General features: G+C 42.5%; 5 protein-coding genes across 7 annotated transcripts; 2 read left to right on the forward strand and 3 right to left on the reverse strand.

Annotated features, from left to right (window-relative positions):
* Nucleotides 1-990: 990 nt before the first annotated feature.
* LOC139474659 (E3 ubiquitin-protein ligase listerin-like) lies at nt 991-40,628 on the reverse strand. The gene is made up of 31 exons (XM_071257754.1): nt 40,461-40,628; nt 39,152-39,352; nt 38,803-38,901; nt 35,661-35,891; nt 33,400-33,452; nt 29,761-29,941; nt 27,790-27,963; nt 27,356-27,546; nt 26,646-26,784; nt 25,531-26,220; nt 25,068-25,296; nt 23,728-23,879; nt 22,284-22,365; nt 21,925-22,078; nt 21,329-21,470; nt 20,513-20,824; nt 18,995-19,113; nt 18,575-18,682; nt 16,284-16,426; nt 14,522-14,666; nt 13,489-13,633; nt 11,329-11,545; nt 9,283-9,520; nt 7,913-8,002; nt 7,250-7,436; nt 6,536-6,683; nt 5,651-5,780; nt 3,986-4,073; nt 3,327-3,521; nt 1,935-2,102; nt 991-1,423 (listed from the first exon to the last, which is right to left on the reverse strand). Exons 1-31 carry the CDS (start codon nt 40,512-40,514, stop codon nt 1,364-1,366), a joined length of 5,265 nt encoding a protein of 1,754 aa, XP_071113855.1. The 5' UTR covers nt 40,515-40,628; the 3' UTR covers nt 991-1,363.
* A 1,707-nt stretch (nt 40,629-42,335) lies between these two features.
* On the reverse strand, nt 42,336-44,570 carry LOC139474105 (uncharacterized). Its single transcript, XM_071256973.1, has 2 exons — nt 44,478-44,570; nt 42,336-43,772 (listed from the first exon to the last, which is right to left on the reverse strand). Exons 1-2 carry the CDS (start codon nt 44,568-44,570, stop codon nt 42,909-42,911), a joined length of 957 nt encoding a protein of 318 aa, XP_071113074.1. The 3' UTR covers nt 42,336-42,908.
* LOC139474482 (polyphosphoinositide phosphatase-like) lies at nt 43,719-79,927 on the reverse strand. Its single transcript, XM_071257521.1, has 24 exons — nt 79,804-79,927; nt 77,675-77,773; nt 77,371-77,494; nt 76,357-76,513; nt 74,367-74,417; nt 72,770-73,032; nt 71,386-71,520; nt 70,559-70,659; nt 69,755-69,917; nt 69,009-69,106; nt 68,147-68,280; nt 64,762-64,878; nt 62,121-62,256; nt 61,616-61,674; nt 60,034-60,200; nt 56,707-56,848; nt 55,890-55,948; nt 55,236-55,380; nt 53,787-53,882; nt 50,501-50,554; nt 47,655-47,832; nt 46,438-46,517; nt 45,867-45,968; nt 43,719-44,904 (listed from the first exon to the last, which is right to left on the reverse strand). Exons 1-24 carry the CDS (start codon nt 79,858-79,860, stop codon nt 44,727-44,729), a joined length of 2,895 nt encoding a protein of 964 aa, XP_071113622.1. The 5' UTR covers nt 79,861-79,927; the 3' UTR covers nt 43,719-44,726.
* A 998-nt stretch (nt 79,928-80,925) lies between these two features.
* Nucleotides 80,926-112,313, forward strand: LOC139473980 (protein mono-ADP-ribosyltransferase PARP14-like). Of its 3 annotated transcripts, none has more exons than XM_071256843.1 (26): nt 80,926-81,196; nt 84,919-86,951; nt 87,386-87,568; nt 87,942-88,175; nt 88,511-88,825; nt 89,315-89,545; nt 90,139-90,471; nt 91,232-91,462; nt 91,729-93,441; nt 94,027-94,196; nt 94,939-95,302; nt 95,756-95,814; nt 96,277-96,510; nt 96,824-97,045; nt 97,467-97,593; nt 98,449-98,559; nt 100,340-100,405; nt 101,054-101,233; nt 102,039-102,236; nt 102,568-102,770; nt 103,572-103,958; nt 104,799-104,974; nt 105,164-105,220; nt 106,631-106,752; nt 109,636-109,772; nt 110,634-112,313. In XM_071256843.1, exons 2-26 carry the CDS (start codon nt 84,965-84,967, stop codon nt 110,796-110,798), a joined length of 8,205 nt encoding a protein of 2,734 aa, XP_071112944.1. In that variant the 5' UTR covers nt 80,926-81,196; nt 84,919-84,964; the 3' UTR covers nt 110,799-112,313. The 3 variants fall into 3 exon arrangements, with proteins under 3 accessions (XP_071112944.1, XP_071112946.1, XP_071112947.1); XM_071256845.1 differs by having other exon boundaries at nt 80,926-81,137; XM_071256846.1 differs by lacking the exon at nt 89,315-89,545.
* Nucleotides 112,314-113,488: 1,175 nt separating this feature from the next.
* On the forward strand, nt 113,489-116,345 carry LOC139473983 (ankyrin repeat domain-containing protein 50-like). Its single transcript, XM_071256850.1, has 2 exons — nt 113,489-113,557; nt 114,872-116,345. The coding sequence occupies exon 2, from the start codon at nt 114,891-114,893 to the stop codon at nt 116,244-116,246; it is 1,356 nt and encodes a 451-aa protein (XP_071112951.1). The 5' UTR covers nt 113,489-113,557; nt 114,872-114,890; the 3' UTR covers nt 116,247-116,345.
* Nucleotides 116,346-120,781: the final 4,436 nt, after the last annotated feature.

The following is a 120,781-nucleotide window of genomic DNA, read 5'->3' on the forward strand; positions in this document are numbered from 1 at the left end:
GCACGTCTGTATCTGGGCACACGTAAACCACATACCCAGGATTCATACATCTGTACCTGGGACACGCACGTCTGTATCTGGGCACACGTAAACCACATACCCAGGATTCATACATCTGTACCTGGGACACGCACGTCTGTATCTGGGCACACGTAAACCACATACCCAGGATTCATACATCTGTACCTGGGACACGCACGTCTGTATCTGGGCACACGTAAACCACATACCCAGGATTCATACATCTGTACCTGGGACACGCACGTCTGTATCTGGGTACACGTAAACCACATACCCGGGATACATACGTCTGTACATCACAAAGAAATAATTATCACAGAATATCTGACCATACAGAGGTACGTTTCACATTTGTTGGCTTCAAATGAACAAAATAACAGAACTAAACAATTGAAATTGATTGTATGAGGTACATAAACCTATATCAACACGTCAATGTAATAACAAAAACTGTTCCTGGTGTGGTCAGTCTTGAAAACTTCCTTCTATACAACCAGTTTGCGATGGACATTTTCAGCTACTGTCTTGTGCAGCATTAGCAGTATGATACTGTTGGTAAAATGCCCAACTGATGCTGTAACTATATGTACAACCATGGTTACCATGGTTACTAAGTTCAGTATGATGATGGCCACATTAGTTACCAGGCATGGTGACTGTGTGTTTAGATTCATCTTGGCCTCGGTCTTGTACACATCTATTGGAAGAAGGACCAGAAATAGTCTCCCAGCTGACATGAAGCAAGATCACAGGCTGTGGACATTCCTTGTACGTAGCCGTCTACATCTTCACACAGCAGGGCCTCATTACACAGTGAGTGAGTTGGGGTTGACGTCGCATTAATCAGCGTATCAGCTTAATGTGGGAGGAAAGCCCGAAGTGAAACCCATGAGCACAGGTATGGTGCTGACAAACCTAGAAACATAATCAGGGCGATTCGAACCCACAATCATAGGTTTCTGGCGTGCCCAAGGGACGCAACTCTACACAGCGAATCACGTGCCTTAGACGACTGGGCCACCCGTGCTCCCTCATTCCACAGAGCCATCTTACCGCTGTGACGAACTCCTGTACTCTGACACAGACTCCGGACAACTAGCATCACTGTGGAATGAGGCCCTCCGACTTGAATCATGCTCTTGTACCAACTATCAGAAACAGTCTCCCAGTTGACCATCACCAAAATCAGGAGAACTTGAGGAAATGGACCAGAATCTTCACCAGAATATACATATTCACACAGCAGTAGTCCTGCTCGGACACTGATGACCGATGCTGGACTTGACTGCAAAGACACTGCTTGCACGGAGGTATCAGATCGGCAACATGGCCACCATGATGGTTAGAACAGGTTCCGGCACAACGGACATGTTGAGTTGTGGCTGGTGCTGAACCACTTGTACTGCAAGCAAAGGAATGATGGAGAAACATTAGTCTGGCAGTAATTATTAACATTTACAAGGATGAGAACCAAGCTATTGTCTGATTGAAGCTCAAAAAATATATTTTGTGTTAAATTCCCAGGATTAAATGTGAGGCTGAAAACATTACAAGAGTTTCTATTGCATCACCGTGCAGCACAAGTAACATGTGGCGTCTCCTCGGGCAAGTGACGTTGTTCAAAATGTGACTGTTCACCCAGCAGTGAATGGGTACCCGGTAAGATCAGATGGCAATGTGGGTTAACCTTCTAGCACCTAACAGGCTGCTTGGGTTGTATACCCCCCAGGGAGCTGAGAATGAATGTTGAGTGCACACTGATCAAGTGACCGGGGTAATAATAGCGCTTTGAGCATGCCCCTGAGTGGTGTGGAAATATATGCAATATAAATAGCCTATACCCCCGGTAATTATTATGAATAAAATTTTACACATTTGGTTATAGTTAGATTTGAAGGTGATGGTCAACTTACCAAACATGCAGAGTGGAACTTCTTCTTGCATGTGCGGCACTGTAACCGTGGCAACTGGAAGTTGGTACCATGTAGAACTGAATAGCATATCATGCAGTCGTCCACACCCTCAAACCTCTTGTCGATGTTCTTCTTCCAAAGCTTCAAGCCCTCAATGATACTGCCATTCTGCCAACACAAAGTCACCACTTGAAATAGTTTCACAAAGTTATTATTATCAAGATTATGACCATTTCACAGAAAAACTAAAAATCATATGCTCTGAATTGCAAAATATCTGACAATCATCACATGTGAAAGATGTGGCGCCAAGTCATGAAGTACAAAAGAGTGGGAACCAGTGACCCAAGATGTGCACCAGATACTGCTGGTATGATACGACGTGACACACACATACAGAATAGTACTGTTTTCAGGGTAGAACAGCACATATTTTTTGCAGAAAGTTGAATCAGACCTCAAAATGTTGCTTGCAGAGTGTAGTTACAACTGACTGATAAAATGCATCATGTTTTAAAAAACATTTCAGCTTCAAAGTTTGGTGTACTCCCTGGGCTGCAGCTGGTCCGTAATGCTGATTCTCCTAGTCAGCCAGGACAGCTGAAGTCTCAATAAATTCACATTCCTTTTAAACTCAAACCACAAATGTACACCATTACCTCGTGTACAAGTCTTTAAATGTATTAAGTTTATAGGCATAAATCTCTGACATTATTAAGATCAAAATTCCAAAGCGTAGAAATTGGAGTATTTGCATAAATGGTAGCCAACATAACAATTTGACAGCATCATGACATTGACATGTAGTCAAATTCCCCTAGGTCTCGATGTCAGTTTTATTCCTGCAGCAGCGTTTTTCATAGACCCTTCATCACATGGGCCAATTTGTAACCATGGTAACATGAACACAATGATTAAAAAAACACATTATGTATTTATTGAAACATGTATCGTATTAACAATTCCCCATGATCCTGTTCAAAACATCTTCAAAACAACCCTTGCAGCCTACTTTCATTATTGGACAACACGAGGCTGCAGTGGTGCTTACATCAAGCTACCTGATGATGGCATAACCCACACATGTGATATTACACCGCCAACTCTACCAGACAGGACCCAAGTTGAATGTTGCCCAGTCTTGTTGAATTCGGTCCACAATGGCTGCCAAACAGAAGGCTCTGTATCACTAAGACACATATTCCACTTCCTCCAATGTTTGAGAGTCTCGGCATTCACCTGGTGCTAATCATACACGTAGCTCACCTGGTGCTGGTGGTAGACGTTGAGATGGAGTGGTCACCCCACCTTGTCACCGACCACACGTAGCTCACCTTGTCACACACCAGTGTGATGCACCAGTCCCCCCTGCTAATCATACACATAGCTCACCTGGTGCTGGAGGAAGATGTTGAGATGGAGCAGCCACCGGTCCCACTGTGACTGGGTTACGCCAACCTTCTTGTCACTGACCACCGTGATGCTCCCCAGAGGGTAGTTCTCTGGCAGTGAGATCACGACCTCCACGCTCACCTCCGACATCGTGTACTTCGCTATCACTTCACGGATCTTAGGCCGAGCTTTGATCTGAAGGGAATATGGAAGTAGAATGTGGATGTAATTCACTGTACAGGGTGTGTGACACACGTCGTCAGCATCACCATCTTCATGTTCCTTACTCCTCCACCCCCGACTTGGAGACAAGTGATGATTCAAGGCAAGTTTATAGAACACTGTCACTATTTACTTGTCCAGTGTAAACCGGTAAACTTTTCTCATATTTTCACATCTGTTGTCAGCTCCAATTCATGTGTAGAAAATCCAGTTAAAGAAGTAAACTGACGTTTAACCAAGTAACCAGAATGAATTTGCAATGAAGCATATTAAGCTTGTGAAGTATCAGCTCAGTGACTGCTTATACTAGCTGGTGACTACCCTGACCACACAATCCATTAAGTCGCTTCTTACGACCAGCCTACGTTGCCGTCAAGGATGAGATACTACGGGCACTGTCTGTCCATGAAGACTTACACTAGATAGACAACACTGACCTCGATTCCATCCAGTTCCTCGTCGGTGGCCTGGACGGAGGAGATCTCGGAGTGACACAGCTGGGGACTCACGTGCCTCTTGGTGAACCTGAACACAGACATCATCGCTGTACACCCCACAGACATCATCACTGTACACCCCACAGACATCATCACTGTACACCCCACAGACATCATCACTGTACACCCCACGGACATCATCACTGTACACCCCACAGACATCATCACTGTACACCCCACAGACATCATCACTGTACACCCCACAGACATCATCACTGTACACCCCACAGACATCATCACTGTACACCCCACAGACATCATCACTGTACACCCCACGGACATCATCACTGTACACCCCACAGACATCATCACTGTACACTCCACAGACATCATCACTGTACACCCCACAGACATCATCACTGTACACCCCACAGACATCATCACTGTACACCCCACAGACATCATCACTGTACACCCCACAGACATCATCACTGTACACCCCACAGACATCATCACTGTACACCCCAAGGACATCATCACTGTACACCCCACAGACATCATCGCTGTACACCCCACAGACATCATCACTGTACACCCCATAGTCTTACTGTACATGTAAGCCATACCACTTTGTTAACATGCAAGTCAATGGGGAACTAGATATAAAAAACAACTATTTCTCTTTCTAACAAAATATTTTGGTTTCAAATTTTAATATTTGTCATCGGCAAACCCATGTGTTGATGCAATAATAGTCATGCATCTAGCAAAAAGTATTCATCCAGCAGAATCTATCTGTCCCAATCTTACTCATTGTAACCAGTTGTCAGCCTATCACAATCTTCCTTGTTAATGTAATAAGTTGTCCAACTATCACAATCTTACTTGTCAATGTAACCAGTTGTCCAACAATCACAACCTTACTTGTCAATGTAACCAGTTGTCCTCCTATCACAATCTTACTTGTCAATGTAACTAGTTATCCTCCTATCACAATCTTACTTGTCAATGTAACCAGTTGTCCTCCTATCACAATCTTACTTGTCAATGTAACTAGTTATCCTCCTATCACAATCTTACTTGTCAATGTAACCAGTTGTCCTCCTATCACAATCTTACTTGTCAATGTAACCAGTTGTCCTCCTATCACAATCTTACTTGTCAATGTAACCAGTTGTCCTCCTATCACAATCTTACTTGTCAATGTAACCAGTTGTCCTCCTATCACAATCTTACTTGTCAATGTAACCAGTTGTCCAACTATCACAATCTTACTTGTCAATGTAACTTGTTGTCCAACTATCACAACCTTACTTGTCAATGTAACCAGTTGTCCTCCTATCACAACCTTACTTGTCAATGTAACCAGTTGTCCTCCTATCACAACCTTACTTGTCAATGTAACCAGTTGTCCAACTAGCACAATCTTACTTGTCAATGTAACTAGTTGTCCTCCTATCACAATCTTACTTGTCAATGTAACCAGTTGTCCAACTATCACAATCTTACTTGTCAATGTAACTTGTTGTCCAGCTATCACAACCTTACTTGTCAATGAAACCAGTTGTCCTCCTATCACAACCTTACTTGTCAATGTAACCAGTTGTCCTCCTATCACAATCTTACTTGTCAATGTAACTAGTTGTCCAACTATCACAATCTTACTTGTCAATGTAACTTGTTGTCCTCTTGTCCTGTTCTATCCACCATTGTCGGACAAGCGCTGGGATTGTCTCCAGACACTGTCGATATACGTCACATGACAGCTGCTTGATGTCACATGACCTGGGACGTGCTGCAATGGATCATCTGTCATGAAGAGCAGTCAAAACTTGCATCATGTTTTCTTTGAAAAAACAAGTAGTGAATGTATAGCATTATCTGGAGAGACAATGATTAGACTGATGTGAGTGAGTGAGTGAGCTGGGTTGATCCCGTTGTGTATATCTGTCATATCATGTGTTGTCAGCTCAACGTGGGATGAAAGCCATCAGTGTTAAATGACGCCAGTCCGGTTGCCACCCATGGTGAACAAGGCAGGAATTTCCGACTTCTGGCTGAACTAATGAGTCTTTGCATAGTCCAATAAAAATCAGGAAACGAACTTGACACCCGGTTTGTAAACAACATGGTAACTACTGTGCTGATTTTGGTTGATTGCAAGATTTGCCAAGCATCAGTTTCGCCAACTGGACATCAACATTTTCCAAATCTTGGCATGTTTTCAATCAATGTACTCAAGTGATTTGATGCACTTCGCGAGGGTAAGGCCCATTTTATTACCATATAGATTTTGATTATCAATCAAACCGCCTTGACTGGGCCCTGCTCCTATAGAATTTGAATCTCTGGCCCCAAAATCTTATCTTGATAAGGATCATGACTTTTATAGTTAAGTTCGAATACTGGTTACTATCACCAGGGCTTGAGAATATTCCATCAAGCATGTTCCACCTGTGTCCTTCCTGCTTAATCCATGATACATCAATCTGGCAGTGAGTTAAACATTGACAATGACAGTATTCCAACAAGCACGTTCATCTGTTTCACCTGTTGGCAGCAGGGACGGCGTGTCCTTGAAGTAGCTGGTCTGTGTGTCGGGGGTAACGGGGGTGTCCGGCATCAGCTGGTACAGGTGAACCAGCAGGTGAGTGACGATACCTGTCTCCTTGAAGTACACAGCATACCTTGCCCTCAGCTGTAACACATACACACAGGTAACACTATACTCACTGACGAGAGAAACGCGAAAACTATACATGTTGCTTAATATATGAAGACTTAATCATATTCAAGAGATATGTGATTGGTTCGATGCACAAACGAACATACTGGTATGTTGTGTGAACCGATGCTCATGAACGCATCACACGTTACATCATAGATCCATGACTCGAGATGCACCATTTGTCTTGAGCAGTATCACCGTATTAAGTTACGAAATTCTGTGCAGCATATCGTGATAAGAATAAAGACACTCTCTGGTAACACTTGACTGATAGTTAGTTTTGTCATTAAGTGGTACACATTGGAAACATCTCTTAAAGTACATACTTCTCTGCATGTTTCTATTGTCGGTGAGTATATCTTAAATTCCAATCTCTGAAGCCAACATTGTTAATTACTTGGATCACTGACCTACTGTGGTGGGTGGGGCCTTGCAGTTGGAGGACAACCCCCTCCCCAAAGAAACTATTGGCACCAAAGCAGCATTACTGAAACTATTCATCAGGTTTACACAGTGGTTATCCATCGTGAAATTACCTCGGAAGGACTACTCTTAAACAGCTTGAGGATGAGTTTCCATGACAACAGGTACCCCATGGTGTACTTGTACTCATCTGTGTTGGGGGCGATGGTGAGGCAGTCCTCCAGACCTGCGTCACACAAGACGATGTCCATGGCAGCAGCGCCCTCCATACACACCTTGTTGACAGCGTGAGGCGGTTTACTGCAACATTCACAAACAACAATTAAAGACAGAGTTGTCTCCCCAAAATAACCATGATAACCAATATTTTGTTGCTTGGATCTTCTGTCACGGACAAAGGTTACCAACATGATACTTTAGTGATGACCCCAAACACTGTGGACTTTCCTGTTGCCCCCTGACTGTGGACTCTCCCGTCCCCCTCTGATTGTGGATACTCCTGTACCCTTCTGACAGTGGACTCTCCCGTCCCCCTCTGACAGTGGACTCTCCCGTCCCCCTCTGACAGTGGACTCTCCCGTCCCCCTCTGACAGTGGACTCTCCTGTTCCCCCTCTGACAGTGGACTCTCCTGTCCTCCCTCTGACAGTGGACTCTCCTGTCCTCCCTCTGACTGTGAACTCTTCCCCCTCTGACAGTGGACTCTCCTGTCCTCCCTCTGACAGTGGACTCTCCGGTCCCCCAATGACTGTGGACTCTCCTCTCCCCATGACTCACCTGGACTCATCGTTTCTCTTGTCCTCCTCCTGCAGCTGTTCCACCTCGTCCTTGTCCACCTGTTCATAGGCTGGCAGCTCACTCACAACCCTGGAACGGAACATACACTGCGTGAGTGAGTGAGTGAGTGAGTGCGTGCGTGCATGCGTGAGTGAGTGAGCAATATTCCAACAATATCGCGTCGGGGGCACCAGAAATGGGCTTCACACATTGTACCTATATCGGGATTCAAACCCGGGTCTTGGTGTGACGAATGAACGCTTTAACCAGTAGGCTACACGACCGCCCCACCCTCAGAGAGCTAGCTAGCATTTCACGTCTAACAATCAACCCATCTGACTTGCTTGTCACCATCTTGTGCCATAATGTGCCATTATTTACATGTCACGTTACAGTTGACATTGTTCACATAATGAGCTACCATACAGAGTCGTATTACATAAGTGTCCCACAAATACATGTCACCGAAAGTGAGTCTCTGCAAATTGTGAATTGTGTTTGGGATTTTACTAGCTGAATGTTTGTGTACACCACTCAACCGTCAATCTCACATTCAAGAAACTTAGAATCCATTGGGGCACAGTGACACATTAAGGCATTTTGAGAAGAAAAATCACAATAGGGAGTGAGTGGGACTTAACCAGCCATATTCCAGCTGCATCAAAGACGATCTGGACCAGGCAGACCAGTCACCATAAAACCTGAGCAACGATCCACCCCACCACAGCACACTGACATGCAATCAGACAAGTTACCGAGCCTGAACATCTGATCCAAGGCTGTCTCAAACAAATATACGGTAGGAAGATGTGGTTGGTTGGGTTGTTGTTTAACGCTGCACTCAGCAATATTCCAGCTATGTGATGGCGGTCGGTAAATAATCGAGTCTGGACCAGACAATCCAGTGATTAATATCATGAGCATCGATCCACACAATTGGGATCGATGACATGCATCAACCAAGTCAGCGAGCCTGACCACCCGATCCCGTTAGTCATCTTTTACGACAAGCATAGTCACCTTTTACGGCAAGTATGAGTTGATGAAGACCTATCCTATCCCGGCGTCTTCACGGGCCAGGAAGATGTGGACACAGAAGATTTGGAAAGTGTAGCTTCAAGAATCTATTATTACATTAAACAGCCAGTCCAAACTACACATTTGTTATTGTTTCTTTCCCTATTCCTCTCACCCCTAACTTATTTCCCTTTTTCATTCTACCAACTTAACATTTCATGGGAAGCAAGGACAATATTTGAATTATTCGATTCTTCATTTTTTCAACCTAGCAATCTGGATATTTGTACAAAAAACTTGTAACATCCCCCCCAGAAAGTCTGGCTCTATGACTTGTACACGTTTCTACCAACCTGTTGAGCACATGGAAGGCTGTGACTTGCACGGACGCACTGCTGCACAGCATCATGGGACTGAACGTGTTGAGCAGGGACTGTAGAGAGTCTGGCAGGGGAGACAACTCTTCTGCAACTAGGTTGGCAGGCAACTGGTGACCCAGCACGTGCTGTTTGGGGCAGTGGGAGATAGCAAGACCCATAGAGCTGATGACGTTGTCATGGAGACCACCTCCTGTTGTCTGCAGGGACTTGGCTGGAAGAAAGCGACAACCATTGTCAAGGACAGCCATGAGAACACAGATAGTATGTTCCTAGATGGTGTGCTGGTCGGCAATGACTTGGTGCTTGATTATTGCTGATTGGTGTGAGGGAGTGAGTATGGTTTTATGGCGCTTTTAGCAATATTCCAGCAACATCAAAGGAGGGGACACCTGGTCTACTCTTTACGGAAAAAAGACACAGTCAACCTTGCACATGTTGCAACCATTCCATCGGAGTACTAAGACACACAATCAACCACGTCACATGTTGCAACCAACCATAGGGGTACTAAGACACACAATCAACCACGTCACATGTTGCAACCATACCACTGAAGTACTAAGACACACAATCAACCACGTCACACGCTGCAACCAACCATAGGGGTACTAAGACACACAATCAACCACGTCACACGCTGCAACCAACCATAGGGGTACTAAGACACACAATCAACCACGTCACATGTTGCAACCATACCACTGAAGTACTAAGACACACAGTCAACCACGTCACACGCTGCAACCAACCATAGGGGTACTAAGACACACAATCAACCACGTCACATGTTGCAACCATACCACTGAAGTACTAAGACACACAATCAACCACGTCACACGCTGCAACCAACCATAGGGGTACTAAGACACACAATCAACCACGTCACATGTTGCAACCATACCACTGAAGTACTAAGACACACAGTCAACCACGTCACACGCTGCAACCAACCATTGGGGTACTAAGACACACAATCAACCACGTCACATGTTGCAACCATACCACTGAAGTACTAAGACACACAATCAACCACGTCACACGCTGCAACCAACCATTGGGGTACTAAGACACACAATCAACCACGTCACATGTTGCAACCAACCATAGGGGTACTAAGACACACAATCAACCACGTCACATGTTGCAACCAACCATAGGGGTACTAAGACACACAATCAACCACGTCACATGTTCCAACCATACCACTGAAGTACAAAGACACACAGTCAACCACGTCACACGCTGCAACCAACCATTGGGGTACTAAGACACACAATCAACCACGTCACATGTTGCAACCAACCATAGGGGTACTAAGACACACAATCAACCACGTCACATGTTGCAACCAACCATAGGGGTACTAAGACACACAATCAACCACGTCACATGTTGCAACCATACCACTGAAGTACAAAGACACACAGTCAACCACGTCACACGCTGCAACCAACCATTGGGGTACTAAGACACACAATCAACCACGTCACATGTTGCAACCAACCATAGGGGTACTAAGACACACAATCAACCACGTCACACGCTGCAACCAACCATTGGGGTACTAAGACACACAATCAACCACGTCACATGTTGCAACCAACCATTGGGGTACTAAGACACACAATCAACCACGTCACATGTTGCAACCAACCATAGGGGTACTAAGACACACAATCAACCACGTCACACGCTGCAACCAACCATTGGGGTACTAAGACACACAGTCAACCACGTCACATGTTGCAACCAACCATTGGGGTACTAAGACACACAATCAACCACGTCACATGTTGCAACCATACCATTGAAACACTAAGACAAACAATCAACTATGTCACACACAGAATGCAGTGGGGTTCATACAGTGAAATCGGACTCACCTACTAGTCTGACATACAGTGAAGTCTGACTCACCTACTAATCTGACATACAGTGTAGTCTGACTCACCTTCTAGCCTGACATACAGTGAAGTACAACTCACCTACTAGTCTGACATACAGTGAAGTCTGACTAACCTACTAGCCTGACATACAGAGGCAGGAGAATGCTGAACACTCCCTCGCTGAAGAACTCGTCCCACTCTGTGAGGAGGTTGACAGGGAAGCTGGTTGGTGACGTCCGTATCCGGGTGTCGATGCAGTTGACGACGTCCCCCAGGAGCTGACAGGCCCTGATGGCGAACACGCTGACCGGCGTCAGGCTGGCCAGCAGGTGCTCACTCTCCACCACCGTCTACAGGAGGAACAGAACACTCTACTGATGTACACCACCGTCTACAGGAGGAACAGAACACTCTACTGATGTACACCACCGTCTACAGGAGGAACAGAACACTCTACTGATGTACACCACCGTCTACAGGAGGAATAGAACACTCTACTGATGTACACCACCGTCTACAGGAGGAACAGAACACTCTACTGATGTACACCACCGTCTACAGGAGGAACAGAACACTCTACTGATGTACACCACCGTCTACAGGAGGAACAGAACACTCTACTGATGTACACCACCGTCTACAGGAGGAATAGAACACTCTACTGATGTACACCACCGTCTACAGGAGGAACAGAACACTCTACTGATGTACACACACCTTGACTGGGACAGGAGGGAGGGGGGGACTCTTTGGGGACTAAGTACAAAGTCACGAAGTGCACTGACATACACTATGTTTGTGGTTACAACAAAGTAAACATTACATCAGTTTTACATTTTGTCACAATGACGTTTTGAAAAGACAACTTATTATGTGAGTAAGCGTGTGACTGTCAGAGGGAGGGAGCGAATGATTGTGGCTGAGTGTGATAGTGAGGCAGCGACTGAGTGACTGAGGCAGTGAGTGAGTGAGTGAATGAGTGAGAGCAGTTGAGTGAGGGAGAGTGGTTGAGTGAGTACGAGTTAGAGATTGAAAGATAGAGACAGTGAGTGAGACAGTGTGTGAGTGAGTGAGACAGTGTGTGAGTGAGTGAGTGAGTAAGCCGGACAGTGAGTGAGTGAGTGAGTGGGACAGTGAGTGAGTAAGTGGGACAGTGAGTGAGTGTGTGGGTAAAGTGGGACAGTGTGTGAGTGAGTGAGTGAGTGAGGCAGTGAGTGAGTGAGTGAGTGAGACAGTGTGTGAGTGAGTAAGTGAGACAGTGTGTGAGTGAGTGAGTGAGTGAGTGACAGTGGTAGAGTGAGTGAGTGAGTGAGTGAGACAGTGAGTGAGTGAGTGGGACAGTGAGTGAGTGAGTGAGTGGGACAGTGAGTGAGTAAGTGGGACAGTGAGTGAGTGAGTGGGACAGTGAGTGAGTAAGTGGGACAGTGAGTGAGTGAGTGAGTGGGACAGTGAGTGAGTAAGTGAGACAGTGAGTGAGTGAGTGAGTGGGACAGTGAGTGAGTAAGTGAGACAGTGAGTGAGTGAGTGAGTGAGTGGGACAGTGAGTGAGTGAGTGGGACAGTGAGTGAGTGGGACAGTGAGTGAGTGAGTGGGACAGTGAGTGAGTAAGTGGGAAAGTGAGTGAGTGAGACAGTGAGTGAGTGAGTGAGTGGGACAGTGAGTGAGTGAGTAAGTGGGACAGTGAGTGAGTGGGACAGTGAGTGAGTGAGTGGGACAGTGAGTGAGTGAGTGAGACAGTGAGTGAGTGAGTGAGTGGGACAGTGAGTGAGTGAGTGGGACAGTGAGTGAGTGAGTGAGTGGGACAGTGAGTGAGTGAGTGGGACAGTGAGTGAGTAAGTGAGACAGTGAGTGAGTGAGTGAGTGGGACAGTGAGTGAGTGAGTGGGACAGTGAGTGAGTGAGTGAGTGGGACAGTGAGTGAGTGAGTGGGACAGTGAGTGAGTAAGTGAGACAGTGAGTGAGTGAGTGAGTGGGACAGTGAGTGAGTAAGTGAGACAGTGAGTGAGTGAGTGAGTGGGACAGTGAGTGAGTGAGTAAGTGGGACAGTGAGTGAGTGGGACAGTGAGTGAGTAAGTGGGACAGTGAGTGAGTGAGTGAGTGGGACAGTGAGTGAGTGAGTAAGTGGGACAGTGAGTGAGTGAGTGAGACAGTGCGTGAGTGAGTGTGGCAGAGTGACTGAGAGTGAGTGAGTGAGTGAGTGAGTGCATGAGTGGGACAGTGAGAGAGTGAAACAGTACGTGAGTGCATGAGTGAGTGATAATGTGAGAGGGTTAGTGAGTGAGTGAGTGTCCCACCTGGACCCATGCGATGGTGCTGCACAGGATGAAGTCCCAGTCAGTGTCCCCCAACTCCTGGGGCAGGAGGGTCACATAAAGCTGCACGAACTTCACCACTTCTACATTGGTGGCCATCTTGTCTGGGTTCGTCTCCGCCAGGTCGCTACAAACACGCAACACATACTTATTCCCCTCTGGACTAACACTCCCTACATCAACAGTAATATCACAGGCTGTCCACACCAGGAAAGTGTAAACTACATCAACAGTAATATCACAGGCTGTCCACACCAGGAAAGTGTAAACTACATCAACAGTAATATCACAGGTTGTCCACACCAGAAAAGCGTAAACTACATCAACAGTAATATCACAGGCTGTCCACACCAGGAAAGTGTAAACTACATCAACAGTAATATCACAGGCTGTCCACACCAGGAAAGTGTAAACTACATCAACAGTAATATCACAGGCTGTCCACACCAGGAAAGTGTAAACTACATCAACAGTAATATCACAGGCTGTCCACACCAGGAAAGTGTAAACTACATCAACAGTAATATCACAGGCTGTCCACACCAGAAAAGTGTAAACTACATCAACAGTAATATCACAGGCTGTCCACACCAGGAAAGTGCTGCAATCAATGGCATGAAAAGTGTAGAACCATGGGCACGTAAAAAAAACAGTACCACTGATACATTGCTGCTTGATTGTTACAACTCACCAGGTAAACAACATGAGATCTTCAGTTACAACTCACCAGGTAAACAACACCCGATCTTCAGTTACAACTCACCAGGTAAACAACACCAGATCTTCAGTTACAACTCACCAGGTAAACAACACCAGATCTTCAGTTACAACTCACCAGGTAAACAACACCAGGTCTTCAGTTACAACTCACCAGGTAAACAACACCAGATCTTCAGTTACAACTCACCAGGTAAACAACACCAGATCTTCAGTTACAACTCACCAGGTAAACAACATGAGATCTTCAGTTACAACTCACCAGGTAAACAACACCAGATCTTCAGTTACAACTCACCAGGTAAACAACATGAGATCTTCAGTTTCCTGCTTCCACAGGATGATCTGGCCCAGTGTTGACCTGTATATGTCCTTCACCTCTGACCTTTCAGTACCAATATGGGGCAAGGTCATGTTCAGGACACCCAACAGTCCAACACCACCTGTAACCATGGCAACAGGATTATAACACAATAAAACACATCATACACATATTAGTTAAATCAAATTACCAGAGATCTAAAGGTTGATAAGAAAATAATCTTACATAAGACAAACATCCCCTGAACATGATTATTGACTTTCAGTGTTAGTGTGAGTGAGTGTGTGAATGTCGTTTAATTCCAGGCAGCCATTTTCCAGCTATATAAATGCATCGAAGTGTCTCAGAGTGTCTGTGTTAGTCTAGGAGAGCTAGTGTGTCTCAGAGTGTCTGTGTTAGTCTTGGACAGTTAGTGTGTCTCAGAGTGTCTGTGTTAGTCTAGGAGAGTAAGTGTGTCTCAGAGTGTCTGAGTTAGTCTAGGAGAGTAAGTGTGTCTAAGAGTGTCTGTCTTAGTCTAGGAGAGTAAGTGTGTCTCAGAGTGTCTGTGTTAGTCTAGGAGAGTAAGTGTGTCTCAGAGTGTCTGTGTTAGTCTAGGAGAGTCAGTGTATCTAGGAGAGTCAGTGCGTCTCAGAGTGTCTCAGAGTGTCTGTGTTAGTCTAGGAGAGTTAGTGTGTCTCAGTGTGTCTCAGAGTGTCTGTGTTAGTCTAGGAGAGCTAGTGTGTCTCAGAGTGTCTGTGTTAGTCTAGGAGAGTAAGTGTGTCTCAGAGTGTCTGTGTTAGTCTAGGAGAGTAAGTGTGTCTCAGAGTGTCTGTGTTAGTCTAGGAGAGTCAGTGTATCTAGGAGAGTCAGTGCGTCTCAGAGTGTCTCAGAGTGTCTGTGTTAGTCTAGGAGAGTTAGTGTGTCTCAGAGTGTCTGTGTTAGTCTAGGAGAGTTAGTGTGTCTCAGAGTGTCTGTGTTAGTCTAGGAGAGTAAGTGTGTCTCAGAGTGTCTGTGTTAGTCTAGGAGAGTAAGTGTGTCTCAGAGTGTCTGTGTTAGTCTATGAGAGTCAGTGTATCTAGGAGAGTCAGTGCGTCTCAGAGTGTCTCAGAGTGTCTGTGTTACTCTAGGAGAGTTAGTGTGTCTCAGTGTGTCTCAGAGTGTCTGTGTTAGTCTAGGAGAGTTGGTGTGTCTCAGAGTGTCTGTGTTAGTCTAGGAGAGTAAGTGTGTCTCAGAGAGTCAGTGTATCTAGGAGAGTTAGTGCATCTCAGAGTGTCTCAGAGTGTCTGTGTTAGTCTAGGAGAGTTACCGGTCTCAGATTGTCTGTTAGTCTAGGAGAGTTACTGTGTCTCAGAGTGTCTGTGTTAGTCTAGGAGAGTCAGTGTATCTAGGAGAGTCAGTGCGTCTCAGAGCGTCTGTGTTAGTCTAGGAGAGTAAGTGTGTCTCAGAGTGTCTGTGTTAGTCTAGGAGAGTTACTGCGTCTCAGAGTGTCTGTGTTAGTCTAGGAGAGTTACTGCGTCTCAGAGTGTCTGTGTTAGTCTAGGAGAGTTACTGCGTCTCAGAGTGTCTGTGTTAGTCTAGGAGAGTTGGTGTGTCTCAGAGTGTCTGTGTTAGTCTAGGAGAGTTACTGCGTCTCAGAGTGTCTGTGTTAGTCTAGGAGAGTTACTGCGTCTCAGAGTGTCTGTGTTAGTCTAGGAGAGTTAGTGTGTCTCAGAGTGTCTGTGTTAGTCTAGGAGAGTTACTGCGTCTCAGAGTGTCTCACCATCAACTTCTGTGGAGGAGTCTGCCGGGGTGGTGATGAATCGGGCATTGAGGATCTGTGCGGCGGTGAGGCGGGCGTGGTCGCTGACATAGCTCGTGCTACACTGAAGGGTGTGGAGCAGGGTGGGAGTCAGGGTGCAGCATCTGGAACGACATGTTCAACGTCAGCTGTACTATCAACGGACCAGACAGTGAGCGACAATTGATACAATAACACAACTACAATGAAACACTGTTATTCTAAATTCAACATATGGAGTATAGAGTAATATCCCTTTTGTTTATACCATGTAAACTTTCCCAAGTAGTCCAGACTCTCTGTCTATAACTGCAGCCTGGTTCAGCAGACAGAGTGCACACGCAGAACATACTCTGTCTATAACTGCAGCCTGGTTCAGCAGACAGAGTGCACACACAGAACATACTCTGTCTATAACTGCAGCCTGGTTCAGCAGACAGAGTGCACACACAGAACATACTCTGTCTATAACTGCAGCCTGGTTCAGCAGACAGAGTGTACACACAGAACATACTCTGTCTATAACTGCAGCCTGGTTCAGCAGACAGAGTGCACACACAGAACATACTCTGTCTATAACTGCAGCCTGGTTCAGCAGACAGAGTGCACACGCAGAACATACTCTGTCTATAACTGCAGCCTGGTTCAGCAGACAGAGTGCACACGCAGAACATACTCTGTCTATAACTGCAGCCTGGTTCAGCAGACAGAGTGTAGACACAGAACATACTCTGTCTATAACTGCAGCCTGGTTCAGCAGACAGAGTGTAGACACAGAACATACTCTGTCTATAACTGCAGCCTGGTTCAGCAGACAGAGTGCACACACAGAACATACTCTGTCTATAACTGCAGCCTGGTTCAGCAGACAGAGTGCACACGCAGAACATACTCTGTCTATAACTGCAGCCTGGTTCAGCAGACAGAGTGTAGACACAGAACATACTCTGTCTATAACTGCAGCCTGGTTCAGGAGACAGAGTGTAGACACAGAACATACTCTGTCTATAACTGCAGCCTGGTTCAGGAGACAGAGTGTAGACACAGAACATACTCTGTCTATAACTGCAGCCTGGTTCAGCAGACAGAGTGTAGACACAGAACATACTCTGTCTATAACTGCAGCCTGGTTCAGGAGACAGAGTGTAGACACAGAACATACTCTGTCTATAACTGCAGCCTGGTTCAGCAGACAGAGTGCACACACAGAACATACTCTGTCTATAACTGCAGCCTGGTTCAGCAGACAGAGTGCACACACAGAACATACTCTGTCTATAACTGCAGCCTGGTTCAGCAGACAGAGTGCACACGCAGAACATACTCTGTCTATAACTGCAGCCTGGTTCAGCAGACAGAGTGTAGACACAGAACATACTCTGTCTATAACTGCAGCCTGGTTCAGCAGACAGAGTGCACACACAGAACATACTCTGTCTATAACTGCAGCCTGGTTCAGCAGACAGAGTGCACACGCAGAACATACTCTGTCTATAACTGCAGCCTGGTTCAGCAGACAGAGTGCACACACAGAACATACTCTGTCTATAACTGCAGCCTGGTTCAGCAGACAGAGTGCACACACAGAACATACTCTGTCTATAACTGCAGCCTGGTTCAGCAGACAGAGTGCACACGCAGAACATACTCTGTCTATAACTGCAGCCTGGTTCAGCAGACAGAGTGTAGACACAGAACATACTCTGTCTATAACTGCAGCCTGGTTCAGCAGACAGAGTGCACACACAGAACATACTCTGTCTATAACTGCAGCCTGGTTCAGCAGACAGAGTGCACACGCAGAACATACTCTGTCTATAACTGCAGCCTGGTTCAGCAGACAGAGTGCACACACAGAACATACTCTGTCTATAACTGCAGCCTGGTTCAGCAGACAGAGTGCACACACAGAACATACTCTGTCTATAACTGCAGCCTGGTTCAGCAGACAGAGTGCACACACAGAACATACTCTGTCTATAACTGCAGCCTGGTTCAGCAGACAGAGTGCACACACAGAACATACTCTGTCTATAACTGCAGCCTGGTTCAGCAGACAGAGTGCACACGCAGAACATACTCTGTCTATAACTGCAGCCTGGTTCAGCAGACAGAGTGCTCACAGAGAACATACTCTGTCAGGAACACCCACATTGAGTTGGTGAATCTCATCTCTTCATCATGATCAAAGTATTATTTTTTTCTTATTAAAAGAGAACAGGCAATGTATCGGGCAATATCCCATTCTTGCTTTATTCACATCAATAACATACCTGTCAATGACAGCATCATCTGACAAGCTGACTTCTGATTGGCTGGTCTTGAGGATATTCAACAACGTAGACAATGAAACTGAAGCAATCCCTCCTGTTTCCTCCGACCTGAAAGAGGCAGAATTTTATTGTCATGAAAGTGTACATTTTAGTGGGAGGAAGCCCTAATTGATGCAGGTCTCGGACGCTTACCTCTTTGATGAAACCCACGAGCACGGCTATGGTGCTGACAAACCTAGAAACATAATCGGGGCGTACTGGGATTCGAACCCACAATCATAGGTTTCTGGTGTGCCCACGGGATGCAACTCTGCACAGCGAATGGTGGCACCTTAGATGACTGGCAAAAAGAACTGACTTGTAGGTTACAATGTCATGTATTGTCAGCACATGTGGTCAGTTCCCTCGCCCACTACGCACCTTGTGACGGCCATGTTGAGAAGCTTCCTCTGACTCTCACTGTCCAGGGCGGTGACCAGACTCATGACCTTCACCTTCAGCTGCTCCAGCCCAGACGTCAAATCCGGGAAGCGGTGAACCTGCACAACACCCAACAAATGTCCTGATATATGGACCCAAGATTTCCTCAGTGAGTGAGGGAGTGAGTGAGTGAGTGAGTGAGTGAGGGAGTGAGTGAGAGTATGGTTTTACACCGTTTTTAGTAATATTCCAGCAGTATCCCTTTCGGGGGACAACAGAAATGGGCATCACACATTGTACCCGTGTCTGGAATCGAACCCGGGTCTTTGGCGTCGTGAACGAGCGCTCTAACCACTAGGCTACCCGACCGCCCCACATATGTAATGATCTGATCATGCAAACACTGAAGTTGACTGAAGCTTTATCAGTACTTAAACATGTAGAAGTCAGTAGGAATGGGTTCCTAGTCAGAAAGAAATGCGAACTTTAAGTTTTATTGTTATTACACCATATATCACTAAAACACCAGATCGTGACTAACTACGGGGCCAGGGAGTCCTGTGGGTACCCGGGCCCTTCTCAGTACTCACGAGACCCGAGTTACCCGATCCAGCCGTATTGGGCAGGGATGTTATACAAACAAAATACAAAGAGAAACAATACATTTGTATTTGGAGTGTAACAGTAACATTCAGCACAGAGAGAGATATTCTGTACCATGTGACACAAATATCAGATGATTATGTATAGATACAAAACAATTCAAGAATATATGAGCATGAAATGTAAAACGGTACGAACATACAGTAGAACACGGATATAACGAACACGGATAGAGTGAACAACAAACTGTTACAGAATCCCTGAATTATCGCCTACCCTGTATATATTATCATATAAAACTTACGTACATCACAAACTCTCTACAGTGAACTAACGTATATAGCAAACTGATATCTGATCCAGGACAAGCCTATATACCATCAACTAGTGATGTGTATGGCGAACTGAGAAATCTCGCTCAGTGTCAAGTGTCACTGACAATTGTTTAAATGCAATAAGCAGCGAATCAACACAATCGCGGCGAATAAACACAACCAGCGGTGACGATTCAACCTTGTTTAAGTTGCTTCATGTAAATCTTACCTGTACATGACAATTGGACTAATCTGGTCTGCAAAACAAATTACCTGTATTGTGTTTTGTTTTATTCAAGATGGCAGACTTTTCCGAGCGAAAACTTATATGACGAACAACATATAACGGACGGCTTTCTCTGGTCCCTTGTAGTTTGTTATATCCATGTTCTACTGTAACTTGTAAAATATCATGTTCTTGTATGTACAAGCCATTGTTTTATCAGTTGACTCAAATCTATTAAATATGTCTTAGTTGGACTATAATTCATTTCCTTTATGTGGAGTTCTCATGTATAGTACCGTGTATTGTATCGCAACCGTACTAGTGAGATATATTGTGGACGGTTACATTCCTAATTTCTAGTTCGTAGTTCAGTACCTTCTTGTCATTCTCAGCCCACCAGCGTGTGATGATGCTCTGTGTCAGGCAGTCCAACAATCTCTCCAGGTCTTCCTTCTCCCATGCCACAGCAGTTATCTCCCTTCCATCTTGACCCTGTTCTTTTGATGTGATAGATGTCACAGAGGTCTTCCTGGTCAGGGTCAAGGTCATGTCACCCGACCCCTTGTACGTGAGGAGCACAGCGTTGAAGAGCGTGGTGAACAGCAACTGCGTCAAGGTCGTAGTCGGACGTCTCTTGGCGAGACTTGTCAAGGACAGTAGTCCCCTGATGGTCATGTATTCCTGTATCTGGAGGAAGGGGAACGCTAAATAAGCTTCTGTTTGCATATGGCGAAAGGATGAGGTATTTTTGAAAATATTTGGGGAGTGGTATTTAGTAGGGCTGGCTATCAATACAGATAATTGAGATTGATAATCGTTAACCGAATATCGATCACATATCAATAAATATCAGGGAAGTAACTTTGAGCAAATACGCAAAACAGAGTCCGAAAGAATCAACCTATTTCACTCCACTGGTTAGTGGTGGCACATTTATGCAGGGACTACTTTGTGGACATTTGAGATGCAACAAAAACAGTGGCTTTCCATCTTCTGCAATAGACACTATTGACAATAACAAGTCCATTTTGGTAAATCCAAATAGTTTATGTACCGGTAAGATATTATCTATGACAATTTTCATAGCTATAATCATTAATATTTCTTCACATCAACGATAAATCTGATTATTGATAATTTTTGCCAGCTGCTGTATTTTGTGAAACAGTAAACATATTCAGTATTACTGACCTGAGCGTAGTTATCTCCCTTAGGTGGTATGTAGAGTGTGTTGACCAGGGCCTGTATGGTTGGGTCAGTGTGGCTGGCATCAGGCAGGTTGTCCCTCAGTGTCGTCAGCAGGCTGCTCACACACCGACACACATGCTGCAGCCTGGAACAACCAGTCACATCAAACTGGGCTCTGTCTCTAGTGACAAGCTCCCTACTAACACGTTGTTCCCTCGTGTATGTATGCTCAAATATATGTAGTGTCTACTCACATCAACATCTCATGCAACAATGAATAATAGATAGAGCAATATATCATGTAACACGCTTGCTTCTAAAAATATTGATTCATGATCATATAAAAACTAGTTGATACAAGGTTTATACAATAGAGCTACTGTTAACAGATGCTGACAAGGTACAGCTCTTTCAGGTATTTAAGAACTGACTTCAATAATTTTTATTTTATATGAATGTAAGAACCAGATTACTGTGTAAATAAGGACAAGTAGAAATTTGCCATTGATTAAGGATTTTGCTACATGTTATCATTATAAGGACTACTGGACTAAAAAGTTAGTTTCTATGGTTGGACTGACATACACCTATGAACTTACACAGCCAAAGTCTGAGTGCGAGTTGAGATCAACATATGTACAAGGTCTGCTGCCTTCTCCAGGAAACCACCGCTGCGGAGATACGCCCCTGTCTGACTGACAATCACGTACAGGCCACAGTCCAGGGCTTCGTGCACATTCTCACGGGTCTGATCTACAACAGACATCATCCACATACAACAGCACTGGACAGTAAATGCAGACAGGGTTCTCTGATTCTGGCCTCCTACAAGATGGCATATTGTCTTTAAAACCCCACAAAACAATAAAATTGGTTGAGGCATATGATCGTTTTTTGTTGTAACTTACTAAGTATAAATTTATGCCTAATTAATCTGACTGTGGTGTCTTAGACTTACCAGTGACAGGGTAGTCTGTGTCGATGTAGACTGTGAACAGAGCCAGCATCAGGTTCTCCACCGAGTCCAGAGAGGGACACACCTACAGAAAATACCAATCAATATACATTCATCCCTACACTGGTAGGACCACCTACACAACACAATACATTCATCCCTACATTGGTCGGACCACCTACACAACACAATACATTCATCCCTTCACTGGTAGGACCTCCTACATAACACAATACATTCATCCCTACATTGGTCGGACCACCTACACAACACAATACATTCATCCCTTCACTGGTAGGACCTCCTACACAACACAATACATTCATCCCTTCACTGGTAGGACCTCCTACATAACACAATACATTCATCCCTACATTGGTCGGACCTCCTACACAACACAATACATTCATCCCTACATTGGTCGGACCACCTACATAACACAATACATTCATCCCTTCACTGGTAGGACCTCCTACACAACACAATACATTCATCCCTTCACTGGTAGGACCTCCTACATAACACAATACATTCATTCCTTCACTGGTAGGACCACCTACATAACACAATACATTCATCCCTACACTGGTAGGACCACCTACACAACACAATACATTCATCCCTACATTGGTAGGACCACCTACATAACACAATACATTCATCCCTAGATTGGTCGGACCACCTACATAACACAATACATTCATCCCTACACTGGTAGGACCACCTACATAACACAATACATTCATCCCTACACTGGTAGGACCACCTACATAACACAATACATTCATCCCTACATTGGTAGGACCACCTACACAACACAATACTTTCATCCCTACATTGGTTGGACCACCTACATAACACAATACATTCATCCCTACATTGGTCGGACCACCTACATAACACAATACATTCATCCCTTCACTCGTAGGACCACCTACACAACACAATACATTCATCCCTACATTGGTCCGACCACCTACATAACACAATATTCAACAGTCAACACAATTTCTTTCCAAAATGTACCCCTACAGCAAATTTCATACTTGTTGTGTTACCATGGTTACACCCCAAGGATGTTGTATTATCAGCATTTACAGAATGAGTGAGTGAGTATGATTTAACACCACTTCTGGCAATATTCCAGGAATATCACAGCGGGGAACCCCAGAAATAGGCTTCACACATTGTACCCATGTCAGGAATCGAATCCAGGTCTTAAGCGTGACGAGTGAACGCTTTAACCACTAGGCTACCTGACCGCCCCTAGCATTAAGAGATTACACACATCACATGACTGCAAGGGAACTGATGGAACAGACAGGAGGGTTCATTCACAAGACTGGATTCACCTCCGAACTGTACTGCAGACTCTTGTTTCATCTAGGATTCAATGTACATCTTCCTGTTATTGTCTAACTTAAATTACTGGTCTTGTCACACATACCATCAAATTCTGGAAGAATGTCTTTGTTGCCTTGGCAACAAATGTGACAGCCTTGTCGACTCTGTCCTTGGTTCCGCTGGTGCCGAGTTTCTGCAGAGTCTTCAGGATGACCGCCAAAGTCTGCTCGATACACGCGGCATCAAATACTGGAGCTGGTGGCAGAGGCAGTGGAGTGTATCAAACACAGGTCTCCGACCATACATGACTAAAACTCTGGACTAGTTTCCTCAGATGCATGTGCTTAATGTAGACTTGGAAAGGTATATGTCAGATACTAACATGAGACCACCACCCCCTAGTCTTGCTGAAGTTTGAAGTGATGGAGTCTTACTCAACACAGCAATAAACATTAACATGCCATATTTTCACTTATAATTTTGTCCACCCAGTATACAGTGAGTTAGTGAGTGAGTGAGTGAGTATGGTTTTACACAAGTTTTAGCAATATTCCAGCAATATCATGGTGGGGGACACCTGAAGTGGGCTTCATTCATTGTACCTATTTCGGGAATATCGTGTCTTTGGCGTGATGAGCGAACACTTCAACCACTACAAAACACCACCGCCCTCAGTACACAGTGAAACCACATTAACCAAGAGCAAAGTACACTTATACAAGCAACATAACTCTGTTCCATAAATCAAATATTTTTACTTCCTTTTTGTTGCTTAACGCTGAACAGCAATATTCCAGCTGTATATAACAGAGGTCTGTGTATAATTGAGTCTGAACCAGCCAATCCAGTAATTGACATCATGAGCATTGATCTACACCACTGGGATACGATGACATTTGTCAACAAAATCATTGAGCCTGACCACCTGATCCCATTAGTGTTGTAAAACCCAGTCTCCCAATCTAACCCAGATCTTCATGGGGGGTGATGATTTTACAGTCCAGACTAAATGGTTCATTATTAAGGCAACACTATTTTTCAAGGCATTATCATTTGCAGAAGTCCGAGGTCTTTCATTAACTGCCCAACGAAGGAGGACAGCTGAAAAGACCGAGGGCTTCTGCAAATGATAATGCCCTGAAAAATAGCATGAAATAAACATGATGTCACTATCCCTACCCTATGACATCACCTAATAATGGCCCGGCGTCAAGCAATATGAGGGCATTATCAAGTTACAGTGGCCAGCCGATATCTGATAACATGCGGGCGGTTTAATGATAATTCTATCCATTTTAGCTATAATGTACGTTATTATACAGTTCTGTCATAACATACCATACAAACTTAAAAGGGGGCCCAGTCTTGCCTTTCAAAAATACTTGATGGCATGGACATACACAGAACTCAGCCATAAAATATTTTTCATTTGATAAACCTCACCTTCATTGATGGTAGCTGAGAGGACGAGAGTTATCAGAGCCCAGCCATGTTCAAGGACATCCTGGTTTCCTGAGCTCTCGATGCTCATCTTGCAGATCTCATCACCAAGGGAGATAATCCTGTCAGTCAGCACGGAACTCTTCAGCCATGAAGTCACAGATGGTGTGGAGTCATGTATCTCCAGGGCCTTGGTGATCAGGTTACACAGCAACACTGGGCTTGTCAGACCCTGACAATATAACAGGAGTAGTTTCATGGAAACAGTCTTCATTTTCATAACATCAACACTGAGAGTGCAAGGTGTAACACTAAATAAATTGTCAAGAGATTGCTATTTATACCAAAATAAACACATATACAGATCAATAGATGAACCACAACTGCCCATGCACGTTACCTTGGCCACTGATATTATATGGGATACTGATGACAAAATAAATTTAAATTGTCAAACAATACTAACCTTTGCAATCTGTGTCATGATATCTAGGGCTTGGCTGTCCTCTACCTGTGACAGACACACCATTACCACATCCAACAGACACATGACATGCTCCTCCTTGTCTGACGTCTGCTCCTTGTCTGACGTCTGCTCCTTGTTTACCCATGGAATGATCACACCACTCACAAAACTTAAGTAAACATTGGTCCCTGCTTCAAGTGAGGAAATAGTCAACAACTTCTCTACCATCTCCTTTGAGCTGTAAAGTTTAAATATCCTTGAAAACACACTGAGAAACTCCACACCCTCAGCTCGGAAACATTTTGTAAACACGTAGCTGGACACTGAGTTGACGAACACCTGACTGGATCCACACATCTCGAGCGGATCAAGCTTCAAGTCTTCAACAGTCAAATCATCGGCAAACTTCACCTTGTCTGTCTTGGCCTTCATGACAGTGTTGGGCCTGAGTTGCCCTGACACAAGGGAGAGAAGTCTGCTGGAGAAGGTGTGGAAGTGTGGGGTGTTGGCAAGGGTGGGGTACGTTTCCTCGATCATCTGCAGCAGGTTTCTGTAGCACATGGTGGCCAGCGACGCCCCGCTGTCAGTCCTCTCTAGGGCTGTGGTGAGCTGGGCAAACAAGCCATACAGGGGAGTCTTGTACAGGTTGGACTTGGTCTCTACCAGGGAGGACTCCACCACAGGCAGCATCTGAATACAGAAAATGATGATGATGATGATGATGATGCTGCTGACGGGCATTTTTCACTCATGCTCACTATTATTTACCCTGTCAATGGATCAGTGTGCACTCGTTTTTCATTCTGAACTCCCTGGGGAGTGCACAATGCAGGCTGCCTTTGAGGCACTAGAAGATTAATTGTTACTTTACATGCTGAAAATATATGGAGTTGGTAGGTCAGAATAAAGAGAAATTTATTTGCCACAGTTGAAATGTCAATTGATGACATTAAATTTCTCTCCTGAAGACATTGGTGGGTGAAATGGGATGAACTAACGTCAGGTTAAACACATCCTTCCACATATTAGTCTGGAGGAAAAACACAGACTGCGAGCTGCTTATCTATCCAGGGTATAACAAGGTTACTTTCCGTCTCCCACTGCTCGCCACCTACCTGGTCCAGCAATAGACAGTTGATTGTCTCCCCCTGGCTGTCGGCCAGCTCCTTCACGGTGTACTGACAACACTCAAACAGTGCAGTGACCAGGGCCGAGCTCTCACTCACACTCTGCTGCAGGCTCTCTAGACTCAGGCTGGAAAGGGAATGGTAGGTGCAGTTATCTGTCACGTCCATATAAGGTTTGTCAAAATAGATTTCTTGTTACTCATGACGCCTCCTCTAAAATTGCCCTACCCCTAAAATATTTTTAGTTTTTTTAAGCATTGTTAAGAAAAATATATTCAACTCAAGTTTCGCTTTTGCACCTGTTTCCGACTTTTTGCACTTCATTGGGTCATGAGTAACAAGCATGTTTTCAACTGGACTAAACGTGCTACATTCTGGTAAGGTTTTATCCATAAATTCTCTTCCTAATGTGTATCACTTCTAAATGCCTTTCAAAGACCAAGTACTAGGTTTAGGACGTAGAGCTATTGTGGGTTTCCAGTCTCAGCTTTATCTCAAACTAGATCATCTATCTTAATCTATCCGTAATAGATTACCTCATCAAAGGACAACATCACAATTTCACAGATGATCAGAGAAAAATCGAGACTTGACCGGTTCATATGTCTTTCAAGTAAAGTACAACACCGTCCCACCTGCAAAACTGTTCACATTACACCCTGTACAAGGAACCTGTGAAATAACCCAGCACAACCTACCCCGTCCTGAAGCAGGTGAACAGTTCCATGTAGAACTTCTTGGGTTCTCCGGACAGACTTCCTGGAATCTGGCTCAAGAGAGGGAGAAGATTGGGGCAAATAACTGAAGCATTTCCATGGCAACCTTTCTCCAACAAAGTGCGAAATTTGGGCCAAAATGCCTTTGGCCATGACACATGATTCCAGGACTCCTGCAACAGAAAACAACAACAATCAAGTATCGTCCCAGTACTAGTCAGTATGAGTGTAATCAAAGTTAAACATGGACAGGGACACGACAACAACGTTATCACCCTAGAGACAAGTTACAGGTATATCAACACGTGAAGCACAAAATGTTACTACTCCTGTATTTATCAGTATTTCAGCTGGCTACAGCATCACTGCAGGGCATTGGCTGATATTAGTAAATATGTGAAACCATGGCAACTCACAGGGAGGTATTTGACCAATGAGAGAACAGCTTCCCAGAGAGCTGAACAAACGACTGGATCGGAACTGTCAATGTTGTGCAATATAAGGGGAGATAACTTGGAGATGTAATCCTGAGCAACAGCTGGCAATATCTGACACAGGCTGGCACAGAATGAATACTGTCCACTCTTGATCTGTAACACATTCAACATGGCATCAAAGTCAACATTCACCATGGCAGCACATTCACCATGGCAGCACATTCAACATTCACCATGGCAGCAGTCAACATTCACCATGGCAGCATAGTCAACGTTCAACATGACAGCATATTCAACATTCATCATGGCAGCATATTCAACATTCAACATGGCAGCATATTCAACATTCAACATGGCAGCATATTCAACATTCAACATGGCAGTATATTCAACAGTCACCATAACAGCATATTCAACATTCAACATGGCAACATATTCAACATTAAACATGGTAGCATAGTCAACATTCAACATGGCAGCATATTCAACATTCAACATGGCAGCATAGTCAACATTCAACATGGCAGCATATTCAACATTCACCATGGCAGCAGTCAACATTCAACATTCACCATGACAGCATATTCAACATTCAACATGGCAGCATATTCAACATGCAACATTCACCATGACAGCATATTCAACATTCAACATGGCAACATGGCAGCATATTCAACATTCACCATGGCAGCAGTCAACATTCAACATTCACCATGACAGCATATTCAACATTCAACATGGCAGCATATTCAACATGCAACATTCACCATGACAGCATATTCAACATGACAGCATATTCAACATTCAACATGGCAGCATATTTAACATTCAACATGACAGCATATTCAACATTCAACATGGCAGCATATTTAACATTCAACATGGCAACATTCAACATGACAGCATATTCAACATTCAACATGGCAGCATATTCAACATTCACCATGACAGCATATTTAACATTCACCATGGCAACAGTCAACATTCAACATGGCAGCATATTTAACATTCAACAAGGCAGCATATTCAACATTCAACATGGCAGCATATTCAACATTCAACATGGCAGCATATTCAACATTCACCATGGCAGCAGTCAACATTCAACATGGCAGCATATTTAACATTCAACATGGCAGCATATTTAACATTCAACATGGCGGCATAGTCAACATTCACCATGACAGCATATTCAACATTCGACATGGCAGCATATTCAACATTCAACATGGCAGCATATTCAACATTCACCATGACAGCATATTCAACATTCGACATGGCAGCATATTCAACATTCACCATGACAGCATATTCAACATTTGACATGGCAGCATATTCAACATTCACCATGGCAGCAGTCAACATTCAACATGGCAGCATATTTAACATACAACATGGCAGCATATTTAACATTCAACATGGCGGCATAGTCAACATTCACCGTGACAGGATATTCAACATTCGACATGGCAGCATATTCAACATTCAACATGGCAACATGGCAGCATAGTCAACATTCAACATGACAGTATAGTCAACATTCAACATGATAGCATAGTCAACATTCAACATGACAACAAGATCTTCACAAACAGTTGTTACAGCATTGGCACTAAATGATTATAACCATGGCAACAATTAAATATTAAACTGAATTGAAGGTAATTAACAAAGACTATAGCATTATGCTGTCAATGAAAGTGTTTGAGAAGGATGTTAAATAAGAAAACAATAGATGATAGATTATTGTTTAACCAATAATATAACAGATATTTCCCAGCCTTGAATGGAGTGAAACCAGAGAAAGTAGTAAATAGCTTTATCAGTGGTCCACACCATCAGAATATAATGTAGTCACAAGATCCCCTCAGCTTTTACGACAAATATACTGGGGACATATTCAGCCTCGCTGATGATTGTGAAGTCAGTTACATTCATAACAAGTCTTACACTGCTGATGGAGGACTTGGAGTGTTTCCAGAACTTCCCATCATTCAACAGTCCCTGCATGTGTCCAGTGAGGGCAGCAGGGGAGTCGGCAGGGAGGGACAACAGCATCTTCCTCAGCGCGAGGAAAGACGACGTGACGACGCGGTTGTACCTGGTCTCCATCTCCTCCAGGGAGCTGGTCCTGAAGCAAGTCGTCTCTCATGTCACAGTGCTCAGGTACAGGCAAGATAGTTTTTCAGTTACTGCTTCGAAACATACAATGTGAAAGGATCTGTCGAAGATTTCCATTTTTTTTACATATATTTTTCAGGACATCCAACATGTTCAGTGAACAACTATTTCTTTCTGAAACTGGAGGCAAGTATGTTTTATTTCCATTATTTTTGGAACAGTGAATTTGACCAAAAAAAAGAAGAAAGAAAACAAAAACCTTAAACCCTCCCCAGAATTTCAAATGGTCCCACAGTGCTCTTTCCCCTTCTCAACTGGTGTTCAGCAGCATTCAAACTAGTATATATTTATACCTCTCAGGCCTTAAAGTTGCGACTAAATTGGTCGCCAATGCGACCTAAATTTCAATTTGTCTACTGCCTAAAATTCAGAGGTAGCCAAATGACTACCTTGAAAAATATCTTGTGGCGACTAAATTCTATTGCTACACATATGTAGACACAAAAATAAACATATCTGCTACTAATTTTACTTGCAAATAATTCCTCCATTGTTTGAGTCACAAATAACAAAAATCAAGTACAGTTTCCACTAATATACAATAGAAGTTATTTGATAAAAGATAATTTCAAATGCTTTTGGCTACCTACACTATTGGCTCGACTTCTTAATATTACCACTGGCTACCTGGAAAAAAATACTTGTAGCCATATGGCAACTTGGTAAAAAATTAAACTTTGAGGCCTGCCTCAACTGGTAATTAATACAGTGAGTGCATGTTGTTTTCAAACCATAGTCAGCGATATTACAGCTACATCATGGGAGTGTATCAATAATAAAGTCTGAGTGGTTGATAACATGAGCACCACTCAACGTCCCTGTGATGTGATGATATAGTCAGCGATATTACAGCTACATCATGGGAGTGTATCAATAATAAAGTCTGTGTGATTGATAACATGAGCACCACTCCACGTCCCTGTGGTGTGATGATACAGTCAGCGATATTACAGCTACATCATGGGAGTGTACCAATAATAAAGTCTGAGTGGTTGATAACATGAGCACCACTCAACGTCCCTGTGATGTGATGATATAGTCAGCGATATTACAGCTACATCATGGGAGTGTATCAATAATAAAGTCTGTGTGATTGATAACATGAGCACCACTCCACGTCCCTGTGGTGTGATGATACAGTCAGCGATATTACAGCTACATCATGGGAGTGTACCAATAATAAAGTCTGAGTGGTTGATAACATGAGCACCACTCAACGTCCCTGTGATGTGATGATATAGTCAGCGATATTACAGCTACATCATGGGAGTGTATCAATAATAAAGTCTGTGTAATTGATAACATGAGCACCACTCCACGTCCCTGTGGTGTGATGATACAGTCAGCGATATTACAGCTACATCATGGGAGTGTACCAATAATAAAGTCTGAGTGGTTGATAACATGAGCACCACTCCACGTCCCTGTGGTGTGATGATACAGTCAGCGATATTACAGCTACATCATGGGAGTGTACCAATAATAAAGTCTGAGTGGTTGATAACATGAGCACCACTCCACGTCCCTGTGGTGTGATGATACAGTCAGCGATATTACAGCTACATCATGGGAGTGTACCAATAATAAAGTCTGAGTGGTTGATAACATGAGCACCACTCCACGTCCCTGTGGTGTGATGATACAGTCAGCGATATTACAGCTACATCATGGGAGTGTACCAATAATAAAGTCTGAGTGGTTGATAACATGAGCACCACTCCACGTCCCTGTGGTGTGATGATACAGTCAGCGATATTACAGCTACATCATGGGAGTGTACCAATAATAAAGTCTGTGTGATTGATAACATGAGCACCACTCCACGTCCCTGTGGTGTGATGATACAGTCAGCGATATTACAGCTACATCATGGGAGTGTACCAATAATAAAGTCTGAGTGGTTGATAACATGAGCACCACTCCACGTCCCTGTGGTGTGATGATACAGTCAGCGATATTACAGCTACATCATGGGAGTGTACCAATAATAAAGTCTGAGTGGTTGATAACATGAGCACCACTCCACGTCCCTGTGGTGTGATGATACAGTCAGCGATATTACAGCTACATCATGGGAGTGTACCAATAATAAAGTCTGAGTGGTTGATAACATGAGCACCACTCCACGTCCCTGTGGTGTGATGATACAGTCAGCGATATTACAGCTACATCATGGGAGTGTACCAATAATAAAGTCTGTGTGATTGATAACATGAGCACCACTCCACGTCCCTGTGGTGTGATGATACAGTCAGCGATATTACAGCTACATCATGGGAGTGTACCAATAATAAAGTCTGAGTGGTTGATAACATGAGCACCACTCCACGTCCCTGTGGTGTGATGATACAGTCAGCGATATTACAGCTACATCATGGGAGTGTACCAATAATAAAGTCTGAGTGGTTGATAACATGAGCACCACTCCACGTCCCTGTGGTGTGATGATACAGTCAGCGATATTACAGCTACATCATGGGACTGTACCAATAATAAAGTCTGAGTGGTTGATAACATGAGCACCACTCCACGTCCATGTGGTGTGATGATACAGTCAGCGATATTACAGCTACATCATGGGAGTGTACCAATAATAAAGTCTGAGTGGTTGATAACATGAGCACCACTCCACGTCCCTGTGATGTGATGATACAGTCAGCGATATTACAGCTACATCATGGGAGTGTACCAATAATAAAGTCTGAGTGGTTGATAACATGAGCACCACTCCACGTCCCTGTGGTGTGATGATACAGTCAGCGATATTACAGCTACATCATGGGAGTGTACCAATAATAAAGTCTGTGTGATTGATAACATGAGCACCACTCCACGTCCCTGTGGTGTGATGATACAGTCAGCGATATTACAGCTCCATCATGGGAGTGTATCAACAATAAAGTCTGAGTGGTTGATAACATGAGCACCACTCCACGACCACGATCCTGTGGTGTGATGGCACACAACCAGCCACGTCACACACTGTATCCATCTCATCCTCACGTTTCAGCTAACCCACAAAGATCTGGGTTAGAATAGGTCTTCAGCAACCCATACTTGCCATAAATGATAAAGGCAACAATGCTTGTCATAAGAGGCAACTAACGGGATCGGGTAGTCAGGCTTGCTCACTTGGTTGATGCATGTCATTGTATCCAAATTGAAAAGATTGATGCTCATGATATCAATCACTGGATTGTTTGGTCCAGGCTTGATTATTTACAGACCACCATCATGTAGCTGGAATATTGCTGACTGCAGTGTTAAACAACAAACAAACAAACCAACCAACCAACAAAGAAACAAACAAACGATCATGTGTCCGCTCCAACAAGCAAAGCACCCTGGGGCCTATTCTGGCCGACCAGGCTCTAAGTGGGAGCACCGCCCTCCCCGCCAGTAACTCACTTGGGCTCACTGAGAGTGGCCGGCGTCTGTGTGGTCAGGTTGTCCACCAGGAACTGGAACAACAGAGAAAGTGATGGTGTTACATCCTGTCTGCCTCACTACTGATCACAGTAACTACTGTGTGCGCTGTGATGATGGAGGACCCACCATGCCTTGCCCGAGTCTTCAAAACTTGAAGTCATAGGTCTTTTCTAGGGGGTCATTTTCCAAAAACATTAACGGATGTCCAATTTCATAATAAATTACCGAAAATTGTGGTTTTGGACCCCCGTTCGCCGTGATTATGTTTCTAGGTTTGTCAGCACCAAACCTGTTTCACCAAAGTGGTAAACACCTAAAACCTGCATCACTTCGGGAATTCCTCCCACATTAAGCTGACACACCGTCATAGAACTGAATATTGTCAAAAACAGAGTTAAACCAAACTCACTCACTCGCTCACTCACTCCCTAACTCACAATAAATTGTCTTTTTTATCTAAAACATATTATCTTCTTCCATTAATCCTGCTTTTAAATCATATCTCACATATTTATCTACAATCTACACAGTTGGTGATCTAATCAAATCGTAAATTTGTTATTTTATTTGTTGATTGACATAAACTAAGAAAGCAACTGTTATGTAATATTATGTCTCTTCACATGCGACTCGCCACGCTCAGTACTGAACACAATAAATTATACATTGTTAATTTTGTAACCACAAAACATAATCTGAACAATAACAAATTCAACTGACTTGCAAACATCAACACATTATTAAAATGATAATGCCCTGAAATCATGTGAAATATAGCGTTACCGTTATATAGCTAAAATGGATGGAATTTGTTTTCACATAATAAGAAACAACCATATCAGTTTTGAAACATTTACTGCAATCAACACAAATGTCACTGACCCATAGAACAAACCAGATGACGTCACTATTGAACATGACGTCACCCATCCCTATCCTATGACGTCACCTAACAACGGGCGTGATAATGACCCGTCGTCATGCAATATGAGGGCATTATCAAGTTACAGTGGCCCGCTCATTTCTGATAACATGCGGGTGGTTTAATGATAATTCTATCCATTTTAGCTATAATTTCTGAAAACATACAGACTGTTTAATGATAATTCTAAAAATTTTACCTAGAATAGTGGTTGTCTCGCTCTTTAAGGTTGTATGAATCGTTGTTTATTGGAATCCATAACACTTCTGATTAACATCAAAATTAAATTTTATCAGTGTAATATTATTGTGTGATGGAAAACTTCTGAACTTAACTATCATTTAACAGGAAGCTATGTGCTGCATATTTTTAGACTTTTAGCTCTTGATGAGCTAGATGCAGGAACTCCAAGTGATATAGCAAATACAAGCTCCCCAGTACAAGTAGTGATACTTAATTCTGATAGCTTGCAAGGAAGGCTGTTCTGTTTATTGGATTTTCAATCTTCAAACATTGCTGATATTGGTTGTATCTCAGATTTTAATATTCTGACATTATAGTGCAATTAAATTACTGATTTTGACAGACTGATTGATCTGCGTCACAATTGACGCAATGGGGAAATAATGGTGCATAATTTCTATTTAGACTGTGTCAAATTCGCAGGTTTTGTGTGTAAGGGCACTCACCAGGGGTCCAGAAAATATAAAATCCCAATGGGACATTTGCATTAGGCCACGGCCCCTTCAAATAGCATATTTTTAGTACGACTTTTTACACACATTACAAGTTGTTATGTTCATTGTTCCCTTGTTATTGCGCGCTTCAATATAGCGCTAACTCGGTTATAGTGTACGGTAGAGCATGGCTCCCCAAATTTACTAACATTTTTAATAAACTCAAGTTTTCCAATGACACGATGTTTTCCCCCACTCACTACCATTATACTAAAGTTCTTCAAACATGTGTTAATCTGAAAACTTAAGTTAAATATCGACACTACCGACGATCTCATGATCAAAACACATCAATATTAAGATCTTCTTTGCCAACAGCACCACTCTACTAGTCATCCCTATTACTACACCACCTGATGCTAACATACAGAACCCACCCTCACCCAGTGACAGTAACCTGGTCTGCTACAGAGTGAGTGAGTGAGTGAGTGCACAAGGTTAAACACCATTTATCATCACTTGGAGGTTGTTAAGATCTCAGCTGGATTCAGAATACTACCCTGGAGAAGTCAGCTCAAAACCCCCCATTCATATCGATGATGCCATACCTCAAGGCTCCATTAATAATGATGACGACATACCTCAGTGATGTCAGTCTTGCAGTAGTCGATGGCATCGGTTTGTTTGGCTGGAGGGAAGGCTGCCTGGAAGGCCTGTGTGGCTGATGATGCTACGGTCGGGTACGTATCACACTGGCTCAGTAGCCAGCTTCCCATCACACTCTTCAGGTAGGGGGCGATGTTGCGACGTACGCGGGATACGAGGGTCGTCATGGCCTGCTGGGTGGCCTCCCGCACCCGATGATCCACATCCTACAAAGCAATATGGCAGTGGAACGACATAGTCTAGCTGAACTGATTACATCTTACACCACAATCAGTGATGAGTGAGTGAGTGAGTGAGTTGGGTTTAACGCTTCTTGAACACTATTCCAGTTACTTCACAGTGTGTAACATAAATATGGAAATAAAGGTTGAGGTGATGCCAGTGAGTGAGTGAGTGAGTGAGTTGGGTTTAATGCTTCTTGAACACTATTCCAGTTACTTCACAGTGTGTAACATAAATATGGAAGGAAAGGTTGATGCCAGTCCCAGACAAATTCTGCACTAAAAAACTTGTATCACATGTTAAATGTTTGAGCATCATTCATTTGCAAGATTTTATAGAAAAGCTTGAAAATAATGAAAATTAGTGCACCTATTGATAAAAAGGGCAAATTTCGCAATGTTTCTGCAATTCAGCCTAAAGTTACATTTTCTGCAAATCTTTCCACACTCGCGGAATGGCAGATTCGTCTAGCAGATTCATCTAGGACCGATATACTAGACATGCTTCCTTAAATATACGGTGTAAGCTTTCAGCATAAAGCATCAAAAGGAAAAGTGACATTGTTGTAAGTAGAGCTTCCACTAAATGTCTCATCAATGTCTGGTAGGTGGGCCTCAAAGTGCAATACATTAACCAGATCCAAGGATCTAAAGGGAAAGCTTTGTTACGTTGTCTGTCACAGTACTTCTTATCATCTTCGTGAATGTAATAGTCATTATCATCATTGTGAATGTAATAGGCTTTATCATCATTGTGAATGTAATAGTCATTATCATCATTGTGAATGTAATAGCCATTATCATCATTGTGAATGTAATAGTCATTATCATCATTGTGAATGTAATAGTCATTATCATCATTGTGAATGTAATAGGCATTATCATCATTGTGAATGTAATAGTCATTATCATCATTGTGAATGTAATAGTCATTATCATCATTGTGAATGTAATAGGCATTATCATCATTGTGAATGTAATAGTCATTATCATCATTGTCAATGTAATAGTCATTATCATCATTGTGAATGTAATAGTCATTATCATCATTGTGAATGTAATAGTCATTATCATCATTGCGAATGTAATAGGCTTTATCATCATTGTGAATGTAATAGGCATTATCATCTTTGTGAATGTAATAGCCATTATCATCATTGTGAATGTAATAGGCTTTATCATCATTGTGAATGTAATAGTCATTATCATCATTGTGAATGTAATAGTCATTATCATCATTGTGAATGTAATAGTCATTATCATCATTGTGAATGTAATAGTCATTATCATCTTCGTGAATGTAATAGTCATTATCATCATTGTGAATGTAATAGGCTTTATCATCATTGTGAATGTAATAGGCTTTATCATCATTGTGAATGTAATAGTCATTATCATCATTATGAATGTAATAGGCATTATCATCTTCGTGAATGTAATAGGCATTATCATCATTGTGAATGTAATAGGCTTTATCATCATTGTGAATGTAATAGGCTTTATCATCATTGTGAATGTAATAGTCATTATCATCATTGTGAATGTAATAGTCTTTATCATCTTTGTGAATGTAATAGTCATTATCATCATTATGAATGTAATAGGCATTATCATCTTCGTGAATGTAATAGTCATTATCATCTTCGTGAATGTAATAGTCATTATCATCATTGTGAATGTAATAGTCATTATCATCATTGTGAATGTAATAGGCATTATCATCTTCGTGAATGTAATAGTCATTATCATCATTGTGAATGTAATAGTCATTATCATCATTGTGAATGTAATAGGCATTATCATCTTCGTGAATGTAATAGTCATTATCATCTTCGTGAATGTAATAGTCATTATCATCATTGTGAATGTAATAGGCTTTATCATCATTGTGTATGTAATAGTCATTATCATCATTGTGAATGTAATAGTCATTATCATCATTGTGAATGTAATAGTCATTATCATCATTGTGAATGTAATAGGCATTATCATCATTGTGAATGTAATAGTCATTATCATCATTGTGAATGTAATAGTCATTATCATCATTGTGAATGTAATAGTCATTATCATCATTGTGAATGTAATAGTCATTATCATCTTCGTGAATGTAATAGTCATTATCATCATTGTGAATGTAATAGTCATTATCATCATTGTGAATGTAATAGTCATTATCATCTTCGTGAATGTAATAGTCATTATCATCTTCGTGAATGTAATAGTCATTATCATCATTGTGAATGTAATAGGCTTTATCATCATTGTGTATGTAATAGTCATTATCATCATTGTGAATGTAATAGTCATTATCATCATTGTGAATGTAATAGTCATTATCATCATTGTGAATGTAATAGTCATTATCATCATTGTGAATGTAATAGTCATTATCATCATTGTGAATGTAATAGTCATTATCATCATTGTGAATGTAATAGTCATTATCATCATTGTGAATGTAATAGGCATTATCATCTTCGTGAATGTAATAGTCTTTATCATCTTTGTGAATGTACTAGCCATTATCATCATTGTGAATGTAATAGGCTTTATCATCATTGTGAATGTAATAGTCATTATCATCATTGTGAATGTAATAGGCTTTATCATCATTGTGAATGTAATAGCCATTATCATCATTGTGAATGTAATAGTCATTATCATCTTCGTGAATGTAATAGGCTTTATCATCATTGTGAACGTAATAGTCAGTATCATCAATGTGAATGTAATAGTCATAACACAATGACTAATCATCTGCCAACTGCTTTTGTTGTGATAATTGATCCTGGTTTTTTCTCCTAAAAAGTGGATAGCATACTGGTTATTTTTCCAACACTCTTTTGGAAATAAATGAAAGTAAGACTTTGTAAAAAGCAAACATAAATCCTACAATGGACATCTTGTTGTATATTCGAGGCCAAAATGGGAGAACTCCTTTCAAGCATTCTTCTCCTTTCTCTTCACAAAGAGCTGCAAACTCCTGGAGCGCCTGGAAACAGAAATAGTTCATTGGTTTACCAATAACAATAGTGCAACAAACGACAGCATGACAATCAACACTATGACAAACAACAGTATTTTTAAAGAAATAATTATACATAAATAACTAAATATTTTATACTAATGATAGGCTTTACTCATTCACATAGTTGTTGTACATTAATCCATGAATGCTTAATATTAAAATGCAATGTGCCTCATGGATAGTTCTGATATTCTCACCAGCTTTGATCACCAACCTTAATTTTGGTTGTACTGTCTCTCTTGGACAACTTGCGGAGCACCATTCTGAAGTCGGAGTCCAGACTGCTGTCCACATCATCAAATGATTCGCTGGCCGGGACATATGCAGGTGATCCCATTGATCCAAAACCGATAAACCCGGTTCTCCCTGCACCCGTCTGGGCCAACAGTTCTGCAGCTTGACTGCTACTTGACGGCTGCAATCATGGAAATGTTATCTCAAGAATCATGCATATTTTTATAACAAAAGAAACTTAAGAATTCCCATTATAATAAAGCATAAGGCCCTTCTATCATAAAGTTACTTACTATAGTATGAGTGAGTATGGCTTACTCCACTCTTAGCAATACTTTAGTTTTCAGCAATATCATTGCGGGGGTCATCAGAAACTGGTTTCACATATTCAGTGGGATGAGCGAATGCTTTACCTACTACTAGTACAAGAATATGCCACCGCTATGTGTTATAATGACCATTTCACTATGACACATAATTCTGGGACAGCAAAACCTTGTAATAATCATCAATACATCAGCATGTGATTTATACCTGCAGGGATAATTCTAGGGTGGGGTCTTGTGCTTTTAGTCTCTAAATTTGAAAAAGGGACCACATTTTCAAATACAATTGGACATTTTAACAATGTGCTGTATTGGCAAGTGTAGGTGTATCTCTGGAATATTTGAAATTTTCACATAAAGGGCCCATGTCAGAAAAGTCCTTGAGTGAACCGTGTATCTGGCCAGTTGACAAGAGGTTTTGGGAGTAGTGCACTGTTGGATCGTAAAGACACGTAAGTTTCCCTAAGACCGAAAACAGGCGTTGGGTCGTGAAGCGAGAGTCACCAGAACGTGAGGCACGTTAAAGGTATAGCAAGACAGCGGTGGCACTATAGCGCAGTAATTGAGCGGATGGTAGAGCTCGGGATGCGCGCGGTAAACTGCATTGTTGCCGAGGTTTTGTATCACAAGAGGTCTTGTAAGACAGTCGGTCAAAATCGTGTTGGCGTTTGGGTGTTGCCATTCTTCGTAAAGAAGTTACTGTTTTGGTTAAAATGTTTTGCCGTTCTCGGGCGCATTCCTCGGGTCTATGGCTACATGCCTATGCCACGCCAGCTTAGCTTAGTTTGGTCGAAAACAGGACTAAGTTCACGGATGTCAAACTATGAAATAAGCTATGGATATCATTGTCGTCGACTGCAATTAATGAGTGTTACAGTTATCTAGGTGGCGCATTCCCGGGTAGGTAAAACTAATCTCAATCTCGTCGACATATTGCCTTGACCGGCAGGATCAGTAACATACTTTGACATTTCCCTTCGTACGCTGCGCTCCTTTCTTCCCTCCCGAGGATGGCATTTTCTTCGGATCACTCTACAACTATTATCCTGAAATGTACTCTCAAGCAAAACAACTGTGACAGTGTTTCAATCTTTTTATACTTTAACTTTCAATATGTTCACGCAATCATCCTGGTCGCGGCCATTTTACCGGATGTTGTAACGAGTGTTCATTTTATTTTAATGGTGGACATACATAGATGCTTTCACAGCACTTATGAATAGTAAGCGCTGTTAATTATGTACGTGTTATATCTTCAGTTTGGAAATATCTAATTTGACTCTAAGTTGATTACATAGTACGTTTCTTGTTCAATACTAAATATTGGATCGAAATAACACAAACTGACTGATCCCTAGCGCACTTCCGTTGGTATAAATATAGGATTGTGATTTACCCGAAAAGAAATGACATATCACTACTGGAAATGAATCTCGTGCTTTTCTCGTCACTTCCTACTTAATCGATAAATGGTGTGGTGATATTGGTTTTAGGAGTGTATCATATTTTGGTGACATCCACCATTTCAAGTAACACATTTTCATGACGCCCATCCACACCGTGAATACCATACTTTGACTTTTGAGTACTACGATCGCATTTGGAACGGGACCCATTACATGCTTTATTGTGTTATGTTGTAGCATATATGTTTTCCTCGGGTGGGCGATGATGTCACCTGCCAGCAGAAAGAGGAGATATGTACGAAATATATATAAAATTACTATGTATTTCCAACTTACTAAAATAGAAATTAAATATATAGCATACCCGTAGTCCAATTTCTTGACATTTCTACCACACTCAGTTTCAGCTTGACCTTGAGTTAAATTGGGTAAAGGTACTTAGAACTTCAAAGCATGTGATGTGTCAACGATAAGTTAAGTTGCGCCTCCCAATCAGAGTCAGTGAGTAAATTGGAGTAGAGGCTAATTTCTAATGTAAACTTGTTCTAAGGCGATTAACATTGCACAATTATTTGTGTTCGCAATTGACCATGTGAGTTTAATTTGATTTATTTTACTTCAAAGCATGTAATGTTTTCTCAAAAAGTTTAGTTGCACCTCCAAATCAGTCGGAGGCGCGTATAGTCTAGTTTCTAATGTAAACTTTTGTTTAACAATTCACAATTATTTGTGTTTGAAAGTGACCATGCGAGTTTAATTTCATGTATTTCAGTGCCAAGGTAAAAAAAATAAGGTGCCTTTTTTGCCAGGCAATAGTAGCCGTTATCACTTTAGGCGAGGCGACGTTTTCGCCAATTGGTGCCATTTTCGCTCAGTGATGCTTGCTGAGGTGCCATTTTAGCTATATATTGTTGAAATAATGAATTTTTCTCATATGCAAAAAAAATAGAATTTTAATTATTGAATGCAGTTGAAAGAGCAGTCACTTAACTATTACCATTTCTGTATCACAGCTGTAACATCACTCACTCACTCACTCACTCAGAATGAGATTCCATCTGCTACTGCTATACTAGAGCTAGAATCAGAGAGAAGGTCTAGCTGTCACACAATCCACACATAACCATACGGTGAAATGCAACATCACATCAGTTTGTGTATTTATCATGTCTATAATGACTTATTTTACTATCTACGACCAGTAATAGGGTGATAGGGACCCAAACCAATGGAATCACTTCTTACGACCAGCTAGGATCCTGTTCCAACATATGATCTCCACAAAGGCTTATTCTTCCAGTGTCAGAGCAGCTGACACTGTCTCATGTAACCTAGTTCGGCTCGTTCACACACTGTGCCCAGCAAGACAACATCATCACAAAAGACATCATCATATACAATCATTTATTTAACAAAAATATATTTTCCTTGCAGTTTTATTGCACACTTCCCTTCAGCATTCATAATACCACCTGGAAGCAACCTAAATATGAGTGTTGTATGTTTACAGCAACGTTATCAAAGCCCTGTTTGTTTGAAGGAACAAACCAAATGACTACAGATAAACAGCAGTGCTGGAGATACTGTCAGGATACAAACAGTGTATCATGATGAGGCTTCTGATACTTCATAATGTCCACATCTTCTGTCACCATGGTAACAGCTAGTGAGGAGCTGGAAAGGTAGCACTATTAGTGACTTGGGTTCAACACCGCTTTGTTTGTTTGTTTGTTTAACACCGCACTCAGCAATATTCCAGCCATATGACGGCAGTCTGTAAATAATTGAGTCTGGACCAGACAATCCAGTGACTGACATCATGAGCATCAATCCACGCAATTGGATACGATGACATGACAATTGTGAAAGTGCATGTCTCTATTCAGATTTTGTCACAACAATGGAAAACACATTTTGGTGTCAACACATTCTTTTTAGACAATATACCAATAAGACTGACTAATGGTCTTCATATTGGCTGCTTTGAACATTACTTTAGTACATATCATGGCACACCCACAGATGGATCTGGTGAATCTCGGGTCTGAAGCCATGACCCAGCTGCTGGTGCTAACTGCAGCACTATTCTCTGAAGCCATGACCCAGCTGCTGGTGCTAACTGCAGCACTATTCTCTGAAGCCATGACCCAGCTGCTTGTGCTAACTGCAGCACTATTCTCTGAAGCCATGACCCAGCTGCTGGTGCTAACTGCAGCACTATTCTCTGAAGCCATGACCCAGCTGCTTGTGCTAACTGCCGCACTATTCTCTGAAGCCATGACCCAGCTGCTGGTGCTAACTGCAGCACTATTCTCTGAAGCCATGACCCAGCTGCTGGTGCTAACTGCAGCACTATTCTCTGAAGCCATGACCCAGCTGCTTGTGCTAACTGCCGCACTATTCTCTGAAGCCATGACCCAGCTGCTGGTGCTAACTGCAGCACTATTCTCTGAAGCCATGACCCAGCTGCTGGTGCTAACTGCAGCACTATTCTCTGAAGCCATGACCCAGCTGCTTGTGCTAACTGCAGCACTATTCTCTGAAGCCATGACCCAGCTGCTTGTGCTAACTGCAGCACTATTCCCTGAAGCCATGACCCAGCTGCTTGTGCTAACTGCAGCACTATTCTCTGAAGCCATGACCCAGCTGCTTGTGCTAACTGCCGCACTATTCTCTGAAGCCATGACCCAGCTGCTGGTGCTAACTGCAGCACTATTCTCTGAAGCCATGACCCAGCTGCTGGTGCTAACTGCAGCACTATTCTCTGAAGCCATGACCCAGCTGCTGGTGCTAACTGCAGCACTATTCTCTGAAGCCATGACCCAGCTGCTTGTGCTAACTGCAGCACTATTCTCTCTTCATTATATATCTATGTTAGGTTTGTTTACCTTATGTGAGCGTCGATGTGCATGTGCTATTACACTATGACGTCACACTATGAAGATGTGACGTGTAAACGATAAATGTTTTTGAACCAATATCTGTTCAAAGCAGGCATTTGTTCATTTCACGGGTCTGTCAGCCGGCATGTATTCAGGCATGTGTCTGTCTGTTCAAGGATCAATACATCATCAGTACATCATACAGATGCTTCAGCTCTTTAGGAAAGAAGGTATGCTTTGTATTAAATACACGATTAATAAATTATCATACATAACATATGTGCTTATTATCAAACAAGATCTTGAAAGACAGTGAAAGAAATAATGGCAATACATAATCTTCACATTTCAAACAAAATTCAATAACATTTTTGTTCACATTGAAATACATGTTAATAAGATAAGCCATCCATTGCCAAACAGCTTCATACTCCAGAATGAAAGAAAAATGTCAGTACAAACTGCCACTATGTTCACTGAGTGTGTTGGTAACATTTCCCACACAATGTCTACATCTTCTGTCACCATGGTAACAGTGAGGAGCTGGAGAGGTAACACTATGAGTGACCTGGGTTCAACACTTGCCAACCTGCTATGTAGTATGACATAAGAACTTGTTGACAACTCTTTTAGTTCCTCCAAACTTCTGTACGTTCCTCCAAAAGTTCATCACACATGGTCCTTCACAGCACTTCGCCAGAGTTGACCTTGACCTTGGCATTATCTCGTCTCCCATTCCTTGTGCAGTCACTGATCATCTTCAAACCGCTGATCTTGAAGCACATTATAAATGAAGATGTCGATATCAACATGTGACTTCGCGAGAGTTGACCTTGACCTTGGCATTATCTTGGCTCCCATTCCTTGTGCGGTCCCTGATCATCTTCAAACCGCTGACCTTGAAGCACATTATATTTCCCATTTTCACATCAACATCTTCATTACATATACTTATGGCTGACATATTTAGCATATGTTATTTTATCAGCTTTAGTGGGTGGGCCCGCGCCATGAAGACCACGTAGCACGTAGGCAGCATAGATGTCCTGTGACAGCCGGCTGACCGGCGGCGGTTCCACGCCGTACGTACTGTCCAGCTTGAATGCACTGATTGGGTAGCTGGAACAAACAAAATAGTTCTACAAAGTTGGAGGAGATTTTGTGACAAGGGCTGATAAGAAGCCTGATGTTTTCATTCTGAAAAAATATATTTCCTCTGAAGCAGTTTTTATGAAAGGACATTATGACTTGGGATGAAATTCTAGACTTAAGTCATGTATCACAATACACTATTGTGAAAGTGCATGTCTCTATTCGGACTATGTCACAACAGTGGAAAACACCTTTTGGTGTCAACACGTTTTTAGACAATACCAATACTTATCAGACTGACTGATATTCTTCGTATGACAATGCTAAAATGTGAGAGTGAAGAGTGAAGACTATTCAATGTCTAGATATTTGTACAACTTACGACATGATACACCAAGCAACACAGGTCTAATCGTCACACACAAATATCTCACCCAAAATAATTCTTTGTAACTTGTAACTATGTAATATTATTTATTAAACATGCTGCCCTTCAGTCTCATGGCGTACACGCCCATCTAGCTGATAACAGTCTATCCTGCAGTCTATACACCCTCACACATGGTTGGTTGGTTTGTTGTTTAACGCCACACTCAGCAATATTCCAGCTACATGACGGCAGTCTGTAAATAATAGAGTCTGGACAAGACAATCCAGTGATTGACATAAGCATTGATCAACCTCCAATTGGGATACGATGACATGCATCAACCAAGTCAACCAGTTACTGCTCTACCAAATTTCATCAAACTCAAATCTCAGACAAAATGTATTAAATATCCATAACAATGTAATGCTTTGGGTTTTCTTTTTTACATTCGGAACTTGCTGTATCAGTTCATTTTTGAGAAACCAAAATCATACAAGGTGGTCTGAATGCCTCACTTACTCCTATCGAGAAGTTTGAAGTCTAAATGCTGATTGGTTGCTTCAACTGACGCAACCTGATAAATATTTCAGATTTCTGGTCTACCCAATTTATAACTTACACATCCAAGCCTGGCTTGACCCTGCTCTGCTTGACACCATCGGTGGAGCGGGACGGGTCGCTTGTCTCCGGCTCCCGGTACCCCTGTTGGATCTCCACGTACCTGTAATAAGGAAAGTTCTTTAACATCGAGCTGGTATCTAATGACTCTCTTTATGGAGCCAAAAAAACAACATTTCACAAATTCTGTGAACATCTTCCAGCCAAAATAGGGAGGTAACCCTTTAACTTTTCACTGAATGAAACAATTACAATTCATCACCGACTGACGATAGTTTTAGACGTCTCTTTAAAATATGTATTTGCAGTTTTATTTATATTTCAAACAGTGGCCATATGGTTCTAATATTAATAACTGTCAAACAATATCATGACTCAGTTAGATCTTATCTCACATTAACAATGGTTAAAAAATTAATAATCACTGTCAATAAATACTGTTTCTGTATTCAACTAGATCTTATCTCACGATAACCAATGGTTTGAAAAATAAAACGGTCTACAAAACAGACTGGTGTAACAGAAAATTGTCTTGACTGATGTTTATGCAGCTGTGTTCGTCCTGTGCCCACCTCTCATACAGTTTCTTGTCTCTCTTGTTGAGATCGGTGATGTCCGTGTTGTACACTTTCTTCATAGACGGGAACAGATCCTGCAATGAACAAGGACATATTCACTATCTGTTATTCTGACAGCCACTTATGAAATGACCACCTCTATGAAATGAGGATCTTGGGGAGTGAAAGGCTGGGTTTGATTCCCTATACACGACGGCACAAGGTGGTACTTGTTGTAAGCTGCCTGCCGCCCTGCATTAAAGAGATAAAACAAGTACTGGTTGGCTCCGAGTCAGTATACTGTCTGAGTGGGGTATCCGTGTAAAACTGCTGCATGGTGAGTGAGTGAGTGAGTTAAAATTTAACGTCGCATCTGCATTATTTAAGCCATATAGCAACAAGACCATGAAATATATTTACAATTTAGTTAATGATGCAAAGTTTTATTTAAAAACAAGTTGTGAAATATATTTGAGCATACTATGTTTAAAAATAATTAATGAAACATATTTGAGCATAACAATATGATGTATACAGTTTTAAGACACGGGCTATAGGCCACAGTAACCAAAGCTAGCCCACCTCGCTGGGGATCAGTACCTCTTCTTCCTGCATGATACCCAGCAGGATTTATTTCATAACCTTAGCTAGTGGTGGTTGTGTGCAATCCTAGCCGATGCTAAAAAATACTCAGCAATGAAACCAGCATAAGTTTAGATGAGAACCAGCAGCCACATCCACCACATATCATCACCCTTCTATTCCTGCCAACTCAGACCATGACCCACCTGTCCTCATTAAGCAGCATTATTAAGAGAGAGTGTGTTTCTTGTTTAACGCCGCACTAGATATTCCAGCTGCATCACGGCAGTCTGTAAATAATCAGGGGTGCGATGCAAGCCACGAATCACTTAAAGTAAGCAAACTAATCGCTATCCCTGGGTCTGCAACAGCTTGAACCAGACAATCAAGTGATTGACATCATGAGCATCGATCAACACAATCGGGATATGATGGCATGCATCAACCATATCAGCAAGCCTGACCACCGGTTTCCCATTAGTCGCCTCTTACGACAAGCATAGTCGCCTGTTACAGCAACCATGGGTTGCTGAAGACCTATTCTACCCCGGATCTTCACAGGTGTGAAGTGGAAACTCCAGAGTTGTGTCCATGAAATACTGTAAACAGCATCATTATTAATTCCTGAAGCACAACTAATAAGCACTTACCTGGAATGATACATAGTTAGATTCGGACTCCGAGTCGTATGGACTTGACGAGTCTGAGCCGAGGTTGACGTCACCTTCCATGTCAGAGTCGTCGGTGCTACTTGTGCTGCCCTCTGACCCCTGAGAGGTCACTGATGATGTGGAGTCCTTGCCCGAAATATTTGGATTGGCCTCTTGTCTACAAACCAAGTCGCAGAAAATAACACATGTAGAGAGCGAACACATTTGCCCGGGACCTTTTAGAGGTGAAAGGATATGTCAGTGCACCAGTGCATCGTGACTTTTCATGTGCAGATATGATACATGATACATTTTTTTATGTATCGATACAAGACGATACACTTGCCAAAATACATTACTGCTCATTTAATGACCCCCCAGTATTTTTGTCAGTCAAAAATCACAAAATGTGTTCTAAGTAAGTTCACTACTATTAATAGCCACAACAAACGTGTCTACAGCTAGCTTTTCCTTTTGTACATATGCATATCGCGATACATATCGTATCGTGACCTTTGTATCCTGATACATATCATATTGTGACCTTGCTGTATCGTTTCACCTCTACATTCCACAATGCGATCCTTGTGCTACAAGTGCTGTGTTGTCCATAGTTCAGGACAGACTTATACAGTCGTAGCACTGCGATCACTTTGAGGAACCCGCACGGTCCTGGCCAGATCCAAGATGTGATCCTTGTGCTGGGATGTTCCTAACTGCCATACCTCAACACAGTCTCATGCCTGTTGTTGTGCTGGGACTGCTTTAAGTGAGTGAGTTGGGTTTAACGCTGCTTTTAACATTATTCCAGTAATATCACGGTGTGTCAGCTTAATGTGGGAGGAAAGCCCGAAGTGATGCAGGTATCAGACGTTTACCACTTGATGAAACCCACGAGCACGGGTATGGTGCTGATAAACCTAGAAACATAATCAGGGTGAACCGGGATTTGAACCCACAATCTGTTTTCTGGCATGCCCAAGGGACACAACTCTGCAGAGTGAATCGCTAGGCCTCAGACGACTGGGCCACCCGTGCCCCCTGGGACTGCTTTGAGGAAGTGGGGCGTGATCTACATAACACACACCAAGCATAACATGTATGTACTTTTACTACAGGTGGGCTTATCACTAAATCTGGTCTGGTAAAACAGATGTCATGTTCCGTCTTTGTCATGGTATACAGAATTAAACATTAGGGCCCTGTTATGTACATCTATGTATGAACAAAGACTGTATGATGAATAATGCTATGACGTGGTCCGTAATCAAATGTTATATTGTGTGCACATCAATAAAAATCTATGGTGAAGTATTAATAAATCACATTTAAGATATTCATGAAAGAAATCCCTACCCTGTGATTATCAACATAAAATTTAAAAGATCTGACAAACTGCACAGGAATGAGTTCATCAGAAACAAGCAAGCAGAGGTTTGCAAGTAAGGGAGACAATCAAGCAATAAAACAAATGGAGTTAAATGGAGTTATCTTATCCTGAAGACCTCCCTCCCAACCATAGCAGTGTATACAAGACAACAACTAACTGAGACACAGGCAGGCAAACACGCATCTTCCTGAAGCAAAGGAGTTAACTGACTATAAAAGTCCAGTTTCCAACCTTTCCAATCTAGGCTGGAATAATGGAGTTATATTTTGACATGACTAATGAGTCTATACATAATCAAATAAAAATTGTGTGACAAAATTAATATCTGGTAAGTAAACTACTGTGTAGATTTCAGTTGATTGCAGGATTTGCAAAGCATGTGTATCATCAACTTAGAGTCAACAGATATTTTCCAAATCTTTTCATGTCTTTAATGAAGGTGCTCACATGATTTGATGCACTCCGCGAAGTCAGACATGTCTTATTACAATAAAGACCTTGATCGTCGGTCAGATCGTCTTTTCTGGGAACCACCATTTGTTTGAAGCAAATGCAGTGATTTAAGACGTGGAATCTGATTGGTCAATAGGAGGGGCATTAAAGGGACATAACTCGTAATAACCACTGGTGCTGCTACGATCGAACCCAGAAATTCCAGCCTAGTTCGGGAAGGGTGGAAACTGGACTTTTACAGTCAGTTAACTCTCTTGCTTCGGGAAGATGGCAAAACATATCTAAAAGTGCAAAGAAACAAATCCATTCTAGGTAAAAACTTACACAACTTAAGCCAACTATACCTTACAGATTTCTTATGATAACCATCAATACCAAGATGTGGGCCATAGCCACTGTAGCATGTCGAGCCTTAAGCCCTGTTTTTAATGAGATTGCTGAAGCTGACTTAAAACACGATCGATCAGTCAACATGTTGACAACAGGTTGTTACTTTGTGCGACATAGTCAGGGAGGCTACAACATGTGATCCATGGTATCCATGGTTACTGCTGACATGCCGCTAAATGTATATATATTCTGCTATTATACAATAGGCTTCAATCTAATACCACCACTAGATATCACAAATATATATTTCTATAGTAAAGTTATGGCATCTAAATGCTTACATTTTATTCTGGCATATATTTTATATGTTTCACATGTTGTCATTGGATAAAACCACAGATGGTTTATCATGTCAACTTTAGATTAATATTAGACAAACATTATTAATATCATTTCAAACATAAGAGCACAGATGAATAATTATAGATTAAACAGTGCAACAGAATTATTAAACCATTGAGAACTGGATAGTGATGTCCTTAGAGTTTCTGTGCACAGCAGAACTTCACGCCATCACTTCTACTTGTAAGTGTGAGTTTAGGATTTAGGTAGGCTTGCTATGGGCAGTGTGTGGAGTTTGTTAAAACATGTTAGTGTTGTCATGACAACCAACCTGGTAATGAAGGCAAGTTGTGTGCTGCTTTGGTTGCGATGGAATGTGGCCACTCTAGTACAGCATCAAAAGTTCACATGCAGAACAAAACAAAAATGTTAAGTATGGCAACAAACAAAAAGCAAGTGATAGCATTGTACCTTTTGACAGTAAAAGCTTGACTTAAGAAAAAACATTTAGCTGTAAAAGAAACATTCTAAAAGGAAATATTTCACAAGCCGATTTCTCTCTGACATGTTTTTCTATAAAACAATAGGCTAAGCATGTCAACATCAATAGCATCACGGCTGATGGAAGCAAAGCCCTCAATGTCATCCAACACAAGAGAAGAGTAACAGAGGATGTGCAAACAAGGGAGAGAACCCAGTTACCAGGAAGTCCATGATCAAGGTCAAGGATGTCTGTTGGTTTTGTGTTTAGTAGACAAGTTGCTGTGTAGGGAGCCCTTTAACTACACATTTCAAGTCAATTTTCATCCAATACGAAGCGATACATACTGAAAGACAAATCGTCAAAGTTTCCACAATAAATATTTCACAGAAAGTGAATTAATTCTGTTTGACGACATTACAGCATTACATACAGTGAAAGTGGAAGTGAAAGTGAGTAGCATTAAAACAAATATGAATAGCCACAACTTTCTTATATCTCACTGCTCTGTAACTTTCTTGTGTGACATCTGGAGACATCAACCAAAAGTTGCTGCTTGTTAGCAATTGAGGCAAATACGAAATACACCCGTTTTTATCAATGAAATGTATTTGAAATGAGCACACTAACATATTGGAATAAATATGCCTCAAAATAACTATATTAGAAACAGTAACATATCCTTCATAACAACCAGAAGACATCCTTCAAGATTGAAAAATGCGGAGAGTTAGAGACTAAATATTCACACATAACTCAAGACTATAACAACTAGCCATGGCTGACATGATGTGTGTAAATGTCCCATTTTGTGATGGTTGTTTCAATGTACATGTCTGAAGTTTAATCCTCAGAGAATATTTGAAAAGTGTCTACTCATTATTCTTTTGCAGTCTTCTAAACTGAGATCACAAATTTACTTTAATATTTTCTACAATAGATCCACAACTATTTCATAGCCAAACGACCAGGAAACTTTACCACAATGTGTCTTTGTCTTCCAAATCTAATTCTATTTTTGGCTAAAAGTTATCCCTTGATAAAGGCTAAGAATATTCCCGTTTTTGTCCCAGTGTTGAAGACAAATTTCCTTTCCTTTTAATAAGTGATGTATTATAGAATGCTGAGACAAAGGTTATCCTAGAATGTTACTTGTCCAATGTTAAAATAAACTATTATTGTGCCACTTGTCATGATGTACATGTCATGTCATGTCATATTGTTTGGGGCCAGGGACTTCACCGACACTGAAGGTTCACCGATATGAGATTATATCACAAACATGCTAATGAAATACCTAAGCCCATTCATGACATCATCAACACATGACAACATACGCGTTACAGCCATGACATCATCAACACATGACAACATACGTGTTACAGCCATGACATCATCAACACATGACAACATACGCGTTACAGCCATGACATCATCAACACATGACAACATACGTGTTACAGCCATGACATCATCAACACATGACAACATATGTGTTACAGCCATGACATCATCATTACATGACAACATACGTGTTACAGCCATGGCATCATCAACACATGACAACATACGTGTTACAGCCATGACATCATCAACACGTGACAACATACGAGTTACAGCCATGACATCATCAACACATGACAACATACGTGTTACAGCCATGACATCATCAACACATGACAACATACACGTTACAGCCATGACATCATCAACACATGACAACATACACGTTACAGCCATGACATCATCAACACATGACAACATACGTGTTACAGCCATGACATCATCAACACATGACAACATACGTGTTACAGCCATGGCATCATCAACACATGACAACATACGCGTTACAGCCATGACATCATCAACACATGACAACATACATGTTACAGCCATGGCATCATCAACACATGACAACATACGTGTTACAGCCATGACATCATCAACACATGACAACATACGTGTTACAGCCATGGCATCATCAACACATGACAACATACGCGTTACAGCCATGACATCATCAACACATGACAACATACATGTTACAGCCATGGCATCATCAACACATGACAACATACGTGTTACAGCCATGACATCATCAACACATGACAACATACGTGTTACAGCCATGGCATCATCAACACATGACAACATACGTGTTACAGCCATGACATCATCAACACATGACAACATACGTGTTACAGCCATGACATCATCAACACATGACAACATACGAGTTACAGCCATGACATCATCAACACATGACAACATACGTGTTACAGCCATGACATCATCAACACATGACAACATACACGTTACAGCCATGACATCATCAACACATGACAACATACACGTTACAGCCATGACATCATCAACACATGACAACATACGTGTTACAGCCATGACATCATCAACACATGACAACATATGTGTTACAGCCATGACATCATCAACACATGACAACATACGCGTCAGAGCCATGACATCATCAACACATGACAACATACGCGTTACAGCCATGACATCATCAACACATGACAACATACACGTTACAGCCATGACATCATCAACACATGACAACATTCTCGTTACAGCCATGACATCATCAACACATGACAACATACGCATTACAGCCATGACATCATCAACACATGACAACATACGCATTACAGCCATGACATCATCAACACATGACACCATTACCCTGTCACAACTACGACGACATCAACACACGATAACATTTCGCAATCACAACATTTGTTTGTTTGTTTGTTGTTAAACGCCACACTCAGCAATAATCCAGCTACATGACGGCCGTCTGTAAATAATCGAGTCTGGACCAGACAATCCAGTCATTGACATCATGACGATCGATAAACGCAATTGGGATACAATGACATGCATCAAACAAGTCAGCGAGCCTGACCTCCCGATCCCGTTAGTCGCCTCTTATGACAAACACAGTCGCCTTTTATGGCAAGCATGTGTTCCTGAAGACCTATTCTACCCCGTGTCTTCATGGGTCCTCAAGGATGATGACATCAACATGTCAACCTATCCCTTGTTGCAAGCAGGTCATCATCAACCATGACAACACATCTCCATCCAATGGAGGGGTCTCATGGAGGGTACCTACCCGCTCTTGTCCTGCTGGGCGGGGTTAGCGGCCGTGGCCGCGATGCGACGCAGGTGGAATGGACTTGGATCACTCGCTCCTTTAGGCATGAAGTCTCTGAGGGGTAGATATCAGAATTTCAACATGTAGAACATTTTTTATGTGAAGTTTACAAGATATATATCAAGAATAGAGTGTGATTCATAACATCCATTTATTCATTAAACACTTTCTCGGACTAATCGGTTCAGATATCAGCTTCAGAATACTTTAAAACGCTGAACACGGATCAGGGTCGAATGTTTTGGTGTCTTCTGCTAGAAGCACATGGTTCACACACAAAACCCTGAAAGTGGGAATTGGAAAAAACTAAATATTTACCTTGGATCATAGATAAAACAAAATAAGGCCTTTGCCACTTTAGAACCATATGTGTCTTTTCCATTGGATGAGAGGCCGTTACATGACCTTTAAACTGACGTTCATAAGTGAATGAACGACACAATTTGATGTTCATTCATTTTTCACGAAACTGTATTCTTGAAATGATGAAAACACTGATAGATAACTTCCACATTCCCTTGGGAAACCCTGGGAATTCCCAAGCACAGTGTTGTTTCTGATCATTTAGATCCTTTAATCCTGAACTCAGTGTTTTAGCATACATTGAGAAACGTTAGAGAGTTTGACAGCATGACTGTTTTTACGAATATCCTCGCTACAACTCAAGTGAACAAAATGAAGAAATACACATCCAAACTATCATAGCATTGACTTGATCCGTGTCTAGGCTGAAAGTGACAGTCTTCTACAATAAATGAATTTACCTTAAAACTGAAGTTCATAGTGTCTATTTGACACATTTTTACAATCAACTTTCAATGATAGACCAATTGAACAATGATGACTAACACTTGCCCCACGTTCATTTATAACTTCGAAAATCTCTTGCGTCATGTCGGCCATTTTGAGGTCTTGTTCTTGATGTAAATGTATTACGATGCGCTGTCACTGTGACTGACTACTGGTGTAGTTCTTAACAGACCTTTCTCATCCAATGATGATATTATGCTAATACATTTCTTGTAAACAAACTACAACAGATGTTTCTGTAAATCAAGTTGACCATACATACGCTCATGTCACGTCTCGTTTATGATGACCAGTAGGCACAAAGATTTACAGTCAGCTGTTTTTGGAGTTCTGCTCCAGAAACGAGAACTACCCTCATTTTCAGTCTAAGTCCAACTTATCATCATAAAATAAAAATATCTCAAATTATCAAAAGGCACCGGTTCACCACAAGACCAATAAATATAGCAAGTGTTGATGAGAAATATTCAACAGTTAAGGAGGTCTGCTTTAGGAGGGACAGACGAACGGACGGACAGACAGACATGCTGATAGCCCCGCCATTTTTCACAATGGGGGGGAATAATAATAAGGCAGCAGTGAATGTCTTTGTCTCACTTGATGGAGCTGGTCATGGACATGCAGTAGTGGTCGTCCAGTGAGGTCAGCTCGAACGGCCGGTAGTACTCGAAGAAGGCGTTCACCCTCTCATCCTTCTCTCCCTTGGAGACAGGCAGCAGCTCTGTGGTCGAGGACTTCGATTCTACAAATGTCACCAGAAGATGAGGAAGTGAAAATGATTCTTATCAGGTTTCACAAAAATAAGGGCAATTATTTCCTTATTTTTCTGCATTCCTGGCTTTGAAAACAGATTTGCAGGCAAATAGAGGCCAAGTCTAGAACAAAAACAAATAGTTGCAGCTCAAGTTAATGGTTTAACTAATGTTAATTAATGGTCAGTCACTGGTTTAACTAATGTTTATTAATGGTCAATCAGTGGTTTAACTAACATTTATTAATGGTCAATGAATGGTTTAACTAATGTTAATTAATGGTCAATCAATGGTTTAACTATTGTTAATTAATGGCAAATCAATGGTTTAAATAACGATAACACGGATACTGTATCATGACATTCGTGGCTTGTAAGAGACAAATGGCAGAACATTTTCATGATTTTATCAATTTTTGACTGCACACTCTTCAAAATCAGTTTGAAGAAAAACACAAAAAGCCCTTTCAAATTACAAATATTTGTCAACTGATACCAACCTTCCTCCGACGAGAGTGGTAGACTACGACACACAGGCAGATCCCACCATTGAGAGTAGCTGTGGAGAATAACAGAATATGTAACATCTGTGGAGAATAACATAGAATATGTAACATCAGTGGAGAATATCATAGAATATGTAACATCTTTGGAGAATAACATAGAATATGTAACATCTGTGGAGAATAACATAGAATATGTAACATCTGTGGAGAATAACACAGAATATGTAACATCTGTGGAGAATATCATAGAATATGTAACATCTGTGAAGAATATCATAGAATATGTAACATCTGTGGAGAATAACATAGAATATGTAACATCTGTGAAGAATATCATAGAATATGTAACATCTGTGAAGAATATCATAGAATATGTAACATCTGTGGAGAATAACACAGAATATGTAACATCTGTGGAGAAAACATAGAATGAGTAACATCTTTGGAGAATAACATAGAATATGTAACATCTGTGGAGAATATCATAGAATATGTAACATCTGTGGAGAATAACATAGAATGAGCAACATCTCTGGAGAATAACATAGAATATGTAACATCTGTGGAGAATAACACAGAATATGTAACATCTGTGAAGAATAACATAGAATACGTGACCATACCGTTCTATTATGAGTGAATTTCAAAACGTATCTGAGACATCTGAATCACTAGATTTGTTTTGAAATACACAATTTGAAACAAAAACAGTATCTAACAGGGACAAAAGTATTAATTATTACCCACTTAGATTCGGCACATGATATAAATTCTACATTGCCAGACAAGATGCTGTGAGCTGTGTACGCACCTCCGGTGTTTGAGACGGGTGAAGGTGAGGGCGTTGCGGTTGTGCAGGTAGTAGTCAGTTGGCAGTTCCCACAGGTTCAGATCCCCGTCCTTCGGTGCAAACACACCCAGGAACAGATTGTAGGCCTGCTGCTTCTCCAGGTCTACAGGTAGAGGGCAGACATCAACATGAGCAGACATCAACATGAGCATCAACAGGAGCAGACGTCAACATGAGCAGGCGTCAACCATGGGCAGACATTAACATGAGCAGACGTCAACATGAGCAGACATCAACATGAGCCGACGTCAACATGGGCAGACATCAACATGGGCAGACATCAACATGAGCTGACGTCAACATGAACAGATGACAACAGGAGCAGATGTCAACATGAGCAGACGTCAACATGAGCAGACATCAACATGAGCAGACTTCAACATGAGCAGACATCAGCATGAGCAGACGTCAACATGAGCCGACGTCAACATGGGCAGACATCAACATGAGCAGATGTCAACATGGGCAGACGTCAACATGAGCCGACGTCAACATGGGCAGACATCAACATGAGCAGACATCAACATGAGCAGACATCAACATGAGCAGACGTCAACATGAGCAGACGTCAACATGGGCAGACATCAACATGAGCAGACATCAACATGAGCAGACGTCAACATGGGCAGACGTCAACATGGGCAGACATCAACATGGGCAGATGTCAACATGAGCAGACATCAACATGAGCAGACGTCAATATGAGCCGACGTCAACATGGGCAGACATCAACATGAGCAGACGTCAACATGAGCAGACTTCAACATGAGCAGACGTCAACATGAGCAGACGTCAACATGGGCAGACGTCAACATGGGCAGACATCAACATGAGCAGACATTAACATGAGCCGACATCAACATGGGCAGACGTCAACATGAGCAGATGTCAACATGAGCAGATGTCAACATGGGCAAACAATCAACATGAGCAGATGTCAACATGAGCAGACATCAGCATGAGCCGACGTCAACATGGGCAGACATCAACATGGGCAGACATCAACATGAGCAGACGTCAACATGAGCAGGCGTCAACATGGGCAGACGTCAACATGAGCAGACATCAACATGGGCAGACATCAACATGAGCAGACGTCAACATGAACAGATGACAACAGGAGCAGATGTCAACATGAGCAGACATCAACATGAGCATCAACACGAGCAGACATCAACATGAGCAGACATCAACATGAGCTGACGTCAACATGAACAGATGACAACAGGAGCAGATGTCAACATGAGCAGACGTCAACATGAGCAGACATCAACATGAGCAGACGTCAACATGAGCAGACATCAGCATGAGCCGACGTCAACATGGGCAGACATCAACATGGGCAGGCGCCAACATGAGCAGACGTCAACATGAGAAGACGTCAACATGAGCAGACATCAACATGAGCTGACGTCAACATGAGCATACACCATGTACAACACTAGAGGCATGTCATACTAAACATAATAAGAACAAATGAACAAAACACTACACATTTTCTTAGCATTAGAGCTGAGTATCTTGCTTCATCATTTGTATCACTCTACGGAATGACGATACTGACGGTAACACTATATACCACATCAAGACGTCAACATGAGCAGGCGTCAACATGGGCAGACGTCAACATGAGCAGACATCAACATGGGCAGACATCAACATGAGCAGACATCAACATGAACAGATGACAACAGGAGCAGATGTCAACATGAGCAGACATCAACATGAGCATCAACACGAGCAGACGTCAACATGAGCAGACATCAACATGAGCTGACGTCAACATGAACAGATGACAACAGGAGCAGATGTCAACATGAGCAGACGTCAACATGAGCAGACATCAACATGAGCAGACGTCAACATGAGCAGACATCAGCATGAGCCGACGTCAACATGGGCAGACATCAACATGGGCAGACATCAACATGAGCAGACGTCAACATGAGAAGACGTCAACATGAGCAGACATCAACATGAGCTGACGTCAACATGAGCAGACGTCAACATGAGCAGACATTTACAAGAGCAGATGTCAACATGGGAAGACATCAACATGAGCAGACGCCAACATCAGTAGACATCAACATGAGCAGACGTCAACATGAGCAGACGTCAACATGAGCAGACGTCAAAATGAGCATACACCATGTACAACACTAGAGGCATGTCATACTAAACATAATAAGAACAAATGAACAAAACACTACACATTTTCTTAGCATTAGAGCTGAGTATCTTGCTTCATCATTTGTATCACTCTACGGAATGACGATACTGACGGTAACACTATATACCACATCAAGTCGTAAGAAATGATGAAATCACTGAAACAAAGCTGTAAAACCACTTTTTCCATACATTTATTTATAGTTATCCCAAAGACTTTAACAAAGAAAACCACAAGAAAACAGTTTCAAATGAAGGGATGGTTATTAAATGTAACAGTTAGTCAGCGCGCCCTAAGCTTCCACATCCTTGTGTTCTGCCATGCTTATAGATGGCGGTCTGCTACTTCTGCCATTATGGGAGGTAACTCTATTAGTAGCTGTTCTATTTATAGCCAATTGCGATTTTACAAACTGACATTTCAAGTATAAATATCGATGAAATCGTAAGTATCAGTGAATCGTAACAACCCCTAATTAGCATCATTATCTTCCTCATGACAAAAGATCTCTGTGACTCAAAGTGAACTAAAGATTAGTTTTATGCTGCAGTCATCACAGGTAGCCTGTAAAATAAACGTGGTTGTCAACACTAGCAACATTCCACATTTTGAGGACCTTCACACACACCCAACCGCCATAGTAGTCAGCTCATATCCAAACTCAAAGTGCTTAGCACCTGTTCTGGTACTGAGTGCTCAAAGAGTCTTTTACCCACAGGCGCTAATGTCGTTGCTCTGTGGTGACAGCACCTATATTGGTAGCAACAATACGAGTGCCTGTGCTTTGAGCCTGTGTCACATCCAGTGAAATGATCTTATTGCTAGGACTGTTTATGCTCAAGTATGGGAGTTAATTGTCTCACTGCAAACATCATATTGTGGAATGGGGTTCTGGCTTGTTCTGCTGAACCTGCTGAAGTTCTAGTGGGATAAAGTTCAAGCCACTTCAGTGAGATGGACTAACCAGATCAGCACAGATTGAGTCCGGCATGATGTCTCCCTTCCATGGCTGTCTTAACAGGAGTCTATTTAGGAAGCAGAACTGAGTGAAATGCTGAGCTCATTCATCTACATTCATCATTACCAAAATGCATACATAGAATAAGTTCCACACTCACCTGAGAAAGCGTTGCTATAGTAACGAGACAGCGTCTGCATAATGTCCCTGGAGTGAGATGTCCATGGTGAGATCTTGCGGTAACCCTTGATGCGGTGGACAAGCTGTGAGCCACCATACTGCAACGCCATTGTGTCCCCGTGATCCTCGTACAGGTCCTCCAGCATCCTGCAGACACACATCAGCAACATGGCGGCCATTAAACAACAGTAACATGGCGGCCATTACACATCAGCAACATGGCGGCCATTACACAACAGTTACATGGCGGCCATTACACATCAGCAACATGGCGGCCATTACACATCAGCAACATGACGGCCATTACACATCAGCAACATGACGGCCATTACACAACAGTTACATGGCGGCCATTACACATCAGCAACATGACGGCCATTACACATCAGCAACATGACGGCCATTACACAACAGTAACATGACGGCCATTACACAACAGCAACATGACGGCCATTACACATCAGCAACATGGCGGCCATTACACATCAGCAACATGACGGCCATTACACAACAGCAACATGACGGCCATTACACAACAGTAACATGGCGGCCATTACACAACAGCAACATGACGGCCATTACACAACAGTAACATGGCGGCCATTACACAACAGTAACATGGCGGCCATTACACAACAGCAACATGGCGGCCATTAAACAACAGCAACATGACGGCCATTACACAACAGCAACATGGCGGCCATTACACATCAGTAACATGGCGGCCATTACACAACAGTAACATGGCGGCCATTACACAACAGCAACATGACGGCCATTACACATCAGCAACATGACGGCCATTACACAACAGCAACATGACGGCCATTACACAACAGTAACATGGCGGCCATTACACAACAGTAACATGGCGGCCATTACACAACAGCAACATGACGGCCATTACACAACAGTAACATGGCGGCCATTACACAACAGCAACATGACGGCCATTACACAACAGTAACATGGCGGCCATTACACAACAGTAACATGGCGGCCATTACACAACAGCAACATGGCGGCCATTAAACAACAGCAACATGACGGCCATTACACAACAGCAACATGGCGGCCATTACACATCAGTAACATGGCGGCCATTACACAACAGTAACATGGCGGCCATTACACAACAGCAACATGACGGCCATTACACATCAGCAACATGACGGCCATTACACAACAGCAACATGACGGCCATTACACAACAGTAACATGACGGCCATTACACATCAGCAACATGACGGCCATTACACAACAGTAACATGACGGCCATTACACAACAGTAACATGGCGGCCATTACACAACAGCAACATGACGGCCATTACACAACAGCAACATGACGGCCATTACACAACAGTTACAACAACTGAGTGCCTCTTACAACAGTCACAGGACGTTTGGATCAATCCTAACCAGCTGTATGTGGAAGATTGGATTGTTGGGTTCTAGCACACGGCAATAGTAAGTTTGTAATTATTTATTCTCATAATGATGGGTAGTATAATGGATATCACTTGTTATGTAAAACAGCTAAACAACCAGGACATGGACCCACCTCAGACAGTCGGTGTCAAACTCCAAGTGGGGCTTGTCTATCACATTCAGGGCATACAGCTGAAAGGGAAACAAGTCCTATTGTTATCTGTCATTGTGAATGGATGTCCTCCCTAACATCGGTCTACTCTTACTGATTAATAGCGCTACCCACACTGTGAAGCTCAGGTAAGTTTGTCACATGGCGGTGTATCACATTGTTAGACAATGATTGTAACTGTGCTACATTGTTTCTGTTGAGATTCGGTAGACGCTTATTGCATTGTGTTTGGACAGTGATCAGTCGTCAGGAACTTACCATATTTAGATACTAGTGTGGTGTGTAAACTTCTGGTCTGGTATACCGCGGACGGTGATAGTATGTTAGTGACACTTCTGTAATGTTCTATGTGTGAGGGCTCTATGTGGAACTTTCGAGTAACTGGTTAGACAAAAACAATGTGTTGTCAGACAAAATGTGTCCACATGTGACAGGGAGAAAACTCTGACATGATGGATAAACTTACTTGATATGCCATCGCACACCGTCCAACTGCGAACTGTGCCGTGTTGGTTCTGTCCAGGCAGTCCACGCAGTTTGTCCGAACTATGCCAGTCTGGCGTAAACCAGTTGCTGTACGATGACCTTGAATACCCTTGAACCTGAGGTCAAGGAAAAGAATGAGGTAACGGCTGAGACAGTTAGGAGTAGGATGATGTCTTTACTTAATTCAAATCATTTCCTCCAGCCATCATAAATCAAGATCAGTTACACACGAGGAAACTTCACAGGAGTGAGAAATTACCAGACATGCTGTGCTACCCTGATACAAAATGCTTCACAGTGAGAACAGGACAACAAAAGATGCGAAAATTTTGGTTTTCCTATATACAGTGTCCAAAAGCTAAGTAAATACATGTAACATTTAATCATGACACCCCCCTCCATATAAAAAATGAACACTCCTAAATAATTTTCAAATTTTAAACAAAAATTAGAAGTGTTAGACCCTCTCCCCTTGATCTCACCCCTTTATACGAATAACTCCACTGAGGGTGTTTGCATTTACAAATGTAAAAAACATGTACACATATTACATAATCATTTGGTGACAAGTTTTCAACAAAAATGACAGAAATTATTTGTGAATTATTAGCATTCTTCCAGCATGTTGAATGTTAAGTGCACTCCCCCTTCTAAAAGAAACCTGAATCCATGCTTCCATACTTCCATCATCCATGCTTCCATCATCCATGCTTCCATCCATCCATGCTTCCATCATCCATGCTTCCATACATCCATCATCCATCCATGCATCCACCCATCCATGCTTCCATACATCCATACTTCCATGCATGCATACATCCATCCATCATCCATGCTTCCATCCATCCATCATCCATGCTTCCATCCATCCATCATCCATCCATCATCCATGCTTCCATCATCCATGCTTCCATCCATCCATCATCCATGCTTCCATCCATCCATGCTTCCATCATCCATGCTTCCATCCATGCTTCCATCATCAATGCTTCCATACATCCATCATCCATGCATCCATCCACCATCCATGCTTCCATCCATCCATGTTTCCATCCATCCATCATCCATGCTTGCATACATCCATCATCCATGCTTCCATCCATCCATCATCCATACATCCACCATCCATGCTTCCATCCATCCATCATCCATGCTTCCATCCATCCATGCTTCCATCCATCCATCATCCATGCTTCCATCCATCCATCATCCATGCTTCCATCCATCCATCCATCCACCATCCATGCTTCCATCCATCCATGTTTCCATCATCCATGCTTCCATCCATCCATGCTTCCATCCATTCATGCTTCCATCATCCATCCATGCTTTCATCATCCATGTTTCCATCCATCCATGCTTCCATCATCCATGCTTCCATCCATCCATGCTTCCATCATCCATCCATCCATGCTTCCATCATCCATGCTTCCATCCATCCATGCTTCCATCATCCATCATCCATGCTTCCATCCATCCATGTTTCCATCATCCATGCTTCCATCATCCATGCTTCCATCCATCCATGCTTCCATCATCCATGCTTCCATACATCCATGCTTCCATCATCCATGCTTCCATCATCCATGCTTCCATACATCCATCATCCATGCTTCCATACATCCATCCATCCATCATCCATGCTTCCATCCATCCATGCTTCTATCCATCCATCATCCATGCTTCCATACATCCATCCATCATCCATCCATGCTTCCATCATCCATGCTTCCATCCATCCATTCTTCCATCATCCATCCATCCATGCTTCCATCTATCCATGCTTCCATCATCCATGCTTCCATCCATCCATGCTTCCATCGTCCATGCTTCCATCCATCCATGCTTCCATCATCCATGCATCCATCCATCCATGCTTCCATCCATCCATCCATCCATCTATCCATGCTTCCATACATCCATGCTTCCATCCATCCATGCTTCCATCATCCATCCATCCATCATCCATGCTTCCATCCATGCATACATCCATGTTTCCATACATCCATGCTTCCATCCATCCATGCTTCCATCCATCCATGCTTCCAAACATCCATGCGTCCATCATCCATGCTTACATACATCCATGCATACATCCATCCATCCATGCATACATCCATCCATGCTTCCCTCCATGCATACATCCATCCATGCATTCATACATCCATCCATCCATGCTTCCATCCATCCATCCATGCATACATCCATCCATGCTTCCATCCATCCATGCATACATCCATCCATCCATGCTTCCTTCCATCCATGCTTCCATCCATGCATCCATCCATCCATCTATGCTTCCTTCCATCCATGCATACATCCATCCATCTATGCTTCCATCCATGCATACATCCATCCATCCATGCTTCCATCCATCCATGCATACATCCATCTATCCATGCTTCCATCCATGCATACATCCATCTATCCATGCTTCCATCCATGCATACATCCATCCATGCTTCCATGCATGCATACATCCATCCACGCTTTCATCCATCCATCCATGTATCCATCCTTCCATCATAAATCCATGCATTCATCCACAATTCATCCATCCATCATTCATCTATCCATGATCCATGATCCATGCATCCATCCATACAGAGTGGTTGACCTACTCTTCATCCTTGAGGACAACCTGAGACTGGGCGGGCGGCATGCTGAGGAAGAAGCCCGTCTGCTTGATGCAGTACTTGGCTATCTTGGCCAGACGGACCAGCACGTCCGTGTCCTTCCTGCAAGATACATCACACTGTGTCAACTGCAGCATATATCTTGTTTCTTAAAGTGTTGCTAGGCAGAAGTTAGGAGAACATGAATACGTGACACTTTTTTATAGATAAAAACCTTTATTATTTTTTATGCATTCAGAGCTACTTCTTGCCTCTTCATCAGGTGAATGCTGAGTGAGTGTATAGAGTTTATATGTATATACATGATTATTTGTTTACACAAGGTAGGATGAATGTACAAAGAATGACGAAGCCAATGTGATTAACGGGAGAGAGGCCAGTTACCTACAGTGAAGGTGTAGTGGTGGGGCTGGCTGTATTACCTTGTGCAAACATTATCATGTATTCATCTTGTTTCTTGTTTAATGCTGTAGTCAGCAATATCCCAGCTACATCACAGCAACCTTAAAACAATCAAGTCTCAGCTAGACAATCACGGTAACATGCCTCTCATTTGGTTAATGATGCGCTGGTATGTCATACAGACGAGATATACGATGCAGCTGATGGAAGTAGCTGTCATCATAAAGATGACTTCATTAAAGAAATGATTCTAAATGCACATGAAATTGTGAAAACACTGGACAAGATGGAACAAATGTATTTAATATTTTCAACGTTTGTAAATTCATTAAACATCAACCTAGGTTCACCACAAAACTGCAACTGCAACAAAATCAACAATGTGTTGGTTAGAAGGTTACTTTGGATGCTGAAGCCATTTGTTCCATAGGTATATCATCATGTCTGTATGGGTTCTTCAAATTGTTTGTTTGTTTGTTTGTTGTTTAATGCTGCACTCAGAAATATTCCAGCTATATGACGACGGTATGTAAATTATCGAGCCTGACCACACGATCCCGTGAGTAGCCTTTTACAGCAAGCATGGGTTGCTGAAGACCTATTCTACCCTGGATCTTCATGGGTAGTTTTCTGCAAAATGATCCTTGTTTCAGGAAATCTCCAACTGACAAGATTAAAGACAATATCTTTCTACAGATCTACCTAACCTCAAAAACCAAGGTGTATCTTTGTGTGATCTAACCTTTACAGAACATATACTCTTCAAAAAGAGAAATGCAATAGTAGTGAAATCGTGTTACGCAAAAGTAGTAAAAAAATGTTGCCGATATCCATACAAAATTGATACCAAAAATCAATTCATCATTTCAGCATAGATTGGGATTGATTTGTTTGGAAAAGATGGAAAAATCACAAAAACACAACCAAGAGAGAGCCTTGCACCAAATGACACCAACATGACATGCACGTGCAACATCACTTGTTGGGGTAAAAAACCCGTTGGGTTTTCATTTGGATGCCATCAGAATCTTACAGCAAGTGAACAGCGAAAACATGCCACGACTGATGGAAACCCAACACAACAATGCCATTGGCCGACTGCAAACAGGAGAATTATCTTCAGCTGTAGCCAGGTTTTTCCACGTAGCACCAAGCACCATTACAAGACAGTTATCAGACACACGGGACAACACGTGACCTTAACAGATCCTGGACCATGTGACACTACTGGAGAACAAGTTACTGAATGCTGTTACAAGCTTTCCCAGAGTACAACCACTAACATGGCCCTGCAGGTTTCCAGACTTAAAACCAATCGAACATTTATTGGATGCACTGGATCAACAACTACGAGCACGTCAGCATCAACCACAGAACCTCCACCAGCTGGCACAAGCTCTGCAGGAAGAGTGGAAGAACATTCCCCAGGCCACAGCTCGGGATCTGATTGCTTCCATGGAATGATGACTCCAGTCAGTTTAGGACTCTAAAGGTGGCCATACAATTTATTGAGCACAGATGACCTGCACCTAGAAAAATCTACTGTTCCATGTGTGCCATATGTACCTAGGTCAATGAGAATGATGTGTGCAAATTTTGAACAATCGATTACCATCTGTTGATATAAAATATACATCTAAAAATCACTTTTACGTTTATTTTTTTGCAGAGTATATATATGCCTTGGTTTGTTTGATGCAGCCTTATGTGTGATGTCAGACAGACATACCTCTTGTTGACCCTGGCCATGTGGAAGCCTGTGTACTGAATCATGTGTGACAGACATACCTCTTGTTGACCCTGGCCATGTGGAAGCCTGTGTACTGTATCGTGTGTGACAGACATACCTCTTGTTGACCCTGGTCATGTGGAAGCCTGTGTACTGTATCATGTGTGACAGACATACCTCTTGTTGACCCTGGCCATGTGGAAGCCTATGTACTGTATCATGTGTGACAGACATACCTCTTGTTGACCCTGGCCATGTGGAAGCCTGTGTACTGTATCATGTGTGACAGACATACCTCTTGTTGACCCTGGCCATGTGGAAGCCTATGTGCTGTATCATGTGTGACAGACATACCTCTTGTTGACCCTGGCCATGTGGAAGCCTGTGTACTGTATCATGTGTGACAGACATACCTCTTGTTGACCCTGGCCATGTGGAAGCCTATGTACTGTATCATGTGTGACAGACATACCTCTTGTTGACCCTGGCCATGTGGAAGTCTGTGTACTGTATCATGTGTGACAGACATACCTCTTGTTGACCCTGGCCATGTGGAAGCCTTTGTGCTGTATCATGTGTGACAGACATACCTCTTGTTGACCCTGGCCATGTGGAAGCCTGTGTACTGTATCATGTGTGACAGACATACCTCTTGTTGACCCTGGCCATGTGGAAGCCTATGTACTGTATTGTGTCAGACAGACATACCTCTTGTTGACCCTGGCCATGTGGAAGCCTGTGTACTGTATCATGTGTGACAGACATACCTCTTGTTGACCCTGGCCATGTGGAAGCCTATGTACTGTATCATGTGTGACAGACATACCTCTTGTTGACCCTGGCCATGTGGAAGCCTGTGTACTGTATCATGTGTGACAGACATACCTCTTGTTGACCCTGGCCATGTGGAAGCCTATGTGCTGTATCATGTGTGACAGACATACCTCTTGTTGACCCTGGCCATGTGGAAGTCTATGTACTGTATCATGTGTGACAGACATACCTCTTGTTGACCCTGGCCATGTGGAAGCCTATGTACTGTATTGTGTCAGACAGATATACCTCTTGTTGACCCTGGCCATGTGGAAGTCTATGTACTGTATCATGTGTGACAGACATACCTCTTGTTGACCCTGGCCATGTGGAAGCCTATGTACTGTATCATGTGTGACAGACATACCTCTTGTTGACCCTGGCCATGTGGAAGCCTGTGTACTGTATCATGTGTGACAGACATACCTCTTGTTGACCCTGGCCATGTCGAAGCCTATGTACTGAATCGTGTGTTCAGGGGGCAGGAACTGGTTGAGGTAGTTTATGGTGTCTATGAATTCATCGCTCAAGATAGACTCATGCCTTTTCTTCTCTCTCATCTAAATAAAACAGAAAACAAACCTAAAATAGAGACAGGATCCCAAGAAATTGTTCCGTGAAAGCAAGCTATGTGTCATAATGTGCAATAGTGAGCAAAAGTTATTGTGAACCCAAAATCCAAAATGGCTGCCAAATTCACTTCAATAAGTGTAAATTGATAAAACAGGTTGTGTATATAACATAGAAGGGTGACTAGAGCGTCTTACTCCAAGTCAAACTTGACAGTCAAGGTAAGGTTCACTGGCTGTTAAACAACATTCCACAACAAACAATAATTTTCTAATGGTGAGAGTGAGCGAATGAGTATGGTTTTTCACTGCATTTAGCAATATTCCAGCAATATCACGGCTTGTCAAATATTGTACCCATGTGGGGAATAGAACCCAGGCCTTTGGCGTGATGAGTGAACGCTTTAATTGCTAGGCTACCCCACTGCCCCCAATTTTGTACTGGAGATTTGTACATAATTCAATAGCGACAACCCCAACTGTGATCACGAGCCCTGTACAGGTGAATCTCAGTTGGATAAATACCAGTGCAACCATTGTCCACAGTGCTAGGACTTTACTGTTATCATACCTGACTGGCCAGCTGTCACTCTAGTCACCCTACAAAGGTTGATTGTTAACTCTGAACTTCCATCTGGTGTTGACAAGCTGATCATTAAAAAAGTCGAGAAGTGGTGGAGTAATTTCACAGAAACAGATTATATTAAAAAAAAACATACCTTGACTAGATTGAGGACAATGACAGGGGCCCCGTTTCTCAGGAGGACTTGGTTGAAATGGAGGCCGGCAGAGTGGGCGTAGGGGTCACGCTTGTCCACTGACGGAACAATAACAGAAGCAATACATTAACACTTCATGCATACATCACAGAAACACAACAGAGTAACCAATTCAGTAACCAAGGTAACAATGACATCAAGATACAAGCTTTTATTCAGTGACATTGTTTTTGAACAAATCCAGAGATTTTTAGATCATTCATGTCAAATTCAAAATTTGAAACCTCAACTTAGTTTAGTGTAGGAGCAGACCCGGGGAGATCCGGGGTAGAACAGGTCTTCAGTAACCCATGCTTGTCTCCCCAGTGAAGATCCGGGGTAGAACAGGTCTTCAGCAACCCATGCTTGTCGTAAAAGGTGACTAAGGGGATCGGGTGGTCAGGCTCCCTGACTTGAATGATGCATGTCATCGTATCCCAATTGTGTATATTGATGCTCATGATGACAATCACTGGATTTTCCTGGTCCAGACTCAATTATGTACACCGACCGCCGTCATATGGCTAGAATATTGCTGAGAGCGGCATTAAACAACAAACTAACTGGTGTAGTAGCATTGGATTTGGAGTTTCTCGGGAATGATAACCACAAGACTACAGGATGTGAGCTGATGGTGCATTTGTGTTATCAACTACTGGGTAATCTATCACTGATGTGTTACCATGGTTACAGGAAACACAGCTTACACATGATGGGAGGCTTGGGGACCATCTTGGCTATGTCCTGGGACCAGAACAGCGGGATGGAGCCACGCATCTGGGTGAAGGATGTGACCTTGCCATGCTCTAGGAAAGTCACTGATGCATCATGGACTATCTGCTCAGTCTCGATCTCATTGGCTACAGCACCCTGAAAGTAATATAAGCTCAAGATGTTAATTAACTGCACCAGCTGGGTTACTACAAAAATCAAAATGTCATTATGAAAAGTAAATTTCACTCGGTTGTAGAATGTGTACATAAAATAACTAAATTTCCTCACATGAGCAATTCTTTGTTTTTCTAAAATTATTGAATACGTCATAACAGGGCAAAGCGTTCTAAGCGCTAAGATGATCGTAACACCCTTACTTTAACATAGGCTTACTATAATCTTAACCCTAAGATAATCCTCACTCCCATTGTTTAACATAGGCTTATGATAATCTAAGCGCTAAGATGATCGTAACTCCCATACTTTAACATAGGCTTACAATAATGTTAGTGCTAAGATGGCTTTGTGCAAGTGGCCCTGGCCATCTTCTAAGCTACATAAACAGTAGTGTCAGGATGAACATCAGTGTCAACAAAAGTGCTCAAGAGATGTGGTGTGTGGAAAAATATCTTTATTCCTAAAGGCAAAAAATATCTTCAGACCCCCTTAACAATAACAAAAAGTAATAACAGTCATGTCAGTGAACATAAGAGTTTCACACGTAAATTTGATCTTTGAGCATGAGAGTCTGGGTGAAAGAGTTATCCAGATGCTGAAGTCATGTGACAGGAAGTTACCTCGGAGTTGGCGCCTCTCTTGAGAAACCTGGTGCCGGCGTACTGGTTGGACCGTCGACCAATCAGAGTGAGGTATATGGGCTTGCCATATACATTCACATCGTGGAGATAGTCAAGGATGTAAATACCGGTAGTATACTCAACAGATGGAATACAACTGGAGGCAAATCTCAAATAATTAGCAAGAGGAAAACCAATATCCTGTCTTTCATCACAAAAAGATATCTGAAGCAACTGATACTGAAATCCTCCACAAAACAAACATTTCTTGTCCATCTGGCACTTCACACACTGAATGCAATGTTACTTGGTTCCAGCAGAAGATGAAATGTTTGATCTGCCAGACAACTCTACCATCAGTCTGTGGACTCTACCATCAGTCTGTGGACTCTACCTTCAGTCTGTGGACTCTACCTTCAGTCTGTGGACTCTACCTTCAGTCTGTGGACTCTACCATCAGTCTGTGGACTCTACCTTCAGTCTGTGGACTCTACCATCAGTCTGTGGACTCTACCATCAGTCTGTGGACTCTACCATCAGTCTGTGGACTCTACCATCATCCAAACCTTATGGGGGCGGTCGGGTAGCCTAGTGGTTAAAGCGTTCGCTCCTCATGCCAAAGACCCAGGTTCGATTCCCGACATGGGTACAATGCGTGAAGCCCATTTCTGGTGTCCCCCGCCGTGATATTGCTGGAATATTGCTAAAAGTGGCGTAAAACCATACTCACTCACTCACTCCAAACCTAATGCAATTCTATGACTTACGATAAATGTCCAAAGCTTGAAAGCAGCTTTAGAATCACAAGCATGGAAGTACAAGGATACTGGACTGTCCCACGAAGCCGTTGGTGAAGTAGATGATCCAGTCGGAGTGAACGACCTCCATCACCCCCTTCAGCAGGTGCTTGTTCCACACAAACTTCTCACATGGCTTGTTGCGAACTCCATACACTGTTTCACCTACAGGTTGAGAGATCAACATTGTTACTTTCTGTTTTTTGTTAGCAGATTAAAGCTGATTAGTTAGTTGAAGCAACATGTCACACTGCTGCATTAATTTATTAATTTTGTTTGTTTCATATTTTGTTATTCCGTTACAGTGAAGAGCTCCTGCCCTGGGCATCAGGAGACCAATCTACAAGATAATGAAAAGTGAATAATTTTATTTTTTATTTATTTTTTTACTTAACCATGATAACGAAGAAGGCAAGTACAAAGACAAAAAACATTCACTCACACACTCATACTTTGTATGTTTGTATACAGTTATTACTGTGAAACTTTAAAACAAAAATATTTACTAGGATTGTTAATTTTCAAACAATGTCTAATTATACCTCTAATGCTATGTCCAGGTAGCAGAAACAGTTTTCATGAAATACTGACTGAACTCCAATATTCTCAAAAAAAATTCTAGTACACAGGATTCTAAGTTGAAATGGTTTCAGTAAAGAATCACTCAAAGAATATTAACCACTTATTCCTTCCCAGCTAAAACCAAAGTTAAAAATTCTATTTTTTTAATGTTTGCTTACTAAATAAAGATACAATATCTCATCTCCCCTTGGGAGCGTGGGAAACTGTTAAAACATTCTGGGCAAGTTTGTTAAAATGGATTTCTGAGGGATGCGGTCATGTTCACAACTTACAACTTTCTTCAGAACTAGTTTTATTTGTGGATGTAAAAAAGATGTAGTCACTGATTTTTCTTTGATTTATTTCACTTAATGGGTGTATTCTATATCTACAAATGTACATGGAAGAAAGCCCATCCTTCCTGCAGCATTAATTGTTGGGACATTCACAAGGATCATCCATTGTACACCATATATAAAAACAGCTTGAATGTGGTAATTCAAGCATCATGAAATATAAGATCCTGGCATGTGTAATGGACAGAAGTATGCACAGAGAATTACAGTGCCTTAATTGACTGTGAGAGAGACACACACACAGACAAAAATACACACCACACACCACAAACAGACAAACACACACACACACCACACACACACACAGACACACACACAGACATACAACCACAGCACATACACACACATACAACCACAGCACACACACACTTTGGGCAGCGTACTTAAACCAAGAGCCGTGAGAGTTTTAAAGATGATCTTGTAAACATGTGACATCACTACACTTATATCATTTTGAAAAAAACCGAGCTAGCAGGATCATGAGGATGACCACCTACCCCCAGGCCTAGGGCTGCCATCCATGGACTGATTCAGCTGACTGGTCCTGGGAATGCTGTTCATATCCCGCAGCAACCCCCCATCTTCCCCTGGGGTCGACATTCCTGGGGGGCGGGGGGACCGCACCCGGGCCACGATGTCTTCCAGAAACTCCTGGTTGCCGGCAACAGGGGATGGCATGGAGTCAAAGTGAGGCTGGTGACCCGGTTCCAGGCTCGGGGTCATGTTGTACTGCAGCGTGTGGGTCAGGTCATAGCTGTAGCTGGAGGAGGGAACAGTGCTCACTTTGACCAGAGACTATATAATAGAGGGACGGCCCTCTAGCCTATGCACGAAACCATCAGTGCTATGGCTTGTACTGCACAGCCTGTCCGGAATCGAGCAGAAACGCGTTCACTGCAGTCATCATTGTTGCCTCTATTATATGGTCTCTGCTTTGACACAAAGTACACACAAGTATTCACTGCAAAGGCGACCTTTTGGTATAGATCCTTAAAACATTGTCAAGCATGCCTTCCTTGACATTGGCAAGGATCTATACCGAAACGTAACCTTTACAGAAAGTCAAGAAGTCGTTATCCATAAATTGTGTCCACTTTGTCATCCGTCAACTTTTAAGTAATGCCTATCAAACAATTCACACTGACACATTCACCTTGCACATTTCATAGAATTTTGAATAACATTAATTGGAACACACCAGGAGATAAGGTACCTGATGGGTGAAAGATCACATTTTGACTTCTCATTAAATTTTCAAACAACAGTATGTTGGGACCACTAAAATACAACTGATAAGCTTCAATTCATATTCATTACAGAGACACATGACATCCAATATTTGGACTCATTTTCTGCAAAGACCCATTTTCAGACTTATGACTGTTTATGCAATAATTGCAGTTTTTAGAGATAGTGTCTGATTAAGTATGCTGAAATGCATTGAAATAATGTTTTTTATTACATTACGAACTGAGTCCACACACATGGCCACCTTACAGAAGATGACGTCAAACGTCCCTCTTTATGACATCCCAACACAATTAGATCCTAGCATCCATAAGGTCCTATTTCTCCCGGCGAGTCACAATTAAAGTTTGCTTGTTTGTTTGTTGTTAAGTGCTGAACTCAGCAATATTTCAGATATATATGTGGCCTGTAAATAACAAAGTCTGGACCAAAATTTATCTTGGGAGCAATGATGCATGCTCTCGGGATACAATGACATGCTGTCTACGAAGTCACCGAAAGCGTTAAACATATGAACTACAAACATAACCTGACTTACGGATGAATTCAGTAGGTCCTGAATAATACATAAAGAAACATCACAGTTTTGTTTTTACGCCGATTTTAGCAATATTCCAGCAATATCACGGCGGGGGACACCAGAAATGGGCTTCACACATTGTACCCATATCGGGAATTGAACATGGGTCTTCGGCATAACGAGCGAACGCTTTAACCACTAGGCTACCTGACCATATTAGGAGTAACATTTTGTGTCGACCTTATGACATCACATGATTTCCGTAAAAAAGCGGAATCCAGCAACAAACATTTCTCTGTCTTCACACAATGAACCATGTGACATACCTGAAGTAGAAGTTACTGGACAAGTCGACATTCTGGAACATCCGCACATATCTGGAAGCGCAAATAAGGTAAATATAGCAACATACAGCCCGGGGAAAGGGCTTGCTATTTGGTTTCATCATCAACATAGATTTATCATTCTTTAAAAAATTAATTTTTGGTTGCCATAGTTACACCGAAGAATGATTGCTTCCTACAAACAAGGTCCAACATTCATAAAGTGGCCCTCACGTCACACTGAGCCAGGCTACCAAATCAGTGGAGTCACTGAGCCAGGCCACCCAATCAGTGGAATCACTGAGCCAGGCCACCCAATCAGTGGAATCACTGAGCCAGGCCACCCAATCAGTGGAATCACTGAGCCAGGCCACCCAATCAGTGGAGTCACTGAGTCCGGCCACCCAATCAGTGGAGTTATTGAGCCAGGCCACCCAATCAGTGGAGTCACTGAGCCAGGCAACCTTATCAGTGGAGTCACTGAGCCAGGCCACCCAATCAGTGGAGTCACTGAGCCAGGCCACCCAATCAGTGGAGTTATTGAGCCAGGCCACCCAATCAGTGGAGTCACTGAGCCAGGCCACCCAATCAGTGGATTCAACGAGTCCGGCCACCCAATCAGTGGAGTCACTGAGCCAGGCCACCCAATCAGTGGAGTCACTGAGCCAGGCCACCCAATCAGTGGAGTCACTGAGCCAGGCCACCCAATCAGTGGAGTCAACGAGTCCGGCCACCCAATCAGTGGAGTCACTGAGCCAGGCCACCCAATCAGTGGAGTCACTGAGCCAGGCCACCCAATCAGTGGAGTCACTGAGCCAGGCTACCCAATCAGTGGAGTTATTGAGCCAGGCCACCCAATCGGTGGAGTCACTGAGCCAGGCCACCCAATCAGTGGAGATAACGAGTCCGGCGACCCAATCAGTGGAGTTAACGAGTCCGGCCACCCAATCAGTGGAGTCACTGAGCCAGGCTACCCAATCAGTGGAGTTATTGAGCCAGGCCACCCAATCAGTGGAGTCACTGAGCCAGGCCACCCAATCAGTGGAGTTAACGAGTCCGGCCACCCAATCAGTGGAGTCACTGAGCCAGGCCACCCAATCAGTGGAGTTAACGAGTCCGGCCACCCAATCAGTGGAGTCACTGAGCCAGGCCACCAATCAGTGGAGTCACTGAGCCAGGCCACCCAATCAGTGGAGTAAACGAGTCTGGCCACCCAATCAGTGGAGTCACTGAGCCAGGCCACCCAATCAGTGGAGTCACTGAGTCCGGCCACCCAATCAGTGGAGTTATTGAGCCAGGCCACCCAATCCCCATTGAGGGACAAGTTATGGATACTGAGGTCCTTTTCTGCCCTGAAATCCCAACAGGGAGACAATCATGGGATACTAGGGACCTGTTCTGCCCTGAAATTTCCACAGTGAGACAAGCATGGTATACTGGGGACCTGTTCTGCCCTGATATCCCCACACTGAGACAAGTATGGGATACTGGGGACCTGTTCTGTCCTGAAATCCCAACAGGGAGACAAGCATGGGATACTGGGGACCTGTTCTGCCCTGAAATCCTAACAGGGAGACAAGCATGGGATACTAGGGACCTGTTCTGCCCTGAAATTTCCACGGTGAGACAAGCATGGGATACAGGGGACCAGTTCTGTCCTGAAATGCCAACATGGAGACAAGCATGGGATACTGGGGACCTGTTCTGCCCTGAAATCCCAACAGGGAGAAAAGCATGGGATACTGGGGACCTGTTATGCCCTGAAATCCCCATAGAGAGACAATCATGGGACACTGGAGACCTGTTCTGTCCTGAAATCCCAACAGGGAGACAAGCATGGGATACTAGGGACCTGTTCTGCCCTGAAATTTCCACAGTGAGACAAGCATGGGCTACTGGGGACCTGTTCTGCCCTGAAATCCCAACAGGGAGACAAGCATGGGATACTGGGGACCTGTTCTGCCCTGAATGTATTTTCTGTGCCAGTAGTCACCTGCTCTCCTCAGGGTGGAAGAACCTGACTGTGTCGTTGGGGATGTACAGCATGGACGTGTCCTCGATCTTGTAGATGGTGTGGGGTCCGATCAGCGCCACCTTGCGGCGCTTCGTCACCAGAATCACATAGTAACCCTCCAAGAAGCGAATGAACCCTGGGACATGATACGGAAAAATAACACAAAGGTTATACAACATTTAGTGTGTTTATTACATGTACTCTTTTGCATTTGCAATTGTTTATTTTGATGCTGTGAAACCTGAGTCCTTTAGTTGGGTTAAACCATTTCACAGTGTGTAAGTTTATTTCAAAGATAAGTGAGAAATAGCGCCACAGCAATTAGCTCACCTGGATATATAGTCAACAGCTTAAAATATGAACAAATACAGACCCTTCAAAAAAGGTTGCTGTCTGCATTGATATTAAAATATTTTCTGCATAAATACCAAAATCAAAGTCACACTAAAATCTGCTGATTGAACCAAGTAGATCATTATCTGGAGAGGCAGACAAATTGATGGAGCCAAATATGATTTTGCATAAATACCAAAAAGTCACACTAAAATCTGCAGATTGAACCAAGTAGATCATTATCTGGAGAGGCAGACAAATTGATGGAGCCAAATATGATTCTTGAGCGAATTTTAGAGCATGGTTAAAATTAATTAAATTAAACAGAATAAATTTAAATAAATTAAGAATTTGCATACGTTATTTTCCAACTAACAACAGCTCAAATGCACTAGGACCATGATTGATCGAGTCAAAGGCTGGATTTTGAGTGTCTTTTTAAAGTTTGTCAGATTTTCTGTTTCTCGGATTTCTTGTGGCAGATTGTTCCATGACAATAAGCCAGCATGTTGAGCACCTTAGACGACCTGGCCACCTGTGCCCCCTGTGGTTTTATGTAGTGTATTGGGTATCATTTCACGACGATACCATCAAGATATATTTTGTTTCACACCAAAGCATATCATTACAGCTCTAGCAGTAGTACACACGGTCACTCACCGACAATACCGAACGCCGAGACTGTCTTGGTGAGCCCCACTCCTCCCCGTCTGGCCAGGGGGGTCTGGTTCCCGACGTTGATCATCGTCAGGATGTTCCGGATCTCAGTCTTACTGTACTCAACCTGGACACCATCATCAGGGAGATTAAAATCACAGAATGATATCATTGCCATATTCCCTATTATCTGGTAATTTGTTTTTCATATATAACAACAAAATGTATCATCAACTTGTTCAAAGTAACCTGTGATAATAGTAACTGTTTTTTCTGATAACTTGTGTCAGTTGTATTCAGTCTCTACCTTATCATCGTGAACAACTAGCTCTCTAGGCTCAGTCCGGTCGATCTTCAGAACACGGAACTTGGTCTCCGTCTTGTTGGAGCCAACGATGTAGAAGCGCTGAAATCACAAAAGGGAAAAAGGGGAGTAGTGCACTTTATTGAGCATACTGTTTGGGATTTCAATTAGTGCCATGTGGAAGATTGAACTCACGTCTTAATCTAATCAACCAATACCATGGGACCACATATGCTATCACAAATATTTAGTGCTCATTTCCTAAATGATTAGCACACGTTATGGGCATGTGCTGTAGCCCTGCGAAACTTGAAACTCGATAAAAATTGTACAGATATACATTGGAGTAATTCATTAAAAGAGATAGCTAACCCATACCCTAACTCACAACTAACCCTAAAGATTGTAAAGGGGTGTCTAACCCAAACAATTGCAGATGCATGTTTGATTGGCAAGGGATGCTTGATGGGAAAGAGGACCCAAGGGCTGAGGCTAGAGCGGTGTACCCTAAACCTAACTCTAACCCTTAGGATTAAAGAGGCACAAGAGATCTGTGAAATAAATCGTAGCGGGCAACCTGAGCCAAATGTTCTGTGTGAGAGTAAATATGTTCCCCTGAACATTTGTTGTGGAGGAATCGATACACCAGGAGTATTGGTTCCTGTGGAACAATATACCCAGAATGAGGACATCTTTGTCTCCCCTCAGTCAATTTTTACATAAGCATATGTATTCCTCTGGAAAATTTATAACTAGGACTAATTCATCGTTCACATAAGCTGCACCCACGCAATGTTGGCGGAAATAATATCCCCAAATCTTATCATGATAATCCTACCATCACTAACCCAAAGGATGGAAAACGATTTGATTGCATACAGCACGAGTCAAAGTGTGCCAACATCAGTCTGTAGTTGAACTGCACTGCCGCCATCACTGCGTTAATTAGGCAGGTTCATGAAACACTGAACACGCTCACTTTGAGGTTGGGTTATAGCTAAAATGGCACCTCAGCAAAACGTCACCTGGCGAAAACGGCACCGATGGGCGAAAAATGTCACCTCACCTCAAGCGAAAATGGCTTCTATTGCCTGGCAAAAACGGCACCCTACTTTTTTTTTTACCTTGGTAAAATAAATGAAATGAAACTTACATGGTTGCTTGCAAACACCAATAATTGTGTAATGTTAAAACAAGTTTACATTAGAAATTAGCCTCTACTCCAACTATATTCCAACTTAGCCTATACCAAAGACGTATATACGTCCGTGCCTATACGCAACTCAACTTATTGTGACAACATGACATGCCTTGAAGTAAAATAAATGAAATTAAACTCACACCGTCTCTTACAAACACCAATAATAGTGAAATGTTAAAACAAGTTTACATTATAAATAAGCCCCCTACTCCAATTTACTCGCCGACTGATTGGGAGGCGCAATTAACTTATTGTGAAAACATTAGCCTATATGCTTTGATGTAAAATAAATGAAATTAAACTCACATCGTCTCTTACAAACACCAATAACTGTGAAAAGTTCAAACAAGTTTACATTAGAAATTAGCCCCCTGAGTCAGCTACTATCACAATGCTCGGTGGTACACGCACAGGGCCACGGATAGCCATACCAAAATGACTGTACTGATTACATTAAAAATGTTAATCAGTACAGTCAGTTTGGTATGGCTATCCGTGGCCCTGTGGGTACATGGGCCTATATTGTAAACTGTGATGAAGATGAAAACTGTGAAGAACTGTATATATATGTGAATGTATGTAGTTATCTGTGAACAACTGGAAAACAGGAAATAACATGTAAATAGCATCAAACAATATGTAACAAATAACATAAATCAGATATATCGTTAGTAAAAATAGAGGTGTCGTTTTCGCCTGTCACATAGTTGCCGTTTTCACCAAATGCGGTGCCGTTTTCGCCAGAGAAATCGGTGACGTTTTGCTGAGGTGCCGTTTTAGCCTGCACCCTTGAGGTTTACCCAAAGACAGAATGTGAGGAGGGTATGTCTTAGTGTCCATGTACACAAGCTGACACGTCCTGACTGTGACTGTCATCGGTTGAATATCTGGGAGGACACGAAGAAAGAAAAGATTGTCGATAAATACTTACAGCCTTGGTTTCGTATAGCACTAATTTTTGCAGGTAGGAAATTACCGGCCTCTCCATTTTGATTCGACAGAGTACTACACAGCTTGTAATTTTTCCATACCCGAGGACATTTCCGTAAATAAAAGGGACATAACTATTTCCGCACAGTGGCCGACCGCTATAAAGTATTGATACAATTTGTCTAGCATTCATTCGAGACGTTCCATGATAGTGTGAAGCGAGGCTGTAAGATTATAATGAAATAAAATGGAAGTTTAGCAGCTCATACATCGTAAACATGTATTTAAAAAAATCGAATTTTTCAAAGATATTTGAAATTTGAAAATTTGAGAATAATTGAAATAATAAAAACAGGAGTGTTTACAATTAAAAGTGATAACAAATGAAACGTATTTTAAAAAAGTTCGCCAACCAAGCTGGAACATCATTTTAATAAACCATTGTTATAATTCTCCATATAGAATCAGAGTGGATTTTGCTTAAAGCTGTGTCGACAATATATGTAGCAATTCACAACAACGAAAAATATCAAGCTATGATAATATTTTTATATTCGAAGAAGTAGATCGAAATACATATTGACTGTGAAGCGAAATTATAACTTGATTATTTCAGAATCAACAGCAATACTTACAAGTTTGCTGCCACGTTATCATTGTTATCAGAGCAGTCGGGTAGCCCTTACTGGTCTAAGTCTTGTCCCCACCCTGAACTAGACCCAGCCCTTACTGGTCTAAGTCTTGTCCCCACCCTGAACTAGACCCAGCCCTTACTGGTCTAAGTCTTGTCCCCGCCCTGAACTAGACCCAGCCCTTACTGGTCTAAGTCTTGTCCCCACCCTGAACTAGACCGAGCCCTTACTAAAGGCCTGACTCTCTACCTTACACTGACACCAGACCAATACCGTACTAAAGGTCTAACTCTTCTGTCTTATCGTTAACCTAAATCCGGTCCTTACTAAAGTCCTACCTATACTTCCTAAGGCCTAAGACCTCTTTACCGTGACCCTGGACCCGGCCCTTACACTCATTAGGGACTTTACGGCATATTACTCTTCAATAAACACCCTCCGCGGTGGCCGCTGTCACCGTGACAGGTTTACAGTACACCACACCACATTGGGCCACGCAGTTATCTACATACGCCGTATGTCACTTGGCAATGTGAAAGCGAAAATAGGATACTGGGGGTATCGTTAGGTAGTTTCTCCGCAGTGGGCGAAGTTACCCTTAAAACGTACATGACATGTGCACAACCCTCCGGCCGAGAACAGATATATATCACCTGATGTAAGAAAACCCAAGCATAACCAACAACACCATGTGTGATCTCAGGTGAGAAGATTTACCAGTGACACAATCGGATGATACTGATTGGAATTCACGAGCCTGACGTGAGTACTGTCTGGTTATGTTATACACCAGCCATTATATTTCAACCATTATTAGGTTGTCATTCATTCAACATGTAAGGTTTGATTTGTTCTTTTATGAATACCCATGGGATTGAAATCTTCTCCCGTTCTTCAGTTTAAATTGTATATGATACACAGCAAGTGTTGGTATTTTGCTATTACATGTTATGTTAGGAAAAGTTAGTCGATTATTAACAAATGAGTTTAAGCAGGGTATATTAAAACGAGGTATTTTAAAACCGAAAGTAGGAATTTTCCCGTCTAAAGGGAGACAACTTATTTGGATTAGTAGAGTCTGAAATTGTTTCCGGTTGCAAACCTGCCTATGATCCTCATGACACGCCAGGGCTAAAAATAGAAGGCGTCGTACCAGGAACAGCAGTGAAGGAAAAGTCTTCCGTTGTTATGGTTTAAATTCAATTCAATTAAAAACGAACATTTATTCATAGGAGAACGTAACACATTCATCTGAACGAGGAGTTCCCTGCGTTCAGTCAGCTTTTCGAAAACATGTTCAGCAGTCAGTGTGATTTGTTTTGTCGTTCCGTCTTTAACTTTTGCATTTCCTATCAAAGTACAATGCGTGTGAAACTGAAACATCTCATGATTGATCCTTGACACCGTGCCTCCAAAACACAATTCCGACCAGATCATCACCATGACAACAACCACAGCCCTACTGTAAATCTCATCTTTGCCCGTTACAGTTCTGTATGTATCATTACGGCAGTTGATGCGCAGCAAGTATTTGGTAGAAGTTTCTTTTGGCAGTGCTTGTTGACCCAGATACTATCACCGTTTTTTCAGTGTTACTGCATTAGGGACGCTGTACATGTGTTACGAGATATAGGATATATTATGGTGTTTGTTGGCATATTTTGTTTATGACTCAGCCGCAGACTATGGCTTTCATGTAATACAGTATATTAACTTAAAATAAGTTTTCGACATCGTATCTGACACCCCCGGGTTTATGAAACTTTCTTATCTATAATTATACGGATTAAAACAAATATATACAGCGAAGAGGGTTTGGGTGATCCTGGCACAGTCAGGCTGGTTAGGCTTATCATCAGCTCAGGGCTCTTGTCCCCTCTACACGCAGCCCAGACAGCGAATGGGACTTCTCCCAGGAAGCGCTGCCTAGTCGAACCCACCCAGAACATTTTGGAGAATGTGAAGACTCCCCAACACTGCAGCCTTCTGCATTACCCTGCTTGTCAGAAGGGCTGTATTCCTGGCAGCAAACCCGGGTACTCTCCCAATGCCAGTCAACAGATTGGGAGGTACCAAACCTAAGGCACCTAGAACAATGAGGAGTCGGATAACTTGGTACATGGGATGCAAGCATGATATTTCAAAAGCGAGGTCCACATATTTGCCATATTTTTCCTGAATCTTGTCAAACACATTAGTGTCCAAAGGCGCAGAGAATTCAATAATATGTATTATTTCATTGGAGTCATAAAAAAGGACAAGATCAGGTTTGTTCGCCTGGATAGGGGCCTGTATACGGACCTATTCCAAAGAATTTTGTATTTATAATTTTCCATGACGACCTCTTCATATTCTGGTTGTAAAATAAAAATAACTTTAGGTTCTGGGTTCGGTTATATGTCATGGTAACAACAATAATAATAATGATTATATACGAGGAACAATATTGACGGGAACGATGTCATTACAGCTAAAAGAAGGAAATGACCATCTTTGTTGCACCAGACACACTTTCCAATAGCGGAATTCAAACTAGCTCACACTTTGCACACGTATTACACGCCGTCCACAGCCACACACCCTGGTTACTTGTATGTGCCAATAAACGTCCCAACCACATGGTTCATTAATCGGGTACAAAGAATGAAATCGCCTCCTGAAGTGTACATCACAGAAAATGAATAATTGCACCAATTTACAAGATTAAAGCTGGCCAATAACATAATGCAGTTGCCAGACACTTTTGAAAATCTAACAGTGTGATATCTCGACTGATGAAACGATATGGGCAAACAACAGGTTAAGATTAGGGTGGGTAGAGGATCGCCTAGAACGACTACTCCCAGGCAGGATCGATATGTACGCACTATTGCGTTTAGGAACAGATTCATTTCTCCACCAGAACTGAAGGCAATCTCATTAAAATAAGATCTAACTTCTCGCTGCCGTTAAACAAAGATCTAAGGACATCCCATTACGGGTCACGTCAGAACGACCTTTTGTGAACTTTGACCGACCATTGAAATGACTCACAGCCATTTAGAAAGCAGCTTACTTGAGCTTTACGGCACACATTTCAACCTGGTGACTTCCATTTCAGACTACGCTTGAAAAATATGTTGGCACAGTTCTCGATTAAAGGGGCGGTCGGGTAGCCTAGTGGTTAAAGAGTTCGCTCGTCACGCCGAAGACCCGGTTCGATTCCCGACATGGGTACAATGTGTGAAGCCCATTTCTGGTGCCCCCCGCCGTGATATTGCTGGAATATTGCTAAAAGCGGCGTAAATCCATACTCACTCACTCACTCTCATTTTGAAAACTGAACAAACGAACATTCCGGAATGTCTAATATATGGTTGAGATTTAATGGCAGTGCTTCCCACGTACTGTGCAACGCCCCCCCCCCCCCCCCCGGAAGCGAGAGATAGATGATAATTTTAACGGAATCAGTCGTATGGGCCGCAACTGTCTTTCGGAAATACCACGTGTTAATGTTTTCGAGATTGCATGATTACAACACATTCTGATGGTCACTTTCAATATCTTGTAAGCGACGCTTTGATTGGTTGGATGAAAGGTCTTTCTGACGTAACCCGTAAAGGGATGTCTGATTTAAATGAGAATGGAACTGAAGGAAACTTCAGAGCTGCCACAGGAACCAGACTTTCGAAGTCAGCGATATAAAACAGGTTGAAAACTGCCAGTCTGAAATAAAGATGTCCTTCCAGAGGAATGCGTCTGACTGTGGCACACAGGCTCCCCAGGCAACAGTGGCTACTGCAGTTTGGATGTCGTCAACAGCAGCAGTGGAGATACACCATGTTTTCTGATGAATCGAGGTTCTGTTCACGCTTTACAGATGGTAGACAGCGTGTGTGGAGACGGCGTGGAGAGAGGTACTATCATCAGTAGTCCATGAGCACGATAGGTGCGGTGGTGGTAGCATCATGCTCTCGACTGCCATCACATACAACATGGCGTGATCTTGCAATGGAACATGACGCACAACGTTACATGGAACAAATGGTATGTCCAGTGGTCATCCTATTTGCCCAGCGCACAGGTCAGAACTTTGAGTTCAAGGTTAACAACACGTGTCCTCACAGACCTCGTGTTGCAGTCAACTGTCTAAGGCAGCAAGGTGTCACAACATTGCCCTGTCACCAGACACGTCACCGATTGAATGCCTTTGGGGTGTTCTGTGCAGAAGGGATTTGCAACAGCTCAAGCAGACCTTTCAAGAGGAATGGCGAAGAATACCAGTATGCCCAGAAGAAGTCGTGCATCAAAGATTACGGGGCATGGACCTGGTATTGTCTTTACTGATAATATCGAATTACACAATGTCATTTTTTTACACATAATTTCTGAATAAATTTCGGTGTTCCTTTCAATATTGTTCCTACTTTATACTATTTGGCAGTGTTGGTTGGCAAATCCAGGTAACAAAACCGTGTAAAACGAAACATGATCTCTGATTGTAGGTAAGGCTATCTCCATAGTAACAGGGAACAGACCAGTTGCAGAAGAATGAGTTATCTTCAAGGTCAGCTTCCTCATGGCACTTCTCTTCCACAACAGATAGAGGAAGGTGACCTACACCACCAGCAGCAACAACAACAACCACACCTACCTATACAACAACAGATGCAATACACGCAATCACCAAGACAAGATGGACAGTTCTTGCAATCGGAAGTTTTTGGTCACTGTGATCCCAGGCAACAACAGCATCAAGAGGAGTTTCAGTCCCTCATTGGAACCAGTCAAGAATATGGTGGTTCACGGTCTATGATGCACTTAGGAACACACCAGCAAATATCCCAGGCGGATCCGTCATTAGGGAAACCCAGTCAAGAATATGACCCTTCGAAACAACAATATCAACACTATGGCCTCCCTCTCGGAAGCCAGCCTGTAATTGCACATAACCAAGGATTTGGCGACCCACAGTCTATGGCGCCTCAACCACCAGATGTGACACAGAAGTTCCAGTCAACTCTGGAAGCAAATCAAGGAGTTTTACAGTTTGCAGTGCCAGAACATCACTATCAACACCAAAGCATCGCCTGGGGAACCCAGCCTGGGGTAGGACCTGGCCAAGCATATGGTGGTCCACAGTCTATGATGGAACAGGTGAAACCCGATGTTTCACAGAACTTACAGTCAATGAAGGGAGATCAACACGATCAACACCTACAAACAAGTATGTATATGTTGCACGACAGTGACCCATCGCGTGACTTCCACCAGCATCCTCCTGCGGAAAGGTTTATCCAACATACATCCCTTATGGATCAAGGCCTTGCACCCGCTGTCCACAGTCTTTCTGATTTACAATCTTCCAAAGAGGCCAGTAACAGTTCATCAACATACAACAGAGATGCTTCTGCTGGTGGATACACTGGAACAGGTCAACAACACCCACCTCATAATGCTCATCCACAGCAATACCAGGGTCAAACTGAAACATCATACCCTCCTTCACAGCGCAATCCACAGGAATACCAAAGTGGAAGGACATACGTTCATGGTCAGCAACATCAGCTCCAGGGTCCAGCTGTAGGGCTATATCACCACGGCCAGCAACATCAGCTCCAGGGTCCAGCTGTAGGGCTGTATCCCCACGGCCAGCAACATCAGCTCCAGGGTCCAGCTGTAGGGCTGTATCCCCACGGCCAGCAACATCAGCTCCATGGTCCAGCTGTAGGGCTATATCACCACGGCCAGCAACATCAGCTCCAGGGTCAAACTGCAAACCCATTCTCTCCTGATACAACACATCAATACCAAGGTCAAGCTGAAAGACCGTACCCTCCTGCTGCGACACATCAATACCAGGGTCAAGCTGAAAGACCACACCCTCCTGATGTGACACATCAATACCAGGAGCAAGCTGAAAGACCACACCCTCCTGATGTGACACATCAATACCAAGGTCAAGCTCAAAGGTCACACCCTCCCGACACAACAAATCAATACCAGGGTCAAGCTCAAAGACCACACCCTCCTGATGTGACACATCAATACCAAGGTCAAGCTCAAAGGTCATATTCACTGGACATGCAACATCAGCAATCACATCTACAAGGAAATGGCAGACCATCACTGTCATATACCCCTCACCAGCAACGTCAATTCCAGGGTCAAGTTGAAAGACCATATTCCCATGACCAACAACATCAACAACCAAATCTGCGAGGAAATGCCAGGCCAACCCTAGCAACACCTACAGGAGCACGTTGGGGACAAAGGGATCATTCACCACGTCATCTGCAACCCCAAACAGCGATGTTTGATCAGTATTCAGTGGGTATTGGGTGTGCATCTGAGGGAGGACCTCACCACGCTCAATCGCCACCTGTTCCAGCAGAGAGAGACCTTTCCCCTCAACGCCAATATAGCCATGCCCCAAGGGGGCCTAATCCATACTTCTTGGGTGATCATGTAGGAAAACCTGCCATCGAACATCCAACTGGAGATCCTGGTTACCCTGACAATCAGCCGAAAGGTCAAGGTTAGTGCATGATGTTATCTTACACACAGCTCACATTACATGTGCACTTTCAGATTAGGTACGTGTATGACATTTATCTCAGTGACACTGTTTATTGATGCATCAGTTGCCTATGGCTGGAGAGGACAATTGCCATTGAGTACATGTACAACATTGCGAGTATAACAACATGCAATGTCAATATAAAAAACTTTCTAATATTTACACATGTGTATTTCACATATTAACAATGCCGATTACTCCACTGTTGAGACAATGAGACTTCATCATCTGTTGCTCATGATGTTGCAAATTCATAAACATTTTGTCATCTGAACAATAGACTGACTCTTAAAATGACAATGCTCGAAACTCGTTAATGGTGTGTGCTATAATGAACCATATTTTTAGATGTCTTAGATTTATTACATTCTGTTAATCATCGATATGTTCAGCTTCACATGGTGCCACAGAACCTTATGGGGACGGACACAGACTCCTGCTTATGAATATTGGCCCAGGAACATTTGAGGACACTCTTAAGAACTTCCTCGAGTCAAAGGCCGATGCTGATATCGAGGGATTTGAGTGGGCAGAAAACAAGAAGTCGGCCATTGTTACTTTCAAGACCAAACTGGGTATGGCAACAGTTCACTCTCCCAGTATCAATCGAAAGAATCATTTTCTGAAATTATCAAGGACATAATGATTGTTGATTGTGATGTTATTCATAGTAAGGTGTCTTAGATATAAACTGTTTTGCCAGGAACCTATGTTTCTTGTAAGACGCAACTGTCAGACTCAGTGACTTGGTTGATTGTGTGACATCATACCAAGACGTGGTGGCGTGGATCGTTGCTCATAATATCAGTCACTGGATTGTCTCGTCGAGACTACATGTATATTATGTACAGGCCATTGTTCTATAGCTGGAATATTGCTAACAACTAACAACAAATAACAAACTCTGCAAGCTCAGTTCTTTTAGGTGTTTGCTGTTTTGTTCCTCAGATGTCCCAACTGTCATTGCTGCATGTAAAAGCTCAAAGATTGAAGGAAGTAACATCAAAGTGAAGCCAGTTCCCAGGTCCAAATGTCTAAAAGTAGAGGGGTTGTCCAGGAATGCAACCAAAGACAGCATTCGCTTCTACTTCGAGAACAAGAAAAATGGAGGAGACTCCACTGATGGGGTAGATCTATACATGGAAGCACACACTGCCCTGGTTCACTTCACAGCATATGGAAGTATGTGCCATAGCCTTTATATGGCTTAACAGACAAACATCATTACTTGAAATAATTTGTGTTAAAACAGCCATAAATATGTCATTGTTACAGAGTGTCTTTTAGGTTCCAACTTTCCATTGTCCAGTCATTGGTCAGAAACATCATGACATCAAAAGTAAGCATTACCACCACCATATAAAGTGAACACATAGATATATGGTACATTATCATACCTCCATGTCAGAATGATAAGATCTGATTGGTCCACGTGGTACATTGTTATCCTTGAAGCACAAAAATCTAATTATTCTATTCTAATCTATTTCTAAACCAATATATCTGTCATTTTGCAGCTGCTGAAGAAGTAATTGAAAAAGGTCCCCACAAGTTACAAGATCATATTCTCGATGTAAGTATCCATGACGACCTCCTCGGGTTCTCTGAACACACAGTCAAGGATGCTGAGCCGTCCCAGAGGGGGACATCTCCAGCTGTAGACGATGGTGATCAGGTGGATGGATTCAGGATCCTGGTTCTGAATATTGGGCCAAGAACCTCTCAGGATACCCTTGAGAACTTTCTGGAGGCCAAGGCAGGACTAGATGTGACGCATGTTGAATGGGGAAACGGAAGGAGAGCAGCAGTTGTAACGTTCAAGGACAGACTAGGTGTGTTCAGAATAATCAGATCAATGAATTTCTTTCATTTATTCTGCGGGGGTGGTTGGGTAGCCTTTTGGTTAAAGTGTTAGTTTCCTAACATGGGTACCAAGTTTGAAGCCTATTTCTGGTGTCGCCCACCCTGATATTGCTGGAATATTGCTAAAAGCGGCGTAAAACTCACTAACTCACTCACTCATTTATTCTGTGTGTGATTGTTATGGTGTTTGGAATATTTGATGCTCCTAAGACTAGAAGATAATTGTATTCGAACAATATTGCTGCTGCATTGTGCAAAAAATTAGTTGGAGAATGTTTAATTTTCTCTTTCAGTTCACCCACATGTGATTGTCATTATTTGAGACATCGAACGGATGTACGAAAGCTTAAGAATCCCAAAATGAAATCTGTTTGTGTCAAAATATTTCTCTTCTGTCCAAAATCAGAATAGGGATATTCTTATTGCTTATAGTGCTATTTATCTTTTACACATTGCAGATGTTAAAACTATTACAACTGCATGCTCAAACAAGAAAATCGATAACCACATACTACAAATAAAAGCAGTAGAGAAATCCAAGTGTGTGAAAGTCAGTGGATTGTCGCACGACACAACAGAAGACACTGTTCGCTACTACTTCATGAACAAAAAGAGGGGAGGAGAGATTGATCACATCGAACTGTTCAAGGAACCTAGGATGGCTTTGGTCAGATTCCAAGACTATGGTGGTGAGTTTTAGAAGTGACCCACTTCCTTAGCTGGTCCAGTAGGTGGTTAATAGGGCGGTAGTGTAGCCTAGTGGTTAAAACGTTTGCTCGTCACGCTGAAGACTCGGTTTGATTAACAAAATGGGTGAAGCATGTTTCAAAAGATGTATGCATATGAGAATCCAACCTGGATGTTCTGCATGTACTTGTAATTCATAATTTTTTGAGTCGCCCATTCCATCCAAATTATCACATTCAACAAAGGTTTTCATATTATACAATTTACTTTCTTTACTTTCAGAGCTATTGTGTTTTTCATGTTGTTTCATGCCACATATATATCATGATGGCCTGTAAATAATCCAGAAAAATGATTGGTATTATGATCCATGTCCTATGTGAGAGTGCAAGAACAAGCTATGAACCAAGTCACCTGACCACCTGATCCACTGTGTCACCTCCTAAGACAAGCCCGGTTGCTGGGGACATTTTCTGACATGGGGCCTCCATAGGGTTGTAACAATGATGTAAGATGTTAGTACAATATATATGTAACATTGAAATATCTTTGAAGGAGGGACTTATAGTTACTCTATAAGATTTTCAATTTCCAGTGGCTGAGAGGGTTTGTCAGTCAGCCCACAAGCTACGGGAGCACCTTCTGACTGTGACAATGCACACAGACACAGCAGATTTTGTAGCTGAAGGTTCTACAGCTGCCAAGGCAAAAGTCATCAAGAGCCTCTCAGATGACGATGACCAAGGGGAAGGGGAGGAAGATGTCCCAGATGACATGAAGATGCTGATCCTGAACATTGCACCAGCAACTCCCCTGGAAACTCTGGAGAACTTCCTCGAGGGCAAAGCTGAATCTGAAGTGGCGGACATCCAGTGGGGAGGGGGAGACTCATGCAAGTCAGCCCTCGTCACCTTTGACAGCAAGCCACGTATGTACACAGTTTTTGCATTTATAGGACGAGGTATGGCATTTTGATGTCTGATTCATAAGAAATAAGCAAAACTTTGAAAATCTGTTTTTGAAAGTTATTCCCACAAATGAGAATCTATCTATTTTTTCAACATGTCTCTGTGATGTTTAGTGCTAACATGGGTCAAAGGGCTTATTCCTTAGTTTTCCAGGATGAGAATGTAAACATGAACAAATGTTTGACTAACTTCATCCTTTATACGTTTGTTGTTTATTTGTACACAATATTATATTTATTTTGTTTATACACATCTGCACATTGTTACATAGAAGAAACTGCCAAATTAAAACGACCTTACAATGTAATAATTTCAGTCAAAATGATAATATGTTAGTGGGAATTTGAATGAAAACTGTTGACCATTACGTAACAAAGATACTGCAGCCTCTCATCATGATAAAACATTCATGATTTCAATAATCATTCAATGCAGATACCGAGATAGACATTGGGGTGCTACTGGGAGTGCAGGACTCTACCCTTTTCGCGAATAGATGGTGTCATCGCTGATTTTCAATGGTCCATTCATAGCATGGTCACTGCTATGTTGCCTTTAACGCTCAATGGAATCAGTTTCAGCAGATAATCAAGACGTTTTATATTTAACAGAGATTTTTTTATGATACTTTTTTATCTTTTCTGCCCATTTAGTCATTGACTTTGCCAGACATGTTCATTCATTCATACAACGATGCATTGTTATGTAACTACTTGGCAGGTTTTGCCAAAGTAAAGGAAGCATGTTCAAAGAAAATGGTGGAAGGCCACAGACTAACGGTCAAACAAGTTATGAAGTCGAGATGCTTGAGAGTGACAGGACTACCAGACAACACAAGCAAGGATAGTGTAAACTTTTACTTTGAGAACAAGAGAAGAGGCGGACCTCTGAAAAAGATACAATTCATCCCCGAAAAGCATACAGCTTATTTGTGGTTTAAAGAATATGGGGGTGGGTATATAATGAATAGTTTAAACTTAAGGAAGAATTTATGGATGTCAGCTTCTCTATTATGAGGAAGACAATGTTTCAGAGTACATGCTTACTTCATCATCAGTTTAAACTTATATAAAAAACAGGATGAATGATATGTCAATGTGATATTAATTCTCATTTCAATGTCAAGGCAGCAAAGAACTGTTTTCACAAAGTAATAATCATGTTGTTAATCATATACTTTACACAAATATTATTTGAAGATATCTTCCATGTTCCAGTGGCAGAGAGAGTGTGCGGTCAGACCCTTAAGCTAAATGACAAAACACTGAAAGTAGACATGCATATAGATATTCCGGAATTCATGCCAACTGAGGCAGAAAAAGACAAAGGGGAAAGTTCAGATGCACTCGGGGCTTCAATGATACCAGTCTCTAAACCAAAACATCAGTCACAATGGCGTTATTTAGTTAAATCAGTTGATGCACACATTATGCGGTACATCAATAAATCCGAGCCAGAAAAGACAAAACTTCAGGATGATCTGAAGAGCCATGAGTGTGAGCTCAGATTCATCCTGCAGCCTAATGGTGTAGTACTTGAAGCCACAAATAAAAGAACAGACACAGAAGGTACCAACAAGGAGACATGGATGAAAAGAGTTGATGCTGCCATACAAGCCTCTCTGGAGGAGATGAACCTAACAGTTGAAACACTGGAGATCCCGGAGGGAATCACAATGGGCAGACTGCAGATGAATCAGGATTTCCAGAAGATACTGACAAAGACGAGTGTTAGGATATATACAGGTTCTGGCGTATTGCAGGTGGTTGGATGTAGAGACAGGATGAAGGAGGCTTTGGAATCTTTGAAGGAAATTTTAGCTTTAGCAGGACCTAAAGAAAGTCACACACAGTCTGTCAAGAATTACCTGATGCGTTATCTCCAAAGGTCCAGTTTCCTGATGCGATGTAGCAAGCTGCATCCTAATGTTGAAGTTCATTTGAAGGTCCAGGACGATATGCTGACTATAGAAGGATCAAAAACTGAAGTACAGAGTGTCAAACTAATGATCCATGAGGAATTCAACTCACTTCAAAAAGACTCTCTTACATTCAAGACAAATGGAGCTGTAGCGATATTGAGAACTTGTTCCTTGCCAAAACAACTGGAGGATGCTGGTGTTGTATGCTCATGGCAGAAGGAAGACCAGAAGAGGATAACCCTCTATTGTCCAAACACTGATGACATATGCAAAGCTAGAGACATCATCAAGAAAACAATTTGTGAAGAGATTATTCGTCTGGACAAATCCTCCTCTTACAGCTTACAATCAGCAGACTGGCGTGAAAAACGAAAGCAGCTCTTGGAATCATATCCAGGACAGCTTCAGATAGGTGTGGATACTGATGCAGTCATGGTGGCAGGTGATCATAGCATTTTTCAGGATGTCGTCTCAGAAATTGATAAATATTTTGACATCAACTCGGTGAGGGAATACTTTCTACAGTCTGAGGAACCACGAGTCAAATTTCTGCAAGCACATGGTATTAAGAAGGTTCGACAACTGGAACTAAGTCTTCGGGATCTTAAAGTGCACATTCATTTTGGAGAAGGTTTTTTTGCGTGTGGATTTACAATTTCAGGATTAAATGCTGGAATAAACAAGGCAAGGAAAGAGCTGGAGAAGTTGCTTTCATCCATTAAATCAAAAGACCACAGTCTCATGCTGCCAGGGATAAGATATTATTTCACGAAAGGTGGAGGTAAAGAGCTACTAACTGGCATTGAACACCAGACAGAAACAATTATCCGACCTAAAGACCTTCTGCAGAAGATGCCCTCTGTCAGTAGGTCATGGACGCTGTCAGATGATCACATTGTGTCAGTGGTAAAAGGGGATATATGCAGCTTAAAGGTTGATGCTATTGCCTACACTGCCAACACAGACCTTAAACTTGTGGCAGGCCTCTCTAAAGCCATTGCAACAGCGGGTGAGTACACGCCATCTTGAAGTCTGGGAAAGGCATTTAGAAGTTGGGAGAACATGAATACATGACACTTTTTTATGAACAGCAACTTCTTTTATTCTTTGTACAATGTTTGAAAGTTACTTCTTGCTCCTTCACCAGGTGAATGCTCAGCAGTATGATTGACTTTGTCATTATGTTTGTACATTAATCCCAACTTCTGATGTGTAACATCATGATTTAAATATATATATATATATATATATATATATATATATATATATATATATATATATGTTGTACTCTATACACTTACTAAAAATTCACCTGATGGGTATGGGCAAGAAGTTGTTGTCCCTGAAAAAGTGACATACATGTGTATTCACATCAACATCCTGTTTCTGTTTTGTTGTAAACATGTCACTGACCAGAGAATCGGATAGCCAAAAAGCTTTTAAAAATAAAGACACTCTTTTTTTCATACAATAAAATAATTTTGTTTAAGGCACGGTGTATTCTATGCCTAAATGCTATAATTGTAAAGATAACACTAAATAGATGTTTCATAAGATGATTAGGTTTGGTTGTCATGGTGATGATCCTTTGCAGGGGGCAAGATCATACAGGAGGAGTGTACCAAGGTGATCAAGGATAAAGGTCGTCCGTCAGTTGGAGAGGTCATCTGTACTGGTGGTGGTCGTCTTCCATGCAAGCTTGTACTTCACGCTGTGTCCCCAAAGAGGCAGGACGGGAAACATGGAGAGGAAGGTGCATTGCAGGTAAGTTGGGGAATTATAGACAAACATCTCCAAATGTGTTACAACTCGTATTTGCCATTGATTGATAAAAGTAAATCGTGTGTAATTTCATTTGACATTTTTCTGTTGTAATGAACAACCAAAAAAAGCAGATGAACATTTTAGTGTAGACACTGACATTATAATAGCACAAGGGCGTTAGAAGTGATTATGTAATCCCCATGGAATTAGATAGTTTAAATGTACAAGTTGTTCAAATTCAGTTGTAATAATTCGACTGCAAAACAGTCCACCGTGGGGTACCAGAAACTTATGACCATGGAATCGAATCCCAGATTATTTCTAGGTTTGTCAGCACCATATCCATGCTGGTGAGTTTCACCAAGTGGCAGACCTGCATCACTTCTGTCATTCCTCTCATTTCAACCATATCGATTTTGCATAGAGATTAGATTCAGCTGCAAAAGCAGTTATCTTTTAAATAAGACTATGTATCTGGGGTTTTTTATTTAAAAAGATAAACAACTTGCGACAGTGCAACAGTCTGAAGCATAAGTGTATTTTTCAAGAATTTTCGTGGACATTTTGGGTTTTCAATAATGTCCCAGGCCCACACCAGAACATCAAATGGTTGGGCCCTAAACTAAAATTTGGTTCGTAGTAGTGGCATTATGCCAAACTCCCTTACACATTCCTATGTGTAATTGTCAGATCTGCATTTATGTGAAGGCCATTGTAACCATGGCTGTTCATGATCTTACAGAAGACGATAAAGAACATTTTGAGGCAGTGTAAGAAAAAGCATGTGAGAAGTCTGGCACTCCCTGCGATCAGCACCGGACTTGGGTACCCTCTGGCGGATGCTGTAAAGGGGATTCTGGAGACTCTTCAACATGACTGGCAAAAGGAACAAACAGGACTTCGAGAAATCATCCTCTGTGACATCAATCCCAATGTTGTGGAACAATTTATCCAAACTACCGACAGTATATGTTATGGAGCTAGGCCAAAATGCCCGGAAAGGAAGAAGAAAGAAGAAGAAGAAGAAGAGGAGGAGGAAGAGGAGGACCAAAGGGAGAGTGACGAAGGTTCGAGGGAAGATGAAGAATCATCCAGTGACCTCTCAGGTATGTAGTTCCATATCTTAGAATACATTAATATTGTTTAATAAAGTCGAAGACAGCCACATTTACCTTCTCACCCCTCTGTTTACATCCCGCTACATTAAAGTTCTGAAGAACTTCTGTTTTTTCGTCTTTTCGTTTGCAATTACATACTTTACATACCTAATAAGTAAGTCGTTCCTTTGGTACGATTTGTCTGCAAAACACGGCTGTGTCTTTTTACAATTAGACTGACAGCAAATAATAATGATTAATCAAATACGTATTTGTCAGCACCTTCAGCAGACATCACACTTGATAATGTCAAATACCTGATCATTACAATATCTGTTTCTTGGTTTGACTGGTGGAGTTATTAATTTTGGGTTACAAAATACTGAAATACAGAAAACATGGCCTCCTTACCAAGAGCTTTGTATATCCGCAACATATTGATATGGTTTGTTCTATCTGAAGATGCTGAAGACCAACCTGAAAGAATACAAGTTATTGTTGGAGAGTTGTCTAAGCAAAAGGTCAGTCCCCGATCTTCGTGCAGTGATTGTTGTTTTCTCATAAATGTCCAAACATTGCTTCCCTTTGTTGAGATAGGATCCAGTGGATCCAAATATATGATTATGTTCCTGGGGTATTTATCACTTTATCCGTGGTAATCGATTTTACCGGAGTCGTTCTTCATTTTTGACCTTTCTATCCCAGAATCTGACGTGCCATGATGGAACCGAAATACTGATAAAAACATAATTAATCCCAGTTACTCAACGTTTCCTGCTAAATAACCTCAAGAAGGGTTTCTAGGTTTATCAAAGTAGCCAACGCAGTGAAGGACAAATACCTGCATTACTTCTTGCTTTCCTCCCACATTATGCTGACACGCCGTGATATAACTGAAATAGTGTTCAAAGCGGCGTTGAACACAACCCACTCAAGAAGGGTTTCTGGTCGTTATCATCTGACGTAGGTGTTAATGGTTTAAGGCTGACGTCCTTGTCAACCCAACTGGGAAGGATCTCAACATGTCCGTGGGTGCTGTATCCAAGTCCCTGCTGCAGGCGGGTGGGAACGCCATACAGACAGCCTGTAAGGAGAAGTATCCCTCGGGAGTGAAAACTGGCAAGGTTGCCATGACAACAGGCGGAGATCTCAAATGTAAGATGATCTTCCATGGGATCCTTCAGGCGTGGAACCATGGAAAAGATGCACCGGATTTGGTGAATATGACACAGATTTATTCCATTTAAGGCCTTTGGCCCACAATACAGAAATATTTACTATTCATGCATACACAATTACATGATTGTATATGGTTGAATGTATACAGTCTTTAAACACGAACTTTGAAGCTTTGTATAAGATATTTGCTTATGGAATTTGAGTACCTTTCTTATTTTCATTAATCAATTCATATAATGTTCACCACTATTTTACGCCCTATGAAATCTGTTTTAGGAGATAATTGAAAGTGATTATTCTCAAGTGTTGATTTTTTTATATCTATATAAATGGATTGTTTCCTTTTTGTAGGTCTTGCAGTGTCTGGTGAAGCGGTGTTTGGAAGAAGCGGATACCAAGGACTACCAGTCTGTGGCCTTCCCAGCTCTTGGTACAGGGAAGTTGGGGTTCCCCGCGGATGTCTCGGCCAGTCTCATGTTCAAGGCTGTTTCCTCGTTCCTGAAGGAACATCCCGGAACATCCGTCCAAGCGATCTACTTCATTGTACATCCCAAAGACACTCCCGTAAAGAAGGTCAGTGTGTTGGGCATTACGTCACTTTGAGATATTGGCATCATGAGTTGGTCATGTCCGGAACCCGTGGGTCAGTATCATGAGAGATAAATGACGACCCTGTGAGCGGTGTGATAATTGTAATTATTCGAAGGTATTTTTATGGGAGTTTGACGCCTGTCCTACTTTTCGAAAACCTGACCAGTTTTGCTAAGGGATCGAATATGTTTCTGTTGTTCAGGGTTTTACTTGTTCCAGATAGCCTTTTTTAAATACCTGGTATCTTTACAGGGTACTGATTGACATACATGGGATTTGCTTTTTCATCGAAATCAAACTTTAAAAAGTAAATATGACTACAAATGTGGTTGTGTTTATTACTATTTTTCCATTTTCCCTCATGCGAGAAAAGATAAATTTTATTTTACCCGCTTAATTTAAGGCATTTGAGGCGGAAAGCAGAAAATCTGACCACGATTGTAGTCCCAGTGAGCACAGGAGGAACGACGGGGCAAGACCACGTGACTCCAGGGCAAATGATCAAGACAGTTCACACAGGCGCTACCCAGGTTAACAATGTCAAATAATATTCTTGTTATGTCAGAGTTTGAAGTCAGTGAGTGATTTGAAAGTAACCCGAGTTAATTAGTGTTATTTGCTAGAGAGTGAGTGGGTATATCAGTTATCTTAGAGTGTGTCATTTCAGTTGGAGGAGAACCAACAGTAAGCCATAGAGATTTACTACTTTGACCAACCAGCAGAGTTTTTTCGAACCCACAGTGGATCCTTGCACAATATCATTAAAATCTTATCTTAGTACTTGCTACGGTTACACATAGACCTAAATTTAAAGATATCCCACAACAGGTCAAGCCAGAACGACCTTTCGAGGTTTACGCCACTAGTTTCAAACAGGCGACTTTCTTTCCAGACCAGCTTTGAAAATTCAAAATTCTATTCAAAATTTGGAAACGAAACAAACGAAAATTCTGGAATGTTGACCATATCACCGAGATTGTATGGCAGTACCTCCCATGGGCTGTAGAAAGTCTCTTCCGTTCCAAATGTCTACCCCATTGAAGGATGACTTGACGGAATCAGTCGTACAGCCCGCACCTGTTAACCTTTCCGAGGTTGCATGATTAGAAAACACATTCCGACTGTCACTTTCCTGATCTGGTAAGCGACTCTCTGGTAAAACATCGTTCTAACGTGACCTGTAATGGGATGGCCTCAGATCTTTGTTCAGCGGGAGCGAGAACTAAGATCTGATGTAAATGATCCGTGCAGGGTTAAGGAACACACGTTTCACAGTGAATGACAGCCAGAAGAATACTTGGCCACTCTTCACCCTGATATTAACAGCACAGAATTGTAAGAGAACAGAACATGGTTTTCAGATAGCTCTAACTTTCTGCTGACAGATACCTTCGCCTTTGGTTCTATGAAGATCAAGATCGTCCAAGGAGATCTGACCAAGGAGAACACGGACTGCATCGTCAGCTGTAGCAGCGAGTCATTTGACCTCAAGCATGGTCAGTGAAACACATTGCATTGGACCCATGAAGATCTGTGTTTGAATAGGCCTTCAGCAACCCATGCTTGTTGTAAGATGCGACTAACGGGATCGGATGGTCAGGCTCGCTGACTTGGTTCAAGCATGTCATCGTATCTCAATTGCATTGATCGATGCTTATGATATCAATCACTGAATTTTCTGGCCCAGATTCGATTATTTACAGATATAGCTGGAATATTGCTGAGTGCGGCGTTTAACAAACAAAAACAAATTGCATCTGTTACACATTCAGGTGTACTGTAATGATCACGTGTCATTGCTAGAGCGAGACTGTAGGTTTCAGGATATCATCGTAGCAGACTAGCGATGGTGTAATGCTAAATGAATTGAACAAAGACTGATATTTTTCTCATTACAGCACTAATCGTTTTCACGCTAACAGTGTTATGTTACACAAAGGTTCCACATTGACAGTGTTATGTTACACAAAGTGTCCACATTGATAGTGTTATGTTACACAAAGTTTCCACATTGAAAGTGTTATATTACACAAAGTTTCTACATTGACAGTGTTATGTTACACAAAGATTCCACATTGATGGTGTTATGTTACACATTCAGGTGTCCACATTGACAGTGTTATGTTACACAAAGTGTCCACATTGATAGTGTTATGTTACACAGAGTTTCCACATTGACAGTGTAATGTTACATGACGTTTCATATTGACAGTGTTATGTTACATAAAGTTTCCACATTGACATTGTTATGTTACACAAAGTTTCACATTGACAGTGTTATGTTACACAAAGTTTCCACATTGACAGTGTTATGTTACACAAAGTTTCCACATTGATGGTGTTATGTTGCACAAAGTTTCCACATTGACAGTGTTATGTTACACATTCAGGTGTCCACATTGACAGTGTTATGTTACACAAAGTGTCCACATTGATAGTGTTATGTTACACAGAGTTTCCACATTGACAGTGTAATGTTACATGACGTTTCATATTGACAGTGTTATGTTACATAAAGTTTCCACATTGACATTGTTATGTTACACAAAGTTTCACATTGACAGTGTTATGTTACACAAAGTTTTCACATTGACAGTGTTATGTTACATGAAGTGTCCACATTGACAGTGTTATGTTACACAAAGTTTCTTATTGACAGTGTTATGTTACACAAAGTTTTCACATTGACAGTGTTATGTTACTCAAAGTTTCCACATTGATGGTGTTATGTTACACAAAGTTTCCACATTACTGGTGTTATGTTACACAAAGTTTCACATTGACAGTGTTATGTTACACAAAGTTTCTACATTGACAGTGTTATGTTACACAAAGATTCCACATTGATGGTGTTATGTTACACAAAGTTTCCACATTGATAGTGTTATGTTACATAAAGTTTCACATTGACAATGTTATGTTACACAAAGTTTCACATTGACAGTGTTATGTTACACAAAGTTTCACATTGACATTGTTATGTTACACAAAGTTTCCACATTGATGGTGTTATGTTTCACAAAATTTCCACATTGACAGTTTCAATGTACTACACTATCGGACAATCCAATAATGGACTCTTTTTTGGAACTGATACAATGAAGATTTATTTTCATTATGGTGTTGTTTTGTCGCTTTTCTTATTACTATTATTATCTTCACCATTACTGGACAATGTATTTCGTTATCTCGTGTGTCACATACCACTCTGTAGAACGTCTAGTATTAATACCTCTGACTGGTTACCCTTCCATAACCCTTCCGTGTTCCCCTCAGGCGCTGTTTCCAAGGCTCTCTTGTCTGCAGCAGGGCCCGAGCTTCAAGTGGAGTGTACTTCCAGAAGTAAGGAAAATGAATGACAGTTCACCTCACCAGTACCGAAGTCCACGGGGCCTCACGGCATAACTTATGCCGTCGTCAAAAAAGACGATTCGCCCGTCGTTGAAAATTGAAAAATTGAAAAACTTACAGGCTTACAAGGCAGAGGAGAATTGTCGAAATTTATCGAATTTTTTCCCCCGAAAATCCTTGAAAAAAATAATTCTGCTTCAGATTGTTGAAAAAAAGAAATTCCCTCCCACAGATTCGAAATTTCCTCCCACAGATTCTATTGTTGCAAGATGTTTGACAAATACCAAACGGGTAATGTTCGAATTTCATAGTAAGCATCCCTCCCATATTTTTTCGGGTGAAGATTTGACTTGCCTCTGCATGTGTTTATAACGGGCGCCACCGGTGGGGCACGATGGTTGAATTGACAAAACGTTTATAGTTTGACCAATTGCGTTCTCCTGTAATCCTAACAGTTCCGTTCATGATACAGACAGTATCAACTCGTGAATAGGAATTTGGGAATCATTTGGTATGTTCATATTTGTATAGCGAAGTGCTTCCTTTTGACCCATTGACAAGTTCACGTATCCAAGAAAAAAAACAACTAATATAAATTTGTTTCATGTGACCAAAGTGTAATCTGGCTTTGTCTTACAGAGGACGAGCTGTCCTCGCCAGGTCTGGTCCTCACCCAGGGGTACAAGCTACACTGCAAGCATGTCCTTCACCTGAAGGTCCAGACGTCGGCGTGGGGGTGGGGTTCCACCCTCCTGGAGTGTCTCAAGAGAGCGGAAGGAGAAGGTTTGACGTCACTGTCCATGCCAGCTCTTGGCACAGGTTTGTTTGTTTGTTGTTTAACGCCGCACTCAGCAATATGCCAGCTATATGATGGCGGTCTGTAAATAATCGAGTCTGGACCAGACAATCCAGTAATTGACACCATAAGCATCGATTCACGCAATTGGGATACGATGACATGTATCAACCAAGTCAACGAGCCTGACCACCCGATCCCTTTAGTAGCCTCTTACGACAAGCATTGTCGCCTTTTACGGCAAGCATGGGTTCTCCCCCCGATCTCCAAAGAATTCTTGGCACAGGTAAACACAATGTGACGTTAACACCATCTTTAGTTCAATAACCATACGTAAAATTGTCTCTGACGTCTCTTGTCAATTATAATTACACCGGAAATAGGCTTCATACATTGTACTTATGTCGGGAATCGAACCCGGGTCTTCGGCGTAACGAGCGAACGCTTTAACCACTAGGCTACCCGACCGCCCCTTATACGTTTTAGTGGTCGAAGAATATTAATTTGCCAAACAGAATTTTACCATGACATTGAAGAATATTCGATTTTGATTGGTTAAAGAGAGGTGTCCTTTTTCCTACTGAAGCCTCTTTTAGCCTTTTCACACAACACCCGTGCGTATGAATACATCGATAGCATCCATATCGATCCATAAAAAAACGTTTCGTATTCACGTAAAAGAACGTCAAAGCATTGAATGATTAAAATTCTCTCAGTTCCCCATACGTTGGTGTATGTAATTGGACGTTATCAGTGTGGGTCAGGAAACCCGGGTATTAGACACAGAGATGTGGTACAGCTTGGCAAATGCTTCTGCTTTGTGAACAGGAGGTCAGAAGATAGCCCCGGGCAAGATGGCGTCGTCCCTGCTCTATGCCGTGAAGAAGTTTGCAGACACGCACAGTCAGCCAACGCTCCAGAATGTCCGAGTGGTCATCTTCCAGTCGCCTATGGTCATCACGTACCGAGCCGTGTTTGCCGGAAAACAGCCGGGGACGGACGCGCCGCACGAGCGCAAGAAGAGAGGTAATAAAATATAAAATCTGTACTTTACATCCGGCGTCATAGATACAAATGTATTAGCTATGTCATAGAACCACCATTTGACAGGATGGTTTCAAATACAATAGATGCAACCCTCCCCGACCCCACATCCCCTACCCCAACCCCAACCCCACCCCCAACAGCTATTAGTGGTCCACCCAAATCATACCCTGGCGGCTAAGGACCCTTTTGGGGTCAGCTTGATCTAAATTTGATCTAAATGGTTGGTCACCACATCGATGTTATTTTTATTTGTCAACAAAATGTGTGTGGATAACCAAAGATGTTGATAACAGACTACTTGCTCCCGCAGACGACAGATCAGGCCCGCGCCACCATGGTGCCTTTCATGGGACGAAAGCAGAAGACAAGATCGTTTTGTGTATCTACTCCGACATCTGGACGAACATCACCGCAGCTAGAGATCGACTGAAGGAAGTCTGTGCAGACGAGTTTCAAACAAAAACTATCGGTCACAAATGGGCTAGCAAAATTGAGAAGTTGGATGATGAAGAGGTAAATAGTTGACAACAGGACATATTGTTTCAAAGATGGCGTCATACGACTCCTGCTCAGTTGTTTGATCAAGGTTACAACATTCAAGGCCTCAGTAAAGCTCTCAAAAAGTTTTATGTTGGACATGTGTGGGACGTTTCTAAATTTGACGCATCTGTGACAAAAGTAATGTCCGCTGCAATTCCCTATTATGACTTGTACCATATGTTCCCATGTTTTTTTTATGTGAACAATTGACATGCCTTTGCATGTGTTTGTGACGGATGCTACCGGTGGGGCAGGATAAGCTCACCCTTTCTCAAACACCTGGTATCATTACTTTTAGAGAAGAGATTCATAAAAACGGAGTATGTTATTATTGAGAAGTTGTGACTCCTCGTTTCTTCATCGCGGTTGATTAAAATGTATTTAATACGGAAAACGGATTAGGTATAGCAAACTTGTCTTGGTCAATATGCGACCCACACATTAGACTCTGTTCAGACGGGATGAGTTGGATCTTAGCAGCAGTTACTTCCCTTGTTCAGTGTTCAACTTAATCATTAGTTATTAAGATAACCATGCACCCACCCATCGTAACAAATGAATAGGATTGTAAAGAATAGAAAAATTCAAGCTGGTCATGTGATGTCAATTATAGATATGCCGTCTTATCCAGAGTATGAAGGTTGTATATATGTTATATCCGGGGCTGAGTATTAACGTCAACGTCTCCTTCACCCACCGAGGCTTTACAACTGGGATCGTCGACACATCCGGAGTCGACTGCAGTGGTTGATCATGATACTTCTATTGTTGCAGATATCCCGTCTGGCGAGCATGGCAGGGAAACAAAATGTCGCCATTGCCCACAAGGGACCTTCACTACACATCACTGGCAGGGTCAGGAACGTGGCCGAGGTCCATGAGAAGATCGTGGAACTGTTTCAGACAGAGGCTACAGGTGCCCACTTGAAGGAAGAGGCTAAGCTGGTGGCGAACCTGGTGGAGTGGATGTATGTGGCGGGCGGCAAGTCCAGGCCTTTCACACCTGGACTCAACTGTTGTTTAGAGAAGGCATATAAGGCCAAGGAGAAGAGTTTGGAAATAAAAGATGCCAGAGGGAGAACCTATTCTGTGGATTTCCAGAAGATGACAGAAATGCCCAAAGCTGGTGGAAAACCGATAAAGATTGAACGTCTTGAGAAGGTAAGTGGTATGAATCAGTGATGGAGGCTGCATGTGCTGAATGCCGTGTCTGTATAACTGCCATGCTAGTACGAACCATTGAAACTTAAACGTCACCATAATATGGATCTTCTACAATATATGAGTGGATACTTGTTGCTTGAAAGCTATTGGTAATATACAGTGATATCGCACCTCCAATTAATTTGCCGCGATATCATACCTCTAACTAATATAGTGATAACGCACCTCTAATTAATAGTAAAAGTTATTTTACCTAATATGACACTGTATACGGCAACTAAAGACACCATAACGAATTTATTATGCCGAAAAGTTTACACTCTCTGGTATCAATATCGCACGTGTCATGTCATAATGGAAAACTTGACAATTACAACCGTACGTTGACATTAAGGGTCAAAGGGAGACGACTCTTTAAACCTTAGAGGCCATACCTTGTTGACAATTTTAACTATAATCTTTAAGAATAAAGTCACGAACGTCATCGAAATGCAGACCAATCTCCTTGCACATCTCAATTCATGATAGTAAAACAGTGTCAACTAACGGGTTTCGGTACCAGAATTTCCATGTAAAATATGTTAGGTGGGTGTTGGAAAATCCAAGATGGCTGTTACTGACGGTATACGGTCTCAAATGTAGGTCAGCACAACCATCTTGGATTTTCACTGACGATTTACGGGCTCATGTGGGGTTAGTAGTTCTGCTCTCTGATCGGTCAATCTCACTTTGAGGCATAATAAACGGTCATATTGTACCTCTACGTGATATACTGTCATATTGTACCCCTACATAATATAAGGGAGTAATAGTGTACCTTTACGGTGATGGTCGCAGGCAATACGCGGAGGTTTGTCCAAGATGGTGAAGGGGGAGAAGGAGGCCATGTCAGGAACCAAGACCAGTTACTTCTCCCTGAAACCAGAACGCACCTTCAAAGGCAATGCCGAGGACCTTCACTTCCGGACAGCCGAGTCCCAGTTCTACAGACTACTGGGAACATCAGGGTCAAAGTGAGAACGCATTTTTCATTTGGTGTTTCTTTATTTCAAATACTGTCTAAACAACATACCTATTTGTGTCTAAAGCCAAAGACATGGAGGTTGAGTTCAGAATGAAAAAGATATCAGTATTGTCGTACTGAAAACGAAGGGTTGTAGAACAATATATTCCATGTGTCACGTGTTTCCGCTCTCTTCCAGGTACTGCGTTACCAAGGTGGACTATGTGGTCAACCCACCTCTCATCAAGAAATTCAGGTAGAACATATTAGATGTCATTTCTGCTGGTGATACACGGTGCGTCAGCAAGCCAGTCCTGGTATAACCAATGATAGTTAGTGAGTGAGTGAGTGAGTGAGTGAGTGAGTGAGTGAGTGAGTGAGTGAGTTGGGTTTACCGCCGCTTTTAACAGTTTTCCAGTTATATCACGAGGGAAGCCCTAAGTGATACAGGTCCCAGACGTTTACCACCACGAGCACTGGTATGGTGCTGACAAACCTAGAAACATAATCGGGGCGAACCGGGATTCGAATGCACAATCATAGGTTTCTGGCGTGCCCATGGGACGCAACACTGCACAACGAATTGCGGCGCCTTAGACGACTGGGCCACCCGTGCCACCTATAACCAATAATAACCTTTAAAGTATCTTCTTGTCCCCAACAACATGCAGAGAAAGATTAAATGTGCTTTTATCATTAGTTAGCCTTCTTCAATAGGTTAATCGCCACCAACATAACATGTTCTGTTTATATACAAATTGATGAAGTCGGCTAAAATAGTGGATAAATGTCATCCCTGCCACAGGTAAATAAAAGCAAGAGGTGTTGTTGATGCTGTTTTCGAATTAAATTAAGTTATCTTTTAAATTGTCTAACCTGTCATTCACGTCGAAGCTACAGGCTGTAGTGAGAGTTTAATCGAGATACCTGATACCAGTGCCCTGAGGGGGACTGTGTGATTTTGAAATAGTGCTAAGATTTGGGTGCATACCGTCTTCACTACTTCACGGATCTGTATAGACAGTACCTTCATCACCGTGGATGTTTACGGCCACAGTGTAGTATTGTAGTGACACGTGTCCTTTGTTGTAGTGAGTGTGTGAGTAAGTTGGGTTTAACGCCGCTTTTTAACAGTATTCCAGTTACATTGCGGCGTGTCAGCTTAATGTGGGAGGAAAGCCCGAAGTGATGCTGGTCTCATATGTTTACCACTTCGGTGAAACCCACGCGCACGGGTATGGTCCTGACAAACCTTGAAACATAATCGGGGAGAACCGGGATTCGAACCCACCATCACCCACAAGTTCGTACAAACCAAACCATGCCTGCCACTAAAACAATGTGTAGACCAGACAGACATGAGGCAAGGTCACATGTTACACATGCTGTTGAGCAAGAAACAGTGTCATTTTTGCGATGTAAGATGATCTCTCATTGGTCAGAACTGTCTCTGGTTTCACGCTCGCTGGAACCAGGCCTGTATTTGACTCATTGGTTAAGAATAGCGACTATACCACCTGGCGGTCGTATTTATTCACGTATGTTGGAAGAGTATAATGTATCCGAACCCATGAAGTGCTACTTTATCGCTTTTTCATATATATTGTGGTGTAGCTGAGTTTCTTTCACTATCGCTTCATCAATCAGATACAAATCCATGTTACAGGACAGCGCACGCGGCCATGAAAGCAAAACGCGGCCCTGACAAGGCCGAGCCAGTGTTAGCTTTCCACGGGACAAACGAGGCAACAATTGGAAAGATTTGTGAAGGTGGCTTTAAGAAACCAGGTCAGTAAAATTGTACTGAAACTGAATCGCGCTTTACCCATATCACACACGCAACCTGTTCCAATCAGGCACAACCCTCGGGATCGTTGAAGATCTTGGTCTGAACAGACCTTCAGCAACCGATGCTTCCCGTATGCTCGTCGTAAGAGGCGACTCTCGGGATCAGGTGGTCAGGCTCGCTGACTTGGTTGATGCGTGTCAGCGTATCCCAATTGCGTGGATCGATGCTCATGATACAATTACTGGATTTCTGCTCCAGATTCGATTACTTACAGACCGCCGTTATTTAGCTGGAATATTGCTGAGTTCGGCGTTGAACAACAAACAAACAAACAAAAAATCGACGAAAGGATGATCATCCTGAAACGACATCCTCGTCAAAGATGCCTCCTCCATGGGGAGGATGCATGCAGGGCACCACGCCCACCCTTTCAGGTCAGATGAAATTGAGGAGATGTGACATGGGGTTTAACGTCGCGTCCAAGATTACTTATATTTCGTGTGTGTGTCTGCGTGCGTGCGTGCGTGCGTGGCTGCTTGCACTAGTCCGGACTGAGATACCTTGCCGCAGTTTATCATGAATACCCCACTCAGACATAGTATATTGACTCCGGGCCGACCAGTCCTTGTTTAAGTTCTTAATGTCGAGCGCCAGGCAGGGTAACAACAAGTACCATCCTTTTAACGTCTTTTGGTATGGCGCGGCCGAGGATCGAACCCCTAGACCTTCAGCTCTCCGAGTGGACGCTCTACCACTAGACCACAGATGCGGCCCGATCCCCCCTTTAAAGCATACTAATCATGTTGACGTGTAAAACCGCAAATCTTTTATCGAATTATGTATTGTATTTAAAGGGCATCCCCCTTCGCGAAAAGCAGTATCCGTGTTTGGGCTGGCTGACCTAGTTCGGGAACCTGACGGGAGTTTGCTGACGATTAGATCCTTCTGTGTTCCGGATGATCGCGGAAGTAGTGCCCTTGACGTCTGCGTTCCGGATTGGCAGATTCCTGATCGGCTTCTAAATTACATTTTCCCGCGGCAAGGGAGTTAACTTACTATAAGAGTACAGTTTCCACCCTTGCCGAATTAGACTGAATTATATTTTGGCTGGAATAACCAGTCTCTGCAGAGTCCAATCAAAATCGTGTGACAAAATCCTTGTCCGATTCGTAAACAGCCGTGCAGATTTCAGTCGATTGCGAGATTTGCAAAGTATATGTACCGCCAAAGCGGCGTCGACAGATATTTCCCAAATCGTTTCATGTTTGTAATCGAGGTGCTGACCCGATTTAATGCACTTCGCGATGTAAGACCTGTTTTATCGCAATATAGATATTGATTATCGATCAGATCGTCTTCATTTGGCGCCGCCATTTTTTTAAGCAAATGCAAGAGATATGAGAGGTGGGATATGATTGGTCAATAGGAGGGCCACAAAAGGACATAACTCCAACGGTGTCAGTTAACTCCCTTGCCTGAGGTAGATGCAAAAATATATATCACTCTTTGTGCACTCCTTGTTCTTCATTTAGATGATGAACCCTGTTTTTGTCATAACCTAGTTTTTTTCTTCCATCTGATTTTAATGGTTTAGATCTACAGATAGCTTTAATGTGTCCAGATTTGCCACATTTGTAACATTCAGTGTCTTTGAACCAGCAGTCATTAGCATGATGGTTTGTCTTGGAGCAGTGACTACAGCGTGGATATGTGTGACGCTTGTCATGCTTATCTCTGTGGAAAGTTTCTTCTTTACTGATAACTTGTTTACTTCTGATGTTACCTTGTTGTGTAATTCTTGAATGTCTTTGGTAACTGTCTCAAGGGAAACTGAAATCTTCAATGCTTTTTCCAGTGTCAATGAATCTTCTGACAAAAGTCTCTTTTGTAAAGAATCCGATCTGAGATCACAAACTAACTGATCACGTTATTGGTAATTCAGATTTGTCCCAAAATCACAATGTTCACTCAACTCACGAAGTGTAGCAACATATTCGGCGATAGTTCCACTTGTTAATTGGCGCCGGTTTCTAAATCTATGTCTCTGAGAAATTACATCAGGTCTCGGACTGTAGTGTTCCTTTAAAACATTCGTCAATTCCTCCAAAGATTTATCTGCCGGTTTCGCCGGTGATACAAGACTTCTGAGTAAAGTATAAGTTCTGTTTCCAACTACAGCCAGAAATGAACTCACAAGTAAGTTTTCCTCAACTGCATTCGCCTTCAAATACACATCCATGCGTTCAGCATACACATCCCATGTGCCGTTCGCTTCGTCAAACGCTTCAATGTTTCCAATGGCTGCCATTATAGCTAAACGTTCGTTTGTCACTAGTGGCGTGAACAAAAACAATCCTCGTCGCCAAATTGTTACGTTTACACTGGCGTATACATTTAGTTTTCAATAACCTACCCAAATCAATGGCGAGTGAAATACTTTGCGGTCTTTCATTACATAACGATCTCACGCACAAGAGAGCAAACAAGGGAGGTAATTCTATTGGTACTGATAAAGTAGTACTGGTCATGGTATTATATCTTTTATACATACACAACACAGTGCATGCTTTATTGTTGAGTTTGATTGTTTGTTGTTTAACGCCGCACTCAGCAATATTCCAGCTATATGACGGCGGTCTGTAAATAAACGAGTCTGGACCAGACAATCCAGTCATTGACACCATGAATATAGATTCACCCAAATGGGATACGATGACATGCATCAACCAAGTCAGCGAGCCTGACCACCCGATCCCGTTAGTCGCCTCTTACGACAAGCATTGTCGCCTTTAAGACAAGCATGGATTGCTGAAAACATATTCTACCCTACAGTATAGATGCATTTCCATTTCCAAAACTAACATCTCATTCCTCACGTGTAGGTGACCCAGGGTTTGCCGCGAAGACTGACGCCGGCTATTACGGGAGCGGAGTTTACTTCAGCGAATATCCCGAGTATTCCATGGGCTACATCGCTGGAGCTCAGAAAATTCTTCTGTCTCAAGTCATCCTTGGCGAGGTTGGTTGTGCTTCTGTCGTTCTACTCATCAATATCCCGTAAGAACTTACGAGTCGTGAGGGAATACTGATTCTTGAGATAATGCTGATCCAGATCGATCAGTTGCTATCGCCTTATAATAAACGGCACGATGAGTGAGTTTTCACTGAGGCACTGTTTTTCTTCAAAACCTCTGATAATATCACTTTCATTATTGCATAATATGTTTTCTTTGTCCTTCAAAAAATGGTCACATTTCGGATACACTGACTGTGATACCGTAGCAGCAGTATGTGTCTGTACTGTCTGTGTTTACATTGTACAATGGCCGACAGTTCTTGAAGAATAACGTCTTGGAACACGTAATAACGAGCTGTTGAGCACAAGACTTTGTTCATGCAAACGTTTACATGTTTGGATGTCCTGACAACACTGTATGTATACGTTCGGTTAAAACGTGTCGAAAAGATTTTGTAAAAAGTCTTTCCGTAAAGATTTTAAAATGTTGGACAAAGGTAAGTTTCTGAAGAGAAATATATAATTACAGTACTGGGGGGGGGGGGGGGAGGAGAGCCTGATTTACAACTCTTGCAAGTGTAAAAAAAAGCTAGCTGCTAAAACTGTCAACATTTCTGATAACCTTCACAGAAGTCGTTCAAATTTGTTAGTAAATTTAACATTTGGGAATTCCAGTTGACCAACTTGGTCCTTGCTTTTGTTCGTTGTTATTATGTCATGAAAGAGAGTCAGTTTCAAGGTCAAAGATGAAAGACAGATAACGATACCCTTCATAATGTAGCTGGGGTGTTGGCAATAATAGCGACAACCAGACCCGGCCGATTACATACTTACGTTTATGACTTTGTTCACAACATTCTTCAGGTTTTCCACTGCAAGGGGCTGATGAACGGCGCACCTCTCCAGTCAGGGTACGACTGTCACACCTCGCCAGACGGAAAGGAGCTCATCATTTTCGACACCGCCTGCATACTTCCTTGCTACATCGTTCACTACGGCCCGTCACAGGGAGTTTTCAAATACGCCTAGACACCACCCGTCCCTTGCTACATCGTTCACTACGACGCGTCACAGGGACGGACTGTTCACACACACCGAGACACTGCAATACTAAATGTGATGATTGAAATGTGCGAAATATTAGAATAATGAGACGGGGTGTTTATGTAGATACAAGTTGCCATCTCCAAATACTTTTGAAGCAAATAGTGCTTTTTGGAATTGTTGGAATTCTTGACTTGTTGTTCTGATAAACTTTATGTATGCTTCCCTTAGATGTGTTATATACCCGGTGCTTATATCGTATCATGTGGGTGAGTCTCGACACGCGGACACAGGAGAGTTAGAGAGTGCGCCATTCCCCTTCTTGCAGCGCTCTCACAGAACATGTACTACACACGGATGCTTAGCTTTATGACAACATCATTTTTTTAATACTAGTATACTGATTGAATTTAATAAGGGAACGCTTAGTTTTAGAGACAGTAAAGCTTATTTCCCTATATGTTTCATTGTTCCCTTACTACTTTCCATCTGTATATATTTACATAATATAGTTGTTTACTAAGGACTCTCCAGTACGAAGGGAAGTGAGGTAGAATTGTTTGTCCCTGATATAACAATGACGTATGATGTGTAAACAAACCCGTCTTTCATTTGTCGAGAATCGTTTCGCAAAAACCTGTAACCGAAGAGGCAAGGGAGTTAACTGACTTTGAAAAGTCCAGTGAAAACTGGATTATGTAAACAAGAAACCAACAAAACGTTAAAGCGGGTTATTTACACATCACACATTGCTGATTATATTTCATTGATCATGAATTATTCTGTTATTTAAAACTGCAGTTATCTAAAATAACTTATTGTTTCAATATGTTTCCAAACTGCACGGGACCCGTGAAGATACGGGGTAGAATAGGTATTCAGCAACCCATGCTTGCCGTAAAAGGCGACTATGCTTGTCGTAAGAGGCGACTGACGGGATTGGGTGGTCAGGCTCGCTGACTTGGTTGATGCATGTCATCGATGCTCATGATGTCAATAACTGGATTGTCTGGTCCAGACTCGATTATTTTACAGACCGCCGTCATATAGCTGGAATATTGCTGAGTGCGAAAGAACAAACAAACAAACAATCAATCAATCATCAACCAAACTGCACCATCCCCAGCGCTATCTATAAATGTCAATTAAAACCTCCTCATGTCGCCGGATCTTACGTATGCGCATGCACTGACCTTGCCCCACGTTATGGAATATCTGTATCTACAAAATCTGACTGACAAGGTCAACCAAGCAGACGTGCCAAGATCATCGACAGAAGCGGAAAGATTGTACGGCTAGTCATGGCGTCGTCTACGACTGCCGCCTCACCAGCGACTACGTCGACGATGAAGAATCGCCATCAGACTTCCTTCCTGTGTAAGTGACAGAGCGGGTTTCCGCATCGGGAACATTGACCACTCGGTCCCGGTGTGCGTTCTGACATGTGATTATTAACATGTACCCATTTCGCCCGATGTTCCTAATCAACAATAAACATGACTGCTGTCTTTTTAAACTTCACCCCTGAGTTTTGTCTTCCGTCATCACACTGAGAGGGCAAAACGTACGCTCCATTGTCCAATGTCCATGAGTTTGGAACACAGACCAGTCAGTATCTGAGACACGTGACTGGCATGACACACTGATGGCATGGGGTACATAATCACTGCTCGCCATGTGTACTTCCCAATGTTCCCATGTACTTTATCTCACAGACCTTAACCTGTCCTTTGCATGGGGACGTAAAGCATATTACACTCAGTATAATGCTCTTAAACATTCATTTCCCACGTCAGTACATATGCCTGGAATATTAGCGGCCGAAAACTACATTCACTCACTCAAACGGAATTAGAGAAGACGTGCCAAGCGATTTACCCTCGATTATCCAGTGTGTTAGGCTATATCCTACTTTGATTAATATTATTTGAAATGTTATGACAATATAACACACTGGATGATCGAGGCTGGCGGCGTTTTGTTCAAAATGGTGATAGCAACCGATGTCACATAGCTCATACATGCTGGGCGGTCGGTTAGCCTAGTGGTTAAAGCGTTCGCTCGTCACGCCGAAGACCCGGGTTCGATTCCCAACATGGGTACAATGTGTGAAGCCCATTTCTGGTGTCCCTCGCGCTGATAATGCTGGAATATTGCTAAAACAAGCGGCGTAAAACCATACTCACTCACTCATAAAGATGGGTCGGACCGTCTCCGTGGTCTGGTGGTAGAGCGTCCGTCCGGAGAGCGGAAGGTCCGGGGTTCGATCCCCGGCCGCGTCATACCAAAATACGTTAAAAGATGATGCTTGTTGTTCCCATGCCTGGCGGTTGGCATTAAGGGGTTTAACAAGGACTGGTCGTTTCGGAGACAGTATACTGTGTCTGAGTGGGGTATTCATGCACGTCGCTATATAAGTGCAATTATCTTGGACGCTACGTTAAACCCCATTTCACCTTACAACAAATGCTGATCAAACACACATCTCGGTGTGAATGTATTGTATGACGATTGTATTGCTGCATTGGAAGGCGGATGTTTACTCCCAGCCAGGCGGTGAAGGGGTGGCTGTGAAGTAGTTCGCTTGGTTAGTTCATGTCCTCGTACCACCGCCTGCACAGGTGTGAGATAACGGCAGATATCATATAGCGTGTCATAAATTTGGGTCATGGTGACCTCACTGTCGTGCTGAGGAGGTATGTGAAGAAGTTCACCAACTGCACATTCACCGCCATTCTACTGAGGTATGTACCCGACTCGCTTCTCTACACATTCAGTCAGGGTGGGTCAATATTGCGATATTTCAAACACCTATCGTAGAAGTGATATTTGTGTGATTTTGTGATTTTGTACCTGGGCATTGTGATTGTGGAGTGATATCGCGCTCTACTGGTGGCCGACCTCAGCTCGGTCTCGGTAAGCAGATCATGTATTGGGTAAGGGTTGCACCGAACAATTGCTTGTGTACTTTGTCTACATGAGCTCTACATAATATAATAAATGATGTGTTTGGTTCACAAAAACCGTGTTTAGCTCCTTCATTCAGACTAACTGACCCCAACGCCCCTCCCATTCCCACGCCACCCCACCCCAAACCACCCATCCCTACCACCCACCCCAGAATACAAAATGGTCGTTGCATACATTCATATTTTTAGAAATAGCATTTTTTAAAGACATGTATTAGCCTAAATATTGGTTGTAATCACGATGGTGGAATAAATGGTAAAGATTAAATTATAGTGTGTGTTTAAATGCGCTTTTTAAAAGCGGCCATCATAAGCCGTATGTACAGATAAGACACTATCTCTGTAACATGTAGTGACTGTACTGTAAGTGTGTTTGGTTTTAAGCCACTTTAACTAGTGGTTCGGTGATACGAGCACGGGTATGGTGGAAATGTGGGATTCAAACCCAGCATCAAACGATCATGTCCCGCGTATGGGAAGCACCTCACAGCCTATAGCAGCGCGTTAGATGGCTCGGCCACTTGTTCCCTGCAACATACATACATAATTCAAGCTAAGATAATCGGGGTGGATCTTAGATCTGAAATCCCAACCAGCCAAATATGACAACCAAGGGGGATCACTCCTGGCGTGGAGGGTAGCCAAGCGGTTAAAGCGCTCGCACCTCACGCCGAAAGGACCTGGTTAGATTCAATGTGAATCTCATTTCTGGTGAATCCTATTGCTGGAATGTTGCTGAATGTGGCATAAAACCCGACCTACTAACGTTAAACTGCTAGGCCCACGTGTTCGCCTGGTACAGAGGGCAGTTCATGAATTAATTTTACGCCGCTTTTAGCAATATTCCAGCAATATCACGGCGGGGGACACCAGAAATAGGCTTCACACACTGTACCTATGTAGGGAATCGAACCCGGGTCTTCGGCATGACGAGCGAACGCTTTCGCCACTTTGCAACACCACCGCGCCGGCAGCTCAGGAAGTGCTTCAACAAAATAATATGAAGAACAACACCCATGTCTATTTTATCACGAACCGGTTTATGATGTACTATTTACACGATATATAACAGTTGTATTCCCTGGCCAGGTACACTGAGGACGACGTCATGGACGGACACCACATCAATAGGAAACAAGTCATGGACCTCCTTCAGTCAGAACCATTCCACTTCACACTGAAAGAGCTGAATAAACAGGAGGAATTTCTCTTCTGGGCCGTCATGGCGGGGGCAGAGTCCATCGTACGTGAGTGTTTGTCTCAAGAAGCATACAACATCAACAGACGCGTTCATAAACAGAGGACAGCTTTAATGGCGGCAGCGGTAGGCGGAGAGCAGACGACATACAAACTGCTTCTGTCCGAGGGTGCAGACCTTACCTTGACTGACGAGGATGGTAACAACTGTCTTCATCTTGCTGTAGAAGGAGGCAGTGTGCCCATTGTTGAGGATGTGTTGTCTAGAAACATGTTGGACATCAATGCAAGAGGCCATCGTGGCCATACAGCCGCCATGGTTGCAGTTGTAAACAGACATGTAGACGTTTTTGACGTCTTAGTTGCTGCGGGGGCCGACCCCTACATCCAAACAGATAACGGCAATGACTGTTTGTATGCAGCAATAGTTCTAGGACATATGGCCATACTCAAGAAGATGGTTAAACTGACAACTTTTTGCATCAGTCGTACAGATCAGAAGGGCAGGTCCCCAGTGATGGCAGCGGCTCTGCATGGAAGGCAGCAGATATTTGATTATCTGGTACTGGAGGGAGGCGACATCTCCGAGACGGATGAAGATGGGAACGATTGCTTGATTCTGGCAGCAATGGGAGGGTCTGTAGACATTGTCCAACATCTAATATCTATGAGTATATTCCACATAAACAAACAAAATGTGAAAGGAATAAATCCAGTATTGGCCGCAATTAGCGAGGGTCATCAGGACGTGTTCGATCTTCTTCTGTCGTTAGGGGGCGAAGTTCCAGGTAACTGTGACTGTCTCATGAAATCCGTTAAAACAGGAAATATCCACATCATCAAGACGCTCCTCTCCATGAAGGTGTTTGATCTAAACACACGGGACCATCAGGGATGGACTCCGGCCATGATGGCTGCGATGTATGGGTACGTGGACGTTTTCCAGATCCTGACGTCCGAAGGTGCTGACCTCTCCCTGGTAGATGCCGATGGGAACAACTGTCTGATATTGTGCAGCGTCAGTGGCGAGGCGGCGATGGTGCAGCACATTCTATCACTAGATTGTCTGGACATCAACGCTCGTGGGTTCGCGGGCATGACGGCTGTAATGGCTGCCGCTAGTGAAGGAAGAGAGGCTGTGTTTGACCTTCTGGTGAAGGCGGGAGCAGACCTGTCTCTCCTGGACGACGACGGTAACAACTGCCTGACGCTCTCTCACATGGGAGGGGATGCATCTATAGAAAAGTCCCTGATGTCCATGGACTGAATAATGTACGGACAGACAGGAGTGATGGCCGCCGTCATGTCACGTGCCCGGGGAACTGATGTGGAGGCCGAAGCTTGGTGCGTGTGTAGCCGAGTGCGGCATTTTTCTGAAATCTCTCTCTCTCTCCCTTTCTTTCTCTCACGCTCTCTTTCCCTTTCTCTCTCTCTCCCTCTCTCACGCTCTCTCTCTCTCTCCCTCTCTCTTTCACGCTTTCTATCCCTTTCTCTCTCTCTCTCTCCTCCCCCCCCCCCCCCCCCCCCCCCCCTCCCTCCTCTCAGAAGTGCTGAAAGATGTTTACAATTTTGTTGAAACCAACAAGCGATGTTATGGTGCTGACTTGTGCAGATTGATGTGGGATCCCTGTTAACACAGGAGCACTCCTGCTACCGGGTATTACAGGAAGCCATGCAGACAGCGCCATCTGTAGTTTGGAAACGCAAGATGTGTACAGCAAACTGAGTCAGGTTCAACAGGGATGTCTGCTTTCAAGAAGTACAAATGTATTGCTGCTTTTCGCGAACATCCCTGATATTCATTGATCCATTCACATTATGTTCATTACTCTTTGCCTTTATCTGTTTTTTCTGGCGTTGACGTTTTATATTCTATTGCTTCATCTCTGCGTGATTGATCATAATGAGAGCCATCGAATTTGTAAGAGATTATTAAGACCTTGTTTTGTGTTGATATGCGTGTCAGAGTATTCGTGAGTAAAATTGTAATTTCATTGGAATATTTCCAACATAACGTCAGTGCGCTGGTGTGTAGTCAGTACGCTTTCTGACTGAATGTATGTAAACCCACATCACACATCGCTCCAGAATATGTGTGAGCGAGTATGGTGTTACGCCGCTTTTAGCAATATTCCAGCAATATCACGTCGGGGGACACCAGAAATCGGCTTCACAAGTTGTACCCTTTTGGGGAATCGAACCCGGGTCTTCGGCGTGACGAGTGAAAGCTTTAACCACTAGACTACCCCACCGCACCCAGAATATATATACTAAGACATCACCCGCGCTGTGCGAGGACGCATGGTTCAGTTCATCAGTTTGTTTAACGCCGCACTCAGTAATATTCTAGCTATATGTCGGCGGTGTCTAAATAATCGAGACTGGACAATCCAGTGATTGATATTATGAGCAATGGCCCACGCAGCCGGTGCACGATGACACGCCAGTCCAACCTCGCCCGCCACGCCAGAGGCAGGTGGTATCAGCGTGGCGCATGCATGTGTAGGTCAAGTAGACATCGTCCTTGAACGTTGAAGAATCGTGCATAATAACATTGTATGTTTATTTAGCTATCAAGGTTATGATGCATCAGTAAAAGAAACATCACTGCATGGCGGGGCCACCCGTGAAGATCGGGGTCAGAATAGCCCTCCTCAACCCATGCTTGCCGTTAAAGGCGACTATGCTTGACGTAAGAGGCGACTAACGGGATCGGGTGGTCAGGCTCGCTGACTTGGTTGATGCATGTCATCGTATCCCAATTCCTTGGATCAATGCTCACGATGCCAATCACTGGATTGTCTGCTCCAGACTCGATTATTTACAGACCACCGTCGTCTATCTGTAACATTGCTGAGTGCGGCGTTAAACAACAAACAAACAAACAAACAAACATTGCGGGGAAGGAAAGAAATGACGTCATTTACTGGTGATGTCACAAAGGTTATGATTAGTCAGAATAACAAAATGTGACTCCCTTAAAGATGGGGCGACGTTACAAACACCACAGTCACATTTCCCCAGCTTAAGATGAAACGGGATAACAGATATATTCAACATCTAATGTTATTGTGATAAAAACAATCCATAAAATCCATATTAATAATTGTTGGAATGACCTGTGGTATGTTCTGGAAAAAATCCAATGTCCTTATGCAGTACAGGTGTATTTGAATTTTCGGTATTACCGACACAGGGAAAGGCTTCGTTGCTATGGGGATATGCCTCGTCTATCGCTGATATTCCCGGTAAGGTTATAGGTCCCCAGCAACCTGTACTGGCCGTGAGAGGTGACTATATGGATCGGGGGGTCAGGTGCGGTGACTGAGTTGATTACATGTCATCGTTTACTCAATATGTCTGGACTGATGTTCACGATATCAATCACCGGGTGGTCTCCTCCAGACATGATTGTGTACACATCGCCGTCATATAGCTGGAATTGTGCGGCGTTGAACAACAAACAAACAATATGACCCCTGGCGTGCTGGTGAGACGCCATCTTGGGACAGATGTGGCACATGAGCAGGATTACTATTCTCTGGGCCCGGCTCCACAGAACGATTGTAGCGGTGAGACTGTCCTAAGCCTATGTTAAAGTATGGGAGTTACGATCATCTTAGCGCTAAGATCGCTTTGTGGAACGGTAGCCTGGACGCAGTCGCCGGTTTATCAAGCAGATAACGGTGTTCATATTAATCATCACTATGATTCATTCTGGTGCAGATAAAGTATATCATGACATACCATACACTGATACCACGGGGACAGATGTCCTGTCACACACGATATGGTCCCACATGGGAGGGAACACGGAGATGACGTTCAGTCCCCGAGATGCTGGAGAGAGGGTAAGTCAACAGACGCCTCCGAAGTTTGGGTTGAACATGTAAAACACGAAGGGTCGGGGGTGGGAGGGTGTCGACGCTAATCCGATCCCGAGGACATTTTCAACCAAAAAACTTTATTTAATAATATTTGTTTAAGATTATGTATAAAGTGCGTTACGACAGTCTAAACGAACACTCGTAAAATACAGGCAGGCAATACAGGTCAAACACAGTCTCATCGACTTGACTTTTGATCAGGAGGCTGTGTTATCCATAACGAAAACATTTCAATTTTCTCTTCGATTTTAGAACATTGGACGTTTGAGACCGTAAGTCCAAACTTCAACTGCTACTCAACCAAACAGGTCTTACTAGGAAAAGGTAATACCTCATACCAGGTCTTACAAGGAAAAAGTAAAACCTCATACCAGGTCTTACTAGGAAAAAGTAATACCCCATGCCAGGTCTTACTAGGAAAAAGTAATACCCCATGCCAGGTCTTACTAGGAAAAAGTAATACCTCATACCAGGTCTTACTAGGAAAAAGTAATACCTCATACCAGGTCTTACTAGGAAAAAGTAAAACCTCATACCAGGTCTTACTAGGAAAAAGTAATACCTCATGCCAGGTCTTACTAGGAAAAAGTAATACCTCATACTAGGTCTTACTAGGAAAAAGTAATACCTCATACTAGGTCTTACTAGGAAAAAGTAATACCCCATGCCAGGTCTTACTAGGAAAAAGTAATACCCCATGCCAGGTGTTACTAGGAAAAAGTAATACCTCATACCAGGTCTTACTAGGAAAAAGTAATACCTCATACCAGGTCTTACTAGGAAAAAGTAAAACCTCATACCAGGTCTTACTAGGAAAAAGTAAAACCTCTTACCAGGTCTTACTAGGAAAAAGTAAAAGCTTTTATCAGGTCTTAGTAGGAAAACGTAAAACCTCATACCAGGTCTTACCAGGAAAAAGTAAAAGCTTTTATCAGGTCTTACTAGGAAAACGTAAAACCTCATACCAGGGATGCGAGGTTATGACGAAGAAACGAGTGACGTCCAACACAGTATCTATATCCAGGATTGGTTAATCACAAGTGACGGGGCATAGGCGTGTAACAGATGTAATGGGAGGTATATCTCATATTCTGATTAACAATATTTTGTTGGAGACTGGATATAGTTTCGCTCATTCCTTGAAATTATACAGGTTTTTCTTTCGAACGCCGCCGAATAAATTTTGTTTTCACGACACTCTTTGTTTATCCCCCACCCCGCGCTCCGATACACATGCAGGGTCACAAAAGGACCCATGGTCATCAGAACTGGGTATCATAAAAAATATGTGATAAACATGGATTGGTGGTCGCAGGGCTTTGAGTAAGTGAGTCTGGTTTTAACCGCTTTCAACAATATGTCTTGATCTCAAAAGTACCCGTAATTGAAGGGAGTATACATGGAAAAAGAGCGAGTTCCGACTGATGCAGGCCCTCAGCAACGCATGCTTGTCATAAGAGGCGACTATTCTTGTAAGAGGCGACTAACGGAGTCTGGTGTTAAGACTTGTTGACTTAGTTGATGCATGTCATCGTATCCCAATTCCTTAGATCGATGTTCATGATGTCAACCACTGGATTATCTGGTCCAGGCCCGATTATTTACAGACCGCCGTCATATATGAACACACAATGCCATTTAGAAAGTGGTCAAATGTAACCCCTCTGACAAGTGAAAAGTGGCACGGCTCGCATGACCGAAAGCTAGGAACATACAATGCCATTTAGACAGTGGTAAAATGTATGGGTTAGATCGCTGACTTTGTGTGCTTGCGATTAGGTGCCTCACTCTGGCAGGGTGGTTTCAAATCCAGGAGGTGACTTAAGTGTTATCTCAAATATAAGATTTGTTACATTTGACCACTTTCTAAATGGCATTGTATGTTCATAGCTTTCGGCCATGGGAGCCGTGCCAC

Source organism: Haliotis cracherodii, unplaced genomic scaffold (genome assembly GCF_022045235.1).
Source record: "Haliotis cracherodii isolate W230 unplaced genomic scaffold, xgHalCrac1.p SCAF_3, whole genome shotgun sequence".
NCBI classification, from domain to species: domain Eukaryota; kingdom Metazoa; phylum Mollusca; class Gastropoda; order Lepetellida; family Haliotidae; genus Haliotis; species Haliotis cracherodii.

Bases quoted from the DNA above. Each gene is read 5' to 3' on its own strand.
- LOC139474659 (XM_071257754.1), bottom strand. From the start codon at position 40,514: ATGCCATCCTCGGGAGGGAAGAAAGGAGCGCAGCGTACGAAGGGAAAT. The intron at 26,221-26,645 runs GTAGGTGGCGAG...TTCTGTATTCAG, and splicing joins ACTGTCTATTGCTGGACCAG to ATGCTGCCTGTGGTGGAGTC. The intron at 1,424-1,934 runs GTAAGTTGACCA...CTTTGCTTGCAG, and splicing joins AGTTCCACTCTGCATGTTTG to TACAAGTGGTTCAGCACCAG.
- LOC139474105 (XM_071256973.1), bottom strand. From the start codon at position 44,570: ATGTGCTTCAAGATCAGCGGTTTGAAGATGATCAGTGACTGCACAAGG. The intron at 43,773-44,477 runs GTGCTGTGAAGG...AACCTAACATAG, and splicing joins TCAAGGTCAACTCTGGCGAA to ATATATAATGAAGAGAGAAT.
- LOC139474482 (XM_071257521.1), bottom strand. From the start codon at position 79,860: ATGGAGAGGCCGGTAATTTCCTACCTGCAAAAATTAGTGCTATACGAA. The intron at 76,514-77,370 runs GTGAGTGACCGT...ATCATGTCCCAG, and splicing joins CTCGGCGTTCGGTATTGTCG to GGTTCATTCGCTTCTTGGAG. The intron at 53,883-55,235 runs GTGAGACAAAGA...TCTACCCCTCAG, and splicing joins TCCATGACCAGCTCCATCAA to AGACTTCATGCCTAAAGGAG.
- LOC139473980 (XM_071256843.1), top strand. From the start codon at position 84,965: ATGAGTTATCTTCAAGGTCAGCTTCCTCATGGCACTTCTCTTCCACAA. The intron at 87,569-87,941 runs GTATGGCAACAG...TTTGTTCCTCAG, and splicing joins TACTTTCAAGACCAAACTGG to ATGTCCCAACTGTCATTGCT. The intron at 91,463-91,728 runs GTGGGTATATAA...TCCATGTTCCAG, and splicing joins GTGGTTTAAAGAATATGGGG to TGGCAGAGAGAGTGTGCGGT.
- LOC139473983 (XM_071256850.1), top strand. From the start codon at position 114,891: ATGGACGGACACCACATCAATAGGAAACAAGTCATGGACCTCCTTCAG.